The sequence below is a fragment of the Polypterus senegalus genome, chromosome 11 (assembly GCF_016835505.1).
Source record: "Polypterus senegalus isolate Bchr_013 chromosome 11, ASM1683550v1, whole genome shotgun sequence".
Lineage (NCBI taxonomy): Eukaryota > Metazoa > Chordata > Cladistia > Polypteriformes > Polypteridae > Polypterus > Polypterus senegalus.
This window is the reverse complement of record NC_053164.1, coordinates 99941140-100084386: the sequence shown is the minus strand read 5'-3', so window position 1 is coordinate 100084386 and position 143247 is coordinate 99941140. Positions and strand designations below refer to the sequence as shown.

General features: G+C 37.4%; 2 protein-coding genes across 5 annotated transcripts; one reads left to right on the top strand and one right to left on the bottom strand.

Moving 5' to 3' along the window:
• Window positions 1-22765: 22765 nt before the first annotated feature.
• Window positions 22766-43513, top strand: trmt112 (tRNA methyltransferase subunit 11-2). 2 transcript variants are annotated; one of them, XM_039769365.1, is made up of 5 exons: window positions 22778-22899; window positions 22990-23071; window positions 34411-34512; window positions 40268-40360; window positions 41172-43513. In XM_039769365.1, the coding sequence occupies exons 1-5, from the start codon at window positions 22883-22885 to the stop codon at window positions 41271-41273; spliced, it is 396 nt and encodes a 131-aa protein (XP_039625299.1). In that variant the 5' UTR covers window positions 22778-22882; the 3' UTR covers window positions 41274-43513. The 2 variants fall into 2 exon arrangements, with proteins under 2 accessions (XP_039625300.1, XP_039625299.1); XM_039769366.1 differs by lacking the exon at window positions 22990-23071 and having other exon boundaries at window positions 22766-22899.
• A 13571-nt stretch (window positions 43514-57084) lies between these two features.
• On the bottom strand, window positions 57085-140993 carry esrra (estrogen-related receptor alpha). Of its 3 annotated transcripts, none has more exons than XM_039769363.1 (7): window positions 140661-140993; window positions 96039-96402; window positions 89111-89227; window positions 73107-73229; window positions 72761-72928; window positions 64361-64630; window positions 57085-60014 (listed from the first exon to the last, which is right to left on the bottom strand). In XM_039769363.1, the coding sequence occupies exons 2-7, from the start codon at window positions 96376-96378 to the stop codon at window positions 59761-59763; spliced, it is 1272 nt and encodes a 423-aa protein (XP_039625297.1). In that variant the 5' UTR covers window positions 96379-96402; window positions 140661-140993; the 3' UTR covers window positions 57085-59760. The 3 variants fall into 3 exon arrangements, with proteins under 3 accessions (XP_039625297.1, XP_039625296.1, XP_039625298.1); XM_039769362.1 differs by lacking the exon at window positions 140661-140993 and adding an exon at window positions 130971-131443; XM_039769364.1 differs by lacking the exon at window positions 140661-140993 and adding an exon at window positions 114317-114459.
• Between the last annotated feature and the right edge of the window lie 2254 nt (window positions 140994-143247).

Below are 143247 nucleotides of genomic sequence, written 5' to 3'. Positions count from 1 at the left end.
TCACCTTTGGGAGGCTGCTCTTGGAATATATGAGTCCTCTTGCGGATAACCTCCTGGACCCATTGCAGTTTGCTTATTGGACAAAGACTGGGGAGGAGGATGTCTTTATTTATCTATTCCACAAGGCTTATTCTTACCTGGACAAAGCTGGCAGCACTGTGAGGATTTTCTATGCTGTGGTGTGCTGGGCTGGTAACATCACTTCAAGAGAGGCCCACCATATTAGCAAACTAATTAAAAGGGAAGGCTCAGTTATGGGATACACTCTGGACTCGCTAGAGATAGTAGCAAAGGAGAGAGATGCAGGAAAACTGAGTTTCATTATGAACAATGCTGCACATCCTCTCTCTGACATACTAACGCTGAGGATTTTCAGCCAACAAATTATTCAGCAAAAGTGTGTCAAGAAACGCTACTGGGGCTCCTTTATACCAACAGCAATACATCTGCTTAAAGACTCACTGTGACTGGGACAGCCAAGTCAGAAGTTGTTTTTTTCCCTGCTTTTTAGTTATTCTGGTGTGTGTTCAGACCATAGGGTATGTGGGTGTATGTGTATCTATCTATGTATTTATTGAATAGCCTTCTGAAAAGGGTAAATTTCTCCTGGGGTCAAATGATGTTTATTCTATCTATCTATCTATCACTTAACCACACTTCCCTATTATGTGTAGTGAAATAAGGTTCTTATTTGTTTTTTACATGTGTCAATGCTCTATTTTAGTCAAATTAGAAATACCTGTATATCAAGGTTGCAGTGACTAAGAAACCCTTATATTTTGATGGAAACATCCCAGACACAGAGCAATGATTTTACAGTGGCTATCTTACCACAGTATATCTTCAGAGACTCTAAGTCTTGTTGATTTTGATAAACAAGTGAGTTTCTCTTTACTAAAGATTTTCCAGTTCCCCATTGTCAAAAGTTTAAAGTTCAGTAGGGCATGGAGACTTTTTAACTTTATTTATAAATTTATTCATTTGATATATACAATGAATGATGAATACGTATAAAACAGATATATTGGCAATGGTTCTCTTCCATTAAATAGGAAGAACATTAACAAGAAAAAGAGAAGGAAGAACAACAAGGTTTAAATAGTAGAAAAAGAGCACTATGAGGTAGTAATCGCTATTGAAAAAAAATCAGAAAAGACTGCCATATAAAATAGAATTTGTTCAAATTGCTCAGCACAGAGAATCTGATTTTCTTAAGGTTAAGGACAACTGTGACACCCCAAACCCATATTAGACGTGAAGGTGGAGAAGCTTGTTTCTAACATCTTTACAGTAAAGATATCAAGGTAAGGGAACCAACTGCCAATTGTTTAACAAAATATGATCTGTCACAACAGTAAAAAGAACCAAAAGTGGAACTGCTTCAATATTTTGCCGTGAGTCAAGTCCACCGTGCCAGCTGCAGCCTCTACACTAGAGCAGTGATTACAGAGTTTCTTTCTCTCTCTATCATCTCTTACACAGGTTAACGTGCGGAAACACTCTTATTAAATAGTTTTTTTAATCAGGTAACTTATGAATGAACTGTTTATACCATGGTGGAATCAAGGGGTGTTGGTTTTATAAGGAGTTTAAGAGTGTTTCAGTGAAGTTTGGGAGATTGGTTGCAGGTTTTCTAATGTGTGGGGAAAATATTATTTCTTTTACAGTATTTGAAACTCAGGTAAATTGTTTTTGGATAATAATTTTTCATTGTCTGACCCATTTGAGCAATGGAAAAGAAACAGATAATAGGGGATAACTCACAATACACAGCATACACAATATGTCTGATTCGGATCCTCTTTATCTCCCTACATAAGAAATAAAAATAGGAATTTTAAAAGAATCCATACACAGCTACTTAAACCTATGTGACTCTGCAAACAAGTATGAAAGCACAAGCAACTGATGAGTATTAATATAAAAGGTCAATCTCAGGTTATTCAACAATCAAACAGGTCCTAAGTAAATGGATTAATTATCATAAACAATTAAGAAGTGGTTATTACATTGTAAACTCCAATTACAAAAACATATTTGCCTGAATGGGGATCATATACATAAGAAAAATTAATTCACAATGGTAAAAACAACTAGATAATAAAATAAACCCTATCAATGAATATGTTTCACACAATGCTAAATGTTCAGAGATATATAATGCTTAAAAACAGTAGTAATACTGTCTAAAACATGTAACTAAAATAAGCAAGAACCAGAAACATACAAATACATATAAATGGATTTAGAAATGACTAGTTAGCCATAAATAAATAAAGCACTAGGGATTAAACAATTCATCTGCTCAGGACAATAGTTAAAAAACAAGGATCTAAGGAAGAAACCATCTTCTTTTCATAGAAGGCAGCTTCTTTTATTATATCAAAAAAGCTGGTTCCATTAAATGTAACATAGAGGCACATGAGACCTACCAAAACATATTTAATGCTAGCTGTTTGTACAATGAATAATTCTGCACTAAAATCTAAAAACATTAAAACCTGCAAGTTTCAAGAAAGCAGTTTCTCTTTCTGCAAGGCAGACAATGAATTCTCTCCTTAATCTGGAAATGATTTAGTTGTCCTAGTGGGCCTCAGTGTGCTGCTATTTCATTACTTTGGAACAAGAGGACAATCTTCCCAGTCTATTTCTGAGGTTAGTCAAAGGAGTGTTCTCCAAAAACCAGTGAAGAAGGATGAAAAAATGTTATTGGACTACTCCACATACCACCCTCAGTTATTCCAATAATTCTCACATTTCGGCAGTGTGACCTATTTTCTTATTCATCTGTCTGGTGTGAGCCTTTTATTTTTGGCGTTGAGTGGTGAAGAAACTAATTCAACAATTAAAATCTATCAAGGTGTTACATGTTTGGGCTTGGCAAGTCTCTTATGGGGACTAATTGTATGGGTTCAAAGGGTAAAGGAATGGATGTTGCACAATAGCTGACTTATTTCCTGCTTCAACCTTCAGAGAAGAAAACCCCTGAAGGTGATCAAGGATTTGTCACTTATTCTCTACCTCCAACTCCACCTTATTATGACTTGGAACATCCATGAATGTAAAAAGGACCTATATAATGCTCTACAAGAGGCCTCACTGGCCAGGCCAAACCTTTACTGCCTATATGAAACATATGTTACCCTTCTGGGCCAATCCCAACTCAAGTAGCCTGCCTCAGGATTTGCAGGCCTAAAAAAGGATGTTAGTCCCAAAATAACCTTGTCTGTCAGTAAATACAGTGCATCTGGAAAGTATTCACAGGCATCACTTTTTCCACATTTTGTTATGTTACAGCCTTATTCCAAAATGGATTAAATTCATTTTTTTTCTCAGAATTCTACACACAATACCCCATAATGACAACGTGAAAAAAGTTTACTTGAGGTTTTTGCAAATGTATTAAAATTTTAAAAATCGAGAAATCACATGTACATAAGTATTCACAGCCTTTGCTCAATACTTTGTCGATGGACCTTTGGCAGCAATTACAGCCTCAAGTCTTTTTGAATATGATACCACAAGCTTGGCTCACCTATCCTTGGCCAGTTTCGCCCATTCCTCTTTGCAGCACCTCTCAAGCTCCATCAAGTTGGATGGAAAGCGTCGGTGCACAGCCATTTTAAGATCTCTCCAGAGATGTTCAATCAGATTCAAGTCTGGGCTCTGGCTGGGCCACTCAGGGACATTCACAGAGTTGTCCTGAAGCCACTCCTTTGATATCTTGTGCCTTTTAATAAGGAGTGGCTTCTGTCTGGCCACTCTACCATACAGGCCTGATTGGTGGATTGCTGCAGAGATGGTTGTCCTTCTGGAAGGTTCTCCTCTCTCCACAGAGGACCTCTGGAGCTCTGACAGATTGACCATCGGGTTCTTGGTCACCTCCCTGACTAAGGCCCTTCTCCCCCGATCGCTCAGTTTAGATGGCCGGCCAGCTTTTGGAAGAGTACTGGTGGTTTCGAACTTCTTCCACTTATGAATGATTGAGGCCACTGTGCTCATAGGGACCTTCAAAGCAGCAGAAATTTTTCTGTAACCTTCCCCAGATTTGTGCCTCAAGACAATCCTGTCTCGGAGGTCTACAGACAATTCCTTTGACTTCATGCTTGGTTTGTGCTCTGACATGAACTGTCAACTGTGGGATCTTATATAGACAGGTGTGTGCCTTTCAAAATCATGTCCAATCAACTGAATTTACCACAGGTGGACTCCAATTAAGCTGCAGAAACATCTCAAGGATGATCAAGGGAAACAGGATGCGCCTGAGCTCAATTTTGAGCTTCATGGCAAAGGCTGTGAATACTTATGTACATGTGCTTTCTCAATTTTTTTATTTTTAATAAATTTGCAAAAACCTCAAGTAAACTTTTTTCACGTTGTCATTATGGGGTGTTGTGTGCATTTTGGAATAAGGCTGTAACATAACAAAATGTGGAAAAAGTGATGCGCTGTGAATACTTTCCGGATGCACTGTATCACAAAAACACTACAAAGGAGACCATTAACCTTGGCTTCTGCACAAATGGCAAAACGAGAGAATCCTTATGAAAAGAAGATTTTTTTCCGAAATACCAAAAAATACAGCAAAAGCTCCACAGAGCAAACGGAGGCATTAAAGGATCTGGGAAAAAAGCAATCCACAGCGAGAAGTCAAAATGCACAGTCCAGTAATTAGTAACCTAAGACAAAGCAAAAATAATCAAAAATCCAGAAAATCCAGCAATAAACAGTAATATTGACAACTCTAACTCACAATCACAAATGATTCCTATTGAACCTCCTGTTTGATTTTATTGTGGATCGCACCTAACTTGAAGGTGCATTATCGCCACCTACTGTATAGGTGTGTGAGGCTGAACAGGCAGTATTAGATTCTTCCATTTAAACCTGTGCTTATTTAAATTAAAAATTCTACTAACGTTACACACAATTTCACTTTCCCTCCTTTGCTTCTAGAATATCCCTAATATTGACATCTCCTTGTCCTCCTTTTATTTTCCTGAACAACCTCTCTCACTCTACAGAATATTTACTACATTCCATTATCTTATTCTACTATTTCTGGAACCATACACTGTTTGCAGATTCCATCATCCAGGAGAAGAATGAGCAGAAGCCAGAGGTCAGGAGCAGCTCCACCCTCACTCCCCCCCCCGCCCAATACATTAGGTGGGAGTGGACCACTGGAGGCGTCCCAGCTTGGACACCCGCAGGGGGTTCATGGGAAAGTGAAGCCCTATTGGGCTCCGTGGGTGCTTGCAAGGGATTGCTGTTGGGGGAGGACTGCCCTGGTTCCCAAACAACCCAAAAGTGCTCCACACAAGTCATACCAGATCACCAGACCCAGACATAAAAGGACTAAATACTAAACTGAAGGCAGAAGGAGAGGAAAGAGCTTCATTGATTTCGAATGGTAATTGGCTGCACTTTATTGTACAAGGTGCTTGGAGGATTAACAAAATCCATTATTTGAACCCGTGATTATGCTGAGCATTGTTGGGTCTGGAGTTTGTGGGTTGGTGACACCACTTACTGATTACACAAGGTATAATTTAAACTAGTGTAACCAAACCTGAGTCGTGCCATCCACACATCTTCCTTTCTGGATCTTCCTGTAAAGTGTCTAACCAGAACAGATTTGCATAGCCCATAATACCTCATACCAAGTGTGCATCTGTTCTACACCTCCTGCCATTTTATAATTCCTACCTTCTTAATTATGAATTTTACCTTTTCTTTACCAATGTCCAATGCTTTATCCACTTCAAAATTTTTAAGATCTTCATTTGCAGCTGCATCAGCCCTTTCTTTTCCATACACCACCACATGAAATGGGATCCAGCAAAATTGAATCTCCATTCCCAATCTTACATACTCATACGGTTTAGAATATATTTCCATTAGTAAATCCTGCCTACAAGATCAAAAGGATTTTAAAAGGATTTCACTTATAATGATAACTTCTTTAACCCACTGAAGCCCAATGACTATTGCTACAAGTTTGTCTGAAAAAAGAGACAAACATCTGACAAACTCTTTCCAAGTTTAATATTATGAGGTGGAACAAAGACCAGCAAACTCACTTCCATCCATCCATTATGCAACCCGCTATATCCTAACTACAGGGTCACGGGGGTCTGCTGGAGCCAATCCCAGCCAACACAGGGTGCAAGGTGCCAGCCCACCGTAGGGCACGCACACACACACACAAACACCAAGCACACACTAGGGACAATTTAGGATTGCCAATGCACCTAATCTACATGTCTTTGGACTGTGGGAGGAAACCGGAGTACCCAGAGGAAACCCACGCAGACACGGGAAGAACATGCAAACTCTGCGCAGGGAGGACACGGGAAGCGAACCCGGGCCTCCTAACTGCGAGGCAGCAGTGCTACCCACTGTGCCACCGTGCCACTCTTCACTTAATCAGCTAAATTGAAAAAGTTTTGAGTTCAGCACAATGTATAAATCTCAGAAATAATTTTTGAAAAAACTGTATGTTAGTAGTACAGATAATATGATAAAAAAAACAGTATCGGCAAAACATATCAGCACATAGCATGGTTACCTGATCAACATGCATGCCTATATCCCTCATGATTAAAGGAAGGTCTGGCCGCATCACAGCCAATAGGATCGCACATTTTAATACACAGCAACAACCACCTCAAGGGAGCGCAGCTTTGGAGCCCCATACCTAGACTGTATTGCAGGCCATAGCCACTGTAAAGTGTGGAGCTCTATGCCAGTTTTGGAGAACCAGATACTCTTGCATCAGGCTAATGTGTCTTTGTACATTCAGTTGTGCTATAATGATATACAAGAGTGGATACATCTTCACTGTATGAATATACATTTTCCAATCATTCTCTTCATTTCAACATATATACACATAAGAATATTTTAATTTCCCTTTCCAGGCAGGAGAATTAGAACTGCATGGGCTGTTTGCTTTGTAGCAATCAAAATATTTATTCCTCTTTTCTTTTAATAAAACATTCAAAGGAACAATAAAAGAACCAACAACTGTTTACAATCTTTGCATTGTTACAAATGTCGCACTGTTTTATAACTCATAATCCTAAAAGTTAGGTTTTCCTATAATATCTGGGGAATCCATTACACTTAAAACATATTTTTTAAACTCTTGTCCATTTGCCAATAAACTCCTTTCACTCCATTGTAAGACTGAAAATTGTTGTTTAAGTCTACTCAGTTCCTTACAACTCAGTCCTCATCCAATAGTGATCCCCTTACTATTGCTAGACACCAACAACCATCCCTTTACCATTACTAGCTATCTCCTTTTCTTAAGAATTTGTACCACTATTATTTTTATCTTTTCAGTTTTCTGTTTAACTTGAGCAGTTCCATTTACCACTGTACACATAAATGCCAAGACATCCATTTTTTTAACCACTAGTTCATCAGTCAATTCACGATTTCCTGTCAAAATATCTTTATTTATTGAGTTGTCTGACTTATTCTGATATCCATTTATGGAGCAAGTCTGCACACAACCTCTTTATATGTAATATTTTGAGATATTTTCAGATTTTGGATTTCTCAAGCCTTTTGCAAAACAGGACACCCAAAATTTCAACATTTCGTCATTGCTCCCATTAAGAGTCTTCAGTCTTATTATTTGCTCTCTTTGTTTTTCATTGATACACATTATCAATAGGGCAGCACTGTGGCGCAGTGGGTAGCGCTGGTGCCTCGCAGTTAGGAGACCCTGGGTTTGCTTCCCAGGTCCTCCCTGCGTGGAGTTTGCATGTTCTCCCCGTGTCTGCGTAGGTTTCCTCTGGGCGCTCCGGTTTCCTCCCACAGTCCAAAGACATGCAGGTTAGGTGCATTGCCGATTCTAAATTGTCCCTAGTGTGTGCTTGGTGTACGTGTGTGTGTGCGCCCTGCCCAGGGTTTGTTTCCTGCCTTGCACCCTGTGTTGGCTGGGATTGATTTCAGCAGACCCCCGTGACCCTGTGTTAGGATATAGCGGGTTGGATAATGGATGGATGGACATTATCAATACTTTTTTGTTACTGGGACACATTGCTGATTTTACTTGGCTAATTGCTTTATGAATGGCTTTGGTCAGTTTTATCAGATTAAAAATCTTATCAGTACTATTTAAAAAATAAATCATTACCTTTTAACACAGGCTTTCCATCTGATTAAGTATGGGATCCCTTAATGGACACCCATCTGCTTCTGATCCTGAGTGCTCATAGCACTTTTTCCATTTACTACTACCAGTTTCCATTCGATCCAATCATCACCCACCTCATCTGAGTTTCCAACCATATTCAAACTTCAGTCACAATACAGCTGATGCGATCCACTCTACCGAAGATGCAACATGCTTCCACTTTGCTGACATTCAGTCTGTCTTCCCACTGAATTACTAGTCTCCACTGCCTTTACAGAACTGGGGACAGCTCCTAAATGAGGTTGGACAGGAGGTTCTGCTTCCTAGGGAACCATCCACAAAACACAAGGAACATAATAAAACATACAATACTTTCATACAGAAACATAATTATACAAAACTGAAATATTACAAACATAAAATAAATATTATAAACATATAAAGAACACTTTAAACAGAAAATACATGAAAAAGCATAAACAAAAAATACAGAACAAAAACTGGTAGACACATAAGAAACTGGGAGTCAGTGTCAGTTGATAGACCTGACAGCCATCTTTTTCCCACCTGTAACCACAACACTTTATATAACTATTTGTTGTTACTCCTTTGTACAGGGAGTCCTGAATCACAACTAAAGCCTAATCAATGAATAAGATGAAGTGACATTTCCACTTAAATACCTGCAATAAGGTCTGTAATAGAGCATAGTGGTGGCAACTGGGTGAAGGGCCAACACTTTCAACAGGTGTATGATACTCCTCAGATACTGCAAAGGTGTCCCTTGTCTTTAACAGCATTCAGAGGGTATAATTTATACTATTATAGCAGATATATAAAAGCAGAATCAGCTTCTGTTTATTAAATGGTGCTGATAATAATGAATAATGAAATAATGACACTATGTTCTATGGAAAGACCACTTCCTCATTTTGCCAGAGGTCCAGGGATTGACTCTTAATATGGTATTTTCAATTAGCCACTGAATTCCTGCCAAAAAGTGAGTTGTACCACCATAGGAGTGGAGCCTTGTGGCATATTATAAATACCGAGTAGTGCTCAGTCTGTGCACTGTGGGCATGCCGTGCTTGTAAGTAACTCCAAAATGAGATCAGATGCCTATGAAAAACTTTAATGGGAGTCATGTGTATTTGCTTTTACGTGTCTGGTGTCCTGTAAAGGGTTGTCTCCTACCTTGTACTCGATGATGCCAGGATAGGCTGCAGTCCCCCACAACCCTAAAATTGGATCCAGTAGACAAGTGGATGAGTGGAATTTTTATTAGTAATATTCTGTATTTGTTGTGCCAGTTTGAAACCTTTGTCTTATGTAAAGAATAACTGGATTCCGTAGTCAAAGAGCATGAAATGATGGTTAGATTTAGATTCATACTACTACTACATACTACTACAACTGCAGTGTTTCTGTCACTTTCTAAATATCACATCATCACTAACTCTAGTTTATTACAATTTCTTTTTCCTGAAGGAAATTTCTACAGACTAAAACAGGCTGAAAACACAGCTACCAGAACATAGCCTAAAAACAATAATTACGTAAATCCCAAAGTTATTCACTTACACAATCTTCATGACCAGTATACAATTAGCAGTAAAACTTACCATTTTATAAAACGGTTAAATCTGACACCATGGAATACCTGTTCCCACTATTCTTCCTATGAGATTTATGAGATTCCGAAGAATTCTTTCAACTTAAGGTTGAATCATGTACTCAAGGACACCCATGGAAATTAAAGGGAAATGCATTTAGGATTGAAACTAGGAAGCACTTCATCGTGCAAAGCGTTGTGGGAATCTGGAGCAAATGTAGTTGAAGCAGAAACCTTAACAACCTTGATGTGATATTGGGACAACGTAGCTATTATCTAAACAAACAAGCTTGATGGACTGATTGGTTGTAGCTCTCTAGCATTCTGTTTGTGGAACTCAGGCCCAAAAGGCTATGTGGCCTATAAAATTTTACTATGAGACTGCTCCCATATACTTTCAGTTCATTGCATTTTTCAGTGTGACTTGATGCAAGCATATTGTTATGCAGTTGGTCTGTGGTAATAATTTCCTGTTGTTGACTTTGTATTTGGATTATCTTATATTTACTACAATTTATTATCTGCTTTTCGTTTTCCTGATTATCTTGTGTTCTTTTAAAAGTGCCATCTCTTCTTGTTTTCAATACAACTTTGTCCTGCTGAGTGGTAGCTGGAGGTATAACTTAGTGGGTATGGACCTTTTATTGGTTAACTAAAAAGATTACAATATGCAAGTTTTCGAGGCAACTCAGGCCCCTTCTTCAGGCAAGATGAAGGGGCCTGAGTTGCTTTGAAAACTTGCATATTTAATCTTTTTAGTTAGCCAATAAAAAGTGTCATTTTGCTTGACTTCTCACTACATTCACAATGGCTAACACCGCTGACAGGTGCAGCACCGTAGTACTATGGGTATGGACCTCAAAGAAAAAGACTGCCAATTCTATCTTGTTCCATTGTGCGACCATAGACAAATCACTTAAACAGCCTTTATGTACCTGTATATTTTTTATACATTTGTAATAAACCATTAATTCACATTTCTGTACTTTACAAGAGCCTTGAAATTGTATTCATTAGATAAATTCATTGTATGACTAACTGGCTAATGAACTGGATATAAAACCACAAGTTTTCGAAGTCACTTCTCATGACAAATATACTTTGTGGATGTGAGAAAGAGTCACTTAAATTGCCAATGGAAAACAGTGTCAGTTATTTCAGTATATGACATTTTCTTATGGAGATTTAGATGTTAATTACACTCGCTTATTTCTTGAATCATGGATGGTGGCACCAACTGAGAGAACCATGAATTTGGCAAAGGAAAAAAGTTTGGAGAGAGATTTGTTATTTTTGGACTTGCCAGTGAGATTAAACATACTGAATGAAGTGGTAGCTCAGAAGTATTGTGCTATACACTCACCTAAAGGATTATTAGGAACACCTGTTCAATTTCTCATTAATGCAATTATCTAATCAACCAATCACATGGCAGTTGCTTCAATGCATTTAGGGGTGTGGTCCTGGTCAAGACAATCTCCTGAACTCCAAACTGAATATCAGAATGGGAAAGAAAGGTGATTTAAGCAATTTTGAACGTGGCATGGTTGTTGGTGCCAGACTGGCCGGTCTGAGTATTTCACAATCTGCTCAGTTACTGGGATTTTCACGCACAACCATTTCTAGGGTTTACAAAGAATGGTGTGAAAAGGGAAAAACATCCAGTATGCGGCAGTCCTGTGGGCGAAAATGCCTTGTTGATGCTAGAGGTCAGAGGAGAATGGGCCGACTGATTCAAGCTGATAGAAGAGCAGCTTTGACTGAAATAACCACTCGTTACAACCGAGGTATGGAGCAAAGCATTTGTGAAGCCACAACACGCACAACCTTGAGGCGGATGGGCTACAACAGCAGAAGACCCCACTGGGTACCACTTATCTCCACTACAAATAGGAAAAAGAGACTACAATTTGCACAAGCTCACCAAAATTGGACAGTTGAAGACTGGAAAAATGTTGCCTGGTCTGATGAGTCTCGATTTCTGTTGAGACATTCAAATGGTAGAGTCAGAATTTGGTGTAGACAGAATGAGAACATGGATCCATCATGCCTTGTTACCACTGTGCAGGCTGGTGGTGGTGGTGTAATGGTGTGGGGGATGTTTTCTTGGCGCACGTTAGGCCCCTTAGTGCCAATTGGGCATCGTTTAAATGCCACAGGCTACCTGAGTATTGTTTCTGACCATGTCCATCCCTTCATGACCACCATGTACCCATCCTCTGATGGCTACTTCCAGCAGGATAATGCACCATGTCACAAAGCTCGAATCATTTCAAATTGGTTTCTTGAACATGACAATGAGTTCACTGTACTAAAATGGCCCCCACAGTCACCAGATCTCAACCCAATACAGCATCTTTGGGATGTGGTGGAACGGGAGCTTCGTGCCCTGGATGTGCATCCCACAAATCTCCATCAACTGCAAGATTCTATCCTATCAATATGGGCCAACATTTCTAAAGAATGCCTTCAGCACCTTGTTGAATCAATGCCACGTAGAATTAAGGCAGTTCTGAAGGTGAAAGGGGGTCAAACACCGTATTAGTATGGTGTTCCTAATAATCCTTTAAGTGAGTGTATATGATTTATCTGCAAGGGGTATACACTTCCAGTCTTTAATTAAGACAGATTATTGTTACCTCTATAACAGTTTCAGATATACAGGGATGTTCAGCTGTGCAAAAACTTTGGTAACACCATCATACAAATAGCACCTACAGCTTCACAAACTAGAAAGGAATAAAAGAAAATAAAGCTATTATAATGCAATAAGACATTTAAACTTTAAAAAGTAGAAAACAGTACTACCCAGCCTAACAAAGAAAGTACAGACCTGTCCATTACATAAAATCTATAAACTGCTAGTGTATATAATTACAATCCCAACAATTGCAAATTGCAAACCAACATTTAAAAAACGTTATAACACAACTTTGAATATATATACAGTATATATATTATTCTTTCATTATATAAAAACTTTATGTAAAATAAAGATTTTTTTCTAAATATGAGCATACAATCTGCTCATCTTATCTTTGTAAAAATGCCTATCTCTACATCTGTAAAGCACAGTTTCCGTTTGTTTATGCACAGTTTTCAGGCCACAGAGTTGAAATTTTGCACATTGGAACTTCTCACAGTCGGTTAAGTTTTTAACATGTACAGTGCATCTGGAAAGTATTCACAGTGCATCACTTTTTCCACATTTTGTTATGTTACAGCCTTATTCCAAAATGGATTAAATTCATTTTTTTTCCTCAGAATTCTACACACAACACCCCATAATGACAACATGAAAAAAGTTTACTTGAGGTTTTTGCAAATTTATTAAAAATAAAAAAACTGAGAAATCACATGTACATAAGTATTCACAGCCTTTGCTCAATACTTTGTCGATGCACCTTTGGGAGCAATTACAGCCTCAAGTCTTTTTGAATATGATGCCACAAGCTTGGCACACCTATCCTTGGCCAGTTTCGCCCATTCCTCTTTGTAGCACCTCTCAAGCTCCATCAAGTTGGATGGGAAGAGTCAGTGCACAGCCATTTTAAGATCTCTCCAGAGATGTTCAATTGGATTCAAGTCTAAGCTCTGGCTGGGCCACTCAAGGACATTCACAGAGTTGTCCTGAAGCCACTCCTTTGATATCTTTGCTTGTTTGCTTAGGGTCGTTGTCCTGCTGAAAGATGAACCATCCCTCCTGTCTAAGGCCAAGAGTGCTCTGGAGCAGGTTTTCATCCAGGATGTCTCTGTATATTGCTGCAGTCATCTTTCCCTTTATCCTGACTAGTTTCCCAGCTCCTGCCGCTGCCCCACAACATGATGCTGCCACCACCATGCTTCACTGTAGGGATGATATTGGCCTGGTGATGAGCGGTGCCTGGTTTCCTCCAAACGTGACGCCTGGCATTTTCACACCAAAGAGTTCAATCTTTGTCTCATCAGACCAGAGAATTTTGTTTCTCATGGTCTAAGAGTCCTTCAGGTGCCTTTTGGCAAACTCCAGACGGGCTGCCATGTGCCTTTTACTAAGGAGTGGCCTCCGTCTGGCCACTCTACCATACAGGCCTGATTGGTGGATTGCTGCAGAGATGGTCGTCCTTCTGGAAGGTTCTCCTCTCCACAGAGGACCTCTGGAGCTCTGACAGAGTGACCATCGGGTTCTTGGTCACCTCCTGACTAAGGCCCTTCCCCTGATCACTCAGTTTAGATGGCCGGCCAGCTCTAGGAAGAGTCCTGGTGGTTTTAAACTTCTTCCACTTACGGATGATGGAGGCCACTGTGCTCATTGGGACCTACAAAGGAGCAGAAATTTTTCTGTAACCTTCCCCAGATTTGTGCCTCAAGACAATCCTGTCTCGGAGGTCTACAGACAATTCCTTTGACTTCATGCTTGGTTTGTGCTCTGACATGACCTGTCAACTGTGGGACCTTATATAGACAGGTGTGTCCCTTTCCAAATTATGTCCAATCAACTGAATTTACCACAGGTGGACTCCAATTAAGCTGCAGAAACATCTCAAGGATGATCAGGGGAAACAGGATGCACATGAGCTCAATTTGGAGCTTCATGGCAAAGGCTGTGAATACTTATGTACATGTGCTTTCTCAATTTTTTTTATTTTTAGTAAATTTGCAAAAATCTCAAGTAAAATTTTTTCATGTTGTCATTATGGGGTGTTGTGTGTAGAATTCTGAGGAATAAAATGAATTTAATCCATTTTGGAATAAGGCTGTAACATAACAAAATGTGGAAAAAGTGATAAATACTTTCCGGATGCACTGTATATTAGATTCAGAAAGTTTTCAGACCCCTTCTCATTTTCATATTTTGCTATGCTGCAGCCTTATGCTAAAGTCATTTAAATTCATTTTTCCCCTCATCAAACAAACACTCAATACCCCAGAATGACAACATGAAAACAGGATTTTAGAATATTATGCAAATTTATTATTGATATAATGAGGATGGCAACATGTGAACAAAGCAAATGTTTTGTGCAACATATGTTGTATGTATGACGCAGTCACAAACCTGGGTTACAGAATAAGATGAGTAGAACCCGAAAGCAAAATGGTATTATGAAAAAGGCACAAATGAGGCCACAAAAAAAATCAGCTTCTTTTTAAAGCAAATTGTCTCTGAAGACAATTCTCAGAACAATTAATGTACTATTTATTATTTAAAAGACAGCACGATAACAACAACTGGGCACAAAGACAAAGCACAACTTAAACCAGAAAGCCATTTCTCATTTGAGATTATCAAACTATGGGATTGTAAAATTGTGACTTGTGGTAAATAGTGTAATAAATAAACTCAATGGCAAGAAAAGTATGGTTACTTGAAAATATTAATCTCTTGACATTCACAGAATGTTTTGAAACACACCTTTGTAGAAATAAATGTGCTGTTGCTGGCTATCCTCCTCTGTAATCTTACTTTTGGGAACTAGATTTCCATTTTATTTAATTTGATTTTGGAAGAATTTTAGATACAGAGATTTACTTTTGGGTCATTAAAAATGTCCCCCTTTGTGTTGAATGTCACGATATATCCCCTGTAAATGACATTATAAGTTATTGAAACCTTTTCTGTGGATTGATAGTGTCCATCTATCGATGTTCTGAACCCACTGTATCCAACAGAGTTGTAAGAAGTGGAGCTCAGCCTATCACCACCAGAAAAAAAGCAGGAAATGCACATTTTTACTTATAATTTTTATCTGCACATTTTTATCGCCTTCAGGAAATGTCATGGTTTTGTTTGTTTTGTATATTTTGATTTAAGTGTTTATTTTTGTTAATGTTAAGTGATGCCATTTTGGAGCTTCATTACTACAATGTAATGACCTGCTGTCAGGGGGCTAGCCCCAGAAGTTGTGCAATATAATGTATCTATGCAACAGTTTATAAACAGATGCTGCATGACCTACAGAATATAAGACTGTGGATAATTTCTAAAAACATTATGCTTTGTGCAAACTTTTCTTGGTAATGATTTAAGATTTTGACTTTAGCTTTCTTCTCTTGACTTTTGATTTCCGAGTAATGTCTGTATTTAAGTATTTTGGTTATTGATTTTTATGGCTCTGACTTTATGTGTGTTATATAGAGGAGATATAAACATGGTGAAATGGGTGTAGGACCTCCTGAAAGATACACAAAGCAGACCAGGGCTTTCTTTGGTTTGTCTGAATATGGCCTTACCCTAGGTAGCCAACCTTAAATACAATAAGTGGACATCGAGTTACACAAACAGAAAAATGGGGAACTGGTTTTAAAAATACAAAATCCACAAAAATGCATTATGAAAGGGAGGAAATGTAAAACATGTGACTTGATGACATGATACGCTTAAAGAATCTTTATAAATCAAGAATTTATTTAAATAAAGCCAAAAAGAAAATTGCTGAAAAGGGTAATTCAAGGTGTACAAATCACAATGCATAATCCAGACACCATAATCCACAAAAACAGAAGCAAAAATATAAAGAAACTAGAAAAATCATACCAAAAAACTGTAAACAACACTCAACGACAACCTGAGGAAAGCCTTCTCATCCATCATAATATAAACGTGGGGAGCATTCAATCAGGCGTAACGCCACTTGAAGTTCCACCCACAGGACACAATAAACACATACAAACTTAAAGACACAATACATAATAATCACACATAACAGAAATTACACATGAAAAATAATAATTCAAAATGAACCAAAACAAAAATAAATGCACGTAAGATAGAGAATAAACCCTAGCGGAAATATAACAGTGTGCCCCTTGGTTTACGATCCTCCTATTCAATACACATTTGTTCTTCTGGCCTGCCATTCTGCCAACTGTTTGGCAGAACAAGAAGAAATCTTGGATAAATGACATTTTTTGCTCTATCATTTGAATATGCCTAAGGCTGCTTGTCAAAAGCATTTTTCCCTATCAGTCAAGTACTGTATATCTGAGGCTTCTTCTTCTTCTTTTAGTTGGAATTATGTGCACATCAGTAAAAATCAATTCTTTACAATGTGGCCTATGAAAAACTGGAACAAATATCAGTTACGTATTTTATGTTTTAAAAAGTATCTGGATGGCATTTTGGGGCAACTTCACTATTAGCTAACCAAGCAAGCTTACTGGAATGAATGGTCTCCTCTTTTTCAGAATTTGTACTTTCCTCTCAATTTTACACTTGCTCCGATGCTTCTAAAATCAAACATTCCATTCAGGTATTTAATAAACCAGACAGCTTTGTGCTAAAGCTAAGGGGACAAGATTATGTCCAGGGCCATTACAAAAGTAAGATCCCAGAAAACATTAGTGTTTTTCTTAGCCTTCACACACAGTGTCAGAAAACCCTGAGAGGTGGGACCTCTACTTCATGCTATTTACTGCCTATATCCTGCCTTTAATCTTTCCTCTAAATTTACCTATACACCTAGAAATATGGGCCTAAACAACTCCATGTGCCAGTAGATAAAGTGTTTTCTGATGAGCTGACTGGAGTTACCAAAATATAAAACCTAAACCCTTCTTTGCATATGTAAACTGTAAAGTCTCCAAGTCAGGAATGCATTCTTGGCTTCATACTGCTCTCAGTTTTATCCAATAACTATACAGCCAGATACGAAAATAATCAAACCATCAAATTAGCTAATGACTGAATACTAATTTGGCTAATCTGTAGCACTGTACACAGACATTAATTGGCAGATCTTGCAAAGTAAGCAGTGACAACAGTTTGCATTTGAAAAAACACAAAAACAAATAACACACCACAGATTTCAGAACCTCCCAGTAAACATCAGTTAAGCACCATTGGAAAGTTCTAGCTGCATTAAATTCATTTGGGGAACTTTGACACGCAACCATCACCATCCTTATATAAAACCAAAAGAGTGCCTTCTCTTTCTGATGTACATAAGAAAATGTGGATAGAAAAATCAAAAAGGCTCTGCCCATGACTGGATTAAGCAGATTTGAAAGTTTTATATTGTAATTAGGAATACAGAATTATTTTTGTCAGTGGGTACAAGTCCAAACTACAGTAATCCACTGTTATATTACACACTAAGATTTAACTTAATATATTTTACTTATTTTTTATATGGTAGACTGTTTTAGCTTCTTAATCTCTTTTCATCGCAAATGTTGATTTGCAATAGCTGTAAAATACATTTCTGTAAAGGTCGTTTACCTTACTTGAAATAGTAGTGCTATCAGTAATTGTTTTTTAAAAGAAGGTTTAAGCGCATTCATAGTTTTCAAGGCATGAGGAAGCCAAATTATAGAATAATCTAGCATGCTTCTAACGATATTCCTGTTTCTAAATTCAGCTACGAGTGATCCTACAGTGTAGGGCCGGCTACTTCAGGGGTGCCCAATGCGTCGATCGCGATCGACCGGTGGATCGCGTTGCATTAAAAAAAAAAAATTAACGCTAGTCTATCATATATCCTCCCTATGGCATTTGCCACTTGAATGACATACAGGGCGGCCAGTCTGAGATCTCTCAAACACACTGGTAATCCCGCACGCACGATCAAACGCGCGAGCTACTGCAAAACTCCGGCTGTGATCTAGTTAGCCTTCCAATTTATATCGACTAAAGAAAGGATTTTAAAAAAATGTTTGAGGAGGCTATGGGCTGAATGTGGAAGAGGATTTTTTTCTCATAATGTCACAATCGAAGTGCTTTTGTCTGCCGTCCGAGGTTCGATACCCGATGAGGGGTGTAGTGGAGTGTGTACGCCTGATGAGCCCAAAATAGGGCGAAACACGTATAGCGTACTCTTTGCATTATCTGACAGTGAACTATGTAACATTCTATGATCTGCTTCTCGCAACTGAGAGGGCACTCGTGGCGGATGTTTGCCGACTTGCAGACCAACCACACGCGTTACTTGGTAGGTAACCACCCATACAATCAGATTGTGATCCAGACTTCGAATGATATATATCTATATATATAGCATTTTTAATGTGGGTAGATCATTTCCACCTGGTCATTTTAAAAGTAGCTCGCAAGCCGAAAAAGTGTGGGCACCCCAGGTGTACTTGATAACTTGATAGAGACGATACCTGTTTGTGTTGTTTATTATGTGCTGCCCAATGTAAGGTTTTATATAAGATGTGTTAGCAATACAGTATTATGTTCAGAGTTGTTTTTCATTGACTGTTTTATGATATGCAGTTTTAAAGAATATTAGCCAATCCTTTAAAGGATATTAACAAATCCTAAATAATTCTAATGCAGTATTTGCCCAAAGTCAATTTAGTTGTCTGTTGAAGGTCTCCCTTGCTATATTAACAATCTTTGGCATTTTTGTCTTAAACTTGCTGGTTGTACCATACCAACATTTTCCTACATTTGTCCAGACCTCTCTCTAACATGAACATTAACTTACCTAACTAGTAATATTTGTCCATCTTTACTAATGTCTATTGAAACATACAAAACCCATACACACTTGACATCACAAACAATTAATCAAACAGTAGGATGATGGTGCCTGGTCTGTCTCAATTGGCATCAGACTATTATGAACTGTCTAAATTGAAACAGCCATGAGTTTGAGATGATAAAGGACAAGCCACAATAACATTGAAAGCACACCCAGACTACACATACTGACTTGAACTGCATATCACACATCTGAACTCTAATTACTATGCATCCAAGTCTTTGCTGGTCAGGCTAACGTGGTGAAACTATTTAAAATGCGTTTTTATTAACTGTAAGGGACGGCCGGCGTGCCCCAGTAACAGTAGGATGGGAAAAGGCAGCTTGTCAGGCATCACTGCCTACCCCAGGACAATAGATGGCAGCTTCCCTGGACTGCAACGGTGTCCCGGGCACTATGGGACTTGGAGTTCTGCAACACAGCCCTGCTGGGTACTGTGGGTGCCGCCAGGGGACCCTGCAGGGAGACTGAGGAGTCCCTACTGTTTACATAGCCCGGAAGTACTCCAAAGTCACAGGGACGGAAGCACAGAAGTACTTCCGGGCTGAAGAAAGATACAATTCTCCATCTGACCTAGAAGTGCTGATGAGTCACATGGATGTAAGGACAGGAGCACTTCCAGGTCAAGGACTATATAGAGGACTGGTGGAGACCCAGCAAGCAAGCCGGAGTTGGGAGGCAGAGGACAGAGCTTACTGGGAGGTGTGGAGGAGAGATGTGGATATTTAAATATTATTGTGATTATTTGTTTATTGTGGTGGAGGTTCTTTGGGCACTATTTACTTGAAGAAGAGAAGTTAAACAGCTTCTTGGTGTTTTAAAAACCTGTTTTCAATGTCTGTGTGTTAGGTTAAGTGCTGGTATAGCACCTTCTAGTGTTACAATATATACTTGTTCTTTCTGCACCAGAACTCAATAGTTCTTTAAAACTGGAGTATCATACTGCTGCCTTCTTTCCCATATAGTGCAAGCAGCACATGTAAGACTTTCTTGGAAACTTTTTTAAGTGTAGCATAACTAGACTGGCCTCTTCAAGTGTGGGTGAAGATCAACATGCCACTCAGGCCGATATTTATTATCATAGTATCGTTGTATTTGATGAATTCCTGAAATTGATCTGCTTGATTCTTTTTCAGATTACTGTGGCCAGGGCTGTCTTAAAAGCATTATAGGCCCCCACTCAGCAAGTCACAACATACATAGATTAGCATGGGGCCCCTATGCTCGTGGGGCCCCCAGGCAACTGCCCAGCATGCCCAAGCGTTAAGATGGCCTTGACTGTGGCTACCTTTACAGGAAGGCACAAATGGTACTCCACTACTTGTACCTATTTGCTTATTTATACTGTAAATGCTTGAGTGGGAATACTTGAACAATATGTGCAAAAACATGGTTTAAAAAAAAAATCAGTATCTTAATACAGAAAATAAACAGACCCCACCGCTAAACTGGCAAGGCCTGTTGGTTAAACTCCAATGATCCAGAAACAAGCTTGTATCATCTACTACAAAGACAAATTTATATACCACAAAAAGCAACATTTTTCAAAATAAGAAATTACATTGAGCCTATGATGGAAAATTAGAAAAAATATCCCAAGAAAAGTAAGATGAAATTGGTTATTAAAATGTTTATAATGTATTAAATCACTGAGTTATTATCATCTATTTTGCAGAACATCTATTTGCAGTGTGCCCCATTGGTCCTTAATGCAGAATGCAGAAACACCACTAAGATTATCCTCCATCTCTTTTCATTATTGCCTTGTTCACCAAGGATGGCCTAGTTGAGTATTGGTGACTTTTAACAGCATACTAGGTATCACCAACATATAAATCTCACTAAGCAGCAGCACTTTCACTTTGGACTTGTGGTTTTCACCTTGTCATTGATTTACAGGGTGTCACTGAGCAGGTTGCGTGCTTTGTCAGTTCTCCAGTAAAAAATATTTGTTCAATAACTCTCTATTTGGACAGCACCTAGAAAGGTACTCACTGTAATTATTAAAGACTCTTTATATTTCTGATCTGTCAGTGGAAGCTACAAGCTGTACCCAGTAGACTGGAGTACTCTATTCTGGTTCTGGTGGTCTGCAGGTTTAGGTCCAACCAGGTTTGTAATTAGAAACCAGGCCTAGCAGGGAATGAAATGTGGTATTTAATTATTTATCTTATTAGTGCTTTCATTCTTCCAAGGCAAATCCTTATTACATTGTAATTTTTTTTCAATTTTCTAAAACTTTTATTCATAAGTTTTGTGATCTGGTACAGATTTGTACCTTCCTGGTCCTTCCCTTCTCCCGCATTTATTTTAAAACATTGTAGATACTTCATGATACATATACACAGCTTTAAATGGAAACAGGTTAGGTGGAGAGCTGGTGGTCCATTTGTCATTTAAACCTTTGTATTAACTGGTGGCTGGTTAAAAAAAAGACAACAATTAAAAATGTAATGCAGCTGTTAAAAAGTAAAATAGGTAATTAAGGGTTCTGAATCGTAAAAAGTGAGTTAACTAAAACTAAGCCCCAAAAAAGATCATGTTTTAGTAGTACATAAATGGATTCTAATTAAAAATTTGGTTAAAGCAAAAAACTGCTGCTATTGCAGACTTCCAGGACTAGATTGGAATACCCATGCAGCACAGAGAGGGTTTGGAAGCTGTATTACAGTGTAAAAACGTTTCCCTGGGAATACACATGACTTTAAAATAGTTATTATACCCATAACAGGATTTAAGCAAACATACTTTCTTCTTTATAGTGCAAGTAAGAATTTTGCTGTGCATGTGGCAGTGCTACTACAGTAACAACACATTTACCGTATAATGCTAAATTTAAAGACTTCCAAGAATATTTTGTCTTTCCGCGTGTTTCTCCAGAAGGTTCAACTATGCTATGCTATGCTATCTTATGGAGATGTATCGACCTGCACAGCCACAGCAGCATACGTCACCGCAGTTCAACGCCAGCAGTTTCAGGGCGGAAGTGACATCACCGCATGGCTCGAGCAGCGATTCAGAAGGGTATTGCGGCAGACAGGAGACATAAGTGGATCTAGCAATTTGTTAATAAACGTTTATACATTGTCACAAATCAAATTTATTGTAAGTCGTAACATTAAACTTATAACGTTATACCATGTCATCATTTAACATGTTGTATTTAGAAGTCGTCTATCAAATTTATGGAAATGTTAACATTTCTCAATTTATTCTATATGCATCATTTAATGTCCGAAAGAGACACAGCCTGATGCAAAGATTTCACAAGACGGTCATTACTCGTGCATGGATACAATGGACTGTACACGATTAAAAGTCACACATGCAAAATATACAACTTATAAAATGTTGACAGTAAATACCTATGCAGCAAACTGTAAACTTCAACACTAGGTAGGACAGATCGACGAACAGTTGGTAAGCTTCGAGAAAAGTTGCGTAATTTTGGTCTGCGCATGCGTAGTATCTGTGAGTAGCTCATTTCGATGGGTAGGATATTTCGTTAGAACACCGGCGTAGACCTGCGGCGACGTATGCAGCACTAGCTTTGCAGTTGGATATGTGATTTTTCTTCGCCGGAACTGTGTCGTCTCGGGTGCGGGGATTCATTTCACCGTTGCACTTAACTCCGCATGTTGCCTCCTTCCCATGCTGCTGTTGTCATAGTAAGCCTGTCGTGTTTCATTTTTCATGAGCTTATTTTGGTGAAGTCTCGTGAAACCAGCTTTCTCCTTTGTCTTTTTATTTACCTGTAGTCTGAGAATGAAGCTCTTGACTCACAATATGCTTACCTCTCACGTTAAGGGAGTCACAAAAGGTTACCCGCTGTTAATTAAGGTAAGCTGATGAGTGGTTTGAGAATAAGATACAGTACCTTTATTCATCTAAGGTAAAATGGAACACTTCTTATGCTGAAGCTTTTACTTATGTTTATTCATAGTAGAGTTTCAGTACAGCAGTGACTTGTTTAAATCGAAGTCAGCGGGGTAAACGTCAGAGAGGACTGTATAAATTACGTACCGTAGACGCAGCAGTCTACGTGTGAAGTTATCGGTTGATAGCAAACACCCGCAGGTACAGTGGCTTGGGATATATTATATAAATATATATAATGTATATGTATATATTATGTATGTTATACAATCCAGTTTTTAATAGCGTACAGATTTCAAAATGGTGCGGATCAGCTTCAAAATCTTGGACACCTGTGACAGATGAGTTTTATTTGGCTACGTAATCGAACTGATTAACTTCACATTTGATTACAGGTGATTTGTACGCTCTCTTACTGTTTGTATGTTTGCTTTCCGGCCTCTGATTATTGTGATTGCAGTTTCCATTTCCCATTCAAAAGACTTAAAGATGCTCGGTTAACTGACTTGATACTGGCGTGGAATGAACATGTCTCTGCTCTGTCATTGCCAAGCACCCTATCCAGTGCTGGTTCTTGCCTTGTGCTCACTGCTGCCATGAGAGACTCTGATTTCATGTGGCTGTGAGCTGGATAAGATGGTAAGAAAATGATCAAGAGCGTTTAGAAGAATTAAAAAAAATCTTTTTATAAAATAGTCTGCCATATTGGGAATTATGCTAACTGTGTTTTTTGTATAGCTGTCTTCACTGAGTACAGACTTGGGAGTACAGCAACAATTTCACAGGTAAAATACAACCACCAAATTTATTGATGTAGCACAAGACAAGGAAAGAAAAGTTTACAAAAAATAGAACTATAAAAATAAGATTAGGTAATACTAAATAACAAATAATAAAGCAAGGTCTGATGGCCGCAAGGAGAGAAAAAACTAAACAAAACAAAAAAGAACTCATTACCTGTAAGCCATAATCAACAAAATGAAAATAAACACTTGAAAAATATCACTCTGTGTGTAATGAATCTATATGATATACAAGTTTCACTTTTTGAATTGAATTACTGAAAAAAATGAACTTTTCAGCAATATTCTAATTTATTGAGATGCACCTCTATGTTCTTACATTTCCAACTTACTACTCAACTAGTACAGCTTGTACGTAACTTATTTGTGATTCTACCATATTTTAATTTCTTTCCTTACTCTAGTCATCTAAGAGCCCATCTTATTTCAGTTTTGGGTACTTGTGTACTAAACAGATGGACAAATTCATAATATATTAACAGAAGTCTACATGACCATCATCATCAAGTCCTTCCAAGTAGTGATGGGAACTCCGGCTCTTTTCAAAGCTTCGGCTCTTTTGGATCGGCTCCCTTTAAAGAGCCGGCTCTTACGGCTCCCAAATGGCTGTTCGTTTAGTATCACTTGGATGCTTATATTTTAGCCTAATTAAGCAATTATGAATGGTTTGTGTATAAGCAATTTCTTATTCATTGTTTTCAGACATTACGTATTTTTATGCATTTTTTCCATTACAAAAAATACACCGTTACTATTATTTAACATTTTAATAAAAGCTTTAAATGAACAACTTAACGCAAAACCTCAGCAAACAAATAAAGGCCAATCTCAACAACAACACAACACTATGACTCTTTGAATAAAAGTTTTTAGGCCAGGAACATACATGGGGTTTAAGGCCTGTACAAAAGTTGTAAATCCAATGTCCTCCACAATGGAAAATGGTTGAAAGTTGCTATCAATCATTTTAGCCAGCTCCTCATCGGCGCTTATTTGTTTGTCTGGCGTCATTTGTTTTGGAATAAATGTGCTTATTTTGGTTTGAACTGAAGACTGTGTTATACCTGCAGTTTTCGGTAAGACAGTGGATGCTGCAGCAGAAGTACCTGTCTCTTTTCCAGGGTCAGTGGATGGCAGGAGAGAGGGCACGCTCTCCTCCAGTTGCACGGATGGGTGGGTGGATCTTATAGCCTATGTCTGTGCAGGTTTGTTGTTGACCCTGCTCTAACGGATATTTTCATATTACAAATTCTGCACTTAACTTTGCAGTCTCCAATATCACTTAAATTCAGCCAGATGCTGCTTCTTTTTCGTCTTTCACTCATTTCTTTACTCTTCTTTTTTTTCTTCACGATGCGCTTGCATTTAAATCTGGCTCCTCATCTGTCGCATCGACAGGTACACAGAGCGACAGTGTCGCTCTGTGTACCCGGCCTGTACCAACACTCACTGTCTTCGGAGCATCAGCCCCCCTTCCTTCTTTCACATAGTGGTACGATCCTAGTCCTATGTGTCGTTTGTGAACGAGCCGGCATTATGAGCAAATGTTCTGTGTGCCCATATAAATAAAGTCCCGTCCCTGCCGAATGGATTTTCAGCAGAGCTGAGCAGGAGCGGCTGAAGCTTCGGCTCTGCTTGACAGTCATCGGCTCCTCTCGTTCGCTTCAAAGCATCGGTTCTTAGAGCTGGCTCGTTTGCGAACGACACATCACTACTTCCAAGAGAACCCTAAAGACAAAGAGGACTGTTTCATTTATGTTAGGTAAAATGCCCAGAGGGGACTGGGTGGTCCCATGGCCTGGAACCCCTGCAGATTTTATTTTTTCTCTCCAGCTGACTGGAGTTTTTTTTTTTTTGTTTTTTCTGTCCTCCCTGGCCATTGGACCTTACTCTTATTCTATGTTAATTAGTGTTTTCTTATTCTAATTCTTACTTTGTCTTATTTCTCTTTTCTTCATCATGTAAAACACTTTGAGCTACATTATTTGTATGAAAATATGCTATATAAATAAATGTTGTTAAAAAAAAAATAGAAATTTACAGAAATTGGAATATTATAGAAATACATACGTACCATTGTTTTGATGAATTCATAACATTTATTGGGATAAAAAATATAGAAATATAAGGTTTCCCCCTACCCATTCTAGTGTTGGGCTCCGTGGGGGAGGTTTCACTGTTGTCTGTTTAGTACAGAAATTACCAGTTTTGTATTTGAGTTAGTTTTTCAGGTTTATGAGGAAAGGCTTGATCTGTATTTTCTGAAGTTCTACAATGAAAGAGTGCATGATCTCCAATATGATTTACTTAATTCAAGGCTTTTTTAAATAGGTCAGTGTCTCTTAATAAGTCAAAAGTGTAAACTGAAGAGAAAAACTAAATCTCTTCATTTTTACCATCAGTTCTATTTTGTTTTAGTTACTTTGGCATTATTGTCTTTTTTATTCATTATTAACTGTAATATTTTCACTGCTAGTTCTGGCTTTGGTCTTCGTTTTCATGAACCTTTATAACCCTGTACCATTCATTGATCACTAACTGCTATTCAACAGCATTGTAAAGAACTTTCAGATAAGTAATGATATCTCAGCAGTGACTCAAAAACCAAAGACCAGATTTTCTGGAGATGTTCATGACATTAAAAAAAGGACCAGTTTTAAAAATTTTCGCTATTCAGTTTTTAATACTATGATTGCTCGTAACATGGTAATTTTTCTTTGGGGATATCATAGTATTTTCACAAAATACAGAGCTAGAAAAGAGCTTTAAAACAATGTGTGCAAGTTATATTTAGGGAGACATAGCCAGTCAAAGTCATAATTGCCCCACCCCCAAATTATTAGTTTAAACTTTGTTTGATTAAATCTCTCTTGATATTGATTCAAGACACATGCAATGAGTTAACTTATATGACCAAATCAGCACACCAAGATTTGTTAAAGTCCATGACGATGAAGTCCAAAAGTGTGATGATTTGACATGGAATTACCCAAATTCAGTTAGAGATTTGGAAAACTTGGCCAATTGGGCACTCACCCCCTCATGGACATTCTACTTTATTAGTTTGTGCTGGGCAGTTCCATAATGTAATAGAATCTTGACATTCTTCTATTTTAAGACTTTTAGTACTCCTTCTGTATTTCCTACCGTGGTGCCACTCGGCTGGAAGTAGAGCAGTGGCACCACCAAGTGCCAGAGCAGGGTTTTGATATGATATACTTAGTTAATCCCTGAGGAAACACCAAAAATAGAAACAAAATAGAGGGTGATTAGTAATAGGTCAAAAAGAGAAATTCAATACTGTAGAGGAGGATTAGTAATAGGTCTCAATGTGATTTTTTTTTTTTTTTTTTTAAAGTGTGGGTAAACGACAAACAGATACAATATACATATGCATCTCTGTTCAGGATATGTTATACTAAAGAAGTGAGTCTTTAGCTTGGATTTAAATGCTGAGACAGAATGGGCATCTCTTAAGCAGGCAGTTCATTCCACAGCCCTGTGGCCTGTACCTATGCATAAAAGCTTGACTTTGCCACTATTGTAAAATACTTGAATTTTTCAGCGGTCCGGTATCTTGATATCTTAATGTGCACTCTGGTTTGTATGTAGTCATGAGTTTAAATAAGTACATTTTGGCAATTTTAAAGTTTTAAGTATATGAAGGATTTTGAAATCTGCCCTAAGTTATCCAGAGGCCAATGTAAAGCCTTATGCACAGAAGTGGAGTTATGTGGTCATAGTATTTAGTCCTTTAATGTTTCTTGCAGCAGCAGCATTTTTAAGTAATTGAAAGCTGCATAAAGAAGTTTTAACACCCAGTGAATAACACATTGTACTAGTTAATTCTGCTGCAAAGAGTTTCATAATTTTTTAAGATATACCTGGAATTTCTCAAACATTGTGATTTTTAAAGTGAGAGTAAAAGTACATTGAGAATGCTTTTCAAGTACTTTAGGAAAAAAAAGATAATCCGATTTTTAGTTGTGAGGTGCATTGAAATCTGGGATCTTATTTTGTCAATTTTATTGTTATTGAAGCTCATAAAGTCTGTACTGCTGATGTCTGTAGGTCATTTGCATTGCAGTCCAAAATTCCCCACTAGTCAGATTAGTGACCGTTCTGAAGAGTACAGGAGGATTATATGTGTTATTATCTATTTGTCTTAAATAGCAGTCAAAACATGCCATAAATAGAGCTTTTTCTATACTTTTTAGCACTGTTTTCTATGCAGTTTGGAAGACTTGCATCATTGTTACTATCTACCTACACTCCAGTTGTTGACATTCTAATTGAAGAACACATGTGAATTGTCATAAAACTAAGTTTTCTAGCATTTTTTTCTAAGAAATGGCAAGTCCATCATTGCTCTTGATGCGTTTCTTTTTTCGGCTGCTCCTGTTAGGGGTTGCCACAGTGAATCATCTTCTTCCATATCTTTCTGTCCTCTGCATCTTGTTCTGTTACACCCATCACCTGCATGTCCTCTCTCACCACATCCATAAACCTTCGCTTAGGCCTTCCTCTTTTCCTCTTCCGTGGCAGCTCTATCCTTAGCATCCTTCTCCCAATATACCCAACATCTCTCCTCTGCACATGTCCAAACCAACGCAATCTCGCCACTCTGACTTTGTCTCCCAAACGTCCAACCTGAGTTGACCCTCTGATGTACTCATTTCTAATCCTATCCATCCTCATCACACCCAGTGCAAATCTTAGCATCTTTAACTCTGCCACCTCCAGCTCTGTCTCCTGCTTTCTGGTCAGTGCCACCTTCTCCAACCCATATAATCTAGCTGGTCTAAGTACCATCCTGTAGACCTTCCCTTTCACTCTTGCTGATACCCGTCTGTCACAAATTACTCCTGACACTCTTCTCCACCCATTCCACCCTGCCTGCACTCTCTTTTTCACCTCTCTTCCACAATCCCCATTACTCTGTACAGTTGATCCCAAGTATTTAAACTCATCCACCTTCGCCAACTAAACTCCCTGCATCCTCGGCATTCCACTGACCTCCCTCTCATTTACACACATGTACAGTGGGTACGGAAAGTATCCAGACCCCCTTCAATTTTTCACTCTTTGTTATATTGCAGCCATTTGCTTCAATCATTTAAATTAATTTTTTTCCTCATTAATGTACACATAGCTCCCCATATTGACAGACAAAAAAAAAGAATTTTTGAAATTGTTGCAGATTTATTAAAAAAGAAAAACTGAAAGTATTCAGACCCTTTGCTCAGTATTTAGTAGAAGCACCCTTTTGAGCTAATACAGCCATGAGTCTTCTTGGGAAAGATGCAACAAGTTTTTCACACCTGGATTTGGGGATCCTCTGCCATTCCTCCTTGCAGATCCTCTCCAGTTCTGTCAGGTTGGATGGTAAACGTTGGTGGACAGCCATTTTTAGGTCTCTCCAGAGATGCTCAATTGGGTTTAAGTCAGGGCTCTGGCTGGGCCATTCAAGAACAGTTATAGAGTTGTTGTGAAGCCACTCCTTCGTTATTTTAGCTGTGTGCTTAGGGTCATTGTCTTGTTGGAAGGTACACCTTCGGCCCAGTCTGAGGTCCTTAGCAATCTGGAGAAGGTTTTTGTCCAGGATATCTCTGTAAATAGCCGCATTCATCTTTCCCCCGATTGCAACCAGTCATCCTGTCCCTGCAGCTGAAAAACACCCCCACAGCATGATGCTGTCACCGCCATGCTTCACTGTGGGGACTGTATTAGACAAGTGATGAGCAGTGCCTGGTTGTCTCCACACATACCACTTAGAATTAAGGCCAAAAAGTTCTATCTTGGTCTCATCAGACCAGAGAATCTTATTTCTCACCATCTCAGAGTCCTTCAGGTGTCTTTTAGCAAACTCCATGCGGGCTGTCATGTGTCTTGCCTCTCCTCAGTGTGTGGAGACAACCAGGCACTGCTCATCACTTGTCCAATACAGTCCCCACAGTGAAGCATGGGTTGTGAGTGTGAGGACCTGTATTCAAGTGTTAACAATTTAAAAAAATAATGATTCTAATAAAAGCAAAATTATCAAGTGACCCAGTAGTTCTTTAAGCCCACTATGTACTGTACCCTTAGAACCCCCTGGTTCCAGTGCATGATTCCAGTGGCCAAAGCTGCTTGTGTTTTTTTTTTTTCTTTTCCATCATTGGTGGGTAATCAATGTGCACCTTTTTAAAGCCTCTACTCAAGCTAACAAGCAAGTCTTCGGGATGCAGGGGAAACTAGAAAATTAAGACCTTGGAGATTTATATTGTGATGTTTTGCAATCAGATTAGATGTGGTCATTCTGCTACTCGTATACCCCCATATTTTAATGTATAGCTTGTATTTAGGTTGTTAATTTTATAACAGAAGCCGAATACTGTAAATAAGAATGTTGTCAGTTTTCGTTCAACATGTTTGACTCTTACAGACCACTAGGTGGCAGGTTGTGCTCTGGCCTAGATATTGTTGACTATTCCAGGCCATTTCAATGAGGAGTAATGTGTCAGTAGTCCTCTTCATGAAATATTAAGGTAAGTGAATTGAAGCTGAGATGCCAGAATAAAATAGCACTTCCACTGTGTGCTTTGTTATCTTAATTTTATGTAATTGGTCTGATCAAGAAGCTTAAAGTGCTACAGTTTATATTTAATATTATCTCAGAAAATCTGCTACATGTAGTTAGAAAAGGATAATATTATGATCATGCAAGGTCATTCATAAAGGTTAAATCGCTATTTATAAGCATCGTTCAATCCCTTTATATACTGGGAGTGTTAGAGGATATCATGATAGTATGGAGGATAATAACGAAACCATCCCTAGAATTGGCTGCCAGGCCATTGTAAATATACATTTGAGGTGAAACTTTTCAACATTACTGCAGTTCAGATTGGTCTTTCCTTTTTTACAATCTATAATGAGTTTTAATATAGAAGTGTAGTGAAGCAGTTTTGGGTGTGACTGGTATGAACTGTTGAGACTGACATTAAACTGTAATTAGTTTGTATAGCATAACATTCTCAAACCTGATGGAAGAGAGTAATCAAAAAACATCAGGTGCAAGGTAAGAACCAGTTCATTGTGGGGCCCATTCACGATACATCACACAAGACCTCTTTAGAGTCAACTGAGCTGCATGACTGGGGATATGAGAGGAAAATCCATGGTGACATTAACTGGGCATGGGAATTTGAACCCAGGAGGATACTGAGCCTGTGAGGCAGCAGTGACACCATAATACCCCTGTATAAGGGAAATACTAAATGAGTGTGCTGCATTATATGGGGGAAAATGTGTTCTAAAGTAGCATATAAGAAGTGACCAAAATGGTCAAAATACTTGGTAAACGGGGATTCAGCCAGTTGAGGTAGTTTGTACTTGTAGTTTGAATATCCCACTGGGGATATCGGGAAGTGAACAAGGGCACAGTACTGGGAGTGACCTAGTAAGTTTGTCTCTCGACTTGCCTGTGAGTGTCTGGTACTTCTCTGAGGGAAATTGTGGATATTGTTGCTTGTTCACCCCAGCTTGTTGATGCTATGATCCTCATTAAGAAAAGCAGGGTGAAAATCACAGTGATGCTTCCCAAAATGTATCCTTACCAAGGTAATAAAGCAATAACAGTTCAGCTTGCCCAGGGTCTTCTACACAGTATTTGAGAGGCCTTGTTGGTAGCAGTTATGGCAATTCTTTAATTTTTTTTTTTTTTAAACAACTCTCTCCACTAAGTATGAGGCCATAGTGGTTACATACATTTACAGTTATAATACAACAGTAAAATAAAAAAAACCTTACAACATTTACATATGTGGACACACGTTTCAAGTTGAACACTAAAACAGAAGTCAATGTCAAAGTGTAATTATAGGCAAAGTCAAGCTAGTGTAAATTCCTCTTAACCTAAGAATTTAGATGTGAGCAGCTGACAGTGGTAAAGGGGAAAACAAATACACCACTTAATAATCCTGGGGAACCATTGTTCATTTTAACAAGAAAAAGTCTATAGGTTTGCTGATTGTGGCTAACTGGGAGTCCACCATCTCCTGTTCCTTTTATGTTATTTCAAAATTCTACATACTGAACGAAAATAGTGTGGTCAGGTTATGTGACATAACCTTTGAAATCGAAGGAGCAGCATCACGACAAAGTAGCCGCGTCACCAAGTGCAATAGTGGTGCAAGTGTAGGTTATATCACCAATGTATAACAGTCTTCACTTTTCATGATGCAGAGATCCTACTTCATGCTTTATTAGCTCACATCTGGATTAATTATATGCAGATCTCTGTCAAGTCTCGCGGTAAACTGCAATAAATGTGAAACAGTCAGGCATCTCCCCAATACCAGGAAATCTGCACATGTCGATCATATCCTTTTTACACTGGCTTCTTGTACTCCTTTATGTTGAATAAAAACCTCTCACATTTAAAAGCACTTGTTGGCTTTGCCCCTTGCTCTTCTTCAGCCTTATTCACCAGCTCGTTCTGTTTGGTTTTTTTTCTGTTCCCCACACAAAATTTTTGGGAGTCCTGCCATTGTGTGGCTGCTTCCAAACTGTGGAACACTCTTCCTAAGTCTCTCTCAGTTCATTTACATGCACATGCAAAACCAGGGTATGGTCAGAAACCTGGATTCTTAAAAACATATAATTACATGTGCAGGTACAATTCTGTAGTTATCCTTTGGCAAAACAATCCAGCATCATTGCAGTTCACAAAAAAAGATTTAACCATCCTCATTAGCTGCTGTGAATCCGAAAACAAGCATGAATCCTGTAATAATTTTTTTGTTTATTATAAATATGTTTAGTCCTTTCTGTGCTCTGAAGTAAGAAACATCCATCCCGGTATTGTATCCTCAACCTCAGCCATTGATGATTCATAGTATGAACCTGGCCACAGTTAACTGGAGCACAGGGTTTCAACATATCTGTAGCAGACAGCTGGACTGAAGCTAAACTAACATTGTATTTGTATTTCTGTTATAGGATTGCATGCAGCACACTCTTTTTTGCTTGGCTGTGTGACTGAGTCCTACAAAGGATCAGCATATCGGTTCTTGTGCTTCTTACCTTACACTGAGTGCAGATGAGATGATAATAAGATGTACATCAACATAAAGTTAGGGATTTCTGAAATACTTGGATTATTTCAACCAGGAGAAGGAATAATGTGATTGCCTGAGCATTTGTCTCAGGAAATTTATCATGTGGATTCCACCATCTTCTACCTGTTCCTGGTGAAAGCTTGTGCAAAACTAACACACATGCAGGCTGACAGGGAGCAACAGACATGTACAGACTACAGTCTCTAACTGTAACCTTGTTAAGTGTTTATATAGCATTTTAGAAACCAGGCTTCTGTGAATAACCAGGTTATTAAAGTGCATTTAAATGCACAAGCCTTACCTCCTTAAAGTCCAATCCTAAAATATCTATCTGTTCACACAATATTTACCATTCCTTTATTAAGTCTTAACAATTGTTTGTGCTTGTAAATTTCTGATGAGAATTTTAAGTTATTTATACTTTGTTTATAGTTTATCACCTATAATATTTTGACTGTGTTTCAATTTGTTGATTTGTTTTTGTATAATGATCTTGGATTTGAACAAATACAACATAATGGTCCTGGAGAAAGTTGGAACAAGAGTGGTTAGTTTCATTGCAGGACTATGTGGAATGTGCTGTGTGGAGAGATTTGTATGCTGAATTGAGCCCCCTCTTTTAAGCAGTTTTTGAGGAGGCATGGTCTAGCATTTACTTCAGAAACGGGACTAGAATAAGCAGGATGTCAGTCAACTTCATCAAGGGCATACACATACTGTATATTGGTAAACATCATTGAAAACATTCTCAAAGAAAATTGTTTTAAACATTTGTTTGATTTCTAAATATTGTTACCAGCTACGTTTTACTCCACACAGGTGCTGTGATAGGGTCTCTGCATGGTTTGAGAACTTTTGTCACTTCTTGCTTTTTAGTTCAGTTTTTCTTTCCTCCGTCCTTTGTTTCAGTTCCACTCGTCCATCATTTATTCCATTTATTGGATTTCTCAGTCAGACATCTCTCAGTCCAGCAGACCATTTGTCTTAGGGACAGTTGTAGGAAAGACAGCTCCTGCCTCTGTGGAAGTGTCAGGGAATATATATTGCTTCACAAATGTCTGCTGGTCCCCCCTCCTGCCCCCACCCAACTTTCTGTCCCATCTTGAACTTTCTGTGGTCGGGATATTTACAGAGCTGGGAAACTGCTAAGCACCTGAGGAGCTCCGGCCAGATCTTCTTTTTCTAAATACCCAGCATTATAGGAATTACACAGGAGTAGTGTGAGTGGGACTTGCTATGCTAAATTTTTTCTCAATTCTATTACTGTTTCTATTTGTTCCTTTTATGGATAATTTTAATAAAAGACGTGAACATAAAAAACAGAGCATCTCAAGTTTTTATAGTCTACTTGTTTAAAAAGTCTACTTATTTAGACTATGTGCCTTTTCTCCTTCTTTAGGCAACAGAGGTAAAGCTTACTGATGTCGATTTCAACTCAGAGTTTGTCTCGCGCATGATTCCCAAAATTGAGTGGAGTGTTCTTGTTGAGGCAGCAGACACTGTAAGTACTAAATATTAATTTCGTGTATATTAATAACTATTCATTGTATTAAAATACTTGCGATCTCAATTGGACAGTAAGTTGTTCAAATCTTCTCTAGTTCAGAAGCCATTATAAAGCCAATGGTTATTTTAAAAATTGATTGGTAGAATTGATTAGATTAAAATGAGTAAGATTATGTGATGAATTATACAGTATATGACATGCAGGTTTTAAGGATTATTTTTATTATTTTATAAAATGTGCTGTTTCGATTGTGTTTTGAACAAAAATATCAACCGATGTAATAGTCTACTAGTGGAAAAAGTTAATGCACCCCTGGATTCAGAAGTAGATTTTTCCCTATTTAGCAAGAATGACATCTTGTAGGTATTTTGCATAACCTTCCACCAGTATTGGACACTGACGCCGTGATTTTTGATTCATTCCTCCATGCAGAATTCCTTCAGCCCTGTAGATGATTGTCGGGTTTTGTTGCATGTCCTGCCCATTTCATACCTCTTCACAGCATATCAATAATATTCAAATTAGGGCTTCGAATAGGCCTGACTGTAATCCTCAATTTATTCTCTTTGAGACATTCTTTAGTGGGTTTGCTAGTGTACTTTTTGATTATTATTACTGTGCTAAAAGGTTCATTTATGGTTCATCTTCAACATTCGGGTAAATGGCCTCACATTCTTCTCAAGCTGATTTTGCTATGATGCAGAAGTCATAGTTGACTCAGTGATTGCAAGCAGCTGCATTAAACCCAAACCATAATATTTCCACCACCATGATTCACAGTTGGTGTGAGGTTCTTCTGAAATGTTTTCTTTGGTTTGCCTCAAACATATCTGCTGTTTTCTGTGGCCAAACTACTACTATCTTTAATTTATCTGTCTAGAGCACATTGTTCCAGAAGACCTGGCATTTATTTAACTTCTTGTTTAATCTCAAAATGTTGTCTTGCTCTAATGTTCTTTTAGAACAGCAGAGGATTTTTCCTGGCATGGCTTACATACAGGTCAGATTTGTGTAATATTGTTCTAATTGTAAATGTATACACTTGGACTCCAACCTTCGCAAATGTTATCTACAGATCCCACAAGGAAGTTTTGGGGTTCTCGGAAAGTACTTCTAGTGTCAAATTGTCAGCTCATGGACTAACTTTTCTGGGCTGGCCAGGAGTCACTTAACATAGTCAACACATGCAGACTTTCTGGTGAGAAAGACATGGTAGCACCTTTATCATCTTCGACTGCTGAAGAAATTGATTGTCCAAAAGAGTCCTGAAATCCTTCCACCGCATGGCCATTGCAAGCGTATTGTCAGGATGCATCACCACCTAGTATGGAAATGGCTCAGAAAAAGGCTACACAGCATTGCAGAGAATAACACTGCCATCCCTACAAGACTAATATATATAATATATTTAAAGGTACACTACCAAAGTAGCCAGAATCACAAAGGACTCTCCTCTCACTCTGTGTACAGCCAGTTTAAATGGTTAAGATCTGGCAGGTGCCCTGGTTGCCTCAAGTCATGAACAGAATGACTGAGAATTTGCTTCATTTCCCAGGTGATAAAAATAAAAAAGGGTTATCTTGTCAGACCGCCATCAGAAATGTAAAAAATAGTAAATCTATTTTTTATGTTTCAATATTATTATTTAGTAATTCTTTAACAATTGTTGCACCTCTAATTACTTGAGTATTTTAATCTGCACCTTTTAAATGTTTAATATATTTTTAATTTTATTGCACGGTAAGGCTTCTCAATGAGCTGCGTTTACTGTATAACCCCGTGTGTGTATCTGTGACAAATAAAATCTAACACTCATGTTCCTGCAGAAATTAGCAGTCTTTTGAAGTCTGCGTCACTTGTAGATGATTTTCATTACAGTGGAATGATTGATTTCAAATAATTTGGCCATCTTTTTAAATTTTTTTCCAGAATCAAAGGCATCTACAACCTTCTTTCTGTGGACCTTAGAGTGAGCTTTTGATCTTGCCATGATGACACCACACATGTCCATAGCAAAGAGAACACCAGACCCTAGATATCTGCAGTTTAAAGAACGCCTGTTCCACCTGAATACTCCCTAAGGAGGTTCTAACCATCACACCTAATTTAGAACACCTGATTCTAATTTTATGGATTTGAAGTCGTGATAAATATAGGGATATACAGGTAAAATTCCATTACAATGAACTCCCAGGAACTTAAAAAATATTTCGTTGTAACGAAAATTTTGTTGTAATGAGATTCTGTATTTGTTACTATAGTGCTTTGTTTAACTTGTATCCAGGCATTTACAATCATTTCAGTAGCTTCTTTCGCATTTATTTTAATCTCCTCCGGCCTACAAGTTATGCTGATGATAATTATTCTCAGCATTTCCTTGCAATAATACACTTTCAGGGTGCGAATGATGCCCAAATCCAATGGCTGAAGCGCTGCCATGCAATTGGGTGGGAGGAATTCAAAGCGAGCATTATCTAAATGAGGAAGCATGCTGTGGGCAGCACAGTTATCAGTCAGGAACCAAATCATTATTTCTTCTTCATATTGTGAGGTTTCTGGACTCTTTTGAGACCACTGCCCACCCAACGGGAACGACACGCACAAGTGCGTCCTGAAGCGCGATTGCAGCGTCTGTGGAAGATTGTTTGTCCGTTGCTGGGGCAGGCCAAGAGGAAGCTCACAGCGCTGCAGTTAAGTACCAGAGAAGCAAATCATAAAAGATTGGGGTCATGCTATAAATCCCTGTCTTGCACCCCAAAACATGAGGCTTAGTCTCAGTAGCAAAACCAGCTTTATTCAGCTTGAAACAGGAATGGCACAGTTATTTATTGTAGGGTGATCTGCCACTCTGCTATACACAGACACAGCAGTCAGGTAGGGTCGTGGCCAGATCAGTGACCAAATAATCCTGTCATCTGCATTTACAATGTACGTGCTCCTAACCTTGCATCCCCCATCTTTTGTGTTTACTTTGGCGGAGAGACCAGCATATCTGTGAGCCTGCTATTGCCCCATACAGACACGGAGATCTGACTTCGGGACACTCTTTGCCGTGCTGTTTAGTTGGGTGAGGTCCCAAGAGAGTTTACAAACCTCACATTTTCTTGAATGACTGCCGCATTAATAGGATTGTTTCTTGAACGAGCATCACTGAACCAAATAAAATGGCTTTTTCGACGTCTTCAAATGCAGCAGTTCACATACGTTTGCAACCCGAGATTTTCCTACTTCATTTGCTCTGTCTTTCAAAAAAGTTGACAGTGTGGATGGCGAAATTCCGAATTCGATGGCAACGTCTTATTTCTTTTTGCCGCAATCGAGAGCTGCAAATAATTCGTTTTTTTTTTTCTCTAATATGAACTGTTATCGTTTTTTTGTGTCTGCCGTTTCTATAGGAGGGAGACTATAAGTTAAATTCCAATGGATGTTTTTCAAATTTTGACAAGCAATAAGCAAAAGGTATGTCTGAAAACCACGGGAAACAAAAAAAGCAAAAAAAAAAAAAAAAGTACGAGGAAAGTTTGAAGAAAGAAAAAAAATTAGTGTTTCAGTTTGGGGATCGTTGTGCACAACTGAGCTGCGGCCATAGAACTAACTGATCTGTGGATGATTCATTCAGGCATTTCAAGGTCTTTTGTGTACTTCGTTGTAATGAAAGTATCTGCTGAATGTACTTCATAATAACGAGATTTCTATAGACTCGTGTCATATGGGGAAACAGTCGGGACCATAAAAATACTTCGTTGTAATGAAAATTTTGTTGTAAAGATATTTGTTGTAATGGAATTTTACCTGTACTTACTTTTTCCATGTGGCAAATCTGCATTTTTGTTAGTTTAAATTATAAGAATGACACACCATGTCATTTTTTGTTTTATTTGTTTAATTACACTACCTTTATCTGTAGGCAGAGTTTGGATCAAGATCTACTGTTATCCTGTTAAAATATATTTAAAAAGGCAACAGTTTCCATGGGGTGTCTTTTTTTTTTTTTTTTTACTTTTTCACATGACTTTAAACTTTATCATTTTCAGTTAAACTTGCATGCACTTTTCTAGGTTCCTCTGACTTTTGCTTGCCTTCTGATTATGATGAAATCAAGGAGGACGTGCATAATGGAAACTCGGGCAACCATCTGTCCATTTGCAGAACCAGCTTAAGCCAGACACCACCTCTGGGCAAAGACAGGAATAATTCCTGGACGGGGCATTGGGTTCAAGTGCATACACCTGTGCTCACTCATACTGGGCCAGTTAGGAGCTGCATATTTACCATAACACAGCGCTGGGGTTTGTGGGATTAAAACCAGAGGATCCAAAGAAAAACACAACACACACTTCAAAAAAATCCCTGTAGACACAGATGAATTGAGCATTTAAATATAGACTGGTGATGCTGCAAGGCCATTGTGCCACACAAACAATAAACATCCATTGTAGTTTCATCTACCCCGGCTGCCTTGTTTAGACAAGCAGAAAAACACTCCAGTTGTTAAATCCACCTCATGATCCCATTTTCTTGAAGTGCCTTAAAATAATTAAATCAAATAAAGGTCAAAGTCTGAATGGAATGGCAGTCTGTGAATATTAATTTACTGCATTTAACAAACTGAAACTAGACAAAGTATTTGCTAGATTCAATTGAATGTCTGACTTCTAGAGTCATTTGTGACAAATGCCCACACTCATTACATTGTCCGCGACGTCTTCATTATAGTTGTACCTAAAAAGGAGGAGAAGGTTAGGAGCGTGCACTGTTAAAGTATATTGCCGCACTCAATACATGACAAACCTGATGGAAAAGTTATTAAAGGATGACTGTGTGTGACCCTGTTTTCGGATTCAGCGGGTTAGAAAATGGATGGTTGGATGGACTGTGTGGGCTTTGCTAGACAAAGACTGGCAAAAGAAACCAGAACATGACATCATGCGTTTTACAAAATCAGGCTTAAATTTGGTAATGGAATTACCTGTAAAAGAAAATTTGATGGAGTAAGGTGTAAGATAATTGGAGCATTTTATTTTCCTCTCAAAACTCCCATTTTTGTCATCTGGCATTCCAAAATAAACAACAAACAAACAGAAAAAATTAGATGTTAAATTGTTTGCATTAAACTGGTGGTTGGTTCACTTAATAGGAGAGCAGATGTGGGAAACAACACTGCAGTAAGTGCAGAAGTTCATTCGAGCTTATCATGCATAGCTTGAAATGAGCAAAGAGGAATTTGACACGATCATAGTGAATAAACAGATCCTATTTTTGTTATTTCTAAAACATTTTATTTTGTATGTTTAACATTTGTGTATGTGTTTCCTTTGTGTTTTCATTTGAATTAACTTTGTACCCTGTTCCTTACTGTAGAAGAGTCACTCATGCTTTTAATTCAACCCAGTGTGACTTTTAAGCAGATCTGCATAACATTCTGAAACCTGCGTAACATAATTCAGTCTTATGGTGGCATCAGAGCCAAACCAGCAGCACTGGATGCAAAGCCAGAAACAAGCACAAAGTGAACCTCATCTACACACCTCCATTCACAAGGATGTCAGTGTTTGGAATTGTCAGTTAACCTATCCGGCCTGTCTTTGGGGTTGTGGGTGGGAAATTGAAACAAACACGGGAGATTATACAAACTCCATAGAACATCGGAGTATGGAGTACAAACTGTAGATATGACAGGCAGCAGCTCTATTCACTGTGCTGCCATGTCAGCCTGATCAGATTGAAAGTTTCTGAATTTTCTTCCCAGCTAGGACACTTGAATGATCTTCCCAGGGACCTTCCCCCAGACTATGAAAGCAGTGAGGACTTCCTGCGTAAAGTGCATCATGTGTTACTAGAGGTTTGTTGGTTTTGGTCTTTTCTCTGTTATTCCTAATACATTTTTGTTCAAGATTTTTATGACCGTATTGTAAATTTCAAGTTATAGTTGGGCAGGAAGAAATCGGAATAATAAAGTCTTTTTCTTGATCTATGAAGGTAATTCGGAGGAGTGTGCCGAAGTGATTTTGCTTGTGGATGTGCCTCATTTCTTAGTCTGACTTATGCTTTCAATGTGGCAACTCTCTTTATGTTTTAATTGCAGACACCTCTTGAAGTATAATCCAAAGTACCAAATCTTTTAAAAATGTATGTCTTTTAGTGTATTATAGCTGTTTCAGAGGCACCAAGTGCCTTGTCCAAAAACGTGATTTGAATTAGTAATTATTAATGATGTTAAAATAATAAAATCATAAAACTATACATGACTTTATAATGAAACTCCTTTCTGGTATTATTGGTTTTATTAGAGCACTGATCTTGATGTGCATTGCATTACACATTACCCTGCATATTTTAAAAGGGCAAGATGTGCAATGTGTCCTATTACTGATGAGACAGTTACCATTTCTGTTAAAATTAATAAAAGCTAATAGAAAAGCATTTGCCACACCTTCAGTTACCATAGAGGAGTCCTCTTTGCCCCATCAGCACAGAGGCAGCTTGGTCTTACCCTGCCTTTATTCACATTTGTCATCAAACTGTAAATGCTTAAATGATAAACGTAGTGTAGTCATGAATGCATTATCTGTCATTGCTTCAATCCTCTTTAAAGGTACCTTTTTGTATTCCACATTAGTAAGCCTTTCTCTTTGCTTCATGTTTCATTACAGGTGGAAGTTCTGGAAGGAAATCTAAAATGTCCAGAGTCGGGGCGTGAATTTCCAATTACTAAAGGTGTTCCTAACATGCTTCTCAATGAGGATGAAGTTTAAAGTAGTTCATATTCACTATATGCCCCCAGCTGACATACAGACTTTGCTGAACACTGCGGTAGTGAAATGGAAATGCCATAGGGGCGCTGCAAGGCCGGCTTCAAAATAAATCTTCAGCTGCTCCTGTTCCTTCTGTGGGTACTAAATGCACTGAACGATTATGGAATTTTAAAACCTGCCTCAGCCTGTCAGGCTTCAGACACACTTATTGATTTCCTTGTGTGTTTGTTTTGAGACTTGATTATGTAATGGAGTTACAGAAAAGATGTGTCAGCATGCATTTGCAAAAGAGGAGAGAAAATAGGTGAAAGTTAATAGCAGGATGTTAAAGGATTGGGCCATTAACTTTCACTTTTTCTCTCTCTCTCTATGTAATGTAATGATGACTTGGCATGTATTGGTTTTATGATGTTACTGTTTAGGTTTTTTTTTATGTGCAGTTTTTTTTTTATATATATATAAAATGAGACTCTAAACAAAGAATGGATTTAATTGCTAATAAACCAAGAACGTTAAAATTGTCTCAAAAATGTGAATTTGTAGATTAGGGATCATTGCTAGCTATGACGCTTCTTTTACAAAATTCAAATGATACTTTAAATCCTCAGGACAGGTAGGTAGAAAACTTGACAGGAACAAGGGACTTTTTAGGAACTCTGGGTCCCACTCCAGGATAATGAATTCATTTGTGATAACATGTAGCACAAGAGCTACTAGTACCTCATTGTTTTGGTGGTACTGCTGCATATTGAAATGACGTTAGCAGGTTTAACTTACAACCTTTATACGTCACCTATTTTACATAAAGGTTACAGATCCTATAGTGTAGTGGGAATGCAACACACCAAAGTGGCCAGTGACCACAAGTGGCCCAGGGCCTCCATCTTACTGGAACTCATTGGTTCCCGAAAACAGGTCGTATGGTGGGAAAGTAATTATAGATGGCACTTTATGATTCATTTGAACTATATTTTAAGGCAACTGCCAATAAACTGTTAAAAAAAGTTTAAAAAATGAAAATACCAGTAATCTCCTCAGAGAATGTAGAAGGAAGTGGAAAAAGGGAAGGTGACATCTACTTGAATTCTACTCACTGAAGTTACCACTGCAGTTAAAGATTCTGGGGTAGGGCTACTATATTCCCTTTACACGGCATCAGAGATGTATTTCAGTGAATGCAGAAGCTGCTGTGGCATCTGTGGTAACATTTCAGGCCTGTCTATTTGTATTAATAGTGTATGTCATTAATGAGATATCTGAGTAGATGCAGCATTCTGCAGCAGTGGCTCTTTGTGTTTTAGACTGAAGTCCACTTTATCAAAGTCAAAAGATATAAAGGGCCACCTATGGCCAGCAGCCATTCTTTACCATCAATTCCATTTTCCAATTAACAAATTCTTTATTTCTACATGTAAAAAATACTGTAACAACCTGGGGTGCAAATAGAAAGTGTTGGCACACAAACTCAATATTGAGTTAATAAGCCAGAATAGGACTGTTTATCGGAAAACACCTCCTCCATTTTAAAAGCCTGAATTATTTCTGTACTGTCAGGATGAACAGAATGAATATTTAGGACTCATTAGGAAGTGAGCCAAGAGTCAAAATATTGAGAAAGTCGAGAAAGAAATGGAGTGCCAAAATCCAAAACATTAAGCAAGATGGTTGTCCGAAAGGGAAAAGCGTGAGTTTTGAAATGAGAATAACAAAATTAGAAGCACACAAAGAAAGGCTTATTAGTTCTAGTAAAGTATCCAAATCACAGATAGTGACTGGAGCGTCTTGTATTTAACCTGTCATGTAAATGGCATCACACGTGGCAATGATTCGACCCATGCCGCCTACAAACCAAGAGGCCGCACTTGGCAACAAAACCCTATAGAAACCCAACACAAGCAGAACTCCCACCCCCCTCCAGTCTGTTTCTGTAATGAATGCTAATTCTTTTTCTGCATTGGATGTTGTCATGTGCAACAAAAGTCTGGCAAAACGTTCAGTTGTCATTGTCTTAGACCCATTCCAGTTGGCCATCTCAGTACAAAAGTTTAAGGAAGATGAGTAGGCCATCCCAGGGACCATGTGGTGCGTGCTCATGGACCACCAGTGATCCACGGACCACACTTTGAGAACCACTGCTATACGTGATCTATGGAGAACTCACCTTTAGTTTTATTATCATGTGTTGGTTTTCAAGCTACACATTTCTTTGTTGTCTTTAATAAACAGCAACATTTGTTCAAGTGGACTATTTCCTTAATATTTAAGATTTTTCAGTTTATCCCTTTCATTAAAATGATCCTGATAAGGTACATTTGGGAACTATTTAAAAGAGCTAACATTGCTGGTAAAAAGGAATGTTCATTCTATGATCTTCTGCTAGACAAGCAGATTTAGAAAACAAATCATGCATTTTTTTAAGAACTCTCTCTATTCTTAAGTGTCAAGAATTAAAGCATCATCTTTATTTGGAGACTGTTGGAAGTTTTTACTCTGAAGTAAAAACACTTTGTGGGAAAGTGGCAGAAAGAAGCCAGGTGGCCGACTGAACCTTCCCATGTGGCATAGTAAGGACCCTGGTTTGTACCTTGCTGTTTCTTTAGGAACTGATGGACAAGATCTATCTTGACTCTTGAAGAAGGGGGTGATGAGGGATGGATGGGTTTGTTTACTGGCATTGGGTAGAATAGCCCCTCAAGTATTTAAAAGCAGCTTATAGAGCAAAGGGTGAGGTGGTGGCAGCACTGGGCACATGGCAGGGAATAGCCATTAACAGGTTGCTAGTTTAGTACAGAGTACACTCAGTTAATCAGGTACTCACATCTCTGGTATGCAGCCAGAAAGATGACACAGACAGCCATAGTGTTTGGGATGTGGGCCAGCCTGAAAAGATTGTTGGTGAGGGGTGCTGTGTTTCTGGACAGCAGTTAGCCTCACTCAGCGAGTGGCATCTAATGGGAATGCACATTGGTCTTTAGTTAATTTCTGTGGATGTACAGTATATGTAAGTGTGCCCAGTGACGGACTGGCATCCCATCCATGGTTCAGTTGTTCCCTGTGCGCAGTAGCTGCCCTGGCTCAGGAAAGGAACAGATGGCTCCGAGTGCTGCCTACACGTGTCACATACATGTTTTGGGTTGATTTGTTTGGTAAGTCGAATGGGGGCATGTGTAACAGCATGTGGCGGCCTGTCTAGGGCTGGTCCCTGAGCTTGTGGACCTTGATTAAGCAGTTGCCAGTGCCAGCGGAGAGTCTCTGCTTTGCGTGTACTCACAGGGGCCACCCCATTCCTTTCTTCCGGTTGCTCGTAGGCATTGTGCGTGAGTGCCAGGGGCACAAGATGACTCAGGCAATAATGGCGCTAACAGTCCTCAGTTAGACATCCTGTTACCTGCCTACAATCCAATTTTAGAATTGTAAGCCTGGGAAAAACAAAGTCTAAAATCACAACTGCCGGCAGGCTATTGTGAGACTTCCTGGCTCTGAGTGACGATGAGTTAGCATTTTTTGAGCATTCAAAATGAAATTTAGGAAGAAATGTTAACAAGCAGCAAAGGAGCTACAAGACTTATGAATGAGAGTTTTTGTGAATTACTTGAAAATTTTAAAATAATAATATGAAAAAAGGTAATCCTGTACTGTGGGCTTGTAGATAATGCAAGCAACATCACAACAAACTTTTTTTTTTTGGATTTCATATTTTTAGCAGGCTTTCAGTCATGGTCCAGTTCTGACACTCACATGCCCATTGTAGGCACTTTTGGTGGGCACTCTGATCGGTCTGTGGCTACGCAGTCACATGCACAGCAGACTCCAATGCACTCTGAGTTCGGACCTCTTTCTGTCATGACCAGCATTAAGTTTTCTTCAGCAATTTGTACTACAGTAGCCACAGGACAGGGTAGTCTTTGATCCTCACCAGCATCAATGAACCCTGGGCACCCAGACCATGTCGCTGGTTCATTAGTTGTCCTTTTTTGGACCACTTTTGGTAATTACTAACACCACTGCATACTTGGAAGACCCCCTCAAGACCCTCCACTTTGGAGATGTTCTGATCTAGTCATCCAGCCATCACAATTTGGCCAATGTCACTCAGATCCTGATGCTTGACCATTTTTCCTGGTTTCAACTCATCGCCTTTCAAAACTGACTGTTCATTTTCTACCTAAGGTATGCCACCCTTTGACAGGTGCCACTGTAACAAGATAATCAATGTTATTCACTGCACCTGTTGGTGGTTTTAATGTTGTGATTGATTGATGTATGGAATCACGATGCTGCAGACCTCCTTTGGCTGGTAGAGCAGCTTCCCACCTCCACCTGCATTTTGAGGAGTCCTATGCTTCACTCCACAATTGAGTCTACATGACACTATAGCTCCTCTCCTTTGTTTTGTGGGGTCAGTGAAAGGCGCCAGCGTCTGAGCGGGTAGCCACTATCATCTGGCTCATGCAATGACAGGATTGTTGTTCCAATGAATAGTACAGACCTTAAGAAAAATGGAGGGGTCAGCCAGTTACCTTACCATCAAGCCAGCCACCACATACAGCACCATCACATCTGCCAAAGCTACTTTACCTCAAAAAAAAATGAATCACAGAGTGCCCCAGGCCACCGACCCAGGACATTTGTCAGTCTCACCTTGGTATTACAGATTTTGTGCCTTAATGGAATGTAACTGAATACAGTTAACAAAAGCAGAGTCATTCTCACTAGATGCCCTTATTGAAATCTGAGTGCAGTAAATTGCTCTGATTAGTTCGGAGAACCAGGCACTGCTGCAAATTGCCTTTTTATTTTGGCAAAAACATGTTTTATGTATATGTACCCAAACCATGCGAAAAGGGATGTAGTGCCTCGCCGGTCAGTTAATGGCTTCCAGCACGGCGGGACGAGATATTCCTGACCTGTCAACCAGTTCCCTGAGAAGTGACAACAGGCAGTTGATATAAACTGATGAACAACTAAAGAAGTTCTTCAGTGCAATTACACAGCTTTGACCCTCTTAGAAGAGAGCTAAAATACACTCTGTGTACCGTAATTACCACTTGTGAGCTTTAATATGTTTGTTACATCAAGACATTCTAATAACGGCTTAGTGATATGAATTATTATAAGCGTGAGTCGTCATCGAGCTGGTTTGGTTGCATTTCACAGCCTGAATCAGGGGTGTTATCACTTTCCGGTTTCTCTAGAATGTTGTGTCAGAGTTGCCATAAATATATACAAGTCATCTCGCCGACGCTGCTTCGCTTCAAAGTAAATGAATTGTGGGTTGTCCCAGGCCACCGAGCCGCAGTGTTTGTCAGTCTCATCTTGGCATCACAGATGACTTGTATCTTAATATAATGTCATGGTCCATGGTTAACAAAAGCAGAGTCATTCTCGCGAGGTGTCCTTATTAATAAGTGGGATGTCAGTTTGCCCCGATTACGGCTCTTCGGAACCTAAAGCAGTTTATAAGTCAGTCATCATCATGAGAAGAAAAAAAACCAAAAAATCCTGCTGGTCCGTTGGCTCGTAGCTTGCAAGCACACCATTAGGGTATGAATAGGCTGTTGACCGTGATGTTTATAGTGAGTCACGTCCGTGTTTTTGCTGTGCATTGCTTTGTAATCCTGAGAAATAGCAACAGGTAGGCCATAAAAACTGACGGAAAGAACAAAAAAATTCTTCACTGCAAATACGCAGTGCTGGCCTTCTTAAAAAGGACCTAAACTAGAGCATTCATTAGTTTTGAGCTTTGATATGTTTATCACATCAACATACACATTCTAATAACGGCTTGCTGATATGAATTATTATAGCTGTGATTTGTCCTTTAGCTGGTTTGGCTGCATTTCTCTATTTGATCCAAGGTTTTGTCATTTCTTAGTTTCTCTGAAATGTTGCATACAGATGGGTTAGAGTTTCCGTAAATATAATTGCATTTTCCTGTCAAATTTTCTTTTATAAATCTCGACTTTTGCCTGGAAAGTTGTGTATGGGCATTTTGGGCCTCTCTTTTTTGTGCCTACACAACTTGTATAAATCTGACCCCCTGGTCAGGTCTTGAAGGTCCTGGCCTGATTTCTGGGTCTCACACACACTGTGAGATTTTGTACCTAGTGATGAAATGCCTCCACCCTCCTTCCTCGCACTCAAGGTTGTCAGGTTAGACCCTCAGTTGCTTCAAACTTGAACTATACGAAGGCTAAAAGAGGACCAGGAGATCAAACGTCTGATTCAAAAACAAGTCGGTACTGAAAGGACTTAATTTTGTTATTAAAACCAAATCGCAACCCAAAACTCCAAGTCAAAGAGCAATTTAATCACATTGAAGAGCAGCCAGATGTGGCGACCCACCAACAGGAGTGATAACAGAGGAGAAACTGAATAACGTGTAGCTAAAAATTTACACAAAATTGATAACAAATGTAAACAACATTCTAGAAGTAAAACCGTTGTATAATAGAAATATTCTTGTAAATGGATGCCCATAATTCTTCATTCAGTATGTATTTTACAAGAAATAAAAGTGCACACCTCATAACAGAAAAAGTGAGTTCTCAAACTGGATGGATGGCTTTCCTGTATTACTGGGATTGCTGCAGGCAGCTCCCCACTGGCCTCCTTGTTACCAGCTAAATACGAGCTCGGACACTCAATACTGAACATCTTAAATCATTAAATGTCCACACTTTTTGTAATAACTTTGCTTGCATTGGCGGAACAGCTTTCTCCATGCATGTGTGGTATCCCGGCGAGTTTCTGGTCCCAGTGAGGAAGTGTTGACCAGGTGTAGTCAGTTTCTCTCTTGTAGACGTGAACACATCTGCTCCACTCTCTTGTTTGGACCAAACAAGAGCAGCGAGCGTTGATATGCTTTTTGTGGGCTGAAGACGTACCAGTGGCACAAAAGTCCTTCTGCACAATATGGATACAGTGTTTTGCCATGGCGGACTGCTTATGAATTATAATAGGATTGAGATGTCCAATAATGGTCGGACAGGTGTTAAGCAGGAAAAAGGCATGGGACCACCATCCAGGTCCACTATCGATGATAATTTCAGGCCAGTTTGTATTGTGATTCTGATGAGGATTTAGCCCCTGGTACATCTTCAGCCCATCACGGAGAGTGGCAACGTGTTGCATGTTGGGCAGACACGTAAAGAAGAATTCATCGCACTCTGATGGCAACACGACTACTAAACTACCAAAACTCAACAAGGAGACAAAGTGATGCATTAAAAGAAGAAGAAATTAAGGAAGCAACAACCACTTCAGTTGAGCCACCCACCGGTGCCCATCCTGCTGACACATCACACTAACCAGGATGGGCTAAGCTTCACTGACGTGTAGAAAGAGTAAAGAGCTGAAAAAGGAATATGCTGCTTAGAATCACCAGATGGATTTTCCACATTTTTCTGAGTGCTCACTAAGAATCCTGACATTTTTATACAGCGTAAAGATGTCATAAATAAAGCACCTGCTCTATATGGTCCTCAGGGGAATATGGCCAAGAGCTACTGCATTCATCTCTCTGGCACATATTAATGCCGTTTGACTTGCAGTTACAAAAATAATGTTCTTCTTTCTAGTCACCTGGAGTTTGTATCTCATAGAATGTGCTGCTTAAGATAAATTGTCCGCTTACTAGTTGGCTGCATGGTGTGTCACACAAATACCTAAACATCCTTATTGGCATGTTACACTGCAGCCAAAGAAGAACTTCAGAAGCCCCTGGAATTAACGCCGATCTCCACATTTGATCACTGCAATAAAAATGGCCTCCACTAACATGGTCACACTTACCCCTTTTAACACATCTCTAACATCTCTGCCATGGCTCTTCCCCTGGCTGGGGTTCAGATTCACATTTGTTGATTTATGGTCATCATGTGCATCATTCTCTAGTTTTCGTTTTGTGTATTTAAGCTGCCTTTGTTATGTTCCACGCGTTTTTGTAGAAATACGCCTGCCTAATGCCTCACTAGGACTGCCAAGTCAGACATTTTTCTTTCGTTGTAGTTTTTTTGTTTATTTGAAGAGGGTTGCTGGTTTTTGTTATTATGTATTTGTCAAGCTTCTGTAAAATGGTAAATTTCCCTCTTGGAGAAAAATAAAGTGGTATCTATCTACCTACACCCTTTAATTCTTGATAATCTACACATTTCTGTCTGTTTGAACAAATCTGTGTCTTTATAAATTCCCATTATGTAATCAGTACAATTTGTATCTACCCATGAACCTGGCACAGCGCTCTGTGCTGGCACTCGGTGAAGAACGCTGTACAAAAATGAACTGACGTTCTCATATTACGATTAACGAGAAAAAAGCCTGGGGAGATAAATGAGCATTCGTCACTTTTCTACTTTTCTTCTCATTCTCTATAAGCCAGAACAAAGCTTCTATGCTTTGTGCCAGACTCTTTAGAATTGTCTGCAACCTGAACAGGTTTTCCTTTTTAAATTTTTTTCGGCTCACCGTGACACAGCACTGTTTCACAAGACACTAATGGGAAGCAGCGTCAACATTGGCAACAGACAGCCATCACATCACCTCTGCAGTGAAATCAACTCTGATAAAAAAAAAATAAATAAAATAAACGCATTTAAGAATTATGTTCATGAGTGAAGTATCTGGTTATCCACTCCCAAACTGAATCCGTACTCTGCATGCTGTTCCTACTGCTCAAGGAAAGATCCAACTGTCTAACCTTTTAGTATCATTAGCGTTTCCTTGTACTTTGTCTTGTGGAGGGCCACCTCTTCTTTAGTACTCTTGAGCTTTAGCTTCCCTCTTTGAGTTGATTTTGCTTTGTTTGCACAAAGGACCATCTTGGGCTCTTCACACAACACCCCATAATGACAACATGAAAAAAGTTTACTTGACATTTTTTGCAAATTTATTAAAAATAAAAAAATTGAGAAAGCACATGTACATAAGTATTCACAGCCTTTGCCATGAAGCTCCAAATTGAGCTCAGGCGCATCCTGTTTCCCCTGATCATCCTTGAGATGTTTCTGCAGCTTAATTGGAGTCCACCTGTGGTAAATTCAGTTGATTGGACATGATTTGGAAAGGCACACACCTGTCTATAGAAGGTCCCACAGTTGACAGTTCATGTCAGAGCACAAACCAAGCATGAAGTCAAAGGAATTGTTCAGACCTCCGAGACAGGATTGTCTCGAGGCACAAATCTGGGGAAGGTTACAGAAAAATTTCTGCTGCTTTGAAGGTCCCAATGAGCACAGTGGCCTCCATCATCCGTAAGTGGAAGAAGTTCGAAACCACCAGTACTCCTCCTAGAACTGGCCGGCCATCTAAACTGAGCGATCGGGTGAGAAGGGCCTTAGTCAGGGAGGTGACCAAAAACCTGATGGTCACTCTGTCAGAGCTCCAGAGGTCCTCTGTGGAGAGAGGAAAACCTTCCAGAAGGACAACCATCTCTGCAGCAATCTACCAATCAGGCCTGTATGGTAGAGTGGCCAGACGGAAGCCACTCCTTAGTAAAAAGCACATGGTAGCCCGCCTGGAGTTTGCCAAAAGGCACCTGAAGGACTCTCTGATCATGAGAAACACAATTTTCTGGTCTGATGAGACAAAGATTGAACTCTTTGGTGTGAATGCCAGAAGTCATGTTTGGAGCAAACCAGGCACTGCTCATCACCAGGCCAATGCCATCCCTACAGTGAAGCATGGTGGTGGCAGCATCATGCTGTGGGGATGTTTTTCAGTGGCAGGAACTGGGAGACTAGTCAGGATAAAGGGAAATATGACTGCAGCAATGTACAGAGATATCCTGGATAAAAACCTGCTGCAGAGCGCTCTTAACCTCAAACTGGGGCGACGGTTCATCTTTCAGTAGGACAACGACCCTAAGCACACAGCCAAGATATTAAAGGAGTGGCTTCAGGACAACTCTTGAATCCGATTGAACATCTCTGGAGAGATCTTAAAATGGCTGTGCACCGACGCTTCCCATCCAACCTGATGGAGCTTGAGAAGTGCTGCAAAGAGGAATGGGCGAAACTGGCCAAGGATAGGTGTGCCAAGCTTGTGGCATCATATTCAAAAAGACTTGAGGCTGTAATTGCTGCCAAAGGTGCATCGACAAAGTATTGCGCAAAGGCAAAGAGTAAGAGAGTTGCTGAAGATCAGAAAGAAAATTCTAGACAAGCATGTTAAAAGCAAAGGCTTTATGACCATCTCCAAGCAGCTTGATGTTCTTGTGACAACAGTTGCACATATTTTAAGAGGTTTAAGGTCCACAAACTGTAACCAACTAGAAGAAGAACATTGACATCAGAATTGGCAGAAGGATAGTGAGAATAGTGGACAAAAAAGCAAAGGGCAACTTCCAAAGCTGAACTCCAAGGTCAAGGTCCAACAGTGTGTGATCGCACCATCCATCAATTTTTGAGTGTCACTGGGCTCAATGGAAGACGCAGGAAGACTCCACCGAAAACCCAGAAAAACCAGAGTGGAATTTGCTGAAATGAATATTGACAAACCACAATGCTTCTGGTAGAATGTCCTTTGGACAGAGGAGACCAAACTGGAGCTGTTTGGTAAGTGAAATCAGAAAAAAATTAACACCATACCTACTATGAAACATGGAGGAGGCTTGGTTACAGTTTGGGGCTGCTTTGCTGTGTCTGGCATGGTGTGTCTTGAGACTGTGCAGGAAACAATGAAATCTCCGTTTCATTCTGGAGTGAAACTTACTGCCCAGTACAGTGTCAGAAAGCTCTGTCTCAGTGGTAGGCACCAGATCCTCCAACAGGAGAAGGACCCAAGACGCACAGCTAAAAGCACCCTAGAATGGCGAAGAACAAAACTTTGGACTATTCTGAAGTGGCCTTCTAGGAGGCCCGATTTCAATCCTATCAAACATCTATGGAAAGAACTGAAACCTGCAGTCTGGAGAAGGCCCTTTCAAACTTGACACAGCTCAAGCAGTCTGCTCAGGAAGAGTGGGCCAAACTACCTGTTGACAGGTGCAGAAGTCTCACCGAGAGCTCCAGGAATCGCTTCTTTGCAGTGACTGCCTCTAAAGATCAAAATATTAGGTCTAGGGTCCCATCATTTTGTTCAGGCCATTTTCATTTGTGTTACGATTTGAAATATTCTGTTAAATCAAAACTCCAAAGCAGAATCTGTTTTTTGTTAAATATGAAATAAACACTGAGAGGGGCCAATTACTGTTTGTCAGTTTCAAATTATTTCAGACAGTTGTGGGTTCTTCTTTTTACATGGTGGAGTGTAAATAAATGTATCCACATCTTTACAGATCCAGTTCTGATCCATTGAACTTCTCGGACACATTCTCCAAGGACTCCCCATTTGTACAGAGAAACACAGTAGGCGGTTTTATCTTTCAAATTTCTCCCCCGTTAGGAACTTTACTTAGTGACCACAGCAGCACTTTAATATGGCAGTGCCCTCAAGGACGTATTTTTGGGACAGGAAACAGGTATACAAAATTACTCACCATTGTAGGTTTAATTAGTGAGACTTTATTAGGGCACAGCCCCTAGGAGACACTTTTGGGCCTTCTGTCAGTGTCACTTTGGTCTCCCCCTCGTAATCTTTACTTAGTCACCACATCTGCACTTTAATCCACCCCGGGTACTCCAGCTAGTAAAGACTTGTGCCATGAAAAACCTGAAATATCCAAATACCAGAGAGCAAGAGAAGGGGCAAAACGATTCAAAATATACCCCCCCCCCCCCAAAAAAGAGAGAAAAGAATGAAAGTGAACATTTTATTACAAAAAAAGTCCTGAATTTTACAGTGATTATTCTAAATCCCAGCCATTAGAGACTCATTGACTCATTAGATTATAAGCAACAACAAATATATAACACAATCAAAATAATAATAATAAAAAAAAAAAATGTACAACACACTACTTTACAAGCACTTAAATATCAACCTCAACTTCGGTCAACATGCATTTAACAGAAGGCTAAAACCACACACACGTACAAACAAAATAAATAATAAAAAGTAAAAGAAATAACACTATAGCTCTGCCACCATTATCTTTTCATTATTTTCTGAATAAAAATAGATTAGTTTTCTTTTTTTAAATACATTTTAACACATTAATTATTGATTTATTTTTCTGTATGTTTAATACACATAAATCTGTGGAAATTTGTTTTGGTTCAAGGTTTTTGCATACACAGTTATTGCTTATATACTATACAATAAAAATGAACAATGACAGGGTCCTTCTCCCTACTGTCTGCCATCTTAACCCTGACACTTTTCAGAATGCTGCCAATCTCCCTTTGTAGCTAAAACAATGATTAATATATTGAACACTATTTATGCAGGATACCCAAGAATTGTACTAAATATACATGAATCTGAAGCCATAGCAGTACAAATGAGGAAATCAGTCAAGTTCGGAGTCAGACTGGTATAATGGATACTGGACCGTATTACAGCAGATAAAAATTCAGATTTGTTAATAATGCATACACATTGGTTTTGAGGATGAGGAGAAAAATACACAAACACACAGAACGGGTTTGTCTAAGCACAGTTCAGCACTGTATAGTCAGAATCAATTTCATTACAGTTATAAATAATTGCTGTATTTTTTCTTAACCTGCCCATGGCAGATAGGCAACATTGTGGCCACCAGATTGGATCAAGCTGCATAACAAAATGGAAAAAGAACTTATTGCTTTGATGTAAAGAAGAAAATGCTCACGTTCATTTCAACAGCACTCGTGGTGTTGCACTTCTGCTCCACAAAGCTTTCACTCTGCAGTTAAGTCGGCCATCAGTTCACTAGCAATGGTATGCCTCTGAAGTCCAGTAGTGTTCTTGGCAAAAATTCCAGTTCTGCACAAAATCCCAGTCCTCGTGAATTAACCAGTAATGGCCTCAATGTGAACAGCATTTCTCAAGTGAGCGGCTCACCTAATGCTGTGCAACCAAATTCCTCACGCAGCGACATTTAGAAACACCCGTATAAACAAATCTGCTATGAACCACTGCAGTTTTGCCAAAGCATCTCTGAAGGTAAACTGCTCAAGAAATGAAGAAATGTTTCGCTTTGGAAAGCTTCCACTGCATCTAACCAACCTGGTAAGATGGCGTTTCTCAGTGCCGATTTATGGTAAAGGGAAGCGCCTCACAATCTAATGAACACTTCAGTTTATGGCCACCTCAAGAATGGAGGCTCTCCGATTTTCTGTTAAATCGCACGCTCCGTTCCTGCCTTTTTGAGCCTTTAATGAAGGCTCTTTGAGATGAAATCCAACTTGAACTGTCTGTAGTCACACACAAAATATGTTTCAGACATGACTGCTCCTTTCCAGATTGATTTAGGATCACCATTCAAGGAGCCCTCTCTCTAACCAGCATTATGTCATTTTGCTTCAGTGCTCATGTTGCACGGACAAGGCGAGACATTTATTAAGATGACAAACAGCAGCAGCAGCTCCCAATCTCAATGGCAGAACCAGAACAGACGTATCAGAATGTGAAGGGCAAAGGCGCCACAAAAAGATAATCGGCCAAGTCGCTCAATGTTTTGCATTGCTACTGCAGACTAAGGAAGACTCAAGAGACGGGTGCTGCTTTTCCATTCCTTTTCTTTCAACTTTTATCTTCTTTTTTTTTTTTTTTTTTTTTTAACATACTCTCCTCAAAAAGTAAATTTTATCATTGCTATTCTTGATTATTTTGTGAAGTAAATCTTAAGGTGGTCATTACATCCAACAAAGACTGTGCTCTTTATGGCTTACAAAAAAAAGGTCTGTCTTTGGAAGTAAAGGCCATAATCTGTGAGACGAATGATTTAATTTTAGGATATACATTACACAAAAACACACACACACATACATACATACATACAAATCACCGTAAGTACCAAGAGACAGGCAAGTAGACAGAAACACAACTGACTAACAGAAATGTTACACTGAGAAAAATATACAAAACTCTTACAGGACTAACAAAAGACTAACAACGCCCAGTCCTGAGTTTGCTATACAATACTCTGCTTTACTATGCCGTTACTCATCAACTGCAAACAGAAAACACAGAAGCAGCTCAGTCGTGAGATGATCCTCACTTACTGTGGATAGTGTTAGATGAGGTGATTGTCTATTCTAAGAAACAAATTATTCATTATTTTTATAAACATCTGCATAAAACCATTCTTCATCCTAATATAAAGTTTTCACTAAATTGTTCCTAAATGGCCGGTTTAGTATCGTAGTATTTTCTAATTTAGAGCTTGAGACATTCTGCCAAGCATGTACTTTGCAATCCTTTTATGTGTAACATAACCTGTTTTTCTGAAATTTTTCAATCAAAGGGGTTAGGAACCAAGAAGGAGATGAAGGGTCAGTAGTGCCACACTTCTTTTGTAAAGTGAGTGAGTTAATGTGTTAGCAATTGTCAACTTTTTTCAGGTTTCATAGCTTCATTTCAGAGATCCAAGTCTGTAAACTGCATTCTAGAAACTGCAGTGCCATCTTGGCATTTCTGATTGCGTGTGGCTCTACAGTTGTGTTGATTTTTAAGGTACACTTTGAACTGCCCAACCTAGAAAATGTGTAAATTTACGTTTACTTACAAACACAAGTACAAATGCAGGCTACACATACTTGTACCTTAAATACGTATGGTACACTGTCACACACTGCACCAGAATTAAAACAAATCCTTAAAAACAAAAATAATAATGAGATGGAAACTTCAAGTTATTCATGTACTCTCCACTGTGTTTTAGGTCAGAATGATTGCTGTACTGGCCTGTATGGTTGTCCACAAGCTACAATAAAATCAATTGATCACTGAAGACAGCCACTACATTATTCTGTAAAAAATATAGTTAGCAGTGTTAATATTCCCTTTTGCTCCCCTTCATTCAGACGCAATTAGACGGCTGACCGAAGGGATCTGCATAATTAATTAAATAAAAAATAAAAGTCAGCCAAGAGGATTGGATATCAAAGGATGGGCATATCAAAAATAAAATTCATATTTAGCAAATGAGGAAAGCATTAGGGTTTTCAAGTACAATGAAAATATACATTAATCAGTAAATCGGCACATCAGCACACCCCTAGTATCTACTCTAGGTGGGTAAATCTTCAATCATTTCCTTTAGTTTTTATCCCAGAGCAGCACACAATTTACGACGACACAAATACAACCTAGAAGTACATGAGGCAAAGGTTTCATTACAATAAAATAATAATAATAATAATAAAGGATAACGTCCTTGCACTGATTTTGAGAAAGAAAAAAAAAAAAAAAGGTGTACAGGTCATTAAAATGCTTTTCTTGCCCTTTTGGCATTGGAAAATGTATTTATTTTGTTTTATTACTTACTACCATACAGGCTGATATGTATTGCTTTCTTGAAATATATGGCTTCTAGTTCTACAGCACATAGAATTGCTATGAATTAAAAGATGGTTACTTCTAAATTCAGACTATTTATGGAAGAATCCTACAGTGCATAAAATCACAGGTTTTGTTTTGTTCACCGACAATAACTTAGAAGATTACAATTCACTCTGGTATGCTCCGTTTCAGGTCAGCATCAACCCTTATTGCTCCATGCAAGGGGACATCGTTTAACATTCCTCCCTGTTTCTTTCCATTTGCACCTCTACACGCGTGAATTGAAAACAGCTTACAAGGTCCATCTGTTTTGAACAGAAGCTCCAGGTTTATGTTCCCAAAAGAAAAGTTTTCTTAATTTTCTGGCTGCTGCAGTCAATACTAAAATATGAATCTACTTTTCAAATTTACACACCGACAGCTTAAAGTTAATGCCCCCAATGTTTTGTTTTTTTTTTCTTTTTTCAAATATAGTTCCAATCTGGTCAAGAAGAATGCATCCAAAGTGCAATTTAAAACACATTTCTGATTCTAGCTAGTTTGGTCTTCCACTTGCTCTTCGTGTTTCAGTCAAGTAGATGTAATACTGTGTTTTAAATAGGATATAACAAGGTCATTTTCTGTTTGAATCAAGTCAGTAAATGCTATAAAGAAAAATAAAGGACATATGTATTTCCTTAATTTCAGCACCACATCCTGTTTAGTGTTAGGAAAAGCATGTTAGTTTATTTTTAAATTAAAACTGGAAGTCTAATGTCTGTTGATGTTCGCATCCCCGGCTCTGCATTGTTTTTAACAGATAGATTTCAGTTCAAGGCCAATCACGCTGTCGACAGCAAATGCTCACACCTGAAGCTCAGACTCTCTGCTAAAGCAAAGCTCCTCTAAACTGTACCAATTAAAATGTCTTCCCTTTTATAACAGTTTATCTTGATATTTTTTTAATTCATACTGTATATATTTTGATTCTTACAAATAAAGCACCTTGATGTCTCTTCCCAGCATATCATCCACAGCTTGCAACATCAGATTGTTTGCTGGGACTCTGCTTATTCAGTTATTTCTGAAATGATAGAGCTACACATTTTTTTTTTCTTTCAGTAAAGTTATTATGCCTTTTCCACGTTTCAGGGAGGCACTGAGCTGGCAGGCCTAGCCAACCTGATCATAGAAAAATCCTCCTGCTTTCCTGTCAGTAATTTTACTTATGTTTAGGATGAACAGAGACTAAAGGTCAAAATGAAACTGCATATGCATCCACATTCATAGATTTCTGCTACTTTGCACAGTTTGCTCTTTAAGAATGCACCATCTGCTCCTTTGCAAAAGCTGTCTAAAGTGCTTTTGCACAGATGTTAAGGTCACCTGCACATTTATACTGCAGTCTATGTGGACAAAAAGGAATTGATGTTTTAGGAGTTTGCATCCTTTTCTGTATTCATGTGGCAATAATTCTGTTAACTATAATCTGTAATGTTCTACTTTGGATTTAAGTCTTGGTCTGCAACAGCATTTTTTTTTTTTACCAATACTGCATTCTATGATACCATGCCTTAATATTTAATTCTAAACAAATGCTATGTGGTGTATTGTTTCTTTGTATTGTGGATGTTCGCTCGCAGAATAGATTTACCTGTTTGATGAAAAATCCGCTTACAAAATCAGTTAAAATGTATCTATCATTAGCAACAATTTTGTTATTGAAACTATTTTTCAAAGCAACAAAACAGTTTTAGGGTGAAATAGTCTGGGTACCTCTGGAATGACCTTAGTAAACCCTTGCATGATATAGCTGCCCTAAATAAATACTAATAAAATAATATTGCAAGACTATATAATTATACACACACATATACTGTATATAATGATTGTATTGCATACATGTACATCTTAATAGTGAAATTAACATTTATTACCTGAAACATTATGGGTAAGTAGTAAATATTGAACACCAACATAACAGTACTAAAAAAATATGCTGTAAATAAACAGCCATTTATATGCTTGCTGTTGATCTTTTATTGCTGTCAAGTAGCATTAGCTTTCATGTAAATGGTAAACTTTACAATAACACTTAGCAGCAAGTGTCACCTGGAATATGTGTCGCATTCCTCACATAAAAGTACACAGTAAGTGTACATTCAATGTCTAAGCAAACACTCATTTGCAGCTTACCCTTAGAGGGATAATAGTGAAGGTGTCTGGTGCTATTTGAAATAAAGTTCATGTAAAAAAAAAGAATTTATGTGCCATCTGTGCTAAATGACCATTTCTACAGTATATTAAAGGCTACTGCTATTTCACTCTTAACCTGTCATTCCTGCTACAAAATATTTCCAAGCCAGGTGTGATTCTTGGCTATAACAGGGGAAAAAAGTCTGTACAGCGTGTGCTATGGTTTCATGATTTTGTACAATGGGAATGCAGAGAAACTACTTTATAGAACATCATTTGTAAGGATGAAAATGGTGGGAAGACCGTTTATTCTTGTTAATGTTGAGGCACTGATGGAAGTGGTGCTGTCATCAAACAGGAAAGACAGTAATGTCATAAATAACCCTATTATAAAAAAATAACAATAAATAAAAATCTAATAATATTTCAAATTAGGAATTCCCTTTTTTAAAATGTATAAAAGCTTCCTTCACTAGAACTACAGTAGTCATAATCAGATTTCTTTCCTTAGATGTCATCTAATTAAAATGTGTATGGCATGGTGATTCACATACAGCTTGGTCTGACATGCCCAGAGTTGATGTTTTGTTTGCCAGAAGGAAATTACTATTGGTTCATAATTATCATGTTTCTTAGCAGTGAAGCCAGAATTGAAGAAAGATGAAAGAAACTCCCAAATCAAGACATCAAGGTGTGTGTTCACTTGGAGATCCTGCAAAAGCGTTTCTTTCATTAGTTCCACTTCACAATAGCACACCATTAATGGGTTCAGTCCCTCTTCTAAGGAGGATGGAAGTACTGTTTGACAATATTAAATATCTTTGTTGTCCTTGACCAGCTTTTTACATAATAGCTTTGCAGACCAATATGGCTTTAGAACAAATAAAGGCCCTTTTGTATTTTTGAGGGCCAACATTATTGTCTCTTTTTTTTCCTTCTTGACCTGCTGTCAAGGAGAATCCATCATAGCCTCCAGCATCTCCAGGAACAGCTTGTGCATCGGTACCTTACCCTCCACTTTGAGGTTATAGAAGTGATGAAGGGCACGGTTGGCTGTTTGTCTCAGCAGTGGTAGAGTCATCAGCAGTTTTCCAGCTCGCCGGGGCTCGTCTGAGTGTTTGGTGGATTCATACTCGAGTAGAGCTTCATGGAGAACATCCTTGAGGTGCTGAACTGCCTCTAAGTCCTCTATATGAACCGAATCTAAAGTTTGCAATGAACACAAAGAAAAACAAAATTATAAATGAACAATAAAGTTTAAAGCATCAAAATTTATGCCACGTTAATGTTATACATAATTTTACTAATTGCATTCACTCCTTATTCTGGAAAGCCACTACAGCTGATGTGGACGTTGAGAAACGGCACAATTTGGCCACAGTACACCCACCTCCAAATATTTTAATTGGACACTACTGCAGATGACGACATTATTACCAGTATTGCAAAAAAAGAAATTGTTTTAGATTGCGGCTGGAAAAATGTCAGTTTTAGTATTAAAATATTTTATTGTGATCCTTCTCCCCATTGCATTTGTTTTATCTTTTTGCATACTTGTAATTATGTGATTTTTGGTACTGAAGTTATGAGGCATTAAAAATGTTAAATTGCCATTGTCTTGCTATTCATCCTTTATCCCTTAAAACCAGTTTTTAACCAGTAAAAAACAGAAATGTCACATAAGAACTCTTATCAGTTACCCAAGTTAAGTAAGAAGCATTTAATCAACGGAATTGCAAAAGGCCTCTTCAGACTTTAAAGTATTTCATCTTGCAGAATCTTTAAGAGAACTCCAGAGCTTTGCCAACTGTTGAGGAGTTGCCACCAGACAGCTGAGACAAAACAGAGGCCTGAGTGAGGCATGTCAGACATTTGAAAATGAAAAAAATATGAAAATGAGAAAACATTCAACCATTATAAAAGAAAAATACACCTATTTTTAATACAATTATCATTCCATTTGGTACAGATGTGAAAATTATACTATCAGTAAGTGCAATTTGGTGCTGCGTGCCAATGTTATTGCACTTCTTCACATTCTAGATACAGGTAATTTGCAGTAATTTAGTAGAAAAGGATTTAAGTCTTTTTCCCCATGCAAGCTATTTTCAAAATGATTACTGATACTATTATGGCCATTTACTGACAGAGAAGTAACTGCATACATTTTATTCAAATCTGAAAAATGGTAATTTTGAAATGCATGTTAGTTTAGCTTGGATTACAGAACATTCTACATTTTTTATTAATTATTAATAAATCTGTTGGCACCTGATCAAATTTTAAAAAGCTGCTTATTGAACGGAGTTCACTGCTCCAAAACACTAGGTTTGAATTGTTGATAATTTGTGTAATGTTTCTATGTTTGTATACATTTACTCTGGGAACTCTGCTTAGGCTAACTGACAGCTCTGAAGTGTCCTGGTGAAAGTGAATGTCCTGATAAAGCAGATAAGCAAATAGAAGAATGGTTCTTAACATACTTTAAATGTTAAGTCAATTAGTGTTTGATCACTCTGATCTTGCTACAAATTTACAAATCATCTGTGGTGCATTACATCCAGTTTTTAAATGCAAAACAAAACTGACAAGTGTCATCTCTTGAAGTGTACCTTACTTTAAAGATGGGGAAAAGAAACAATGTAGGGCTTTACGGCGCTTCTTGTGTATTTTACTGATATCCCTATGATACTGTTACTTCCATTAATTGCAATTTCCATCACCAATGGTGTCATGCTGGAAGGTCTCCTATAGATCCTTTCTGTAAGACTTTTCCAAATGTTTGTTATTTAAACACATTCTTCTCTAATGTCATATGCTGCTGCTGCTGCTCCTCCTTCTGTAATATATAGTCTACCAGCCATTAGAATTTGCACATGCCCGCTGATCTGCAGCATATATCAACACACGGATTGACTGAGCTGGGCTGTAATATGTGAGAAAATAAATGAATATAAATAAAGCAAAATAAGTAAATGCAGGCTGCATTAAAAAAGCTAATAAAGTAAGTGAGCAAGAACACATTTAGGTATAGACAATGTAAAGCACTTCACTTTTTTAAATCAGATCACAAGGAAAACTGAACTGAATCACAGCCTCTATAGCAGTGTGGTTGGGTTTTGTGAGGGCAAAGTCAATCACCTATCCATATTTTGGCAGCATAATACTCTTAAATGGTGAGACCTGGTGAACTATGCTGAACCCGTGCTTTCTGCTTGCCAGCTGCTGACTACTACTCATTCCGGCTCATCCCTTGAACCACTGTATGCTCAACCTCCAATTGCTCCAAGCTAGCATGACAGATATGCTGCAAGGTATCCTGCAGTGAGTTTACAGTAATATACACTCCCAGCGGGTCAGCACAGTTGCATGTTGGCTTTACTGTGAAAAAAACTACCACATGTGCTCTTCTCCATTTTGCAGGATAGCTGACAATTATAAAATGGTGTGAAAGAAAGGAAAAAGACATTTTAAGCTTTTCAGTCCATAGTAGTTAAAGAGCAGTTACAGTGTACTACAAAATCTAGCATGGGTCATATTTAACTGTGCTAATGACCATAAGTATTATATATGACATACTGTGCATTTTTTTATTATTTCAAAAAAAGTCTTTGCATAAACACTTTTTTTTTGACCAGATGACCAAAAAGTTTTTGAGAAGCTAATTTAAAACTTTTTAAAATGCATAACATTTTTAAAAAGTGTTTCAGTTAAAATGTATACAGTATATCTATTTAAATTCAGTATCCTGAAAGGATCTGAATCACCCCAAGGTCGGACTCATCTGCAGTTGGAAGCCCTTAATAAAATATCAATACGCATATTTGCCATTAATAGGATGCAATTTTTGTTACATACTTTTGCGTTCCTCCTGGCTAAAAGTCACTACTGCACTCCATTTTACAACTTTAAATCAAGAATTTATTTAATTCTTCCTCAAGTTTAAAGAAAAATACAATAATTTTTCTAAAAGGTTTCATGCATAATGACATTATTACCAATACTGCAATAAAAAGAAATTGTTTTAGATTGTGGCTGAAAAAAATGTCAGTTTTAGTATTAAAACATTTTATTGTGATCCTTCTCCCCATTGCAACCTACATTTACAGTAAATATTGCCTTAAGCAGATTCTGTTTCAAGGCTAAAATTTACCATCCAAATACATCAGTGATAATTTCAGGGATCTGAAAATGTCTCAATGGTTGTAGTGTTACTGAAAGATGCAGTGCAACTTTTTCTATGAAAGAAAATGTTACATTGGAGTGAATTATGAGACAAACTAAAAAATGATAATGTCACAAAGACAGCAGCAGAATATTATCAGAAAGAGGCAGGCAAGATAATGTAACGATTTTGTCAAGAGAATGGATCTAATTATACAGCTCAGACATCAAGTCTGCAGTCAAGCACTTGCCTTTCTGTAGACAAATTCTTTAAGGAGTAACTTTTTCATTTATAGACGGAATAATTTGTTATAGCAGTCAACATAAACTTAATGTACATTCTTTGCTGTGATTTCTGCATACTAAAATAAGTATAAGAAAAATAATAATTGATGGGGGAGCAAACTTACAAGAGTGACCTACAAAACATTCTAGCAGTGAAAACATATGTAGGGTGTTGTCATGAATAAATTATACCATTTCTCTGAAACAATTTAAAACCTGCTGATTTTAAAATGCAAAGAATTCAACAGATGTTTTCTGTTCAGCATGCTTTTAGTTTATATCGGATATATATTTAAATTAATACAAAATCATCTGGTAACAAGCTGATGGATGTATACATTTACCTCCTTTGCTTAATTACAATTTTAATTTATTTACTAAAGTACTTGATCTTTTACATGCAAAAATACTCATCTGTTTTCTGTTTTAAAAACATTTTTAAAGTGTTGGTGTAAATTCCTACATATAAATCCACACTAATTTGATTGTGCCAGGCTAAATAAAAGCTTCTGCTCAAATTTTTTGTAAATAGTGAAAACAAAGTCAATTTAAAAACAGTAACAAGAGGTACAAATACTGGTAATGCTTTGTGTATCCCCAGTAAAAAGAACTACTTTGAAAACATATACATGAACAGTAATAATAGAACAACCTCTTTTTCAGTAAATCTACAGAGACTATACACTGTATATGCACACACAGTTCAATAAGAGTAAACAGTTTTGGTGGACATCTAAAAGTAATCAAGACATTGAAAGCTATTTTTGAATTTATGGACAGATGTGGAAGTAAAAGGAAAACAAGAGAAAATAGTAATAAAATTTTTTAAGTCAATGAAGATCAGATTGCTCACGTAAGATCTTGGGCAGAATGAACAACATCAACTGCAAGCGGTTTTGATCTTATTTTGACAAAGTGCATCATAAAATTACATTCAATGCCTAAATGATGGCAAATATTAAGTACGGTTATGTACACTAACACAGACTTCATATCTACAGTTCTACTTAATGTCAAGCTGGAAAAATTGCCAAGAACATGCATGTCTGGCTGACTAAACATTTGCTTTCCAAAACATTAAAAAAAAAAAAAATCTGTACCGGAATTTGTGAGAGCAATAGCTTTGAGCATGACAAACTCTTCTTTATCAAGCTGAAGATTTCGGTACTTCCTTGCTAACTGATTAATAGCACCATTTAATTCAGTTAGTCCAGCCATTGTAGACATGTCTTCATCCATAATGTAGTCCTCAGCAAAAACAATCTCATCTTCATAAGGCAGGGAACGAAAAGCTACTCCCAAGATTAGAACCTCTAGCCATACACTCTGTAGAATTGACATCTGGTCAGCCAAAGATAGTGATGGAAAACCTAGAAATGACATTAAACATCATTATTAAAAAAATGCACATCAAAACCCGCTACACATACTGAAAAATAAATCTAAAAAATAAACAGTAAGCCTGAAAAGTGATTAGCTTCATTAAAAAACTCAACCTTCATGTATTTTAATGCTGTAAACAGAGATCACTGAACTGCAAAATATTACTTTGACATTTCCTTGATTAGATTACTTACCGTAGATACTCGCCTATTAGTTGACCTCGCAGATAAGTCGAGTGTATTGTTTAAGCCGAAAATTATGTAATTTGTTATGACCTGCTTATCATTCGAGGGTAAAGCTTGACAGCCTATCAAATTCTTTGAATTTCATAATTATACCCAATGTACCTGGGCCCAGACTTTCAACATTTTAATCTTTGAAGAATTTTAGTAAGCCAAAATTAAAACTCCAAAAACATTTTTATTCATTTACTTACAGTTAGAATATTTCAATTAAATTCGTATTCAAATTCCTCGCATATAATAAAGTGGCCCTAAGTGTCTTCTTCAAATCCTTCAAAGTCTGACTCTTGTTGGGATCAGAGCTTAAAATAGCAGCCTGACATCCCAATTATACTGAATGTGGGATGTGGGTGGAGTTGTCGGGGTTTTAGGATTGAGTGTTTGTTGACCGCGTGGTGGGGCTCTTGTGTTTTTGGTCTCTGTTAAGCTAAAACAGGCACCTTAAAAAGAAGGAGATAATAAAGTCAACCATTGAGCAGTCAAGCCGTGTGTGTCACTCCCTGCTGTAAATTAGGAGAAGGGAACTCAAGGACAGGGTTTTACCCCAGAACACGTTGCTCTGGCCCTGGAGCTTCACACCACTGGACACGAAGAAGGAGAAGCTCCCCTGCGTCACCCCGACCATGGTCCGGAGACAGGCAGGAAAGGTAACACTGGGGGCTCGTCCAGGATTATTCCTGCCAGTATTAGTGAGCGACACGAAGCTTGTAAAACTGAAAGAAAATTGGTGCATTCTCTCGGTGGAGTGTGTAACTAGGAAACTGTGAATGGCGACAAAACTAGGGGTAGACGCTGACCTGGAAGCAGAGTTTTCCAAAGCCACCGCAATTAGCACCAACCCCTTCAGGACATCGCCCACGCAAGAGGAAACTATGTCCCACCATTTTCCACTAGTAAACTGGAAGAAAAGTGTCGAGGATGGGATTGTCGGACGCGAACGTGAGCGCCATTGTAACCCTTTCGTACAGACGGCGTGGACCGAACTCCGAGAAGATGCGGTCGCTATAAAGCCTGAACTGTTTTGTGAAGAGTATTACTTGGTGATTCGACCGCACACCTCTGGTACGAATCCGTTTATTTCGTATGTAACAAACTAAGATACTTATGACAGCGGGATCGAGACCCATTCATTGATATTGCGCTTTAAAATCTGATGCACCTTATGGTCCAAAATACTGTACGTTTCTGGTTACCGCCATCTACTGGCAGCTAATGGTATGTTTGTTATCCAAAACCTGCAAAAGTTAATGCTCAAATTCAAGTGCGGTATTTCACAGTTTAAAGAATTATTTAATGAAATTAGTGTTGCCCCGTGGATAAGTCGACTTTGTGTTTTTGAATGAATTTTAAGGCATAAATTTTTCGACTTATACATGAGTATCTATGGTAATTCTAAGTTATGCAGAAATGTCACTACTTCAGATTAAGTGAAACAAGTATCAACAAAATTATTTTTTATTATTTATTTTTATTTATCTATGGGTGACACCACATCAGATTAAGAGGGCAAGAAAAATGAATAAATGAACAAGTAAAGAGAAAAATAAACAGTGAATTGTGCAAAGCTTAGAAACAAAATCATTATGGGCTGCATATTAATTGTGTTCATATTAAAATTGCTGTGTGAACACATGAAAGTTCACAATGTGAAAGACTGTGGCACAAGTCAACAAAGTACTGTAGTAGGAGAACAGCTTTTTTATTATTAGCAGATGGGAACTGAACCAACTTGGTAAAAACTAGGAAAAAAAAAACCAAATTACCCAATTTTCAAGATTTATAGCCTGTAAGACAAAAAATCAAGACTATTCTTTAACCTTTAGCCAGGAAACAGCTCAACCATTAAGATGTACACTAGTTGAGGTTTGCAAATTATTGGTTTACTGTTTGGTTTGGCCACAGTAGAAGGCTTTGTTACTTTCACTAACACAAGGAACCATGACTGGATGAACAGGCTGGTTCTAAATTTTCTTTGATTTCCATTAGAAACAAGAACTCCACTTGCACATTTATTACATCAAACATATTAAAAGAAGTGTTTAACTTTTTTTTTCTCTGTAATCTTTTATGCTATACAGGATGCCAGTTTCTTTCAACTCTGTTGTCTGTATGGTATGCAGCATTTTGTTTAGGAATGAATAACAAGAAAGGCAAAATGCTGTCATTAAGTGCTTATACTTTGTTATGGTCCAATATAATTGTTACTCAGTTTTGCAAAAAATCCACAGAATGAAGTAAATCTAAAATATGAAAAGTGTTTTTAAAAGTTCTGCAGAAAAATAAAGCTTCTTTAATAGGCTTCACTGCAGCATTCCCAGGCTAAAGTGGATTCCACATATAGAAAACAAAAAACATGTCTTTAAAATTCATATGTTTCAAACAAAACAGGATCCACAATGGTGAATGTGCTTCCCCCACCTTTTAGGATATACTTCATACTTTGCTTGTGCACCACTTTATGGTGAAGAAAAGCAAGTGTGAAAAAGGAGACCTCATTGGAGGAGAGAGACACACACAGACAGAGAGACTTACAGAGATCAGTCATATAGCAGCTTCAGCTTTAGCCTTGTATTTGTCAAAATTGAGCGCCTTTCTGCTGGGGCTGCAAACCTCATAGTCATACTCCAATATTAAAGCGGCCCCAAAAATAATGACATCACAAACTCTTCAGAAAAGAAGCAACTCTTGAAAAAAGAAAAGCCCAGACAGAGTCACAAACAATGTTGGATATATTTGCAGATTCTATGCCATACAAGGAAACCTTCAAGAGGCACAAGTAAATTACCAATTCCTTCATGTTTTGGCTGCCTTTGGAAATATGAAGTGGTCATCTTTATTATTCGTTTTTTTTTTTTTAATATCTTAAGTTATAATGCAGTGTTTATAAATATAGTGGCAATATGAAATTTGAATTAATTACTATCTATCCATGTTTTGAACGCACTTACTGTATTCTTTTTCTGGATTTCTAATCCCCACCATTGCAGGTCTTTGGGGTTTAGGAGGAAATTCACGTGCCAATGACTGGGCTGGGATTTGAACCCAGCTGCACAAAGCTAGGAAAAACCAATGCTAACAATTGTAACATTGTATCCCTTAATTATGGTGTGTTTTAAGATAAAGCCATATTTAGAACTCATTTCACATGCTCATCCTGATCTTTTAAGTTTAAGTGTTTTTAATTAAATGTGAGTAGCACTCCTTGACACCTGACAGCAACCTTTTTACACAATATCCCTTGTAATTTAAATAAAAACAAAATAAATACATTCCCATTTGGGAAAATGCAAGCTGTATCAGTACATCACTTTAAAGTTGCAGCTGCTCAGGAATCGGAAATCTGGATGCGCTCACCCACACAGCTGCAAGAGGATTGTTCCTTATGGGTTTTCAAAAAAGCTTCTAATTACACAGATGTCTAAAGTTACAAAGAAAAACTGTCACCTCTGTGGTGAAATTTAGAGCCAATATCCTTTTATATTAGTTAAAAAGATGAGAAATTACACAATCAAGATTAAAGAAAATAATTAAAATAATTGGCAGAGGTACAAACACAAAACATTACAACTTGTTTTTTTGTTTGCACATCTGTGTAAAAAAAGAGAGAAAAAAAAAACCCCAACTTTTTTCTAGCATACGTTATGCCTAGCAGCAGAATCATACAGCCTGGGATTCCCTGCAAGGTTCACATCCAATTAAAGAACTGATCATTTTTGGTAAGCTTAACACAGAAGTAATTGAAAATTTTTCCATCCTCAAAAAAAAAAAAAAACAGATGGAAAACTAAAGCCAAAAGCAAACAGGACTTTGTGAGCCTTGAATCCATTTAATCTGTGATCCTTTCCCCTACTGTGTGGAGCAGATTAACCTGATATTGCTTCCCAAGCCACAGTGTAAGGGAGAGGGAGAGGAAGAACAGGAAGATGTATGCAATGGTGCCACTGCCTAAATATTTTCATTTATGAAGGTTTTCTAATATTTAAATATTAAATATGTAACATAATATTTTAGGTAGAACCCAGTTATGCACAGCTGACTTTTATTGTTACTGTTTGTCGTCACTTATGAACAACAGTTTTGTCTGTCTCTATTGAACATCCCCACCTTTTTTTCCTACTGCTGTCTTTAAAAGTTATCTTTGTTGCTCACCAAATGCGAAAAACCCTTAATATTATATCTGATTTATCACTTTAACCTCATGGGAAAGAGCAGACTTTTCATTTTCAAATGGAAAAAAGCCAAAATATAGCTTGACCCCTACTGTCTTTTCAACTACAGGAGCTGGCTAATGTGACTCTCCCTCCACAGCTTGTAGAAGCACTTAAAGTCCATTTTATACTGTGTTCACGTATTATGCAATTAATGGGGAATGCAAATGTTTCCCAGTGAAATAAATAATCCTGATCTTACACCTGATATTCATACAAAACAAAAAAGTGGGTGTATATTTTTAATAAGTTTCCTTTTCTTTTTATTTTCCCAAAAAGAGTTACATTTTTTGAGCAAATGAAGCAGCAAATAAACTGACATCTTAGTTTTGTCCTAAAATTTCAACTACAAATGTGCAAAAACAGAAGGCAGCAGGATGGTGTTGCGTTCATATAAAATACATTTGGGTTCCATGCACACACCAAGTGATGGAATCAAAACGAACATGGAGAAGCTCATACTATGTAACTCACTGTGCACAATGGGGTTATGGGAATTTTGTGCAACAGGCATCACACGGTAAGTTGTGACTACAACAGCACAATCTGACAAAACATATGAAAAGGGAAAAAAAATATTGTGAAAGACGTTTATGATCTCCTAGTGACCTCAAGAGGCAATGTGCACAAATGTTGATGACAAAACTTTAAAGCTACATTTGAAAAATATTCAAATGAAATACATATTTAAAAAATAAGTTCAGTATTTTTCAAGTCTAAGTTATTACTTCAGAAACATTGTATCTATGCATTTGCCACACGAAATTGTGTTCAAAAGTTAAGCGTTCTCTAAAAATTTTAAAGCAAATATCTTACAAGCACTGTGGATGGAGATCATTATCAGGAAGCAGCAAATGAAATGATAAAGCACTTTTGACCAGCTAGTACTATTAATAGGCTTGAATATATCTGGCACTGCTTCATTAACAATGTGTGAAGCACGGTCAAATTAACTGAATTAAATTAACATATTTAGGGGTTGCGTTAAATGTAATCACTGATATTTTTAACACATCAATTGCATGTGTTAACTGTGATTAATCAGCAGCTCTACTTATTACATTTATTGTCATATTTTCAAGCCCTGTACAAACGTATACAGTATATTGTGGGGTATTACTTGGTTTGGAAAAACAGTAGGTCCTACTTTGTTATCCTACTGAATAGAGCCAAATGAACTGGAGACTTCCTAGACAAATTAATAAAAGGACATCAAATACTGCTGAATCAGAATCATGGTACACACTATCTATCTTTGACCAGATTCCTCATCAGAATATTACTCAGAAAACACATCTAGAGAACATGGTTCAATGGTTGAAATGAGAATTACTAGTTGTAAAGATGTGAGTGATGGCATAGGGCAGATGGCAGGTGTCTTGTGACATTGCAGAATGAGAGCACCACTGTATGGGCCTGTCTATACTACTATGCTTTAGTTTAAAAACACAGACATTTGTCTCCATTTTCACTTTTTAGTCAACACTACCCTGGCATTTTGAACCCAAGAAAAGGAATACTTATGAAAATGCTCTCCATATCTAGAACTTTCAAAAATGGCAATGTACAGTTTCAGACTGAGTGGTTGAAAACAATTTTTTTTCTGAAATTGTTGACTCTATTACACTTTAGTTGGTTCTTGCTTATTATTTAGTTCCTCCCTGGTTGGATCCTCCTCACTACAACATCTCATTCCCTGAATGGTCAGCCTTCACGGAAGAATATTATATTCCAACTTAGAAGGCATAGAAGAATTGCTTTCCAAGGTGCTTGTTGTGTTGCTTACTTGAATGCATCTAAATTATGCTTTGTAGTTAGAATGCTGCACAACTGAGCAAAAGTCAAATAATCTCCCAGTCACTACAGTTTTGCAATAAATCCCGTTGCCGGTGGCATTACCATTGTTGGGAAAAATTCAGAGTCCCTAGAAGTTTTCCACCAATGCACGCATGCCCACTGTAGGTGAAGTTCTATGTGTTCTACATTTTAAGGTGTTCTAGCATGGACAAAGATACCATTGTAAACGTCATGAAAACTCTGGTGTGGACAAAGAACGTTTTACTTTAAAAATGCAATTTTTAAATGAAAACGTGCTGTAGACATAGTCATTATGAGTAAGCAAGGGGCACTAAAGGGTAGAATGCCTTGTCACTGTAAAAGGAATCCTTGAAATGAAATGTCTCTGAACAACAGAGACAAAATTTGTCTCTCTTGGAGGAAATCTGCAAGATTCCTTGAGGATACAAAAGGGCAACAAGTGCATCCAGCATTCAGGTATCTTCCTGTAAAGATATGGTGAGCTAGTGTGGGGAGGTAATGAAAATCATCCAAGCTTTTAAGTGTGGGCAGACAGGCCAGGAATTCTTAAAGCTATTCAATGCTAGGGGACACCAAGTATTCTAAAATGCTGCTCTAATCTTTTGGCCCTGTATCTACAAACCAGAAAGGCATTTGGAAATTGTTTACATTTACATGGCTGCGGAGTAGAACAATTTAAAAAGGAACATAAGGACAGAATGTGTGAGAAAAAGACTGGATATAAAATGTGGAAAAGTGGATGAACCACATTATTTGGCAATGGCAAAGAATCATGTTTAAACACACTTCATAGGCCTATAGAATTTCTAAATACCACCTTCCCTAGCCTTCATGACTTTAAAACTTACTCTGAGCAACATGATCTTGCTAGAATCTGTGCCAAAAGGAAAACAAATGTAGTTATTTTGTATTCAAATTTTAGTTTTTAAAGTGTCGATAAGTGCACATTAAATTACATTTTTACCTGAAGCTAAATAATGCCTGTACATCACCTTCAAAATTACAGCATACATTGCTTAAAGCAAAATACAACTATATGACATGTATGTCATTTAGAAATATATTAGTAATCCATGTCATAAACGTTTCAAGTGTAATGTTACTGCATCAATTATGTTTTTTCTGAAAACAATTTCTTTTTGAATAAGGAAAGAAAAGCCAATCAAACTGACACGTTTTATTGGCTAACTAAAAAGATTACAATATTCAAGCTTTCAAGGCAGCTGCTTGGCTTTTCTCTACATTCATAATGGCTAACACGGTACAACACCCTAGTACTTTTAGAAAAAGGCAAAGGGAGTTCTCCCTGATTCTATTAGTGCAGTTTTATTTTTCTTTTACCAACCTTAATTTTCCAAAAAAAAAATAAAATTAATTAAATAAATAAAAAAGAAGAAAGGTAATGAAAACTCCTTCGATACATTCCTAATATTGTACATTTAAATAAAACCAATTTTAAAATATTGATGAGAATAAAGTTATGTTTAAAAACAAAAACCTTGAGAGGAGCAGTGGTTGAATATACAGTATAAATGCGTATAATACATAAGCAAATTAAATACATTCTGGCTTGCTAGAGTTTCACTGTTATAAAATCTTGATATATAATGGTATTTAAAATCAACTGTTATTTTACTACACCTATCACTATTATAACTTACTACAGGTTAAGTAATGTACAGAATTACTAAAATCAGTTACGAAACACCTTAATGATACCCAAAACAGCAAAGTGTGTTAATTCAATGATAAAGTAAAATTTAGACTGAATTTAACCAAGTCTCATGATGAAACTACAAAATCTGAAACAAAATTTAAAACACATTCATACAGATTATAGTTCTCTTACCTGGAATGTGCTTGGCCCAGCCTATGATAACAACCAATTCACGGTCTGCCAGGTCACACAGGGTGGTCATGGTTTTCAGGTAGCTGTCCTGTACTAGTGGATCAGGCATTGCAAACAACTTCTCTGGCTCTGCTGCCATCAAGTGAGACACAATATTATTTGTTGTAGCTGCAGAAAAAAAACAAAAAACACACACTTTATTTCCAGAAGCCATATTAAACACATTAGGTTTTAGTGGCAGTTGGATTTAGAGACCTCTTAAGTACTAATAAACAACAAAAATGTGTTTACCACAACATATATATGTCATTGAGTCTTAATATTATAAAATTATACAGGTACAGACCTGGCTTCCTGATAGGCTGAGTAGCTTGTGGGCTCTGATATGACCCCTGGTATGTCATTGCCTCCACTTCTGGCCTGCGTTTATATTTTTGCCTGCCTCCTCGTACTCGGTCCAAACGTACACCTGTTAATTTAAAATAATAAAAAAAAAAAACAGCAATGATTCAAGACTGAAAATGGTTTGGAGACATTCCAGCTCTTGCAAATTCAAAGCTATAGTTATCTCTGACTGTGTTCCTTCATTCTGGAGCTCAAATTCTTATGGCTTATGAATCCAATTAGGTGACTTAGCTTTAGGACTCTAACATAATTGTGACTAAAAAAAAAATAAGATTCTACCAAAAACATTACATCAAGCGTTGATTAAATGTTAGTATCTGCCAAAGAAAAATACATTTGTGTTACAGGGTACATTATATAGACCATTTCACTCCTGAATAATAATGTTAAATATAGTGTACTGGCAGATGTTTTAGCTATGAAAATAAAGAAAGCGCTTCCAACAAGATCAAAATGGGTTCATCAAACACAGACACTTAGTATGCAATCTTTAGCCCTTGTTTAATGTAATGAAAACCTACAGGACCTATTAACCTACAGAAGCAAAATCTCCCGAGGACTTATTATCTTTAGATGCAGAAAAAGCCTTTGACAGAGGTGCAAGTACATATCCATTTACCAGATTTCTCAAATATGTATTTGGCTCCAGTGTATCTGCAAGAATTCAATTCTTTGTATTACTACATAATCCTCAGTCTGGAATAATATGAACTTGGATTACTTTAAATTATTATGTGGAACCAAACAAGGGTGTACATTACCATTAACTCTTTTTGTGGCTACCATTAAACTAGCTTTTCACTTATAGAAGCAGTAAGAGATAAAAGGGATTACAAAGGAAGTGTTTAAACAGAAAATACTTCTTTACATTGATGATATGGTGTTTTATGTCTACGACCTTCATTCGTCTAGCCATTAGTATTAATTCCATCCATCCATCATCCAACTCACTATATCCTAACTACAGGGTCACGGGGGTCTGCTTGAGCCAATCCCAGCCAACACAAGGCAGGAAACAAACCCCAGGCAGGGCACTAGCCCACCGCAGTAGTATTAATTCCACTAGGAGAATTTCCTGAGAAATTAAATTTAAATAAATGCTTGCTTTTTCCAAGTGTATTCTGTCTCATGTCACAGTAGGCGGGATCATTTTTCACTGGTTATATCAAAACAGTTTAAATTATTAAAACTACAAAATGAAAATTCTACTCTGTAGCCAAAATTTTAGGAAATACTGCACTGAAAACCAAATCACATGTGTCTAATGTAAGGATTGAGCAGTGGTTTACAAAAGATTCTGACTAAAGACCACTTTGATGAAGTTAAAGATACTAAAGAGCACCTACTGTGGATCCAATAATCACTTCTTAGAGAAAATTCTGCATTTCATCTGCCACTTTTTTACTACATGTGTAAAAAGACTAAAATTTAAAACTCACATCCAGCATAGCTGAATTTTGAAGTGTCTGATTTCAAACGGAGCCAACATTGAATAGGCAAAAAAGCAGCCACACAGATAAAACTGATGAACAAAATGCTGTGTGCACATGTAATTAAGTTATTGCCTCTGTCAGTGGTGGGTTCTCTAAGCTGATGCCAATTGAAAGGCATGCAATGGAGACACTGGATGGACGGATGTCAGAGTTTGCAGATGTGTTTTGAGACAGAGTGAAAGAGATCACTGTCAGTGAACAGGAGTGGCGCAGAAATGACTGGAATAGAAATTGTTGTCAGGCACTATGAAACTGGAAGGACACTCTGTAATGATCAGTTTAAAGTAGATACCTGTAGCCCGAACAGTGGAGAAATTATGTGCTTATAGTTTCAGAGACCTTCTGGAATGATTATTTTTCTAAAAACACAGTGCTAACTCAGTATAATGATTTTTTGGGGGATTAAGTACCCACAGTTGATTTTAAAGGTGAAGGGGAAGGTTTGATAATGCAATATTATGATATTGGTTACTAAGAGAGGGTTATATATTAGGGAACAACTGGACTGTTCACAATTTACAATCATGTAAATTCAGACAAAGTATCTGGCCAGTGTAGACATCTCAGAAATGATAGCTCTCACTTTTAAGGCCACTTGACTCATGAATGTGAACCACAATCTGAAAACCCCTATAATTAGCTGTTTTTGTGATCTTCCTTTTTAAAACATCAGGGCTGATTTTTTAAGTTTTAATTAAATGTTTACCTCACACATGAATACAATTAAAGTCATGTTGACAATCTCATAATTAGGTACACCAAATAGACTTTATGTTAAAATGAATCACCGCAAAATAAATGGTGATATAATACGAGCAACCTGGTATGCAGACATATTTATAACACTTATTTTAATAACATTTAGTCATATGATATCAATAAAAGTTATTTGTTTCCAGGTCAAGTTTTCATATTATGTCTCTCTCTATTATGTGCAATATTTTCTAGATGGCTCATTCTGTATAAAACATCCATTTTGCTTATTCTTCAAACAGCAGTAAAAGCAAAAAATATGCAGCAATACTGCATTGAAGTTTTTTTTTTTGTTTGGTAAGAAATTACAAATGTGGCGGAGTTTACAAGACTTCAAAAAATCGATTTTCTTCCCTGGTTTAATTATAATGTAATGTCTACTGCAAGCATAAATCTTGTAACATTTAAAAACTAAAATGCAATTAACAACGTAAACAATGAATAGTTAAAGATTTTCTCCTTTTCATGTACTGTACTTCTAATCATGCCTAAAAACAACATATTCTTAATAAAATATATCTAAAGAAGTCCTCAACTTAAGCACTTACTGAAAGCAAATGTTAAAAGTATAGGTGTAGCAAATTACACAGCCCTGCAAAAAATGGGATGCTACTGAAGCTACTAGGCTGGGTCCACTCCACCTGAAGTACAAATGGAAACAGACTACAGTTGCTAAAAAAAAACAAAAAAATCAGACATATCTCCAAATACAAAAATCCAGCTGTTATACCAACCCATTACATTTTTGTTAGTCAAAGAAAACAAACACAAGAACAAGAACATATGATAACAAAATTGATTACACTGAAAGTGCACCCAGCGTTTACTCCAGAGTTTACAATGAAATTATGGCATGGCCAGCACAAGTTCCCTTTTCTTTGAATATCCTAGAATGTACAAAATACATGTATCTAGGGTAAATGCTATATGCTGCATCACCTCTCAACTCCCTGAAAAGATTAATGCAATACAAATCAGGTTTTACATGTTTAAATATTTGATAACTTTGGCAGGCTGTCAAGCGCCATTCTTTGTTGCCTTATCAAATAAGTTTTATCACATTTGAAAAGACTGATGGCAATAGTTTAACCACATTACACTTATTTGCTAAGGTCATTAATTACTGTGAAAATTAAATGCCCTTACATTTAGTACCCAAGAAAAGCTTTTACTGGATGATAGTTTTAAAAATAGACCTACTACAGAAAACAAAGAATTCAAAGAGTATGAAGATTAGTTTGAGTATGAAGATTTGTATTTTAGGTGTTATCTTTGACACAACTTTAACCTTCGAAATTACATTCTGAATTTTCAAATCTATTTCTTGGCTGGAAATATTGCAAAATTAAAGGAATGCTCCCCTCAAAAAAATGTATATTTATCTATTCTACTACTATTAATCTACTTACTTCATGTTCTTTGTAGTCATGACTGAGAAAGTTTTAAACTCATGTTTTCTTGGAGAACAGAGATAAACTTTCTGACACAATTGACTTTTACGGGGGCCACTACTGAACAGTAGAAAAATATACTTGTGTTGCATAATTTTCACATCAGTTATCTACTCAAAAGCTCACAAAATCCAAAACTCATGCTGTCTTTGTGAAAATATTTTTAAATAAACACTTCCTTAAAATATTAGCAGTGCACAAAAGTAAAACACACTCAAGATTTTTAATTAAAAAAAGTGATCTTGTCCAGGATTTCAATTCAAAAACTTGAATTCATTTCACTATTGTGCAGTACTCTTAGGAACTCTTACTCGTATCACTACAAGCAAACCTGGGTTAAGTAACATAAAAAAATAATAATTTTGGATAGAGTGTTCCTTGAAGGTGAATCCTTGCTAAGCAGGATGTAAACATCACTTCAAAATTATTATTGCACTGTTTTATAATCCGGCTGTTCAAAACACATGGTTATATGCAAGAGTTAATTCCAACACACAGTAACAAGGATTATAACTACAGCTATGAAGTATGACTATATAACTCCAATTATTACCTAGTGCTATAATGGCTTCCAGTCAAGTATAGAGTCAATTTCGAAATCCTCTATGTGACATGGTAAAGGGTATGGAATGATACTGGGGGTAACATAGGGGCCTACAAGACAATTTCAATAGTAAAGATTCTAAACTGCAGCAAAACATTGCTGGGACAGGAAGAATAATGGAACATCACACAAGGGCAGTAGACTTAACATGCTTTCCCACTGTAGGAATTTTGCTTTCAGGAACCAATGAGTTCCTGTACAATATTGGCCCTGGGCCACTTAATGTTCCTGGCCATTTTTGGGTGTTGTGCTCCCAGAAACTGTAACATAACGCTGTGAGAATTGAGGTACATTCAGGAGTTCACAGGGAACCCCCATCAACCCGAAACCCAACTTTATTGCTTTGAAGCGATCATGACTTCAAGGGAGAGTTTACTGAATCAATGCAGTGCATGGTGCGGTGCACCAGGGAGGCAGTAATGAAGAGTAATGATGTGTGAAGAGCAGCACTCCATCTGTACCTATAACTCTCTAAATTTTAAATTACTATCATATTTGTATGATGGTGCCATTGCTTGTGGTTAACCAATCAGCACAAATTATCACCCGAGTCCCACCGCTGATAGTTCCTGATTGAACGAACAGTACCTACCCTGTGGTGGGAAAGTACCTCATGTTTACAGAAAGAGTACCCCAGACAATTTATTCATGGGTAAACAGAAACAGGAACAAATCATTTGATAATATAACCAGTTTAGTAGCTAGCATTTGAGTATTACTGTGAAAATGCTACAGTTTACATGGACTATTAATCATGGCTGCCATGCGTTCCCAGCGTTCATTTGACACGTCCTCTGAGCAGGTCCTCAGAAATTAACGCGACACATGCGCGAGTTGCACTACCAGCAAAAAGTCGGGGGGCACAGTGTGATAAAAGTCGGAATGTGATGTCAGATGTCTCTGTTTACTATCTACACATGACAGAAAGCCGCTATGCGGTTCCTATGGGATCGATGTGCGCGCTTTGATGTTTGATGTATGGTTCGATGTGGTGAAGAAAATGCCGACATACAAATGCATTCGTGGTGCTTTTATATTCATGTGTCGCATATTCCCGATCATAATGACATAATACATTTTAAAAGTCCCACATACAATCTTTTGTGCTGTCTTTTCTTTCTGTGGCTTTCTCCTGACCTGACAGCAGCGGCAAACAGCAATAGATCACCACACAGAATACATTAAATGTATGATATTCCAAATCTCTGCACATTTAGAATCCTTTATACTGGATATCACTTTCATGATGAACTGCATTAAAGTATGTATGTTACATTTTACAGATAAATCGTTAATTTAAATAATGAATACTGTTAATATTACACACATGGGGGTGAAACAGTGGCAGAGCGGTAGCACTCCTGCTTGCAGGTAGTCACATCGCTGGTATTCCCTGCCTGGAGTTTACGTTTTCCTGCTGGGTTTCCACAGTGTGCTCCGGTTTCTTTCCAAAGTTATGCAGATTTGGTGACACTAAAATGACACTAGTGTATGTGAGTGCTTGTATTCACCTTGCGATGAGCTGAAGCCCCGACTAGGGATTGTTTCTACTTCGTGCCCAATGCTAGCTGGAATGGACACATCCCTGGATTGATGGATTTAATCATTAAACATCCTTTTCAGAGATATTGCAGTAAGGTGTCGTCAAAATTTAATGGGTGTTCCAGGCAATTCACAACACAGTGAAGCTGAACCGGTTATCACGGTGTTAATATTGCGCACTGCCACCTGGTGGATTCTTCCAGATTTACGTAAAATACGCTCACAAGTATAAACAGTAAAATGCTTGCGAAGCAGGAGCGTCCACTATAGACCTGGCCTTAGATTAACTTAAAGTTAAATGTAGCTGGGGCTAAAAACCACCTTCTACTCTCTCTCTATATTATATAACTGAGAAATCACATGTACATAAGTATTCACAGCCTTTGCTCAATACTTTGTTGATGCACCTTTGGCAGCAATTACAGCCTCAAGCCTGTTTGAATATGATGCCACAAGCTTGGCACATCTATCCTTGGCCAGTTTCGCCTATTCCTCTTTGCAGCACCTCTCAAGCTCCATCAGGTTGGATAGGAAGCGTCGGTGCACAGCCATTTTAAGATCTCTCCAGAGATGTTCAATCAGATTCTGGGCTCTGGCTGGGCCACTCAAGGACATTCACAGAGTTGTCCTCAAGCCACTCCTTTGATATCTTGGCTATATGCTTAGCATCGTTGTCCTGCTGAAAGATGAACCGTTGCCCCAGTCTGAGGTCAAGAGCGCTCTGGAGCAGATTTTCATCCAGGATGTCTCTGTAAAACATCCCCACAGCATGATGCTGCCACCACCATGCTTCACTGTAGGTTGGTATTGGCCTGGTGATGAGCAGTGCCTGGTTTCCTCCAAACGTGACGCCTGGCATTCACACCAAAGAGTTCAATCTTTATCTCGTCATACAAGAGAATTTTGTTCCTCATGGTCCGAGAGTCCTTCAGGTGCCTTTTGGCAAACTCCAGGCGGACTGCCATGTGCCTTTTACTAAGGAGTGGCTTCCGTCTGGCCACTCCACCATACAGGCCTGATTGGTGGATTGCTGCAGAAATGGTTGTCCTTCTGGAAGGTTCTCCTCTCTCCACAGAGGACCTCTGGAGCTCTGACAGAGTGACCATCGGGTTCTTGGTCATCTCCCTGACTAAGGCCCTTCTCCCCCGATCGCTCAGTTTAGATGGACAGCCAGCTCTAGGAGGAGTCCTGGTGGTTTCGAACTTCTTCCACTTACGGATGATTGAGGCCACTGTGCTCATTGGGACCTTCAAAGCAGCAGAAATTTTTCTGTAACCTTCCCCAGATTTGTGCCTCGAAACAATCCTGTCTCCGAGGTCTACAGACAATTCCTTTGACTTCATGCTTGGTTTGTGCTCTGACATGAACTGTCAACTGTGGGACCTTATATGGACAGGTTTGTGCCTTTCCAAATCAAATGTCCAATCAACTGAATTTACCACAGGTGGACTCCAATTAAGCTGCAGAAACATCTCAAGGATGATCAGGGGAAACAGGATGCACCTAAACTCAATTTTGAGCTTCATGGCAAAGGCTGTGAATACTTATGTACATGTGATTTCTCAGTTTTTTTATTTTTAATAAATTTGCAAAAACCTCAAACTCTTTTCACGTTGTCATTATGGGGTGTTGTGTGTAGAATTCTATTTTAATCCATTTTGGAATAAGGCTGTAACAAAATGTGGAAAAAGTGATGCGCCGTGAATACTTTCCGGATGCACTATATATATATATATATATATATATATATATATATATATATATATATATATATATATATATATATATATATATAAAAATCCAACGTCTGTCTATTAGTCCGCTTTCACGAGAGAAGTACTTAGTGGATTTAGATCATTTTTTTTTTTTAAATTTGAACATTCTGGATGATTTTGCGACTTCTATCATTGCATTATGTATCATGGTTCGCTTGCGGTACTGATTTATTTGCATGAATCCGAGAGACACACAGCGTGCCAAATAAGGGGGGGCGGTTTCCCTCCTCAATCACGTGTAAGCCTCGGGCTTTCCTTACCTCTGCTTAGTTAGCGAATAATAGAACTACCTGACGGATTTAGATCGGGTTTTTTTCTATAATTTGCTTGAACATTCCAGTTGATTTTTCTCTCATCATACTAAGAATCACAGTTCGCTTGCAGGAGCGATATATTCATTCTAATTCGAGACAGTGGCTGCAGGCTGAGGGGACAGGGAAGTGTAATGTCAGGAGTAGGGAGTCAGGCAGGGCCCTCTTCACTGTCCTGTTTCACTACTACGCAGGCGAAGCCATGGGGGACGGCTAGTCTATATTATAATAAACTAGGAGCTGGGATTGAATTCAGAGTAATAAACTCAACTGGTGGGTGCAAGAGAAGCCAAAGTTTCAAAGAAAGAAAAATATGAGGCGAGAATAAGGAGTGGTTGGTATTGTACTGAGGGGGCAAGTGGATCAGCTGTTCCACCTGACAGACAGGGTGCAAGACCATAAAGGTAGGTTAAAGATTTGTTTTGTTTTGTTAATTGTGTTATTTTGTTTATTCTACTGTTTATCATTCCAATGTGTGATGTGCTTTATTTAAAACTAGCAAAATACCCGCACTTTGCAGTGGCGAAGTACTGCCTTAAAATTTTTATTAAGAAGAAAAGTAAACTTTTTAAACTGAGGGAAAATATACCAATAATTATTAGTTAAGGATCTCTTTGTATACCACATTGTGAGTTCGGCCCTCCGGTTGTAATATGACCAAGCTGTGCGCTGAGCTTACTCTTGAGCATGCAACGTACAGTTGGCCATGTGAAATGCAATCTTGCCTCAAATCTCACAGCTTGGATTGTTGCTGTCATAATCGGTTTGAGTTTCATGGTTTGTTTCAATTACGTTAGTATTTGCAGGACTTGTTGTGAAGTGACATTCGGCATCTGTCAAGCGTTGTAAGTATACAACTGGTTTCATCTATAACTTCACATCCAGCTTTTGAGAGTTTAAACATTCATAAACATCAAAGTGTCCACTACTGAAATGGGTACCTGAACAATGTAAACTAAGTCTAAAATACTTATACAATAACTATAATCGTAATAAACGAACAATAAAACAGTGGAGAAGCGGTGGATTAAATGAAAAGGCTGCAGTTATGCCATGGCGAAGCAAGGAAGGAAATGCAGAGACCAGAGCGACGGACAGCCTTATATAGGCAGGCAGCCAACAACGTGGGAGGCGTTGGGATGGGGGATCCAATGCCGCCTCACACGGCGACCGAGCTGCAGGCTATGAACGTATATATGTACGTAAGTAGGATTCAGTTCGCGTTGGGAACATACATACCAAATTTCTTGAAGATGTGGCCATAGGTAACAAAGACCGTTGGAAAGTTCAATATGGCGGCCGACAGTGGCGTTATACCACCAAAATAAGTACGCACATCAGTTTCGGTTAGCGCAGGGAAGTCACCTACCAAATTTCGTGAAGATGGGGCCATAAATAAGAAAGTTTAATATGGCGGATTTTGTTGACCGTTACACGTAGAATTTCGAAATGAAACCTGCTTAACTTTTTTAAGTAACCTGTAAGGAAGTTACAAGTTGGAGAATTAGTAGTGAGTGAGTGAGTACTTTGCCTTTTATTAGTATAGACTAGCAAAAAAGTAGTGTGTTAAAGAAGTAATGAAAAGGAAACATTTTAATAATAACGTAACATGATTGACATTGTCATGCGTGTTGCTGTCATATATATATATATATATATATATATATATATATATATATATATATATATATATATATATTAGGGGTGGGACTCCATTAAAAAAATTAATCTAATTAAGGGCTTTGTAATTAATCTTGATTCATCGCATGTAATTGCACACGTAAAAACTCTCGTTTATACCCTGCATCCTCTCATTAAACTTGTATCCCGCATTAGTCGTGGGCATGACAAATGCCAGCGGCAGCCTGTCTATGAATTTAATTTAAACTTTAGGTTTACACCATGCTTTGTTTCCGAAGTAGCTGCAGTCATGAATATGCTTGTATGCGTCACTGTGCATGACAAACGGCAGTGGGAGCGTGTCTATAAACTTAAACTTACGGTTTACACTGTGCTTTGTTTCCGCAGTAGCTGCACTTATGAATATGCTTGTATGTGTCACTCGCTTGCTTCTTATTGTTTCGCTGCCTTCTCAATTGTATAATGCATGTTTTCTTCAGCGCTTTTTGGAGCTCTTCCTTGTTTTCTATGTACTGTGCTCACAGTCAGTTCATGTGATTACGTGGGAGGCGTGATTATGTCACACGAAACTCCGGCCCCCACGGCCATCGAGCTGAACTCCATTACAGTATATGGAGAAAAATAGGTTCCAGTTATGACCATTACGCGTAGAATTTTGAAATGAAACCTGCCCAACTTTTGTAAGTAAACTATAAGGAATGAGCCTGCCAAATTTCAGCCTTCCACCCACACGAGATGTTGGAGAATTAGTGATGAGTGAGTGAGTGAGTGAGTGCTTTGCCTTTTATTAGTATAGATAAAAAAAAGCCATTTTTGCATTACTTTGGCCTTCTTGGTGTTCCCTGGGGTCAGATACAGCTCAAAAGCACCTACAATTTTCCTTAACATATATAGTAATTTGTGCCTTATATTTCTTTTATCTCATGGTACATATAATAAGAGTATAATCTGAATATTTGAAAATGATTCCTTAAAAATTCAAATATAAATAAAATTATATAGGGGCATACTTTTTTAGATACAGATCATTACAGAGTTCTATCTACCAAAATTGGGCAGACCCCACCTGTTTGGGTAAGGAACAATCTCCTCAGTCTGTCAGTGGAGCAAGACAGTGACCTGTTTCATAATAAAATATTATTGATTGGGCTGCTGGGAGGCTGGCTTATATGCTTTTTAAAATAACTGAAGTAATGTATGCAGTTATCTGTTACCTAGTTTTTCCTGTTTCTTCTGGCTTCTCAGTAACCTATGGTGCATTGCATCACAGCAACTGTAAACAGGGTTAATACTATTGGAATTTGAAGAAAATCTCAGAATGAATGTCTCTATGTTAATTACAAACCTGACATTATAACTCTGGTATTTTGCCTACGTCACTGACATTTTCTTGTACAGTGGTGCATTCATGGCTAACCAATGAAGAGGATGGATAATAAGTAAATAAAGGAAGGATAAAGGTGGCGGTCTAATTCTCATTGGTGGCCCGAGAAAAAATGTAGTCCAAAATCTTTTTTTTTTTTATCATGCCAGGTAATAACTTAAAAGCAACTAATTTTATGTTGAAAACCACATTTTTTTTTTTTTTTGATTAATTTTATACCCTTAGTATTTTCATTGTACTCACATCTATATTCTTTACTTAGTATTTTACACTGGATCTGGATTTTAAGAAAATTGAGATCCCACACAACAATACACAATTAAATATAAATTTAAACAACATGGGGTAGTCTCTCATGTACATTTGATTTTCTTTTATTATATTGCATTTGCTGTAGCCACAATTGCACGGACATAGCATTAAATAAATAAGCCAAACTGTCTAAGCACCAGATTTTTTGATTCAATTGGGTATAATTTTTGTCTTAACAATCTTAACTATTCAATTAATATATTTGAAAAATGGTGTGAATTCAAAAAGTAAAAAACAATTATATAATTTAAATATAATGTAAAACAAATATATAATTTGGACAACTGAAGAGTTTTTTTTTTTTAGTTTTAACACCTTACTCCCAAAGCATATGTGTTTAATGTAAATTAGTACAACAAGCTCACAGAGAGCATGTCTACACATGACAAGGAGGAGCTGGGAAAAAACAGGAAGCTGTTCTGTTAAGCTTTGTTTCCTCTGAGAACTGATTGACAGTGTGCTAAAGTTTGCTTCTTTACAAACAGAAAAATAATGCATCAGTGAGAAACATACATCATGACTGAAGTTAAAGTTTTGGTAATGACTGTTCTTTGTAAGGATGCACATGAGACATTTTTAAGGAAAAACTAAAAAACAAAACAACAACTCAGCATGGCAGGCAGCAAAGCAGAAAAGTTATATGGAAAAGTTGAGAAATGTCAGACAATTAATAAGAATTGAGCAATTAGGTATGCACTTTGTTAACTCTGTTAATTTGGTTAGTAAAATACAGAGACTGTCAGCTGTCTTTTAAAAGAAACCAATTAAGAAAGTATAAAAACATTCCTAAATATTATCTGTGACTGTCAGACAATTACATACTTCCTGCTGTAGCAGCGAGTATACAAATATTATAGTGAATAAATAAGACACGGAGGATTTTAGAGCGTTTGTATTCATTGATTTGCTTAAAAATAAACATCTCTTTATAAAACTATACTTATTCTTCTATTTAATGCAAAATAAAAATGGAAATGGAAATAGATATTACACCACAATTATTGGGCCACAGTGTTTTCACTTAACCTGACACTAGATTAACACTTTTTAGCAAAGAGAATATAATTGAAAAAAGGTTTGAAATGTTAGTGGGAATGAAGTATGAAGGGTGATCCGGTCACCATTGAGGTTGCAGATACTTTTATAGGCCATTCTAAAGACAGCACTGGTACTGATTACTTTTATGGTTGTACCAATGTAACTTAACCAGTAATTAATGTGGTTGGTTAGTGGTTGGGCCTTAAAAGCTTTAGTCATCAGACCACTGAACAACAAACTGAAAAGCAGTAGACAGAGAGACTAGAAGTATTTCATGATCAAGAAAGATAGGTGAAGCTAAATGTTTTTTTTTTTAATACTTAGGTGGTAAAGTGTACCCTCCCTGGTAGATAGGGGTGAAAAACTTGTGGTAGCTAGACAGCATTTTCTTTTAGTATATTTATTTGACACTGGAAGACAACTGGCAAACCTGGGTAAATCCAGAAATTGGCTGCTATGCCAGAAGAGTGAGAGAGAGAGAGAGAGAGAGAATATTTATTTCATACCATCTAGTTCTTTGTGTTAATCATGTTCCTTATTATTATTGTTTTGTTAACAAGTCTTCTTCTTTTGAAGCATCTTGGTCTCCTTGGCTTTATTTTGTGTTCAGTATCTCCTCACAATTGCACTTTTCAAGACGCACAAGTTCTTAATGTGTCTCATTTTCAGATTATAAATCATAAATTTACGGAAGAACTGGCTGAAAATTTTACATGATATTTCCTTTCTTTGTGTTCAAAACTGACACAGTTATCAATATTCATAAAAATCTCAAGGTAGATTTAGGAAGAAAACTAACACTCCCTAAGCACATAATGGTTACAAAACAACTCATTATATTCTGAGCATGCCTTCCCTTGGGAAAATATTGTAGAGAATGCTAATGAGAGGAAAAGAACAATATATGAGTTATTGGCTATGAAGTGTCAGTAGTAGAGTAGAACATAGCGTAATAAACCACTAAAGTAGTTTTTCCCACTTTCCTATTAACTCTGGAAGCAGATCTCATTCTACTCATTTAATTCAATACACCATAGATGCAGGTGGGGAGATGGGAGATTGCTAGTCCACCATAGAGAACACTCAAACACCCACCTGCAATCATTCTGAGCTAATTTGTACTCAATAATTAAAAACCTTACCTGCAAAAATATTTATTAAAAATATATTGTTTTTAAATCAATAACTGCTACTAAAAGATGCTCACAGACTTAACATCTGACACAACCAATGTAAACAAAAAACAGAAATATTTTAAATTAACATTTTTATTTTATTATTAAAGCTATAGAAAATGGTATTCCAGCTTTCCTTACAAATCCTAAAGATGTGTGCTGAGGAAATGGCAAACATAAATTGGCCAGGCTTAAATGATTTTGAGTAAGTGTCTAAGAACATAGTCATGCAGACTGCCATCATATCTAGGATTGCTTTCTACCTTGTGCCCAATGCTGCAGAATCGGGTTTGGAACCTGCAAACACTGAACAAAACAAAATTGGTTCTGATGAATGATTGCATGGAAAAGGAACATATCAGCAGATACACTACTACCAACTAAAACTAATAGACAGTGGATTGAAATTTTTACTTTTATTAATGAAAAGGGCAACATCAGAACAAATTCTTTAACATGGTCAGTATGCACAGAGATTTACCTGAAAACCAAAATGGATAACTTAAAAAAAAAAAAATTAAGAATAAAAAAAAAATCAATAATTTAGTTGTGCAAGTATGCCTACACTTTATTTTGTAATTTTTACTCATGTTGTAATTGGATCAATAACCCTGTAAATCATGCACAAAAGTATTTTGCCTTCACTGGACAAAAGCTCAAATGATCATAATTACTGCTTAATGAAAAAATTCACTTTTCAGGTAGGATTTCCATTAAGGTTTCCGACGCTAACAAGAGTTACAAGATCTTACCATTGAAAGGAGATGGTCATTAAAACCTTTTGAAGGCATTATGTATATCATGCAACACAATGTCATTGTTAAAAAAAATGAGAAATATACCTCATAAGGACTTCATCAGGATTTTCCTCCAAAACTGATGAAGGGGCATACGAGAGGAAAACACCAAACCTTAACAGAGATTCAGGGATGTATGAGTTTTTTTTGTAGAGTGAAAGATGGGAACCACTTCTCACAAAAGTGAATATCTTATAGTCTGGTGAGACCACAGTAGAATTTTTTGGCCTTAATTAAAAAAAAATCTGTATAGTGTATGTGTATGACAGCTTATCACCCAAACAGCAACGTACCTACTGTTAAATATAGAAAGGAAAAATAAATAATCCAAAATACCAAGGTAAGTGGTTAAAGTAATTCATATTTCAACGTGATGACAATTATAGACAGACAACCTACTCAACAAAGGGATGGCTTAAAAAGGTAAGATCAATGAGCTGAAATGGCCTAATTAGACCTTAGATGTGAACTCTATAGAAAATATTGGACTAACCTAAATAGATTTACCACAGAAGATCATCTTGCAGTCTGACAGATTTTAGACTACAAGACTTGCACAAGTAATACTCAGATAAAACTGAAAAAGCCAAGTGTGTTAAACTGAGAGAGCATAGCCACATGTGTACTGTACCTCCTCAAAAATGTGACCACATGTCACATCTATGTAAGTAAACCCTACACAGACACCTACGACTTGGCCAGTTCTATATTTCCTATTTTCTACAGTTGTTCAATGTATGAAAAATGTGGGAAAATGTCAGGGACAAATATGTCAGCCTTACGGTAAGCAAATGTGAAGTAAGGGGAGCCTGGAGGGTAGAAGCTGCTTACATTTAAACAGATCATTCACTTTTCTTGCATGTTACAAATACCATCAGTTAATGTTCAGGAAGGCTTCCAACACATAGCTGCGGTGTATGCTTGACAAAGAAGTATAAATAAGCCTTAACACACACCTTCAGGATGTGGGAGTAAAAACACATGCAGAAAACATGTGCAAACTCCACATGGTGCCCAAGATGGGAATCAAACCCAGGACCCTGGCAACAGTGCTAACAACTGTACCAAACAGCACTGAAAGTTACAATTTTGAACCATCTTTCGTGAAATTATCCACTTGTTTTTTCACTTAGAAACTGATATTTACAAAAACTTAGTAACAGTAACAATACAGGCCGACATGATTTGTCTTGATTTCAGCCTTCATATCAAGAAAAATGAAAGTTTAATTAGAATATATAGACTTTTGATAGCCACTGTATTTATCACTTGATAGTCATTGATAATTCTCTGTGTTTAATTGTGCAATTTTTCCTGCCATGTACAGGAAATATAAGCTTGATAATCCAAAAATATGTATGTGTCAGTATTGGTACATGTTTACTCCCTCTGAACTTGTTCAGCGTCACTGGCCTCCAAAACATCTGCTGTCTGTTAGCCCAGCTGAAGACCCTATGGAATGTGACTCATTCTAAACAAATTGGGAAAAATGTAATATTAATGAGTTTCAGTTATGAGCATGCAGTTGGGACATGCTTTTAATTAATGCAGGTATAGAAAATGCCATCACTACATTCAATTACACCTTAGGGGGAAAAAAAGATTTCAAGCTCCCTATTTTTCATTTTAAGTGTACATAGATAACCTGAGTAAGCACAAAGCAACTCACCTTCTTTAAGCATTCCAACTTTCAAGCACTTTGTAAATCGACAGGCCTGGCAGGCCTTCCGACGACGTTTTGTGATTTCACACTCATTTGTAGCAGGACAACTGTATTCTATACTTCCTGTAAATTAGACAAACAAAAAAATGAAACACCCGATTATGAAAATGAAAATAAAAAAACATTTGTTGCAGAGAGCATGTTTTTCAACCATTTGAAATTACATGCATATATACTTAATATTTTTAAACTTGCATAATCCAGTTTATAGTCATGGGGGCTGGATCCTATCCAGATATTACAGGATGCAAGGAAATATAAAAATAATTAAATGCATGATGTGGGCTGGTATAATAAAAGGAATTAAGATTAACAAAAAAAACTCGTAATGCATTATCATAGAATTATGCATATGCGGTAGATATTCTAGATTTAACCTAAACTTAAATTTCTGAAGAGTACAACACACTCTTCTTAAAGAAAAGTCTTTACTTTCATTTACCATAATGAAATATAGCTAGGTTCAGGTTTGCCCTGATATTATAACCACACGTCATTCCAGTTAAACAATTCAATTCAATTCAAAGGATTTTGATTAAATTCAAGCTTTACTTCTGCTTATATTCCTTTATTTAGCAATATCAAGCATGGTGATGTGGTGTTGAAGTAGTGTATTACACCAGCATTACCCAAAGGAACATTCCATTTCTGTTATACAAATTGGTTTAACATTTGCATCAGGTTCTTCTGACCACTGTATTAAGCAGCCAGGCACAAGTGTAGCTGGATCAAAATGTCTGTGCACTTATTGTGGTCGCTTTTGTCTGAAAGGAAAGGATCTTTAAAGTGTTACTGGAGAGAAAAAATAAAAAAGCTTTGAAGAAGTGTAAAAATTCATGGTGTGCTAATGGTTTTTGCTGAAAGAATAGATGACTGCAAGTAACCACAAATAAATCCATGCTTTATATAACTCTTTGACACTGGACTTTACTTCATTTTCAGGGTTAATGTCTGCCCTATGGCTTGTGTTACAGGTACAGACTTGACTTAGTGTGACCCAAATCAGGATTAAAACTCAATCTGTTATGGTGGTAGAAGTTTATTATTTTACAAAAATTTCATTGAAGGTTTTCCATAGTTAAATTCGGGCATGGCAGACATATTGCTTTATAACTGCTGTTGTATGGGCAGCGACTGTGTCAACAACAAAAGTTACATCAACATATTGTTCTCATTACTAGCTTCAGTGGCTGTTTTGAGAGGATAAAAATATCAAAATCAGTCGTAATGTCTATTTGTCAAAAATTGTACAGCAAGATTAACATCATATGCATTGGCCTTGACCAGGTTTCAGTGGATGATCATGTTGTTTAACTGCATATTAGCTAGATATTTACGTTCCTAATCATCTATGAAGTACTGAATACATTATTGTTTGTTTAATTGTACACTGGTGTTAAATCTCAAAAACTGGTTTGAAATATCCAAAAACTTAATCAAAAATGAAACAATCTGCTAACTTGCTACCACACACCTTTTTGGCACAAAGTGTTGACAGGTGCCAGGAAGTCTAACAACTGAGAAATTGCACATACATTTTATTATTTGCTCAATTTATTGATTTACTTCTTGTTGAAAGATCATTTACGAATTGATTTTAAAAAGCTGCCTTGATCTCACCTACTGTATGATAGTTTTTTAGTAGTTAAGCTATCTAGGCAGGAAGGAATTAATATTTCTAGATGTACAGGTATATGAACACACTAACATCTTTATATTGCCTTTTACTAATCTTAAATGGCAGGTAGAAAATATTAAATATCTACCATTTCTCTGTCTTCTACTGTGAAAACATAAATTGCTAAGGCATTTCTCTTTTAAAGGAGTCTTTGCTTTATAGGAAAAATATTTTTTTATTAATTACGTTAAGCATTAAGCTCTTGCCAGAAAGTGTGTAGATGCACAAAAGTTGTCAATATATTTCCATCTAGGTAATTTTTGTGGAAGTTTTCTGGGTACTTTGGTTCACCTACAATCACCTAAAGATGTATGCGTTTTGTTAATTAGCAGGTTTAGTAATCTTGACTGTACCATATGATGGTCTGTTTTCCCATTTATTATTACCTTCTGCCTTGTGCAAGAGAGCTGCACTGCTGAAAAACCTATAAGCAATTAAATGTGTGCTGTTTTGCTGAAAATGTTATGCTAATAGATTTTTTTCCAAATTTTCAAATGAGTTGGTGCTATTTACAACAAATCCACTTTTAATTTATAAAAAGCACCTTACAGTATACTGAATTCCTTTAAAACACAGCAGATTTTAATATTTCCCAAAAACTGAAATGACCAATTAAAGGGGTTTGTGAATTACATTTTTAAAAGCAATTTTGATTTAATAATAATAAATATGCTCTACTTGCAATATGGGTAGGTTCCACTAATTTATATGTCGATGTACTACAGTTAAATGTACCTGCAATAAGGTACAATAAAAAACAATCACTTATATCACAGAACTCAGTGAAATTCTGCAACTGATTCACAGTGGCCTATAGCTAGTAATGTAAGGTAATGTGCCAGCCAAGATGCTCTCACATTTTTTTACATGCTACATTAAAGCCAAAGCCACGCAAGTTGCTTTTTTTGCTATAAACTGTACCATAATATAGCACTTATTCAGGTTTGCTTGCTGGCCATTTAAATTTATAAATATACCCCTGGCAATGTATTTGAGACTTTTGGGTAAAAGGGTTGCCACTTTAACAAAAGAAATGACATAAAACAAAGAAGATATGCAGTACAGTAGACCCCCGCGAAGTCACGGTTCAGAGTTCGCGGCCTCTGTCATTCACGGATTTTTCCTTAGAACCTAACTAATAATTGTTAGCGGAAACTGCAAATATCCTCCTCAATTTTTATGGCTTTTCTCTTGGCAATACTATACTGTAGAGAGAACAGGAAGCAGCTGTAGAGAAAACAGCGACTTGGGATGGTGAAAGAAGCCAATAGAATTTGAAACTGCAACTCCCAGCAATAGCTCTGATTGGACTTCTGCTGAGGGTGCTTAGGCTGCTGAGGTCAAAGGATGTCAGCGCGGCTTTTAAAAAGGGGACCGGTGACCAAAAGCAAAAAAAATAAAAAATATATGTTTTTGTATTATGTGTTTCAAGTTCCTGTCTGTCTGCCTTCTGTTGGGTTACCTGTACTTATTCATTTTGTCCTGGATCATTTTGTGCGTCTCTATTGTCTGCCGTCTGTCTGTGTACTTGAGGGCTGTAAGTGGATTCATGGCCATCCTGCAAAGAAAGGAGCTCTCCTGAACCCATCCACCTGTCTTCACCATTTCAGGAACTACAGGTAGGACTATCTGTACATTCCCATTCAACATGCGGATCTCTGGGCTATTTTCATCATTACATTTCATACGTTGCCATTTTTTATGAACTTTTTCATGAATTACTGTGTCTGTTTTGTTTGTGCTTTGTTGTATTTAATGTATAATTGCCGTAAGGGGAACAGGGGTGGTATCGTTTTCTTATTTCACTTGTTTTCATAAAATTCGTTATTTGCTGTTTGTTTACCGGTATACTTTGTTTTTGTCTCTGTTTGAGTGCGTGCGTGTCGGATCAAGGCTGAATACGTTCCTGGAATCTCCACCATAAAAATAAATAAATCGCCGTCTTCTCAATTGCGGCTTCTCGTGCGACGCTACGCTTACTTAAAAGCCTGAACAGTGCCTGTCCTTTTTTGCCGATTGCTTTGTTACTCTCTCCTCCCCAGACATTCTCTGCTCCTGTTGGGGGTTGTGCTCCCCTATGATGTTTGTCTATTGTTTAATCGATAACTAACTGCATACTCAGCTCCTTTTACTTCTGAAAGAGACATGTTTGTTTGAAGTGTTTGAATATAGTTCCTGTCTCTACAATCTGTGTTTCTGTGCAATTCTGTGCCCCAAGTGTTGAACTTTGTACATATTGTTCCAGTAGTTCTTAAAATAGTTTTTACAGTTCATTAGCAGTGTGTAAAATGATTAGTGTTGCAGTAATTGTGATGCTCTTTGCATGAAAAAAGTGTTCCACTAAAATTTCACTTTTTCTTTGTTAATTGTGACATTTACTTAAAGTGCAGCAAAAAAGTATTTGCCGTCCAGGGATGCATTAACCCCAAGTATGTGGCAGTTTAGGGGGTAAAGCCCCAAAATGCTGTCAAAACGAGCTGCACCGTCTAAGGCTTCTGGCAATGAAAACGCGCTTGCATGAATTACAGTCCAATAGCGGTAACATCAGTATTTTACATTCTAGCACTGCTGGAGACATAGCAGTACAGTATACAAGTTTACCTTTACATTCTTTATTTTTAGGTAATGTATTAAGCCGAGTTTGAAATTAAATTAAAGTTTTTTGGGGGCATATTTAGGGTTTAAACTATGAAAACAGGCATTTTTTTAACCACATCCAAAATTTGCGGTTTTTCACAATTTGCGGGTGCTCTAGGAACGTAACCCCCATGAATTTTGGGGGTATACAGTAATCCCTCGCTATATCGCGCTTTGACTTTCGCGGTTTCGCTCTATCGCGGATTTTATATGAAAGCATAACTAAATATATAAGCAGATTTTTCGCTGCTTCGCGGTTCTGCGGACAATGTGTCTTTTTACTTCCTGTACATGCTTCCTCAGTTGGTTTGCCCAGTTGATTTCATACAAGGGACGCTATTGGCAGATGACTGAGAAGCTAACCAATCATAGCACGCATTTAATGTCTCCTGACTGAGAAGCTAACCAATCAGAGCACGCAGTTAAGTTCCTGCTTGCTGAATGCAGTGTTAACCAGGAAGTCTCGTCTCGCTCATTCAGCATCAACGTGTTTCGCTGTGTAAAGAGTTGTGCTCTTTTGTGTTTATCTTTGTGCATAGTCAAGCCCTTCATTATGGCTCCAAAGCGATCTGCTACTGCTTCAGGGGCCGTGCCCAAGCGCAAACGGAAGATGTTAACGATTGCGAAAAGGTAAGCGTTTGGATTTGTTGAAGGCTACGATTCTTTTATTTAAAAAGTAGGAAAGGAATATAAGATCTACGGCCGCAGTGTCCTTTTAACCAGGGTGCAAAACAAGTTGTAAGTGGATGTAATAAGGCAGTAGTCTGGATGGAATCTGCTTTAGGATTTGGATTGAAGACTGCCAGAAGAAGAACAACGGCAGTGCTACACAATCGCCTGAAGTGGCTCCTTTAAGGTCTGTAACGCTCTCCTTTGTTGTGCAGTAAAATAAAACTCATTGTTATTGGACAAGTCATCGTGTCATTGTTGGCGAGTAACCATAATTAATTTTCTACTTACAGTACTTAGTACCATGTACGTACGTTTAGTGTCACTGTACACACACATTTACTGTATACTATTTTTGTTGCATTGTACGTATTTATTGCTGGTGGCATGTCTATCGTAATGGCTGTAACGTGATATCGGAGACACTCAATATCTTTAAAATAATATTTAGGTTTTACTGTATATAAACAGCGTGTTTATATACATAATTTCAATGAATCTTACCTAATATCTAAGAGAATACAAAGGGATTATGCTGTATAACTCTGCAGGGAATATTTATAAACAGTGTGGGAGAGTTTATAAGGGATTAAAATATATAAAAATAACCATAGAAACATATGGTTTCTACTTCGCGGATTTTCACCTATCGCGGGGGGGTCTGGAACGCAACCCCCGCGATCGAGGAGGGATTGCTGTACTGTACTGTATATGTAAAAATGAAAAATCATCTTACATTGGCTGTCAGTGTATTCCATACAGATATGAAAATATGGATTATATAATTAACTGTGGACTTAAGAATGTGGACTTTCTTGACCTAAGTAATATGTCTTATGCTCTATTACTCTTTACACTTCACACCTACAGTATGTCATAGTACATAATCTCTTGCCTGAAGAGGAAGGGAGTCAAAATTTACAGTAAGACTTCCCCCCTTTTCAAGAAAAATGTAGTAAAAAAGTAAGTAAACCTCCACCTTCTCCTGCTTTGATGCAGGTGAACGTGACAAATGGTGAATTGCAGAGACAACAGCAAGACACCCCTCAAAATGGAATGGTTTTGCAGGTGGTGACAACAGACAATTGCTTTCTTCTTATCCTATCTGACTGATTTTTCTCTAGTTTTGTGTTTTGCTAGTGTCCTTGTCACTACTAGTAGCATGAGGCAGTACATGAAGCCAATTCCAGCTCCTCCAGGATAGCACATTCATATGTGCCATTGCAAGAAGGTTTGCTTTGTCTCCCAGCACAGTCTCAAGAGCATGGAGGAGATAGTTTTATTTGTACCAAAGCATGTAAAGCTGATTCACAATTGCTTATGCTTCCTAACTGGACTGATTAATACCCTTAAGCTTGGTGTTAAGACTGTAATGATTAAGTGTTCCCTTAATTTTTTGAGCAGTGTATATACATACAAATATACTATGTTTCAAAAAAGGCATTGCTAACCTAAACAACAGATTGGTGAAAAAAAAAAAAAAGAAATAATTCTTGCTTTATAGTCATCCAGTACGTGCATATATTTACTTACTAACTAATCTACCTATCTATGTATTTATTTAAAGAGCCAAATAAACTACATATAACTTCACAGTTACAAAAAAGTTAAACCTTTACTAGTTTCCTCTACTTCGTCACTTTATTATATTAGCACCACTGAAGTGTAGATTTGTTTTTCATTGTCATATCTTTGAAAACTTATAATGCTGAGTTGATGGAACAGATCTAAATGCTCCACTCATTTTATAATAACAAATAATAAAAAATATGAATGCAAGTCAAGAAAATTCATGTCTTTCTCCTGTACTACAGAAACCTCTCTAAGAATTCATAATTCACAAACACAAGTTATAGAAGTATAAAAAAAAAACTTTAAATCCAGTCTCACCCTGGATAGTGCGTTTGAAGAATGCTTTACATGCTTCACAGGATGCCACCCCATAGTGAAACCCAGAGGCAATGTCACCACACACTAGGCACAGTCGTTTGGGCAGAGTGGTAAGGGCATACTTGCATTTGCCCCCTGTTGGAGGCTCTTCCGAGTTCTCTTCCTCATAATGACATCGAGGAGCTCCATAAAGTGGAGAAGAGTAGTGTTCATTGGCTGCTCCCCCTCCACCACTGTTACTTGAATCTGAGGATCCTCCTGGGCTGTGCTGGCTGATACTTTCTGGGCTTGCAGGCTCTGCCTTGATGTAGAATTCCTGCTGCCGCTCTCTTGCTGACATTATGGTGAATATATTAAGGACGGCCTGCAGGAACAGAATGTTAGTCATGTTTAATATCCCTAAATATATACCAAGAATTACTCAGCTTTGTGATTCAGAGACATGGGAGTTTTATCATCAACAAAACAGGATAAAGAAATCAACATTAAAAACTGTTCATGGATTTTTCCACATATTAGTTACCTGAAATTTTCACTAATAATCTATCACAGTAAACATGTCTGAGCATTCTCCAAGCTTACTTTGGCCATGTACTATATAAAATCCAAACATCATTATTTAATATAGCATTTTCTTTTAATGTGAAGTAATTCAGCAGAAAACTTTTTAAGCATCCAAGGGTATGCAATTAAAGCTTGACAAGCAACTAAGCCCACTACAAACACCACAAACTACCATACCATAAATATGTCATTAATGACAAACCTTGATGTAGGGTATATCATTGCAACTCACAGTTTGGGCTTTGTATTTCATAAAAATAAATTAATAAAAGGATATTTCCTTAATCAGTTTTTACTGAATGCTAATGTCATTATTTAATGTAGATATGTACATTCCCCTTGGTGATATTGTGTAAAAACAGGTATGTCCATAACAATATCCTTTCATTTACTTTTAGGACCATATGCTAAACTAACATACTGATCTGCATCATTTTTGTTTAGATATTCATCTGCAACTCAACATATTAAAGAGGCAAAGAAAGGAAGCAACATACAGACACGTCTGATAGAAGGTTAGTAGTTTAAATAATATATATTTTTAGACATAAAAACAAAAAGATTATATTTAAAACCAACAAACCTTTAATATTATTTTTTGATTATAGTTTTATAGTACAATATAATGCAATACAATATAATATATGCAATAAATTGTGCATTTTAACCTTGTGATGGACTTGCACCCTGACCAGAGACTGTTATTGCCTTGTGCTTGATGCTTGCTGGGATAGGCTCCAGCTACCCTGTGACCCTGCCCTGGACAAGTGGGTTAGGAGGATGGACAGAAGGATGGATACAAAAAATTTTTTAGTAAAAATAAATTTGTATTAAAAATGTAATTAATCAAACGCTGGCCAGCAGTGTGGCACAGTGTTTAGTTCACCTGCCTAAATCCTAAGTTTTTTTACTTTACATGTTCTCTCTGTGCCTGCATGGGTTTTCTCTCAATATTCTGTTTTTCCTCTGCTTGTCAAAGACATATAAGTTAGCTCGACAGGAAACTAATTTCACCCTGTATGACTAAGCATGCGCCCTGCCCAGGGTTTGTTTCCTGCCTTGCGCCCTGTGTTGGCTGGGATTGGCTCCAGTAGATCCCTGTGACCCTGTAGTTAGGATATAGCGGGTTGGATAATGGATGGATGGATGACTAAGCATGCCTTGCAATAAGCTACTGTGTTTTCCTGGTCTGTTATTTGCTTGGCATTCAAATACTGGAAAATATAGGTTGAGAAATGAAATGAATAAAGACCCTTTTTAATTTGAAACATTGTGCAATATTTTATGAAATGAGAATAAGTTTTAATTTCTTTATTGATATATTCATTTTTTTAACATTTTTTACACAAGTAAATATAGTTTAGATACACTTTGTTCTGCTTATTTTCAGTCTTTTGGTACCTTCAGTTGCTACTAATGAAGTACATGGGGTTATTTAGCAGTATTGTACTTTTATTAAGGATAGAGTTCTTTGCGGTCTTTCCTGAATGTGTATGTATTAATTAATTCTGTAATGAATGCTCATTTAGCTCAGAGCTTCTGGAAATTGGTGCCAACTGTGACAGAACTGGGTGTAATCCTGGAGCTAACCTTCCATGGGTCACCAACTCTGTCATTAAATGAAATTTTAAACATTACATTAAAACAATTTTTTTCACTTCTGATGTTTAAATACTGTATTTATTCAGTGGTCATTATTACACAATACAATGAAGATTTCTCGCATCGCTGACTTACACAAATAAACTGAAGATTAAGAAAATACATGATGGCAGTGCAATCAGGACTTTGTTGTACTTGCTGGTAAATGCAGTGGCATTGGTACAAAGTAAACCACACTAAACTGACGTTTTTTTCTAAGTTTAGATGCAGCAGACAGCTAATAGTGAATCATACTTCACAAAAAACAGATTAAACTTCTCACTGTGAATTTGAAACAACACAGTCATATTATCACTGTTTGTATTTAAAGGAGCGCTTAAATTACCAACCCAAAAACAGAAATGAAAAACTAAATTAAAGGGTATTTAGTTATTTTATTAAACTTGAATAGGGGTCTATATTTTGTTTTGAGCAAAAACTAGCCTGAAGCAGTCTACAAATTAAAATGTATGTGTGTGCGTAATGAAATGGGCCAAGTTCTTTGATATCCTTTTGCAGAGAAGTGCTAATGAAATGGAAAATAATGTTGATTAATTTACATGCATAAGAAAAAAAACAAGAAAGGATATGGAACATTTAAAAAGAGGATTTTTTAAAGCAAACTAAGAGCTCATTTCTGCATATATTAGCAGAAAAGGCATCATCCATGATCAGCATTACATCACTACATACATAATATATTGTACATACTTCACAACATACAGAATGATTAAATAAACCAAGGTCTCTAGAGAATACATTCAATTTTTCAATTTAAAGTAAATGGTACATGTTTTATCATTATGATAGCTTATTTAAAAAAAAAAGTTTAACTGGGAAGAGTACTAAAAAATAGTGAAAGACAAAACGAAATATGGTCAAAGTGTTCCTTAAAATCCAAGTTCCACTTCAGTGTTTGTAAAACAAGGGTTACTGAACCTGTTAACTGATTTATTACATGAACTGCAATGTAAATTGCATCCAATAGATTTGACTCTATTTAAACAATGTACAATAAATCAATTTACTCCTTTCTGACAGAATTTTTACTCTGCTGGGTACACTTCCCCATGTTTGTGAGATCAGTTCTGTATTTTTTTAATCATAATATGGTAGTCACATGTATAGTTTAGCTTAAAAATATTTTCAAGTTAAGTTCAATTCATTAAAAAAGTCCCATGCATTATATTTTCATTAATAAAGTTCAAAAAATGTAAAAAAAAAAATTCCAGCAGCACTAGGGACTGCTCAAAGAGTTTTGCACCTTCTCGTTCAAATAAAACAAGAATATGTCTAGAAACTGTTGTAAGTGGGCAGGTCATATATTTGCATATGTAAGTTGTTTTTTTTATTTAACTCAGGAGCATTAAGAGTGCTGTATAGTTTGAAAAAAATCATTGATTAAAAAAACAGTAATACTGATAAAACATGTATAGTATTTAAGTTAAATGTGATTTTGATATACAAAATAATAATAATAATGATGCAGCAAAGAAAAAGTTTAAGTATGAAACAGATTTTGTAAGCATTTCTATAATTGATGCATGTATAGAAATACTTTGAGCTACCGAATATATGATTAATAATCTTGGACTTACTAAAATTATTCTATAAGGTTAATAGAAATATTATGAGTTACAAAAATATTACGTTAGTCATTGTGCAAGTTACATAGTGGTACAGCACTTATGTGGCACACTCCATCTCCTCCATCAGCATTTAGTCTTGGCTTTGTAGTTATTGCCAATCGGTTGCAAAAAGGATTTTCTTGTGTTGTATTTTGCAACATCTCCATCTTCCTTATCCAGCAACAAAATATTTTGTTACCTGCTACTAAAACATTTCCTACATTGAGCTACAAGACTATGAATTAAGTAATATTTTTCAAAAACAGGCAAAAGTTATATATTAAACATGTTCCTTTTTTGGCATACTGCAAACTAGGACTGTTTCTTCAGCTTGATTGGATAGGAGTGCTTGAAACCTGATTTATACTAAATCTGGAATTCTCTGTGCACACAAGCATTTTTTGCAAGTTCCACTAATGTCCGCCTAATTGGCCAAATCTTGCCTAAGCTGCAACAAAGCTTCACTAGCAAAATAAAGACAGGAGAGAGAGGTTAGGAGCACGTGCTGATACAGTGCATTGCCGCACCCACCACACAACAAACCACATTAGGACCAGAGTGCAGCCATGCAACGGGTGACACCTCAGCACCACACTAGTTCAGATGGAGTGAAACAGTGTGAGGTTTTTTAAGGTGGCTGGAGTGCCAATTCTGCCACCAGCCCCCAGGTTTTTCCCTGCAGGTTGGAGGACCTACATGCAGGGATGGATGCAGATTAACAGCATACCCAGGACGTGGCAATTGAAGGTTAAGGGCCCAACAGAGCAGAGTCCTTTTTGGCATTTACGGGATTCGAACCGGCAACCTTCCGATTACCAGTGCAGATCCCTAGCCTCAGAGCCACCACTTCAACTAGCAAAATAAAAGGTGGATAAAACCCTTGCAAAAAAAATAAAAAATAGAAAAAAAAAAAGTATGATGGCGTGAAGCATATGATATTATCTACTCCACAGTTAATTAACATGGAACTTTTATCCGTTTAAGAACTTTATAGTGTTAAATGTTTATTGCTTGTGAGTCGAAATGTAATAATAATAATAATAATAATAATAATAATAATAAGTTGCATTTATAGAATGCCTTTCACAAAGCCAAGGTCACTTTACATACAGGGTTTAAAAAAAAAAATACACAGAAGACAAAAGTTCATAAAAGAGGAAAGTTTTCAGTTGAGATGTAAAGATGCAGGAAGAGGAGCAATCTCGGAGAGACTGAGGAAGAGAGTTCCAGATTTGAGGGGCTATAGCACTGAAGGACCTGCCTCACAGTATGGAGAGTCTGGTGCATGGGACAGTAAGGCAGATTACTGCTCGAGGATCTGAGAGAGCAACAAGGAGTGTAAGGAGCTAGGAGCTGAGTGAGATATAGGGGGGAAAGGTAATGTAGGGCTTTGAAGGTGAGAAGCAGAATCGTGAATTTAATTCTTGATGGAACCAGTAACCAGTGAAGCTGGGAGAGAGTAGGGGAGATGTGAGCAAAACACTTTGTATGGGTGAGGACTCTGGCTGTGGAGTTCTGAATGTACTGTAGCTTCTGTATAGATTTTGCAGGGAGGCCGATGAAGAGTGAATTACAGTCATCAATATGAGACATTATGAAACAATGAACCAGAGTTTGAGCATCATTAAAGGACAGAAAAGGATGGAGACAGGCAATGTTATGGAGATGATAGAATTAAATTTTGGAAAGAGACTTAATGTGTACCTCACAGTTAAGTGATGAATCAAACAAAACACCAAGATTTCTGACAACAGGAGTAGGTTTGACAAGTGTACCATCAACAGAAACAGAGAAGTTGAATGCCTTAGAAAGTTGGGAGTTTGGGCCTACCAGTAACACTTCAGTTATATTAAGTTTGAGAATGTTATTTTCCATCCATAGAATAAGACCAGTGATGCAGTCAGTGAGTGTGATGGAAGGTGAATCTGTAGGGGAGTGTGTACCAAGACATAACTTTATATCTTCTGTATAACAGTGAAAGTTAAGGCCATGTCTGTGAATAATCTGACCCAAAGGAAGGATATAAAGTAGAAAAAGTAATAGCCAAGGACTGAACCTTGAAGGAAAAAATGCAACACAGGTGAGGTGAAGGATTTATATCGCCTGAGTGTGACAAATTGTTTTCTATGAGAAAGATATGATGTGAGCCATTGAAGGGCTAAGCCAGAGATCCCTACAGCAGAGAGATGTAACAGGAGGACTTCATGATTAACAGTGTCAAATGCTGCAAAACAAAAATGAAAGAGCCAAGAAGGAGAAGAATATTAAGTGAACTGCAATCTGCAGACCAGAGATTATTAACTACATGGAGAAGAGCTGTCTCAGTGCTGTGCTATGTGTGAAAGCCAGACTGAAAAGGCTCATTGAGTGTATTGTCTAGAAGAAAAGCATGGAGTTGTATAGCAACCACACATTCCATCACCTTAGCCAAAAAAGGGAGATTAGAGATAGGCCTGTAACAGGAGAGAGAAGGATCCAGGTCAGGTATTTTAAGGATTGGGGTAATTGCAGCAGTTTTGAGGGCAATAAGGGCAGAACCTACTGAAACATGCATTTATCAATAAGGCAACAGGAATATTAATTATAGATGAGCATGTCTTAAGCAGAGAAGTGGGGGCAGGATCGAGCAGACAGGCAGAGGAAACTATATATATAACTCACTAAGGGCACACAAGACAGTGAGCGCAAGCAAGACAGTGCCCCGCCTGCCAACTCTAAAACCATGCGATACGCTCGACAGAGCCCCGCCCGCCAACTCTAACCCTCCTACCGCGTCATGGGATATGCAATTGCATATTCGCAGTCTTACTGTGGAGTGTGGAGATTGCTAAAATAAATCTAAATTAAATGAATTAAATAAAATAAAAATTTAATTAAATCTATTCCCACAACAAGATTTAAGCGTGAATAATTGAGTTTAATTTAACCATTTGCATCATGCTGAAACATTTTACCCATAGTGATATGCCTGATCAGAAATAAAATGTAACTTCTTAATAAACTCTTATTAATGCAATTCTAGAATACATTATTAAAAGGTATCTGAATATTGCTTTTGCCACAGCTGTCAAACAGTGGGGCAAACCTGATAAACCCGATATGCATCAGTAGTGATGAGTGAATTTAATTTGCCTTTAATTCAGCAAAAACGTGAAAATGTTCACGAATTTCGGTGAACTCAGCAAAATGCATTGCAGTCAATAAGAGAAGGAGAAATTTAACTACTATTGAGTTGAATTTAATAGTTTAATGGTCTTTTAAGTGTCTCGGAGGGCTAGGGAAGCATCTGTCAACCATGCTGGACCAATTACAGTGGCCAAAAATAAAACATGAGGTGTGAGGTAGCAGTGATAATCACTGTGTCAACTTGCCTCCCTGAGATAAAATTATACTCTGAGTCCACAATACTTACAAATTTCTAAAATTCATGAGCTATCACTATGATTAGCTAATACCCACAGAGCCTATGATGCAAGGAATCAGTATTATATACTCAATTGGGTATGTACAATAAATCTTCAAATTTTGCCAATACACACTATTCATTGGTAGAGTTTGAATGCCAATTGTTCCAAAAAAATGTTGGTATTAAAATACTGGTAGCAAGCCTATCCAACAAATGTAGGCAATCTTCAACTAATGAGTAAAGTGAACAGCTATAAGGTAAACAGCAAACAGATTCACAACAGTGTGTTAAAGAACTGATTGATTAACATCCCATGTTACTTAAAACAGAATGGAACTGCAGAGCAGCTTTTTTTAAATACATAGCTCTGAATACAAGATGCAAATGTAACACTTCCCCAGATAATGCCAGCCTACAGGGAGGTCACTTAGCAAGAACAATATAGCTGGATAAATTCTCTCTCTCTTAAAGTACTTTCAGAGCCAAATCTAAGAATAACTTTTCTGAAAAACAATGTTAATATGTTCATCTTTTCACACGCACAAGTGTAATCTACGTCACTTTTTGATAGTTCTATGATTCTTGGTCATATTTTTGTTATCTAATTCAGAAAGACTGAACTCTTTACTATTCTAACAGCAGCAATATTCTCACACTTTACTAACATATTGTCTTGATTAAAATCATCATTTTTACAATCTCTTTCATTACAATAGGGCAATTTTTAAGAAAGGAATTCTTTGAAAAAAGTACCAGAGTTCCGTTCACATCACAATACAGAACTTTTTAGAAGTAGTTTGCTGTTTCTCTTCCTTGATGAGTTATTTTTAAGTGCAATGCTGTCTTCTGTAATCGATATGTTATATTAAACTGCAAGTTACCCTGCTATTTTGTTGGTGCAGATATACAGTAGTTGTTTATTTGGACTGAAGGGGTACTAAGAGAATTAAATCTGATGTACATACGATATACAGCATATAAACAGTCTTTGTATTCACAAAAGTGAATACTACATGTTTATATATATCAGGTAAAGTAAGTTAAGCTATGTTGTATTTGTGCATATGTGTGTGTAAGCAGGTGACAATATACTGATTATAATCACCCACTCATTTTCTAACAAGCTTATCCAGTTTGGGATTGAAGAGATAACATTGTAATCTTACAAATTCATGAGAGAAATTATTGTTGGCATTTTTGATAGTGTTTGTGTGTACACTGAAAGTGCAAAGTACTTGTTTAAAATGTTTAGTTGATTACATTCAACTAACTACAAACAGAATCGTTACCATAAAGTATCATTTTCTAAAATACAAGAACATAAACATATACACCCCAATAACTTACATATGATGTTAGAACAACATTCATCACAGTGCCTGGATCACCTAAAATAAGTAGCCAGTACAGTACATGATCACTACCTGGATATCACCTAACACATTCTCAATACAGCAAGAAGAAAAATAAACTTAAAAACCTGTCCTTAATTTCTGTTCTCTTACAATGTTGACAATAAAGTCAACATGTCAACTTTATTCTCGTCATAAGCGTCGAGATTAAGGTGGAAATGTCACACTATTACACAATACCCAGGTACATTACACAGTATTGAAAAAAAATACAAGTGCAACTTCGCTTGCTTTATTATCCAGTATTATAGAAACAGTATTCACACATTTAAACATAATGGTCCACATCCGACCTTTTAAAACCAAAAGTATCTCCAGACAACAGACATGGCTCCTTTTTTCGGCAAAAGTTCTTCTTCTGTGTCATCATGTTCAACTTTATTGTCTGCTAGAGCTTCAGTTTCATAATGTTCTCTGTCCATTTTCACCGTTCAATACCTCCACTTACGCATGTACTCTGCTGTATGCATGTTTAGCAGTGTAGCAGTGAAAAAGGTCCCCTCTTAAACAGTTTCCCGCTATGCCACGTTCCAGAACATTGTTTAGGCTATTTAAACCAGTGTTGCGGTATAAGGAAAATCCATATCATAACAAAAATAAAAAATGGGAGAATGACAAAAATACAAAATGCCTATGAAAGTCAAAGAAACAGTATGAGGCAATATACGGGATATAGAAAAACCATGTTGTGGTGTGCATACCACTTTACGTTCACTAAAAGTGAAGTAAAAATGTTTTGCATGTATTCAATTTCATAAATTTTTTTCACACCTACAACACAATCAAGTCAAGTCAGGGAGCATGTACTGGTACAGTGTGTTGCCACACCCACTACACGATGAAACAACTTGGGATCTCAGTTTGCAACCCCTCAGGCAGATGCACGGTCCAGTCCCACCCTCCGGAAATGGTTCTCTATCTGCTGCAGCCAGGTGTTAGGTGGGCAACCCCTTGGCCTGGTCCAGCCACTCTGGTCCCCAACAATGAGGATCTTACAAGCCAGAACACCCTCAGGTAAACGTGCCACATGGCCGTAGTGCAGTAACTGACGCCCCCTCACAATACAGGTAATGTGCCTCATTCAGAACTCCATGAGCAACCGCTCATTCGACACAAAGTCAAACCAACATTACCCAAGGATTTTCTGTAGAGACACAGAACCAAAGGAGTCCAGTCTTCATTCAAGAGCATAAAAGGTGAAAAAGACTTGCTTTACCATATTACTGCATATCTAGAGAGCATTACTCCAGCACATATATGTTTTAAAAATGCATATAAATAAGATTAAGGAAATCATATAACTAAAATATCGTTCAGTGAAACAACCCTATCTTGCATATTATTTTTTATGCCATATGCATAATAGATAAATATTTTTGTACATATTTTATTAGTTAAAGTATGTATTTTAAGGAAACAATTTATTTTAGTAATTTATCATCACTGAACAATAAGCCTAAAAAATTTCATTTTGTTAACTGTTAATTTTTTATTAGCACCCGAGGTCTATAGTTTAATTATAAAAAGACGCTTTAATATAGGATATAACACGTCTGCTTGTCTAGCTATGCAGGAGATTAGTGTAAAAAGGTTTTTTTAAAGGGAAAAAGAAAAAAATAATAATTGGAATCAATATCGGAGTGGGTTTTTTACAAAACCTGATCAGATAATCCCTAATAGCAACCCACTATGTTTAAAAGTTGTTACCAGACTTATGGTTGTACAAATGGCTACATAGACACACAAGTGTTTACTGTACTCCAATACACCATTTCATTCCTTCATTTTTCATCTAATGCTACAAGTACAGCAGCACCACAGATTACCTATGTCAGAGGATTTTTTTGTTGTTCTAATGCTGAACTTATTGTAATAATTATATTAGACTGAAAAAGTTATATTTATGATCAAAAAGGGTGCCTAGCATATAACTGTTTCAGACAGGTGCTAAAAAAGACCCTAACGCCAACTAAGAAATGTATTCAAAAAATAATGTGAAAAATAATAAATATAACTTTAAAAATCACTGTATTTATGGTCAGAAAAACAGTGTCTTTTCTCCCTACAAGAACATATAGATTGACAAGTCTCATCTTGGCTCCTGCTTGATCCTACAAATTATGACATTGTTATACTGTTGTTAAAATATTAAAAAAATGACATTGTGCACTTTAATTTAGCCATTCCCTTTATTACAATAAATGCAATAACATACCTTGGGGGAACCACACTGAATATTTTGTGTAAGGCAACATGAAATAAAGAGACATGAAACACTCATGTCTCTCCATATGGAAATAAGAAAGAAAATCTAAAACCTCATCTGCCATTTAAATAACTGTTGAGAAATCTTTAACCATTTTTAACTATGTCAGAAGCAGAACAAAGGCAAAGAGCATTTCTTGCCATTTAACTTTCAATACAATGGGACTGAGGCCATGCTAATCCTCAATCACAGGAAGAAAGCCAGCTTGCCAGCCTGCCTTGAAAGATTACTTTCATGTATTTAAGCAGTCTCTGCTTAAGTGTCCAAAGCAGTAAGTAACCTTATAGCCCAAAGTCCACTGTACTCCACGCCCATTCACATCACTCTGGGGACTACACGGATTCAGCTTAAGCCTTTAAGCTGAAAATGCTCCATTAAAAACAACTTAAAACTGGAAACTGAAGGACAATATGAGCATATATCAAAGCCCCTTAGTTACTTAGAATATTCGCAGTGACAGATCTGGTAGCTGTTTAGAATAGTTGTAAGTTTTGCACTATTGCAAAGATATTCACAAAATAAGCAGTAAAATCCAGTCAGATACAGAGTAGATATCTTAGGACTGTAAATCACTTTGAACTGTGTACAGATGCCTTATTATAAAATAATTATGCCTCACATTATGTCTTTGTATTGGTACAACTTCCGCTAGATATTCAAGGTAAAATCTAAACAGATACTTAACTGTAATATTATTTTAAAGTGCTTCAAAAACAATAAGTATCTTGAAACCAAAGAAAGCACTTTATGTAATTACCTGAGAGGACATAGCTTCCCCATACTTGCAAAAAAAACATATGCTCCAACAGGAAATATACTGTACAGAAACTGAATATATGATCTGCGGTACTTGAAAAAAATGTTGGGTACTGTAATTCTGGTGTAAGATCCAGTTATATCCAATCGTAAATAAAAAAACAAGAAACCCTCATTATGCTAATTGGATTTAGATACTGACATCATGTGCAAAATGAAAAATACAGATTAGGCTGCATGCACTTGTTCTGAGAAAATAAAACCTCTCAGAAAAAAAAAAATCTTTTTTTCAGTATAACTACGTTTTTTTTTTTTTTTAAAGAATTACTTTCACTCCATCTGCTCAGCAAATGCAACAAAGGTTAGCATTTCAGATACATATTACTTTATTTTGTAACTTTGGTCGAGAGATAATCTTGTTTCCTCACATTTTAAAAAATATTCTTGTTGAGGATAACATTGTTAGAATCCACAAGCAATATTTTATACACTTTTACTAAGCCCTAAATGCAGTATTAATAAAATATGATAGATGGCAATGATAAAAATTTCCTTTATACATATATAACACAAAACCAAATGTTTTTGAATCAATGCGATATAGAAAACAGCCAATTTCATCATAATTGTAGACTATCAACCTGCAAAGTAGCCATTGCCAGAGCCTCTTATGATTGACTCATCCATTTAAATGTCACCACTATGCTATACCAAAAGGTTTTTGAGAATGGGAGCTTAGAAACAGAAGCACTGAGCACATAAGATAAGCTAACTGATGTTTTTTTTATTAAATAAAAATATGTACTTTAATCCATTATTCTATATCATGTTGTCAGAGAGTTCAACATGTGTTAAGTACAGTTTGCAGATTTATTTAGTAAATTAAAACACACACACATCCTAACAGTTAACAAATGTAGCATATAGTGCAGCAGGACAGCACAAAAATGTGAATCAAAAGTCTTAAAACTTATCAGTTTTGACCATATATATCCTGAATATATTCACCAAAAATTGGCTTCCAAGTTTGTTTATGACAACAAAAAGTTTCATATTTTATTCAAGGTAAAACCAATTAAGAGATACATCAAGACCAATTAATTATAGTCGTCTCTGGTAGGAAATCAAATGTGCATCTGCAGCTAATTATCACAAAATAGCTAAAATAGTGTACAAACGGTAAACACCCAATGCCTGAAACCAAAACAGAAAACGGTGTGCCTATACTGTCACTGATTTCACTATGTAATCAAATCTTAAGTTATGGCTAATAACCCTTATAATGGATGTCAATACCCCATATACTATACAGCAGAATATATTACAGTAAAATTACTCTACAGTAAGCCATCAAAAATGTCAATCAGTTCAAAAGCTAAAACAAATTGACTTCATAACTAAACACTTAATGATGGCTTGAAACTCCTACATCAGTAAAGCTGGCAACACAAATATATAACTACTTGTCAGAGGGGATGTCAAACAATGACAGTTGCTGGATCTCATCACCTAGAGGATGTCAGATTACACGACCAAAATTCATATGGGATGACAAATAATATGACTTTGTGAATACTTTTTAGCACAGTTTAATATTTACAAATCATCATGAAGACATTCTGACATCCAATAATGTGATGTCTGACAGTGCCAGTGCCTGTATGAAGCCTTTCTAGTTATGGTGAATTCAGCTGTGATTTCTTGCATTTTTTTTTCTTTTACATTTCTGTCTGGTACAACTAACATCAGATGGAGGTGTCTATTTTTTATCCAAAACTTTTGAATTATTTCCTTCTTTCCCTGGGACTGCATTTTAGGTATTGTACTTCCATACGAACAATAATTAGTTTTCAGCTCTCATATTTCACACACATAAAAGTCAACCCATTAATCTTGTTGGATAAGTCACAAACTCTTCTGACTGAGTGGCTGGGAATGCCAAACTATACAACTATTAGTCACTTGATTGCACAATGTCCGCTTCAAACTCACTAAAATTATGTACTTTAAGTCTAAGACTAAAAATCGAAAAAGTCATGTAGCAGGACAAGGGCTTTAGTAACACAAATTGTGAAAATGCTGAAGAAACTGGTTTTATCACAGGAAAAATCTGTTTTACAATGGCAGAAGTAACAAGTTCCCATTAAGTAAGCATTATTTGATTTTCCCAAAGTCTTGTTTGTCACTCATCCAAAGCACTCCAACAGGGTACTCCATAGGTGTAAATTGTTCTCTCTCTTTCTAAATAAGCAACTTTCACATATTCCCAGTATGTTTTAACCACATCTCACATTATGGCTCACTTAGGCAATGGTCAGAAACAAGACTGAATATTTCATCATGATCACTTTTACACTCTGCTGTGTTAGTGACAAAAGTGGAAGTTTGTCTAAAATGTTAAGAAATGAGTTATGAGTGAACTGGAACCGTGCACATATGCACAGCTAGGGAAGAGCTTAAAACACACTGGCTTTTTACAATAATAACAGAGCTTCATGTAAATTAAATAAATTATAATAAGAACACTTTTGGTTATGTATGCAATCTTCAAACTTTATTTTATATGTAGGCATGCAATGCCCAAGCACACTTATACAGCAGTGCAATCAAGAGACTTGTGCTCCTTGTAGTGTTCCCTTTGGGAAAATGCTTTATGCTGTAAAGTGAAAGGCTAAACAAACAGAGATTTTCTAACACAAATACAGATATACAGTACTATGACCCATCCAAGGGCAGACTACACCTTGGTACTGGAAACTTCATCTGGGATATATAATGTCACTTCAATGACTAGGAAGAAGAGGCAGTCGGGAGAAACAGTACTTTGGGCTAAAGGTCGACGACTGAAACTGTAGCTATGCTGTCTGTTCTGAGATTGTATATTCTGACCCAATGGACGAAAACAGAGAGATACTGAACTGTCAAAAGATGCCAACTTTGTAGCAAAAGATATTGGAAGGGAGTGAGCATCAGCAGGACAGACCTAAAGTCCCAATAAAAATGGCGTGGGAATGGCTAGCAGACTGTTTGGATTGTTCTCCAGAAGAGGTCAACAGAAAAGAATCAGAATGGAATCTGTCCAAAACCATAGTAGTACAGACTGCTACAAAGAGCAGTCACTGAAAGGCAGTCGGCCCTACTTTATACTTCTTTATGTGGAAACAACCTTTTGTAATTTTCCTGTTTTTAACAAGACAGCCACCAGTAGAAAAAAAGTGCTTTGAAGTGTTTAAGTGTAAAATGTGCTTTTTTAAAATCAGGTTGAATATGATTCTTTTTTTTAGTGTCCAAACATTTGTTTTCATCCCTGCAATAAGATGCCAATTAAACAATGTGAGCTAAAACAATTTAAATGCATGAAGGGACATAAAATTTTATCAGCTAAAAAATTTGCATATTTTATAACAACTATTTTTAAATCCGATTATACTGATCCCTGAAGTAAATAAAATTACATTTGTTTCAAAATTAATAAAACTTTTATATAATTACAGATCAGAGCGAAATTGTGCCTTGCTGCCAGTATGCAGCTGGCAACTCCTTTGTGATTCCACATGGAAAAATCAATCTAACAACGAGGCTGTAAGGTTAGGTGGTTTAGTGGGAATTAAAAGACTAAAACTGGGAGAAACACTGCAAGAGCTTTGACCTTGGGCAAAAAGAGTTTGGAACCTCCTTTGAATAATGACAAGTTCCCATTGCAATCCTGAAGAAAAACAAAATCCATAGATCTGCCCCACGCAAACTGTCAAACAATTTAATTAAATCCTTGTTGATTTGATAATTTATTTTACAAAAATACTGCAATGGGCTAGCACCCTGTCCATGTATTTTTCCTGCCTTGCACCCTATGCATGCTGGGTTAGGCTTTAGCTCCCCTTTGACACTACTCAGGAGTTTAGAAAGTGGTATGGTATGGCACTCTTCAATAATAAATAATACATTTATCAGAAGAGTTATAATTTAATTTTGCACTTAAAGCTCTTCATATTACACTGGCCCCCATGATACAGAATTGGATTATGTGGGTTTGAGACGGTTATGGTCTATGAACATACTACCCATTCACTAATTCATTTTCCAGACTCATTTCTATTTCACAGAGTCAAAGCATAGCGCTGCACTATCAGACACAAGATGGAACCAACTCTTGAAGGGAGGCTAGTTCATTTTAGGGTACATGCATCACTATCAGGCGTTTCCAAACCAAATACCAATGTATTTGTCATATATTCACCCAATTAACAGAATTTACAGAAAAACTACATTTGAAGCAAATTCATGTATAAACCAGTGCCCATATTTTATCAAGCATCTCAGAGTAGGAACGTGATCCTAACTGGTTCAAAGTTCTCAGTGAGATGCACATTTGATCATATCTTTAGGAGTAGGAGAAAAAGGCATTTTATCAATTTTCCTAATTTAGGAAACTACTCTTAACTTCACCACGATTGTGTGCTGACTTGCCAGAAGATGGTGGTCAGGAAGAGACATCCTGGGAAAGGCTGAATGTTTTGGAAACGCTGAAATGAACTTATAAAATGATATATATCTAAGAGAGATGGAATAATATTCATAACAAATCTTTGAATGCTACATGGTTGCGCCATCCACATTAACATTATGCTTTTTGGCCACAGTGAAAAGGCACTTTTGCAATAGCGATGATTTGGGTATATGCCCCACAAACAAGCATTTCTCAAATTTTGCAACTATGAACTTAAAGCATGTCCAAGAATATGCAAATTAATTTTAAGCCAAGCTGCATTCATACAAATCGGTATGCCATGCACATAAAGATCATTGCTCCATGTGTGGATGAGCACACATATATGAATCTCAAAGTAACATCACACAGGTGGTCATGAATGCAAACTGTACTGTAATAGCCCAGCATATTACCCTGAAGATAAGCAGAGCTGGATGGGTGATCAACAGCAAAATCTCACACAGGTACGCTAAGTTTTGCATTCCACAAACATTAGCTTACAAGCCCAGGTAGGCTCAAGAAGACAGGTGATAAAGATGATATTGGATTAATACAGCTTCACAGATGATACAGTAAGGAGGGATCACTCTGAAAGATCATCCAGACAGTGGAAGAGTGAATGTAACTTCAGTAACAGTGCATGAATAGCTGTGGCTAGTTCCAGTCTAATTGTTACTAGACGAGTTGTTTCCCATGTGCCACAACAGTAGGAAAGTGATTCTTCTAGAGTAAAATCATAATGGCATAAGGTTAGCAAGATGTAAGGATGCCTAGTTAAGATTCCAAACGTCACTGGTAGTATAACTGTAGATTAATAATGTGCTGTCAGAATAAAATATGTATTTAATTATCCATATGAGGTAGTGCATACAGATATGGATAAAGTGAAACTTTAACAAATGTGCAATTATATGCACTTTATTACAATCAGTCTTTATTACAATCACTTTGTCCAAAACACAAAAGGGTTTTGAGAGCTCCATGAATCCATTTGAGTTGTATTCTTCACACTATCCATCCATCATCCAACCCGCTATATCATAACTACAGGGTCACGGGGGTCTGCTGGAGCCAATCCCAGCCAACACGGGGCGCAAGGCAGGAAACAAACCCCAGGCAGGGCTACAGCCCACTGCAGTCTTTACTCTATTGATTATGTAAAAACTCTTATTTATCTGTAAGGTTGTGATGGCGAGTCTTTACAATTGACCAGGGCCGAGTACTTCTGAACTGCTTAGTAATATTTATATTACACAAACGTATACATATTAGTATTAAACAAGACCTTTTTTTTTGGTATTCCTCGTGTTGTGTACATTTTATCAGCTCTTTGGTCGCATTATGCTTTCACACGTGGAAGAAAGAAAACTGGGGTATGTATGAGTTGTCACTATCACGTTAAACTCACAAATATCGATCATTTGCAACAGAATATAAAAGGCGCTATATACCAAATGCGAGATGTGCAAGGACAAATGACAGTTTTAAAAAGCAGTCTGTAAACGAAGTACATATAAAAGCCACGACGATTTGTAAAGACAGTCTACCTTCAGCTAGACTCGTGATGACTATATTCTAAAAAAGCAGACCGTGTTAGCAACCGTAAACAAACGCGGTGTTGGTGAAGTTGTTCGTTACTTTCATCCAGGAAGCACACCGTCGCTCGAATTTTTTATTTAATAACTGATAATATGAACAGATATTATTTTCTCGTGGTTTCAGATTTTTGTTCTTGCAGACGGCAAAATCTTAAATAAGATAAAAATTAAGAAAAGAAAAAAAAACAATAAAAGCACTTTGACTGCGTGGCCAGGCAACATGTCGCCAGCTGTGTAGCCACGGCCGCGCCGCCAGAGTAGGAAGTGAGACCGGTGGTTGTATGCGCGTCAAGAACGTGACACTTTAAATTAAAACTGAGCAGTAGGCGTCGTAGCAACTTGGAAATGTCACGCGTACTAAATGCCAATAAACAATCCTCTTACTTAAACGAACACAAGTTTTTGTGCGTTGTCTGTTTCCTTTGTCATTTTTCATCTTGTCGTGCAGATGCACAAAAAATGCACATGGAAAGCTCACATGGAACTTCTAGAAAAGCATTAAATGTGTCAATACTGACCTTATAAGGTGGGAAAGTGGAAAAAATCCTTATGCTTTGTTTTAGTAGTCTTGCTTCGGATAGATAAAAGTATATAGGACGTTTAAAGAGGAAAAATGCACAGATTATCTCAAGTAAAGTTGAAATCCATGTTTCTGTATCTGTTGTCTAGCGGAGAGAGAAAGACTTTTGAAACGCCTCTTCGCCGGCTTATCAATATTAATTAAGGGGCGTGGTTAAATTCAAATATATGTCGGGAGGGGCACTTTCCATTCATGTACATCCCGCTTTAAGTAGCTAAAGGAAGACAAATTGAAGTACTGTATGTGCCCGTCAATAGCATTTTGAAATTAAATTTCTAGACACAAAAATTGTAACACATTTTTCATTGTCGTTTCTAATATTAATGTTAATACTCTTTCCATCCATCCATTTTCCAACCTGTTGAATCCGAACACAGCGTCACGGGGGTCTGCTGGAGCCAATCCCAGCCAACACAGGGCACAAAGCAGGAACCAATCCCGGGCAGAGCGCCAACCCACCGCAGGACACACACAAACACACCAGGCACACACTAGGGCCAATTTAGAATCGCCAATCCACCTAACCTGCATGTCTTTGGAATGTAGGAGGAAACAGGAGGACCCGGAGGAAACCCTCGCAGACATGGGGAGAACATGCAAACTCCACACAGGTAGGACCCAGGAAGCGAACCCGGGTCTCCTTACTGCAAGGCAGCAGTGCTACCACTGCACCACCGTGTTAATACTCTTTGCTTTTTGTAAATAAAGCGTGCCTAGAAAGAGTTGCCACTTGTGTTCTAGAAAGGTGCCAAAACAAAATTGGCATTATTTGACCACTAAAATATCCATATCAAAAACCACTGCAGACCAACAGAACTACAATTTGGACCTTCTGATTCTCAGACTTATGATTCATAGATCAGCCTATTCACTGATTTGTTATCAATAAATGGAAATTACTCTGAGACTTTTGCAACCAATTGCAGAAAACTGCAGAGGACACTGTAGCAGTACTACTTTAATGAACTACAAATCCCAGCAATCCCAACAGTACTGCATCATTGGGCAGCTTTGGGGGTAGTCACGGGGGACGCTAGGTAACACAAAATGAGGGTGCTAATTTAAAAAGTGAGCCATAAGAAGCAATAAGGATTGCAGTACGTGCTGTCTTTTTGTTCAACACTTCACTGTACGATTGGATTACAATTATACCCATCGGATTACAGTTTTCTCTGGATTTATGTTCTTGCCCTGTTCCTGCTTGATTCTGTGATTTTGTTTGGGTTGAAAAGGTCTTCGGCTGGGGAGCACTCTCGACTTGTACAAAGCTACACTGGCATAATGGTAGGACAAAATTTTATATAACTTAATCACCATAATCTGCATCTGCGAAAATGAACTGTGTCGTGAGTGTCTATCATTGTGCTTAGTGTTTGATTGGATTTCTTTTGTATCTATAATATTATTCATTTTTATCATTAATACCATAAATATAAAGTACACACAAATTTAATACAATAAGTTCAATTCTGCAAAAAAGTTACAGTTCACTAAAGAACCGCTGAATTACACACTTTGTCTAGGCGACGCCATACATCTTTGTGTCAGCAGCCAGCCTCACAAGTGATTTACATGTGCAGTGATTGGTTTTATATCATGTGTCTCTTAATGTTTTGCGTCTTATTTAGTTTAATTTACTTAGAATATACAGTAATCATGGGCCCAAAATCTAGTCACAGATTTTCACATTCGCAGGGGTCTTGTACCTCTAACCCTCAAGCATTGCAAGAATTAACTGTATATTATCAAGAGACCCAGTGATGGTGAGGAACAGAAAATTTGTGCAAGAACTGAATTGCAACTTAATTATTACCAGGCAGGAAAGTGGTGTGGTGGCACTGATGGCTCAAGTCTTCAATGTACAGTACTTGGATTAAATTCTAGGATAGTCAATGTATGTTGTTTGCATGTTCTCACCACATCTGGGTATGTTTTTTAATCAGTACGCTAATTTCCTCTCACATTCCAAAGGAGCAGAGATTAAGGCCCTATTATGCTATATGATTTTTTTCAGTGATTTTCATACACTGATTTCACTTACATACTCATAGCGAGTTGGAGGCATTCATGGCAATACTCCCATGACCACCAGCCATAGCAGCTCAGTCAGATCAGTCTGAAGCTCAGCCTGAATGATTTTTTTTCCTAATTTGTACAGGCAGGCTCTGCTTATACAATAATTGGCAACCAATAAGCACTCAACGAAAAGTACAATTTGCAATGGCAAACAGATGGGGGTAAGTGCATGCTTTGGGCTTTACAAACAGAAAGAAGGCCGGTATGTCTGACATCTTGTATTGTAGATACCAGGAAGGAATATGGGTGTGTGTATGTGGGGGGGGAATACGTCAGATTGGGGGGGTGGGGGTGGGGGGGTTTTGAGATTGTGTTTGAATTCCCATATCTGGAAAGCGTTTGTACAGCATTGGCACGGTTAGGCAGCATGTTTGCAGTACTTAAGAAATGTAAACTTACACGGGAAAGTCATCTTGCATTTGGAGACTGTGTTATTACCTGTGATTCCTAGACATGACATACATCATTTGGTGACAATATCAGCAAATGCAGTCATCATAGCTGGCTAGAAGTTGTAGTTGAAGTTGTGTTGCTGGCTTCAGGCTGGATAGTGATTTTAAACTGGCCTTTTATGTTTAAGTGGGGTGTATGAGTGAGCGTGGATGAATGGGTGGTTGCTTTGTGTCTACTTATGTACAGTATCCTTAGGTTATGTCCTCCTATGATCCCGAGTTAGACAATGGATGAATTAATCATTACCTTATTTTTTCATTTGCTATCACAAATATAAGCCTGGATATTAACTTATTAATTTACTAACACAAAGGATACACACATCATGTCCTTTCAAATCCATTATTCAAGACCAATCAATATTTTACACAGCCTGTTCACTTTTCTCCTGATTCCTTTACAAGATCATTACCAATTGCCATAGTATGGATTTTGATTTATTCAAAAATTTCATGACTAGAAGGATGTATGGATTTCCAGTAAAATAACATTAAGCATGGAATGGTGCTATATAAATAAAATGGATTATTATTATTATTGTAGAAAATGGGATGCAACCACCTCTGATAACTGAACGCATTGTTAACAGAATAAAATCCATTTCATTTAAACCTTTATTCTATTTTTTTATTTTACAATCTCAGAGAGCCAGAATATCAAATTAATATCCCATTGATACACTACTATATTCACTCACACTAGGTTTATTTAGAGTTTGTTAATTTAACATCAGTATCACTGTGATGTGAGAGGAAAATGGAACACACAGAGAAACTTTATGCAACCACAAAAAGAATGTGCAAAGTCCATACAGAATCTGGCTAAAAACAGGAATGAAACTTAGCCTTTTGGAGCTATGAAGCCGCAAGGCTTTTGAAAGAGAATATTATACAAACAAAAGAGTGGCTCATTGGTCAGCATTGATTACAATCCCAGCTCAGCAATCAGTAACAAACTCAAAGGTTTTTATTATTATATTTTGTAAATAGTATCTAATTTAACCCTCAGTCATGCCCTTTGTGGATTAGTAAATATTAACGAATATGGCATGCAATTTTAAAAAGCAAAAAAAAAAAAAAAATACTGAAGTACAGTTTGCCATTTCCCTTCAATGCACTGGTATTTTGTCAACGGCTGCTTCCAGGCTTTGCTAGATGCTACGCGCATTGGCATTAGCTCCACACACTGTTATGAAGGAAGAAAAGTGTTTTTAATATAATTCAATGGCAGCAATTATGAAATTAAAGTCAGGTCTCAGCACTGAGTACTATGCACAGAACTAGCCACCTGCATAACTTACATGGCAACAATAACCGAGTTATCTGCTCAACAGCACTACCAGTTGCCTCTTTTATCAGACAACACTGCTGCTGTTGCTGGGGTTCTTTTTCCATTAGACTTGCTTGTTCTGACTCACATTGTAATTATCTGTCAAGTCTGATTTGAGACCCTTTTTTATGTCTTGCTTTTTTGAATGACCTCAGTACTGTGGCCATAGAGACCTCCGCAGAATTCAAAATGTACCATGATTATTTTAAGCAGTTGTTGAATTAGCCCATGTAATTACCACAAGGCTACTTAACAGAGCCTTTCATTAACAAATGTAATAAATGTTGATCAGTTCTAAATTTCAGTAAGGGGATTTCAATTTCAAATTGAACTGCTCGTCTATCACATTTTAGAACTACTGACATGACCAGCTTGAGTTAGACCTGCTTCAAATGAGTTACAGTATGGGCATTTCCTTTAAAAATCTGTTATGCAAAAACTTTCAGCCCATACAGTACTTCTGTCTTGTATTATATTTAATTCATTGAATATTTTAAAAATAAAGAGAGTGGAATCTGAGGTTTATAGTGCTTAGGCACTACAGCTTACGTTCTCCCAATCTGCAAGGGATAGGCGAGCAAAGCAAAAAGGGGGCAAAGCCCCCTAGTTTTTTTTTTTAAATAAGTTGTATTTTTGACTTTACTTTGCTGTTAAATAATTAAAAGGCATATATATATATATATATAGTATATTAATTTCTTTCTTTCATGACTGTTTTTGCTTTTTTTTTGTGGCTAGAGGAATGGATGGTAAATTGTACATTATCCAAGCTTTCGCTTTAAAAGATTTAACCAGATATAATAGCAAGGTACAGGGAAACAATTAATGCATTAATATACTGCTTACTGATGCTTCATTATCATTTCCACTGCCATACAGAAGTAATTAAATTAGTTCTTACAGTAATAATATTGATTCCTAGCAATATGCAATATCTTGGAGATATTTACAATATTAATACCACAGCTTTTAAAACTACCTATATAAATTATAGCTTCAATAAAGAAGAGATGATTATTATATTGAAGGCCAGAATTTTTGTTTGCATCTGCTCCTTTTTAAAAATGGAGAGTGCGGTGAAAATAGTGCCCACTTCTTTATCTTTAACTGTCACATATTAGTTGTATCTGAGAAATACTTTCATTAACATATGCTCAGAGAAATGTGTTGTTTTACTAAATTTTACACAAAATCAGAGTTTCATATGCTACTAATGATGTGCAAACTGATCATGTTCTTCTTGTCCACTATGCTCAATGTGATCCACTGAGTGACAATCCCCATCTTCACATTTCATTTGCTTGCTGAAGGAGAATTTTTCATAGTTTTGTTAGATCATGACATATTTTAAAGTTAAAAAGTTGTTATCACCTCAGTATCTGATGGACATTTTTGTTTTGCTAGGTATTAAGTTGTTGTGATTTGTTACCTTCCTTTTTAACTAAGTCTAATTTACCCTGGGTTATTTTTCACACAATGTTTTCTTTTTGCTTATTTTCATTGTATAAGGGGGTCTTTGTAATTCTAGTCATGAATGAGGGTGCTCTAAAACAAGTTAGAGAATCTGGGAGAGGGCCAACTAAATGGCACATCCTGCTGCATTCCAAGTCTATGTCTACTGCAGACGTCATTCCTCTTCATTATTCCTGAACACAGATTTGCTGCAACGACAATGGTCATCTATTCAAATTTTGGCTTACGTTTTCATGTGCGTGTAAAAAATTATATATGATTCTGTGTTGCTTTGCCATTTGGATCAGTATATAAGGCATTCTATAAGACGAAAACTGAATTACTCCAACTACCAAAATCAGGTACACCAAAAATATATCGGCAAGTACTATACATGTCTTCCCTCCGCCCCGCCAACCCCTTCACGCCCCCCCCACCCAACACACCACACCACACCACACATCTCACATCTCATTCATCATTTCAATCACAGGTCGTCAGATTAAAATAATGTGAAACAACCTGAATACTAAAAGTGGGCAGACTGTTTCCAAACCACTCTAGCCCCTGACAATGACTCAATGCATAATGATTAGAGGTAAAATGCAATGTCTAAGTAGACTGTGGTGTAAACTGCCTCTGAAGAAAGCTGGGATAATCAAGTCACCTATGGATAAAGATTAGTGATAATGCTCAGACAACCATCCATGTTATTCTGGCCAGCCTCTGGAAATGGGTCAAATACCATTAGGTAACAAGTAGAAATTAAAAATATGACAAATTAAAAAAGTATAAACACCCTTGATAAACAATACATTACCCTAAGCAACTGAAAGGCCTGTTAACCTCAGCAACATTTAAAAGTTACATTTCAGATAAGGTGAAACACAGAAATGGAATATCACACTCATTCAGTAAAGGAATATCACATTCCTTCTCTACCAGAACACTGAATCAAATTTCTCTTAATTAACAAGAACTACAGCTAAAATTAAAACTGAATTAAACAGATTATTTTGCTTAAACCCATTTTATTCAATCTAAAGACACAGTGGCCCGGAGATTATGCAAGTAATATTGGGTGTAAAGCTGAAGAAAGAAATAATCCATCACAGAGCCTGCTCAATAGTGTTGATCAGCAAAATCTGCCAAAGTGTTTTAAGCAGCAAATATGCTGTGCTCACTGGCAACCTTGATTGTCCAATAATTTCCTAAAGCATCCCCATATAGCCATCTTACAAGAACATTTTTGCCCAGTACCCCATGATGCTTTGCAAAGCCAGAATGATATCACAGATCGGTTACAGTTATGCACGGTACTTTCACACATGTGCACTGTAAATGTACTCCACCTCACATTTAAGTTGCTGCCCAATCTTTTTTTTTTTTTGCATGCATGGCATCATTATTGCAGCCAGATTTTCACCATGTACGCATTAAAAAAAATTAATAAAACTGCCAGTATTTTCATTTGAGGCATACATTAGCAAACTATAAAAAGAATATTATGAAAATACTTTTTGTTCTGCATAAATTCATTATACATTGAGTGTTCACTGCTGGATTAACATGTTATGCTCCTCACTATGTAGCGCACGTCAGGCACCGACAGGCACAGCAGCCCCAAGGAGATAACACTGATCTATCGCATCACAGGCTCGCACAACCAGAATCAGAATTCTCTTTATTAACCAGGTACATTAATGTGTACTACAAATTTGTCTTGATAGTATGCAACTTACAAGGACAACAGAGAATACAAAAGATAAAATAATATGATGCAGCATACAAGGGTAATACAAAAAAATAGAGACAGTAGGATTAAAATGTTCAGGCAGTCTAATGTGAAGGTATACAGTACAAATATACGGAATAGAAGTTCAGACCTGATTAATAAGAATAACTGCAAGGAAAAAACTGTTCAGGTGATGGGTTTTTTAGCTTTCACTGCAAGAAGATATTTCCAGAGGGAAGTCTTTGGAACAGGTGATGCCTGGGGTGAGTCAGGATGTGCTGGTATACACTGGAATGCAAACATTATTTGCCTCTATTCTGAATCTCAAACAGGGAAGTGCCTGTACTGAATGGCACAAATTGATCTTCAAATCTGGCAACTAGCCACTTCCACAGCAAGTTCATATAAGGGAAGGGGGCAATGAACAAATGTATGCACAATTTGCCATGCTGTACGATGTCTAATCAAAACAAACCTTAAAAGAGATTGACAACAAAAATATTTCCTCAACTGCCTCAAACACACAAAGAAGCAAACTCCATGCAGTTTGTTCATAAGTAATGCACCCTCACAGATATGTCCAATTTTAAGTTGCCAGTTAATGTAACCTGGATATGTTTGGGACATATGAGAGAACTGGCATAGTTAGGAAAAAAAAAGCCATATTGCCATAGGAAGAATGTGAAACTTCCACAAAGAAAATATAATGGTTGTCATGGATGTGTGTGGGTGTCGCTGGCAGTTTGCACCTTTCCCTAGTCCTGTTAATGGTGAAATGGCTGAATGTGTAAGGTCAGCCAATGGGTAATGGGGAAGGGAGCACCTGGCTTGGAGGGCCAAACAAACTGTAAGGGGAGGAGAGGAGTGGACCATATGTAAATCGGTAGCAGGAGAAAGGAGGGGAGGAAAAGAGAGCGCCCGATCCAAAAGAGAAGCAGATGCCACAAAAAAGGCAAGATGGAAAGCTACTTAACTTGCTGGAAAAAGTCAGGTGAACCCAGGTTCACTTCTGTAAGAATCATTTTCCTTTTCTTATAAATAAAGTGAAGTAATTCGGGAGAAGATCTGATGGGCCAGCATTAGGGACTGTGTTGGATTACATTTCCCAGAACAGGGGGTGCAGCTCAGTGCATCCTTCACCATAACAGACTGTAAATGATAATGCCTAACAGTGAATATTTAAAGGACTTTGGTTTCATTTCATTTTTTTTCTCACATTTGTTTATTAGTGGTGTATGTTGTTCAATGTTTAGTTTTATTATTCATGTGAGGAGTGGAAGTGCTGCAGCGCGGTACTATGTATACAGGGGTTTGTTTGTTGCGTCCAATTCCTTATTTTACTAGATAATAACAATTCTCTTGTAACTCAATTACAAGCCCTGGTGTGCTTCTGTACTTGTGGTGGTTTAGCAGGGAAGTAGTGTTGGTCACTCATGCCCTGGATCATTTCTTTATTTTTCTCACTCTCTTTGGTGCAGCTCTAGAATAGCAGTGCATAATATAATCGTGCCGGCTTGGAGAGTGTTAAAACAGTGTTCAGGTTATAATTCAAATTTAAGACCATGGAACTGTGAGATTAACAGTGCTACCGACTGCGCCACTGTGACACTCAGAGACTTAAAATAGGAGCAGAAACTGTGAGCTGTGCTAAGTGGATCTACAGGATGTACTTAGTGTAACCTGACATGTGCAGCTGTGCCAGTAGGATAACATGTATTAGAACACTGTCAACTAAGAAAACCAATAGTAGCACACTAAATGTTTTGGAAGAGACCATAAAGATGATAATATATTAATGAAATTACATAATATTGTATTGATATAAATGTACATGTTATTTAACAAATGTCTACTCAAACCAAACGTGTTTTTTTAAAAGAGAAATGTGTACTTTGTTTTAAAAAACATTACTATATACTGAAAAGAATAAAAGAAACACAAGATAAGAAATGACTTGGTTTATATACTGAACATTGTAACATACTAAGGTTTACAGAACATATATACAGAAAAAAGGATGGATGAGAACAAGTAATTCAACTGCTTTTATTGGGTTGAGATTTAAAAACTTGTCATGGTGCTACTTTCGAACATGCTGCTAGATAATTGGTTCATGTACTTAGAATTATCTGTGTAAAAATAATTGAAAATATTTGTGTGAAATTTACTGTTGGGAAATTGCATGACTCATTTCAAATTCATTTCAAAGTAAACAGCTGGCATCTACCAATTCCTTTCACAATATTTAAACACTACTATCTTGTTACCTCATTGTTTCAATTTGCTTAAACTTAAAGGATGCAACTCTTTCAGTCTTTGCTCCTAACTTATATCTTACAGTCATGGAATCAGTATAACCACCAGTCTCTGGACTTTGACCAGCACTCTACATTCCTCTTACAATTTGAAGATTAAAACTGCTCACTGAATTCAAGATGAGGCCTCAGTGTTAGGTTATACAACTTAGGTTTTACCTCTTTAGACTTTTATTTCACTCACCAAGATTTATAATCTGGCTTCCAATTTGCATTTTAAATTATTTCTGTAACTGACCTGTTATAGACAGGGGTGTGGCCTAGAATTAACTTCCTTGGGGACAAGAAAATGCATGAATCATAATTAGTGTGATTAATTAACTGTCATAAAATATGTTTCCTTCGGGGGGAGATTTAACCCCGAAATCTTTTTCCTTGGCTACGCCTCAAGTTGTGGAGTATGTTGAGCTCATTGTATCATTAAAGAGTTTTGAAGAAAGTGCATATCCATTCATCATGGAATCCACTTAATCCAATTAAGAGTCACAAGGGTTCAAGCCTACCGGGTACAAAGCAAGAATCAACCCCAGAAAGGAAATCAATAATTTGCATGGCACACTCATGTACACCTGGCCAATTTAAAAGTAACTGTGACACCATATGCACAAAAAGGTCTACTTTCAAGCACTAAACTCCAAAATGTATACAGATATTTAATAAATGAAATATGTGTTTTAGGTTAATTTGGTAATTCAAAGTGGGCCCTGTATGTGCGAAAGTGTGCTCTGCAAGGGACTTGTATCTGGTCCAGGTTCCTAACTTTGGCCTCCCACACCATTAACAAGAATTATGGAGCTTCAACATGGAATCAGCACATAAACTCTCATTTTTATTTATAATAAACTTCATTTGCTATACATTTGACAATTCTTGTTTTTCTCAAGGACTGTTTGAATGGATATGCTATGAATTCTCATCCAAAAAAAAAATTAAACAACAACTGCATGTTTAGAGGTACACATCCTGAGTTCCTATTTAAACGACCCTGTGCCCCGTTTCCAAAGTTCAGCTATGCCATTCAAGAATTTCAATCCAAGTAAAGCAGGCTCAGCACTAGTTAATGTTACACCATATAGCAAGCAGCAGTGCCAGAGGACTCAGCAGGTACAGCGTATAAACAAGTTAGTGGCTGACCAGTTAGTTACACCCTGATCTTTCAGTAGCTGACTCAGGAAAAGTCATATAAAAACTTTGTTTTAAAAACTCATTTTGAACTGCTCAGTCATTCTGAAACTAAAAGCAACTGAATCAGACTGAAAGATCAGACCATCTCAGTAATAAAGGTGATTGCATAAGACAGACAGATACTAAGCGACTGTTACAGACAAAGTCTAGCGCTTGCACAACTCAGCCTACCTTTAAATCTGGAAGAACCTGCTTTATGGATGAGTGCACTGCATAATTTGTAAAGCTTGAAATTGTTTGCAGAACGTGTAGTAAGTATTAAAGTGCAGCTAAATACATGTTTTAATTGTAGATTTTAACTTGTAAACAAGGTTTCTACCTCTCAGCAGATTGTACTGTAGTATCATAAAGTCACTGGTGCAATAAAAGCAAAATGTATAAATGACATATACCAATTAATACCTATGCAAATTTAACAAGTAAATTTTAATCACGTGTACAGTGTTATAAAACTACCAAGATAGGGACATCGCAAAAGTCACTTTTTCTGCAAATAAATCAACTGAGTATCATAGGGTCTAAAAGCAAACAAGAACATTTATTTATATAGCACATTTTCAAACAAACCTCTCAAACCCACTGTATGGATATGAATTGATCAACTCATTTAGTGGTAAAAATCACTGAAGAAGTCTGCTCAGCTATGGGTCTTTTAGGCAGTGAAGCTACAGTGTTTCTGGAGTATGGAGTGGCCAGGCACACCTTAATCATTCTTAGGTTGGTAGCACTTTAAAGCAGGGGCTACCTAGGTGTGTATATTAGCTAGTCATAGCAATGTAAGAAGTTAGTGGTTTCACACATTTCTCCTAAAAGACCATGCTGCCCCCTGAACACTTCCTCATTATATTCAGATTTCTGCCCCAGGAGTAAAAAGCTTCCTGGAAGCATCTATTTTATAGGGGCATAGTGTGCCCACTTACTTAGTACTCTTTTGTCACAGGCAATGTTGCCCCTGCCTGTGCACTTACCACCAGGGTGTGTCAAGGTCCAGCTCCTGTTCCGCATTATGTTAAGTTGTCTTCAGTTCCATTCTCTATTGGGCCCCATGATCTGATCTAAATTAGGTGTCAATCACACATATCTCATAAATCCATGATGCTACTATTATAGCAATACAGAGACAAAGGTAATAGCTGTCACAGACATCTTATCTTTTTATATAAAAAGGATATTGTCTTCCTAAACATTTCAGTTTACAACTGTCAGCAATCCTCAACAATTCCCTAACAATAAGCATTGCTAGTAAAAACTCCAACACAGATCTGTTTCAGCCCTAGTTAATAGCCATGAAGTTATAAGTACTAAGCTGCTGTTAGCTCTGTGATCAGTGAAGTGTGCTATACAAAAATAAAGTGAAAAATTGAAACTGATTTTTTTTTTTTTTTATCTTGACAGGATTATTGCTGTCACTATCTCAATTTCTGATTTCTCTATTTGGACTGTCTTCTAATATATATTAATGACATTGATTTTGATAGCAAATTTGTGATTTCTGCCAATGACGCAGGCAGAAAAAATATTAATTATATATGCTAGATGAGTGACATGCCCTCTGAAAAGAATTTAGTGGGTTATTTTGACACACTTTCATTGTCCAGGTAGGATCAGTTAAAAAGGCAAACGGCAGCCATAACACATGCACTTTTGAACAGGTTATCCACCTGAAGCAAAGCATGTTCGATCCTGGCCAGTAGTTAGATGGGAGACCATCTATGGGTTGCTGCTGTAAGAGATGTTGGTGTGCCCAGCAGGGGACATTTATTCTGTGTTTTGAATGTGAATCCAATTGCCCCAGTGATGTAAAAATTGTGCCGTCCTTCGGATGAGATGTAAAAGGTCCCGACTCTCTGTCGTCATAAAAAATTCCTAGGCATCCTTTGTAAAGAGTAAGGTGTATCCTGATGTCAATGCTAAATTGCCCACCACAGCCTAGTCATTCTGGTCCCCTAATCATCCCATGTCTCCAACTGTCTCTCTCTCACCATTTCACCACCTACCAGCTAATGTGTGGTGAGTGTACTGGTGTAAAATGGCTGCCGTTGCATCATCCAGGTGGATGCTGCACATTAGTGGTGGCTGAAGTGGCTCCCCACTCACCGAAGTGTTATGAGTAGTCAGAACAACAATATATAAATGTAAAGATTTGTTATTATTATGATAAGCGTAAACTAGTTTATTAATCTAGGAAGGATGGGTGAAAAGGGAGAAAACAAGAAAAAAAATGTTACCATAATGACCCATACCCACTGCTATACCTATCTAGGAAATTGGCTTCCCGACTATATATATATATATATATATATATATATATATATATATATATATATATAGAGAGAGAGAGAGAGAGAGAGTTATGTCCATAAATATTTGGACAGAGACGTTTTTCTAATTTTGGTTCTGTACATTACCACAATGAATTTTAAATGAAACAACTCAGATCAAACAACAAAACGATCGCATAAAAATGTGAGGCAACTAAAGCATTTTTTAACACAATCCCTTCATTTCAGGGGCTCAAAAATAATTAGACAATTGACTCAAAGGCTATTTCATGGGCAGGTGTGGGCAAGTCCGTCGTTATGTCATTATCAATTAAGCAGATAAAAGGCCTGGAGTTGATTTGAGGTGTGGTGCTTGCATGTGGAAGATTTTACTGTGAACAGACAACATGCGGTCAAAGGAGTTCTCTATGCAGGTGAAAGAAGCCATCCTTAAGGTGCGAAAACAGAAAAAACCCATCCAAGAAATTGCTACAATATTACGAGTGGCAAAATCTACAGTTTGGTACATCCTGAGAAAGAAAGCAAGCACTGGTGAACTCAGCAACGCAAAAATAGCTGGACGTCCACAGAAGACAACAGTGGTGGATGGTCGCTGAATCATTTCCATGATGAAGAGAATCCCCTTCACAACAGCCAACCAAGTGAACAACACTCTCCAGGGGGTAGGCGTATCGATATCCAAGTCTACCATAAAGAGAAGACTGCATGAAAGTAAATACAGAGGGTGCACTGCAAGGTGCAAGCCACTCATAAGCCCCAAGAATAGAAAGGCTAGATTGGACTTTGCTAAAGAACATCTTAAAAAGCCAGCACAGTTCTGGAAAATCTTTGGACAGATGAAACCAAGATCAACCTCTACCAGAATGATGGCAAGAAAAAAGTATGGAGAAGGTGTGGAGCAGCTCATTATCCAATGCATACCACATCATCTATAAAACACGGTGTGATGGCTTGGGTGTGCATAGCTGCCAGTGGCACTGGGACACTAGTGTTTATTGATGATGTGACACAGGACAGAAGCAGCTGAATGAATTCTGAGGTGTTCAGAGACGTACTGTCTGTTCAAATCCAGCTAAATGCAGTCAAATTGATTGGGTGGCGTTTCAGGATATAGATGGGCAGTGACCCAAAACATATAGCCAAAGCAACCCAGGAGTTTATTAAAGCAAAGAAGTGGAAAATTCTTGAATGGCCAAGTCCGTCACCTGATCTTAACCCAACTGAGCATGCATTTCACTTGTTGAAGACTAAACTTCGGACAGAAAGGCCCACAAACAAACGGCAACTGAAAGCCGCTGCAGTAAAGGCCTGGCAGAGCATTAAAAAGAAGGAAACCCAGCATCTGGTGATGTCCATGAGTTCAAGACTTCAGGCTGTCATTGCCAGCAAAGGGTTTTCAACCAAGTATTAGAAATGAACATTTTATTTCGAGTTATTTAATTTGTCCAATTACTTTTGAGCCCCTGAAATAAAGGGATTGTGTTAAAAAAATGCTTTAGTTGCCTCACATTTTTTATGCAATCTTTTTGTTTAATCCACTGAATTAAAGCTGAAAGTCTCCACTTCAACTGCATCTGAGTTGTTTCATTTAAAATTCATTGTGGTAATGTACAGAACCAAAATTAGAAAAAAGTTGTCTCTGTCCAAATATTTATGGACCTAACTGTATATACATATATACATATATACAAATACACATATATACATACATACACATACCTATGAGTCAATAAAGCTGAAATTAGAACACCATTGAGCATCTAGGTTTACTGGATACTATCCAAGTTGGCTCTATGTGAATGGGAGTATGGGTGGATGCATAAGTAAGCTCTTCTATTGACTGGCTCCTTAAACAGGGCTGTTTTCTGCCTTGTGCTCCAGTCCCTGTTTTTGGCCCTAAATTGCAATAAGTTGGTTTGAAAATGCTGTTACAGTATATTAAACAGTAAATCAATGAAGATCAGAGTCATACATACCATAATGTCTTCTTCAGCTGCAGTATTAGTTATTGAAAATTTTCCTTTTCTTTAATCAAATTATAGTATACATAAAAAAATGTAACGTATCAAAAAATGGACAGACTGGGCTGTATATTGAAGATTAGTATCTCGTCCAGGTTTTGCTCCTGCCTTAAACACAGCCACTGGAATATCTCCAATAGGAAAAGCCTAGGTTAGGATTTAGTAATAGCTATAATATTTTAAACATGTTAAAATAAACATTACCAAATTATTGTAAAAACAAAGGAAACTGTATAATCAGTTATTCAAATATAGTGCCATACTTTGCCAGTTAGGGTGCAGGAGTTAATCTAATAAAAGTTTGTGTCTCTAAATATAGGAGCCAGACTTGAAAAATAACTGAATGTCCTTGTGTTGTATTGACCAGTAAATATGGTGCATACCTGTATGAGTGTATACAAAAGAAAAAAAAGTAATGCCTTACAGCACTGTAGGCATAATAGTTAAACAGCAGTGACTGTGCATATACAACATGTGGTTGTATGTTTAAGACTAAACAATAGCTGTTTACAGCTTTAGGCTCTATTAGTCCTGGCAACAGATCTTAGACAAATATTTCAGTGAATGCAGCTTCAAAAAGCAGAGGTTAGTGGAGTATCCAGATTTTCCAGCCCTAGTTCAGTTAAGACCGGAGACAACCAGACCTCACCTGCACCTTTGACACCTAAAATCGGCTATTAAACCTGGCAGATCATTTCAGAACCACATGACTGATATTCCATACCACCTCCTTGGGGGGAAAAAAACTGTGTTGGGCACGTAAATTGTACAAGTTCTCCGCCCCATCTAATTTAGCTAAAGCACACATTTTGGGGCAACCATGTCAAGAAGGCCGCCCGTGGCTACAACTCGAAACTGTCGTAACTGACAAGAGTCTCCTAATGACAACTCACTTAGAATTTTTGTGTGACACTTTGTATTATTATTAAAATTACAGTACTGTTATTATCATCTTCAGACCAATACTTTCTACCCAACATACCTTGATTATCTGTGCTAAGTTCGTGTCAAGGCAGAAAAGGAAGGAAACGTGGATCAGGCAACAGAGTGCAGTTGTTTGATCCTATTTTAGGATACCATCTTAACTATTTATAGTACAAGGGAGGCGGGGGACAAAAGAAAGAAAGGAAATCGTTCAGGAATCTGACACAAGACGTGACATCAGTAGGATGAATTCTCTGAACTGGAGGTGGGTAACAGACAAACTGACGCGCACAGGTCTCTCATTACGGACCGAATGCAAATAAGCTTCTGCTACCCTGTGACAGAGCGTAGGTGAATTCCGCACTTATGCTCGAGCTACTGGCAGGCGCGCAGGTAAATGCCGCGCTAGTTCTCGCGCTTCAGCTAGGCAAGCAGGTAGAAGCCTCGCTCGTGCTCGCTCGCGTTTCAGGATATATCTAATGCCATGCTCATGTTCGTGCTCCTGGCCGGCGTGCAGGTAAATATCGGGCTCGCGCTCAAGTGCCGCTAGCTTCTGGGCCTTGAGACAAGTGACCTCTGCACACAGATCTAATTTGGTGATGTTACATGCAAGCGCCTACATTTTATCATTTCATGAAACCTACTCTATCGATGTTTCCTTTATATGCTAGGTTTATACTGATTGCATGCATTATCTACCATGTAATACTCGCTACAGCCACCAGAACCGCAGTTTTTACTAAAATGAATGAATAAATAAATAAGACAAATCAAAGCACCTAACTCAATTCACTAGCCACACGGGAAAGTACTGACTTACCAGTCTGCTTGAGCTCCTCTGATCACGCACGGGGATCGTGGCGATGCAGACCGCGAAGATTCGATTCCGGTCTGATGTTGTCCTTCTGACGGAGAATGGGCAAGGGCACTACCGATCCAATCAATTTCCTCTGTCGCTACTATCGTGCACGAGCAGTTGAATCCACGCTAGAATTAACCTTTAAGACAAGCAGTCGTTCGAACAGCTAAGTTACACATATGGAGTAGCTCCGGCAACAGACCTAATCGCCTCGCTCCTCAACCTGTCAAGAGGACATAATTATTGTTATTATTATTAGTTTTCTATGTTTATCGCAGCCTTTCTTCTAACAAACATTAGCTCTGGTATCGAACTCCTCTGTAGCTCGCTGAGCTCTGCGTACTACACCGGCTCTCTGCGTCTCTTCATCCTGCCCATTACGTTTCTGTCGCCACGCCTCCTTCGTGGAAAGTGATATAGACCCGCCCATTTGTTTTATCCTAGTGGTAACTGAAAAGGTTGGCTGGGATTGACAAACTGGCACAAGAAATGAAATTTAAGTGTGGGTATATGACCCGGAGCAATACATTAGCTTTATGTATTTTTAACGCAGTCATTATCAATGGGGAGTTTGCTCTTCTTCCACTGCTGAGACTAAGACTGGAACAAACTCTGAATGGGACACCAATCCATCACACTCACGTACATACGTGAAGTAAGCCATAGAATTCCAATTAGGACTTCTCAGGTAACCTAAATGGAATGCGTTTTAAGACGTGGGAAGAAAATCATTAGTACCCCGAGGAAAACGAATACAGAAAAGAGGTACCTGAACCAGGTTTCAAAACTGGTACTTTGCAGCTGTGAGGCAGCAGTACTTACCACACAATGCCACCAACAAAGATACATAGGCACACACAAATGAAATTAAACATACAGCCTTGTAGCGTCTCCTTTGCCACTATACGCAGTTTGTCACTGGTGGGCAGGGTGGTACATTAGTTAAGGCTTTGGACTTTAACGCCATGGGTTATGTGTTCCCGTTAACGAGACTGTGTGACCATAAGCTAGTCATTTTACTGGCCTGTGCTCCAACTGGAACAACAAAAAAATATAATCAGTTTTATCTCTTAAATGTTGTAAATCCCCTTGGATAAAGGCATCAGGAAAATAAGTCATAATAATAATAACAATAATGCCTTCTAAAATGACAGGTGAAAAGGATATGGTGTTCAACATAAGTAAAAAAAAAAGTGTTAATTTTAGCCTGTTCAGATAATACATAAACCAGAGGGAATTATTTATGCCAGAAAGGGCAAAAGATTAAAAACATCAAAGACTGAAGACCCAAAAGATGAGAATTATGTGCAAATGAAAAAATACATTTTACAGTCTGTGACCCTAAATGGGAGAAACTACAATCAGGAACTGGGGGATGGAGAGCATGAGGTCAAAAATGTTATTTTTAATGCAAATGACAGCAGGTGGGTTTTCAGTTTGGATTTCAATGGTATCTGTGGTGGCTCATGCATTTTCCTCTGTAATCCTTTCAAATGTATGCACTTTACAGAACTGTTGTGAACACACTGTGGTGGAGAAGGAGACAGGATGGTGTTGGAGTTTCACCATTAACAAGTGCAAAAGACCCCTGAAAAACATTTTGAAATGAAATGTTCTGACATTATTGTTATATGCCCAGACTTAAGTTAATATCATTGCTTACTTCTCACCAAAATATATGGATATATTCTACATTGTTTTTCTATCAGATGGACAGAAAACATCACATTTGTCATTGAACAAGGAACCTGTGAGGCATGAACACTATCTGCGGCATCATGTCGCTCAGAATCTGTTGAATTGGACAATGATATGTGATATACATTGTTACACAAGGAGAAAGTAAAAAGGACAGTACTTTAAAAAAGGCACAAAAAAGAAGAACATCAAGTTTATTGTCATTTATGAACAATATAATGAAATGTTAGACTCATATTAAGATGTTTCAGTACTGGAGCATTTGGAAAATTAATATTTTTGCTGTAACTCTTCTGCATGATGTTTTCAGATCCTTTTGACATACTGCAAATATTTGATGTATTATGCTACAGCATTTTGGACTGAATGATCTTTTTTATTTGAATGTTGTTCTTAAAATGTGATTTAAAATTGTGCTTATAGCAGAATATTTTCTGAACTATTATTACTTTAAAAAAAAATAAAACCATGAAGGGCTCTATAATGCTAATTAAATGAACTAAAATTCATGATATGGATTTTTCTGTATTACTTTACTAATGTAAAGGGTGAATAAGGACACTGAAGTGGTGGGTTCCTTTTCAACCTTTCACTTTTCTTTTGCACCGAGTGTATCAAACATTTGCCCCCTTCTCTCCAGACCCAACTAATACATTTACCTTGTCCAAGGAAAAAGCATTCCATTAAGAAATTACAAGCAGAACTGAATTATAAATTATTTTATCTATACTTTAAATGCATTAAATCAAACTATCTATATTATCTAAGATATCTCTTACACTAATTCTGGACTATGCATTTTATTATCTTGAATATGGAGTATCTTGCACAAGCCTAAAGCAGAGAAGTGCAAAATATACAGGTATTACATTTTCTGCAAGTTTAGTGACAACCTGTAAGAAATTTATCCTGTAATAAATAAACGAAATATTGTATATTAATAGTCAAAAAACACCCTGACGGGTAGCAGCCTGACTGCATTTTGATCTGCCTTTGCCCATATTCCACACCCCACATCACTTGAAGTGGAGCCATTTGCCTTAATTGGAATTGCTTTATACATAACTAGAATAAACGTGTCGCTGGGCAATGGGCATTCAATATCGCATAACGCTGTAGAAGGGATGGAAAAAGTGACATCAGGAGCAAGACGATGGAAGCAAAGGTCTCCTCCCCGCCCTTACTGCCCACCACGTGTTCCAGCTGACGTCGACAAAGGTCCAACTGCAGACCTCCGCCTCCCCACTTATTACGAGCTCCGCTGAACAACCAGTCGAGTTGCAAGTTTATGTCACATGACTTGGATAGCACCACCTCTCTTTGACTTTGCCAGTGTCTATGAGCCCCACCTTCGTCGCCTAGTAATGACGTTGTACAACAAGAACGGGGAGCAAACTGCATTTTGCGCGAGATATTAAAAAAAGATTCCCGTAAGCATAATCAAAAACAGTATAGATGCAAGAAATGAAAAATAGATTATATTGGACACGCCGATGTATTTATGGTGACAAGTTACTGTATTGTGTGTATAACGGAAGATTTCAAGTACGGGTAGCGGACAGCAACAATCGTCATACAAGGTCATGCACACGTTGTTGGATTTGCGCTCCGTTTAATTGTTGTAGACAAAGTGTCGAGTTTGTATTGATATCGTAATTAGCAGAGGATTTATAATAATAAAATTAGACGTAGTTTTCAAATACTGTTTTGAGTTGAATGCGCATATGTTATAAATTTATTAATGACAGTAAACTCAAAATTTTTGCAAACTGAGGAGAAAACGGATAAACCTTTCCGGTGTTATAAACACTGGCAATTTCAAGAAGTGTTTTTGGACTGCATGTGGAAATTGTAAAACCAGAAAGGCTAGTTTAGATGCATTAATTTTAACAATTAAACGAGTGAGTGAGGTAATGCAAATAAGATCTCAAGGTCATTGGGACTCGGGGTCAAAAGCGAATTGGGATCCGAACAAAAATTTAAGTATCCAGGCAAGTTCTTTGGGTCAGTAGGATGGAAACAATATTAAAGTGCATGCGCTACATTATTAATTTATCATCGAGTTTAACGTTACTATGCAAGAGCAGACGCAATGGGGAGACTGCATCCTGCTCCTGTTTAATTAAAGTGACTATTTGATCTTTGACTAACGTTTCTGTTTTATTGTAAAAGAACATCTAATGACAATTTTAAGGAAGAAACAGTCATATTTAATCCTATAACCCAATAGCCACACACCTTTTGCCTGGAGTTATTACTTTAATATTCCTTATCCACTGTGAGGCGCTTTTTGTTCAGTTGAAACGTATGGAAAAATTGGAGTAAGATGGATGGAGTGATGAAAAACTGTAAACATGCAGTGGTATTAATCAGTCACACAAGCCAGATGATCATTTACAGGTATTTCAAGCTGCTTCTCAAAAACCATTTAGAGATACCTCAATGTATTTTAGATTCCTATAAACTATTTTCAGCACAGTCTGACAAAATTTAAAATAGATGCAGAGCAGACACAGATATATCCCAACAACAGTTCTGATCTATAACAGCAAAGTAAGTATCTCCAAGTATAAGTATACTTTTCTGTCGTCATATGCATTTTGTAAACATTAAAGTTTTACAAACTTAAAATTTACTGATGCATTTATTTAAATGTATTAGGAACTTAGTATAAACTGGTATGAATAAAGATATTGATGTTTATAATTATGTTTGTAGGAAAGAAATTGGTGCAGGGTTGTGTGGTTGTTTTCTCATAGAATCATAAGTACAAATTCCAGCTTGGTTACTCTCTGTTGAAATGCATGTTGTCTATGTGTCACAGTTTTTCTTTTCTGCCCACTTCCCACAGATACACATGTTAGGTAATTGGCATCTCTCAGCTGGGCTCAAATGCGAGTTTAACCTGCAAGGGACAGGTTTCGAATATCTGTCCTCATTGTTAGTGACTTGTGCTCAATGCTGGCAGGTTGACATTTGAAAAAGGAGGATGAGAACTCAGAAGGACAAAATCATTTGAAATTTTTAAACTTTCTCAGTGTACAGGCAGGCTAATGTATTACTGCTTTCCTGTAAGAAATTTGTATGTTAAAGAATACAAAGGTGGTATATTGCCATCATTGTAAATACTTCTTTACCAAGTCCTCATCTATGTAGATTTTGCACGTACTCCTCCTTTCTGTGTGTAATTTTCATCTTGGTACTGTGGTTTTCCACCTATACCTTAATAGAAGTAGGGTGTTGTACCATGTTAGCCATTATGGATGTGATGAGAAGCTTTTGAAAGCTTGCATACTGTAATCTTTTTAGTTAGCCATTAAAAGGTGTCATTTTGCTTGACTACAGTCATAGAAGGTTTGTGCTAAGGTAGTTGTCTAAGTTAAGGAGGACAGACATTCTGAGGAGTTACAGTTGTCCTCACTAATCATGGCCCTGGAGAGTGGCGTTGTGCTACATGTTGATTAGCACATGCAAGTATGAATTCCGCTGTACTCTGTATATGTTACTGTAATTACATTATAAACTTATAAACTGGTACTGTGTTGATCGCTGAATGAAGTGGGTTCTGTGATGGTCTGGCACACTCTACAGCACAGGTGTCAAACTCCAGGCCTGGAGGGCCGCAGTGGCTGCAGGTTTTCTTTCTAACCCTTTTCCTAATCAGTGTCCAGTTTTCACTACTAATTAACTTCTTTTCCCTCTATTTTAATAGTCCTATTTTTAAGGATTAAGTCTTCTGAATTGATTCTTTTCTTCATTAAATGACAGCCAAACAGAAATGAGACATGAAACGAGCCAACAGATGACCAGCTAAATTGGGGCTTCAAACTCCAACCAGTTCCTTAATGAGAAGCTGATTCTTGCTGTTAATTAAACCCGTTATTCAATTCCATGGCTTGTTGCTGCTCTCTTTCTGCCACAGCAGAAATTTCCAGAACTGTTGATATTTTGTTTTTTTCTAAGAACTCCTAAAATGTTTTGGTAACCTGAGGGATCAGCCTTACTGAGACCTTCATCTTAATTTTCAGATTTTCTTTGATAGGTACAGGTGAACTGGTCATGTCCTGCTTGTTTTATGTCTCATTACTGTCCGGCTGCTAATTAAGGAAAAAACAACTAAGGGGCCTGAGTCAAGCTAATTAAAGCTAAGGCTAAAGAAGTTAATTAGCATCAAAAACTGGTTACTAATTAAGAAGATAGTTAGAATGAAAACCTGCAGCCACTGCGGCCCTCCAGGACTGGAGTTTGACACCCCTGCTCTACAGCATATGTTCCTGTCTTGCACCTAATGTAACTATTATAACTTCTGGCCCCTTCCATACGCTGTATTGGATTACATGGTTTTGAGAATGTTGTGACATGAGTTTTTTTTTTCAGGAAGGAAAATTATTCGTAGTAAGGCAATACATATACATACATATATATTTATATATATATATATATATATATATATATATATATATATATATATATACTGCTCAAAAGAATTAAAGGAACACTTTTAATCAGAGTATAGCATAAAGTCAATGAAACTTATGGGATATTAATCTGGTCAGTTAAGTAGCAGAGGGGGTTGTTAATCAGTTTCAGCTGCTGTGGTGTTAATGAAATTAACAACAGATGCACTAGAGGGGCAACAATGAAATGATCCCCAAAACAGGAATGGTTTAACAGGTGGAGGCCACTGACATTTTCCCTCCTCATCTTTTCTGACTGTTTCTTCACTAGTTTTGCATTTGGCTACAGTCAGTGTCACTACTGGTAGCATGAGGCGATACCTGGACCCTACAGAGGTTGCACAGGTAGTCCAACTTGTCCAGGATGGCACATCAATACGTGTCATTGCCAGAAGGTTTGCTGTGTCTCCCTGCACAGTCTCAAGGGCATGGAGGAGATTCTAGGAGAGCTGAAGAGGGCCATAGAAGGTCCATAACCCATCAGCAGGACCAGTATCTGCTCCTTTGGGCAAGGAGGAACAGGATGAGCACTGCCAGAGCCCTACAAAATGACCTCCAGCAGGCCACTGGTGTGAATGTCTCTGACCAAACAACCAGAAAGACTTCATGAGGGTGACCCAAGGGCCCCATGTCCTCTAATGGGCCCTGAACTCACTGCCCAGCAGCATGCAGCTCGATTGGCATTAGCCATAGAATACCAGAATTGGCAGATGCACCACTGGTGCCCTGTGCTTTTTACAGATGAGAGCAGGTTCACCCTGAGCAATGTGACAGAAGTGAAAGGGTCTGGAGAAGCCATGGAGAACATTATGCTGCCTGTAACATCATTCAGCATGAGCAGTTTGGTGGTGGGTTAATGATTGTCTGGGGAGGCATATCCATGGAGGGTCACACAGACCGCTACAGGCTTGACAAAGGCACCTTGGCTGCCATTAGGTATCAGGATGAAATCCTTGGACCCATTGTCAGACCCTATGCTAGTACAGTGGCTCCTGGTGCACGACAATTCCTGGCCTCATGTGGTGAGAGTATGCAGGCAGTTCCTGGAGGATGAAGGAATTGATACCATTGACTGGCCACCACACTTTCCTGACCTAAATCCAATAGAACACCTCTGGGACATTATGTTTGGTCCATCCAATGCCACCAGGTTGCACCTCAGACTGTCCAGGAGCTCAGTGATGCCCTGTTCCAGATCTGGGAGGAGATCCCCCACAATACCATCTGTCATCTCATTAGAAGCATGCACTGATGTTGTCAGGCATGTATACAAGAACACAGGGGCCATACAAAGTGCTGCGTACAATTTTGAGTTGCTGCAATTAAATTTTGGCAAAATGGACTAGCCTGCCACATAATTTTTTCACTCTGATTTTTGGGGCGTCTTTGAATTCAGGGCTCTGTAGGTTGATCATTTTCATTTCCATCAAGCGATGTGGCATCCTTTCGTTCCTAACACATTACCCAGTCTATATCAGTATAGATATCCAGGAGGATTTCTTTTCCCCATTGAGATCTGATGTGTTTTCAAAGTGTTCCTTTAATTTTTTTGAGCAGTTTATATATATATATACATATATATATATATATATATATATATATATATACATATATATATATATATATATATATATACATATATATATATATATATATATATATATATATATATATATATATATACATATATATATATATATATATATATATATACATATATATATATATATACATATATATATATATATACATATACATATACATATATATATATACATATATATATATATATACATATATATATATATATATATATATATATATATATATATGATTGCACATATGTTCATCCCCTGATTATCCATATTGTGTTTCCAGTTCAGGGTAACAGGAGCCAGTGCCTATGCTGATAGTATCAGGCACAGGTAAGGAGCAATCAGAGTGGATGCACCAATCTGTCAAAGGGCACATTCTAATACAAACCTACAATCGTCACATCATGCCTATTTAGAGTCCAATAAACTTAACCTGTGTATTTTTGGGATGGCAGAAATGGGGAATATGAGCAGTAAAACCCTTTGTGAATGTGTGCAAACTACACATAGACAGTTACTGGGTTCAGGATTTAAAGAAAGTCTCATGAAACTGTGTGACAGCAGCAGCAACCACCATGGCATGCTAATTCATGGGTACACAAAAGCAAATCAAGAAGGAAAAAAAATATACATCACCATAGTTTGATCAAACACCTAGCACGGCCACACTTAGTAAGTATAGCAGTACATACAATTTGATAGATTTTTATCTGAAAATGTCAATTCCTACATAGCACATAAACTAGAATAACAAGAGTGTGATAAACTGTAACTAAATAATATAATCTATACTGTTTTCTTTGTGGGATGGTGGGGGACAAATTTATATGGTAATGTATAACAAAGGAAAGCTCTGGGACTAATGATTGACAGGGTTCGTTTTCTTGACATGGCTCCCTGATTATTATCCCTTCTTTCAGCCAGTGTGACCTTTGAAATTCGATAGTCAGGATTTCTAGTGTTAGCTACATTCTTGGAATGCAAAATAAACCCTTTAACTCTTTTTGGAGGATTGGATGAGGATTAGGGCATACTTGATGCAGAGGGACATACATTTGCAATGGTCATCATACTAAATGCACTCCTCTCTGATATTGTCTTACTGTGGTTGTAGTTTAACGATGATGAATAGAAATCAATGTGCAAAAGATGCTGCACGATACTTTTTATGAAATGTTTCTGAAAACTGAAGTGGTGTGGGGGGTGGTTTAATCAGATATAGGCAACAATTTATCTAACAATTTGGGGTATATTACATGAAAGTCTCAAAACTGCTTTATCCAACTAGTACTGTGGGGAACTATAGCAGTTCCAATAGCATTAAGCACAAGGTAGGAAACAACCTTGGGTAAAAAGCCAGTCTATCACAGGGCTTATATTTGTACATGGCTAACAGAGGACCAATTTAAAATTGTCAGTTAACCTGCCATGTATTTGTTTAGGATGTCTGAGGAAAAACGCATGCAGATTTTGGGAGAACATGCAAACTGGCTTGACATGGATGTGTACATTAATGCGTGCAAATAATGGGCTAGTATACCATCTAGGAAAAGATTTTGGCACTCCACATCTTTATAATGAACAGGATTAGAAAATGGAAAATTGATGGATTAAGGATGCCAACAGAAAAGGAATTGTTCAGCCTTCATTTTTGTAACACAGTAAGGCCTGAATAATCATTTCAAATAATCACAAAAATGTAAAAAGCTTCTCCCACAACTGCACCAAGAATATTACTGAAGCAATGCAGTAAAAATACATATATTAACACTGAGTAAAACACACTTTAAGTATATTTATATATTATATAATATTATAATATATATATTTATATTTGAGTATATTTATTTACTTTGAGAATATTTATTCTCGGTAAACTAGCAGTCAATATTTAAACTCACCTTCTGGAGCTGGGCAGATTAGGTAGTATCAGTTCCAAAAGTAACATTGAAGGTACAAACGCTTAGCTTTTTCCTGGTCTAATTCCCATGTGTTTTTTTATTGTTTTGATTAGAAGATTCTCAGATCTTAATGGAATTGGGCACTTGAAAAGAAATTGCTGCTTTTTGCTCCCAGAATGCCAAGGCCCCCTGTTCTGTAAGAGAGAAATAAATGTGAAGTAGAGCTGGGCTGTTTTAGTCTCTTCCTGTCCTTCTTTTCTCTACAAGGTCACAGAGGTGTAGTGCTTTTTAGAAATTACCCTTGACCCACCCCCATAGTCCTCTTGTGCTCATTTTGCGCGTGCCTCTCTGTTACACAAATGTAGAAGGCAACATGCCGTTGAAGCAGCTAAATGTCTTGCCAAGAATGCATTCCTGCTGAAACATTCTTGGCTTCTCCCTTAGTCTCTCATTATAAAATCTGTAATCTGTACAGCAGGTCACTTGGAGAAACAGATCTTCCTATCATAAATTTTCATGTACTTAGTGTACCCTAGACTTGCTGAATATTTCTGGGCCTGGCCAGCTTTATCCTGTTGCACAACCTACCTGTCACATCATAATAAATGAAGAAAAAAAAAATATTTTGCCCAAACCAATACACCTGCAACAACATTTTACTATTTAAATACCAGTGATAAGTGCTAAATAGAAGTGTAGCTGGCAGAGTGTGCGTTAATCAGCAACAGGTAGTATTGAAAATAATGATGGTCACCACTTGAATCATTTGAAAAATTCATTTGTATTTGGTTTATGAACAATATTGCCCCATCCAGAGCTGCACCCCTGCTTTCCTGATACACCTGACCAAGATCACTTCCACCTAATTCAGTTTAGAGTTACCAGGAGCCAGAGCCTATACCAGCAGAATTAGCTGCAAGACAGAAGTCAACCTTGGATCACATATACTCATGTCTAGGACACTGGAATCCTTGAGGAAAAAAAAACATGCAGACACACAAAGAGGATGTAAACTGTACGTAGGGACTGACTTGGTCAGGGTCTAAACACAGCATTATAAAGTTGTGAGACAGCAGTTCTAATTACTTTGTCGTCCGTAACCCTGAAGTGCATGAATGATTGATTCACTGTGCATTCATTTTCAGTATTTCTCTGTCCATTTTCTTCGTACGTCCAGTACTGATTCACAGGGAGCTGGAGTCAATCCACACTCACACATACATGCACACACTGGCCACATAACCTAAAAGACAACTCATCTTCAAGATGAGTAATCTGCCGAAAGTAAAATGGTTTTGATCCTGTATTTAGGTACAGTAAGTGTAAAAGTATAACAGTGCAGCTGTGTGACTAAAAAAGCACAACATGCAATGGAAGAATGAGTTCTTAAAGGTGATGCTGGGGGGGGATAGATATTTTCAATATGTGTACTTACTCTCTAGGGGTTTAGTGTTTCTTAATGTCTTAAGTGGAGCACAAAATAAAATTAAATCCTCTTGAGTTACACTTATGCATAAGCTTGAGCAATATAGCCTCCTATCTCCCATTGTCAGTGTGCTGTTTGCATATTCTTCTTGGGTCCATGTGGATTTTCTCCAACATACCAAAGATGCTGTAGGTCGATTGGCAAATGTGTGTCCATATACCCTACGTTGTACTGGTTTATGCCTTGGTGTTGATGCTTTAGGACTAGCTTCAACTCCTTGCAGTCCTGTATTGGATTGAGAACGTTCAGGGAATGAATGGATACACCACTTTTTTCAAACATACACACTGTAGTTCCAGAACAATACTGTAAGGATCTAGGCAACTGGTTACTTTGATCTTAACGTTTGCAGTGGTAATAAGATTTGTCCACTTCCCTCCTAGTCAACAGGGTAAGGTCAGTCATTTATGTTAGCTTGAAGGAGTGCAATAATATGTAGCACAACTAACAAGGCCTCCATAGACAGAGACTCCCGCTTTTTTATTAAACATACTCCCCAGTATCACTCTTTTAAAAAAAACTTAGTTTGTTAAAATGCATTACATTCTCTTGCCAAAATAAAATGTTAATACACTTTTCCTCATTTGTTCAATTCTTCATATTCTGAGCCTCTTTTCTCCAGTGTTTGTTTGCTGTCTGAAATAATTCTGTTAACAATAGACACAAGGCATAGTTTGACACCAGGCAGGGCTCGGGTCCATCAGTGGGCATAATCACACATCTCCCCACACTCACTCATACATTGGCTATAAAAAGTATTCACGCCCCTGGAAGTTTTCATACTTCATTATTATACATGGAATTGAATTCATTGTTGTATTACAGTTGATTTGTGTTTTTTGACACTAAACAATAAAAAATGACTCTTTAATGTCGTACTGAAAACATATCTCTGCAAAGTGCTCTAAATTAATTACAAATATCCATCCATTATCCAACCCTGGGTCACCAAGCACACACTAGGGACAATTTAGGATCACCAGTGCACCTAACCTGTATGTCTTTGGACTGTGGGAGGAAACCCACGCAGACACTGGGAGAACATGTAAATTCCACGCAGGGAGGATCTGGGAAGTGAATCTAGGTCTCCTTACTGCAAAT

Bases quoted from the DNA above. Each gene is read 5' to 3' on its own strand.
- esrra (XM_039769363.1), bottom strand. From the start codon at position 96,378: ATGTCAGCAAGAGAGCGGCAGCAGGAATTCTACATCAAGGCAGAGCCT. The intron at 73,230-89,110 runs GTGAGTTGCTTT...TTAAATTAACAG, and splicing joins AGTTGGAATGCTTAAAGAAG to GTGTACGTTTGGACCGAGTA. The intron at 64,631-72,760 runs GTAAGAGAACTA...TGTCATTTCTAG, and splicing joins CTGGGCCAAGCACATTCCAG to GTTTTCCATCACTATCTTTG.
- trmt112 (XM_039769365.1), top strand. The intron at 23,072-34,410 runs GTAAGCTGATGA...CTCCTTCTTTAG, and splicing joins GTTACCCGCTGTTAATTAAG to GCAACAGAGGTAAAGCTTAC. The intron at 34,513-40,267 runs GTAAGTACTAAA...TTTTCTTCCCAG, and splicing joins TTGTTGAGGCAGCAGACACT to CTAGGACACTTGAATGATCT.